At 42.0% G+C, this 102,998-nt stretch overlaps 1 protein-coding gene across 1 annotated transcript; it reads left to right on the top strand.

Moving 5' to 3' along the window:
• Positions 1-676: 676 nt before the first annotated feature.
• Positions 677-76,045, top strand: LOC139446754 (ectopic P granules protein 5 homolog). Its single transcript, XM_071228064.1, has 45 exons — positions 677-746; positions 3,525-4,967; positions 5,623-5,790; positions 8,586-8,746; positions 10,613-10,695; positions 11,810-11,949; positions 12,736-12,941; positions 14,291-14,390; positions 16,143-16,263; positions 16,920-17,076; positions 19,169-19,315; positions 24,028-24,182; positions 25,366-25,517; positions 26,746-26,886; positions 28,388-28,552; positions 29,553-29,675; positions 32,176-32,420; positions 33,673-33,813; positions 34,705-34,825; positions 35,378-35,472; positions 37,821-37,917; positions 38,848-39,081; positions 39,806-39,972; positions 41,109-41,339; positions 42,131-42,254; positions 43,050-43,194; positions 44,702-44,873; positions 45,623-45,713; positions 48,458-48,535; positions 49,120-49,262; positions 51,205-51,373; positions 52,997-53,191; positions 53,835-53,966; positions 54,285-54,366; positions 55,435-55,598; positions 56,781-56,973; positions 59,067-59,237; positions 60,241-60,416; positions 61,473-61,652; positions 62,342-62,499; positions 68,003-68,202; positions 69,726-69,974; positions 72,264-72,483; positions 73,793-73,999; positions 75,729-76,045. Exons 1-45 carry the CDS (start codon positions 687-689, stop codon positions 76,024-76,026), a joined length of 8,400 nt encoding a protein of 2,799 aa, XP_071084165.1. The 5' UTR covers positions 677-686; the 3' UTR covers positions 76,027-76,045.
• The last annotated feature ends 26,953 nt before the right edge of the window (positions 76,046-102,998 follow it).

The following is a 102,998-nucleotide window of genomic DNA, read 5'->3' as shown; positions in this document are numbered from 1 at the left end:
TATAAGTGCCATAAACTTGGACGCGACGTAAACCCCATTTCACCTCTCTCTCTCCTCTGTCAGGGGAACGGATCGACTGACATTTGGTCCCAGAAATAAAGTTATCTTATTTAAAAATATATATATCGTCAAAATGAAAATAAATATCCAAACTGAGTCTCAAAAATCCCAATTTCCTTGTAGACTTGAGTTGGGGTCCTTTTTTAGTAGCAGCGCGACGTCAATATTGAACGTATTGTCCCAAAACATTGAAATTGACGTCATCCATTCTTCATGATTGTTCATGGCGTCACAGACTATATTATGTGGCGTCAGTCCGTATGTCTCAACCTGAAGTAAGAAAACCCACATTTTCTCAGTAAAATGACAATAAACTACTCGCACGTCGGAATTTTAGAATATGTTTGTTTGTTTGTTTATTTGTTATTTAATGCCACGCTCAGCAATATTTAGAATATGCTTAATTACTCACCTGTATGGTTTCCTTGTGCAAAAAATAAATAAATAAAAAGCTATACTTTGGTTTTGTATCCGAGTTTGATGTATGAATATTTGAATCAGTGAAAAGTTGTCTTGTATTAATAGGGAAAAAGTAAATATCACAGTATCAGGCATGTTGTTTGTATTTCATATTTCGTTTTAGATTCTCGTCCGTCATTCCAAATTTTGTAGGTACCACTGGTCATATGATCAAAACAAAGTCGAAGATGGCTGAAGCTGTGAGAGACAAGCCCAGGAAAAGCAAGGTGGCTTTTGTATTGTTCTTAACTGAAAATATGCTTGAAACAATGTGTACATTAATTGATATGCCCTTTTGAAGCAATATCCGCTGTCACTCTCGTCAGTTTCACCACACCTAGTGCTACGGTGATACGTTTTGTTATTTGCAAGTGACAGATCAGATAAATGACCAAGAATCTTTGCGAGTCGATTTGCGCACTTTCATCATGTTATTTTTCCTTTGCATAGTTCATACAAGTAATTAGACCAATCATTTTATCAAAATCACTAGTTGTCACATCTCTCTACCAAATATTTAACAAATGCAACAAAAGTCTGTACCATCACATTGTGGAACGCTATCATGCTGACTGTGTAACCGCCTCCGTGGTCTAATGGTAGAGCGTCCGCCCGGACAGTGAAAGGTCCGGGATTCGATCCCCGGCCGCGTCATACCAAAAGACGTTAAAAGATGGTACTTGTTGTTACTCTGTCTTGCGCTCGGCATTAAGGGGCTAAAACAAGGACTGGTTGGCTCGGAGTGAGTATATATATATATGGTACTGCAGCATTCATCGTATCGCGGCATTTGTGATTTCAGATAGTTCACGCGGGACACGCCTCTTAGCGGCTGTCTATTGATGCAAATCGGTAACCAGGAAGTGCTCACTTCGTAAACATTTTCAATTTCCTCGGAATGTTCCGTTTGCTGTACGTAAGGAGTTATTAATGCGTTGATACATATTTCTGGCATCTGTTGTAATATTGCCTTACCCCCATCTGTCAATGGCCAACGATATAACTCGCAGTTCCCCAAGTAAACTTTCTCTATCGACCTGAACTAGATCATCTGCATATTCATGGCGACTAATAAGGTAACGGAAGTTACGTAGTCCGCACATTTTTTCCCGCTCTGTGCCCAGAATCTATTGGGAGATCATAAGGGCCATAATGCCAAACTTAGAAATACGTTCTCCACTAGTAACCAAAAGATAAATACATACTTTGGGCATACTGGGAGTGCTTTTTATATATTTATTGTTGACTTTTAACATTTTTTCCATTTTGTGACAAATTATTGTCATCCAATTTTTTTTAAACAATCTTAAAATGTCATTTCTGATATTTTGTTGTTGACTTGTAAAAATATTTTTCTCTTACTTTTCGGTAAAAATGCATTGAATCCTTATTGCTGATAACACATTTAGAATTTTGCTTGTGCTGTCTTTGCACTTGTCTGGACAAATCACTGATGTCTGGCATGATCATACCAAGTGGTTGGTAGAATTATGTCCTCTTTTTGTCCAATTCGGACCTCCATACACAACTTTTCTCTGTACCGCGATACGATGGAGTTCTCTCCCTTTTCAAACAGAGTGCGAGGCCCGGCTTTTACTCGAAGCTACTAATGTAAATAATGAACTTTTATCAGTAAAATATGCATTGTTTGATAAAATGAATGATATCTGATACAGAGCACACGAATAATCATAACGGTTAGTGAGTGCATTTTTTTCCGTTCAGCGTACATGACAAGTACCGCGATACCCCGCGGTTGCAGGCTACTGTGTCTGAGTGGGGTATTCATGTTCAACTGCGGCATGGTATCTCAGTGAGCTAGCACTATAAATCGGCATCAGTCCGGACTAGTACAAGCAGTTTTTTTTAACTACATACAAGTATTGTGAAGAAAGACCAAAAGTGGAAACAATCGAAGGAAAATAGTAACATATTTAATGTGGCTTGGGTATCAAAGGAGCAAGTACTCATGTAAATAGTTATTTAGAAGATCAAAACCCACTCCAGACTCACCAAGCAGCATAAATTTAGAACAAAAGGTCTCCATGCGAAATATTGAGTATTTGCATGCCCAAAGAAAGCTAGGGGCGTCAATCCTGATACCTGAAAAGGGAGATAACTCATTATCTAGATATAATCAATCACGTATTATGCTTGTCATTGAGTATTGTTTAGATATAACATAATAGGCAGGTTTGATGTTCTACAATGCTTTCTGTTTATTCATTAATAGCAATTAATTAATCATAAATAGCTATGCTTCTCGTTCAGGGAGGAGAAGAAAATGTTAAGTTAACAAAATAATGTGTAGGAACTCTACACACTGTTTTCCCACTGAATCTGAAAATTCAGAGATGCAATGGAACAGTTTTATTTTGATACTTATCGGCACGTTTGGAAGGGATAGCAAAGGTACATGTTGCAGGATTCCACCCTCATGAATGGACATGTCGTTGCTTCTACCACCAATTATGTAGAAGACAGGGCGTGTCAAGGGAGGTAATTTGTCACGGTAAACCCGCGTGCAATGGGGTTAACTGATGTGCGCATGAACTATTGTATCCAACGTCTTTAAGATACAATTTCAACTCCGAAAATTTTAGAACACCTCATCCTTAAAACGTCATTTGCAGCACTATAAGATTAAATCTTGGCTTCCATTTTGTGGCGATTGTTATGAGCAAATATAGATGGTGTTGTGCAGAACATTAAAAAATGGCTACCCCTTGTACCTTCTACCAGGATAATCTTTGAGTTAATCATTCACATGACCTCATTCTCGCTAATTTTTTTCTCATCGAAATTTCCTGATTCACAAGCCGTGGCCAGTTACAAAAATAAAACAAACACAGAGAAGGGGTGAAATTTTGACGAGCCAGACGGGCCATCTACTTTATGTATCGGCAAGCCTTTCTAATTTTTAAACGGGACAGCAGTTAAATTGACCCCTTGTAATGCTGTTTTTTTGGTTGAGAATTTCTAATCATAATTTATTCCATCCACAGAGTAAGAAAGATGGAAAAGATAACAGAACGAAAAAGAAAAAAGAGTCTTTGAATACTATCTCCAAGAGCACAGGTTCTCCATTTCCCCAAGTCCTAGAGGAGAGTGAAAAAGAAGCTTCAGATTCATTAAAGTCTGTGCTTCAGGATCTCTCCAGAACAGACACTGAGGAGCAAGCTCCATCAGAAGATGACCATCCAGCTCAAGAAGCAGACACTGAGGAACAAGCTCCATCAGAAGATGATCATCCAGCAGGAGACCTGCCTGATGCCAGGACATCAGATATGCCTGTTGATCCTGGATTAGAACCAGCACGGACAGAATCAGATGTGTGTAAAGATGAAGAAGAGGATGAGAAGGTGCAGGTCTCCGGGATTGGTGCTGTTGTCATTGATACTGGCCAACACAAACCCATGGGGCCAGAAGCCGTGTCGGAGGAGCCTGCAGTGGGTAGTTCAGATGGTGTTCAAGGTGTTTCTGAACCAGCCATTGACGGTCTTGTTGATGTGCAGACAGAATCTGTGTCCAGGGCTGAACCTGTGAAAGAATTAGATGCTGCTTCAAACTTATTGAATTCTGATGAAGTTGAAGAAAGTAATTCTGAACTACAATCAGAAGCTGCTCACATGTATCCATCTTTGCCTTCAGATGTAGCTGTGCCTGTTCCTGCACTTGACAGTGCAAGTGTTCCTCCCTGTGTTGACATACAGGAAAGTGTGGAGGAAGATACCGACCTATTCTATTCTCTGACCCAGCAGGACAAAACCCCTGTCTCAGCTGAAACTGTAGCATCATCGAATGAAGGTGGCGATGTTGATGTCAAACAAGATACTGCTGAAGACGAAAATGTAGATGTTGGTGACCTAAGTAATATTTGTGATGATGAACCGAACTCAAAGGCTAAAGAACATAATGCTGAAATCGTAGCACCCAAAGACATGCAACAAGAAGAACATCCTTTGGCAGAGGCTTCATCGATGTTCACCGATGAAGTTCATGAGGCTCGGGACGTCACGGGTGACAGTTTGACCGATGTGCAGGCAGAAGGTGCCACAGGGATGTCTCGTCAAGAATCTCAATCAGAACACAGTGCTGAGGACTCCTATGAATTTGTCCCCAAAGCAAAGAAACCAGAGCCAGTTTCTGTGAAGTTAACAGAGCAACAGCCCCAAAGTAATTTGATAGATGTGTTAGAAACCATTGAATCCTTCCCCAAACCAGAGCTTGAGAAGGAGTCCGCAAAGGCGGAGGCTGATGTGAGAACTGAACCTTGTGCTCATGCAGGACCACTGCCAAAACCTGAAGTAAGAGAGCGGGTTGTTCACAGGAAGGTGTACGGTGAAACGGCCCAGGTGTTCAAGCCCATGACCATTGAGCAGATCCAGGCGTTGTATTATAACCCCCAACTTGCCAAAAACCCACAGTTCATTGAGAGTTTTGTTGTGGTGAGTAAATAAGAATGGTCAGATCTTAAAATGTTGAAAAGAACTGGTTTCAGATAAATGACTTTTGAAACAGTTGTGTAGGCATGGTAGGATTGTGCTAATGTTTCTTTTTCTTGTAGGTAAAGCATGTTTTCTTGTAGGTAAAGCATGTTTTCTTGTAGGTAAAGCATGTCTTCTTGTAGGTAAAGCATGTTTTCTTGTAGGTAAAGCACTGGAATCAGACTCTGTTCCAGAAATTAATTGTAGCATTACAAATGTCTTAAGTTGTTTTTACAGTATTAGAGTTAAGATCATCTTAGCATTAAGATGTCTTAGAACAGATATAGAATGCTTATGGTGGGATGTTTATTTTGTGTTCTAAAACAATCCAACGTGTTCAATAGTGAGGTGAGGGGAAATTGCATTTAATGCAAATTACCTTAAAGATTATTGCATGTATATGGTTCATGTGCATGTGCATGTGTGGGACTGCTTGTACAAGTCCTGACTATGCCTTTTATAGTGCTAGCACAGATATATCATGTTGCAGTTGAACATTATTTTGCAGATAATATTGATTCAACTGACTCCAGAGGTTATCACATGATTAGTGTGCCCATGTGTTATATGACTGCTGGAGCTGTCTGATATGATGTGGTTTGATGTCTTTCTATAGAAAGAAGCAAAGAAAGATGGTCACGAATTTTTCGAGATCCTGCTCAGCTACTTCCGGTCAAGGAAGAACCTGATCAGTGCGGAGGAGGATGTGAAGGGGCTGCAGTCCAGCTATGTGAAGCTGCAGGAGGAGATGTGGATCACCACCACCAAGTCCATCAGTGCTCAGGTATAAACTGGGTACACCGAGGTTAAGCCCTGCTGGTCACTGACAGTAGGTGGCACATTTGGGTGTGGGATGGGGTGGTGGGTGGCTTTTAAGGTTGGTTTGGTTCGTTGACCCCCACTTCTTCCCACCAAGAAAGAGTGCGTGGGGTTGGGGTAGTGGGGTGGAGTTTATGGTTGGTCGGGTTCCTGAACCCTCGCTTCTTCCCACCTAGAAGGACTGGGTGGGGTTGGGGTGGCGTGGTGGAATTTATGGTTGGTGGGGTGGAGTTTATGGTTGGTCGGGTTCCTGAACCCCCGCTTCTTCCCACCTAGAAGGACTGGGTGGGGTTGGGGTAGTGGGGTGGCTTTTAGGGTTGGTCGGGTTCCTTGATCCCCGCTTCTTCCCACCAAGAAAGAATGGGTGGGGTTGGGGTGGCGGGGTGGAGGGGTGGAGTTTATTGTTGGTCGGGTTCCTGAACCCCCGCTTCTTCCCACCTAGAAGGACTGGATGGGGTTGGGGTAGTGGGGTGGAGTTTATGGTTGGTCGGGTTCCTGAACCCCGCTTCTTCCCACCTAGAAGGACTGGATGGGGTTGGGGTAGTGGGATGGTGTTTATGGTTGGTGTCGGGTTCCTGAACCCTTGCTTCTTCCCACCTAGAAGGACTCGGTGGGGTTGGGGAAGTGGGGTGGAGTTTATGGTTGGTTGGGTTCCTTGACCCTCGCTTCTTCCCACCTAGAGGGACTGGATGGGGTTGGGAGTGGGGTAGTGGGGTGGAGTTTATGGTTGGTCAGGTTCCTGAACCCCCGCTTCTTCCCACCTAGAGGGACTGGATGGGGTTGGGAGTGGGGTAGTGGGGTGGAGTTTATTGTTGGTCGGGTTCCTGAACCCCCGCTTCTTCCCACCTAGAAGGACTGGATGGGGTTGGGGTAGTGGGGTGGAGTTTATGGTTGGTCGGGTTCCTGAACCCCGCTTCTTCCCACCTAGAAGGACTGGATGGGGTTGGGGTAGTGGGATGGTGTTTATGGTTGGTGTCGGGTTCCTGAACCCTTGCTTCTTCCCACCTAGAAGGACTCGGTGGGGTTGGGGAAGTGGGGTGGAGTTTATGGTTGGTTGGGTTCCTTGACCCTCGCTTCTTCCCACCTAGAGGGACTGGATGGGGTTGGGAGTGGGGTAGTGGGGTGGAGTTTATGGTTGGTCAGGTTCAGCTTCTCCCCACCAAGAAGGACTGGGTGGGGTTGGGGTGGGGTGGGGTTTAGGGTTGGTCAGGTTCCTGAGCCGTTGCTTCTTCCTGCCAAGAAGGGGTGTTGTTGGGGTGGCGGGGTGGGGTTTAGGGTTCCAGAACCCTCTCTTCTTCCCATCAAGGCTGGGTGGATGGGGATCGGGAGGTAGGGGTTTATGGTTGGTTGTGTTCCCGAATCCCCGCTTCTTCCCATCAAATAGTTTTTTATATAAAAAAAAATCCACAAGGAGAATTTTGCTCAACCCCTCCACCCATTGGCCAACATCTACATACATACTGGGTATTTGCTGCAAAGCCAAATATGGAATCAATATTTTTTAATATACATTTGTTTAGAGTCAATAATATGCTTTTTGTTTGTTTTTTCACTTTTCTCTCCTGGAGATTCTGAATCGGGAATTGATGACATGTGACATTGGGTAAGGTAACTACAGGCATGGGACTTTCTTGTTTAATGTTCTCTTGCATTGGCGTAAGTTTTCCCAAATCGGAAGTGCTTAGGGTAGTTTGAGACGCAGGATTAAGTTGCACTTTACTTGACAGCATTAGCATTTGGGCTGAGAGATCAGATGAATACAAAGCACAGGAAGTGTGGATGGAGCTGCTTCTGTTTTTTCATGTACTGCAACCATCTCTCTAATAACCTCCAGTCAAGTCCCGTTAATCCGACATGGTTGGTTGCATATCTTTATGTCGGAGTAACAAAACTATGAACGTTTCGTAAATGAAAATCCGATAACTACACGATAGATAACGTTTTAATAAAAAAATGAAATATCCATATTGTTTAGTTACATTGTAAGCGCAATATGCGTTCTAATGCATAACTCAAGCTGTATGACTGATTCAAAATACTTTAAAAAGCATAGTCTGGAATGGAAGTCGCCAGTTTGAAACTGGTACTGCAAAGCTTAAGAAAGCTGCTACCTTCGTGGCTAATGTTGATTTCCTGTTAGTCATCTCATTGGTCGTTAAAAGTTCACAAAGGGGATGTCTCAGCAGTAGCGAGAACCTGTATCTGATTTTAATGAGATTGAGGTAATCTAAGCATGTGATTAATCCTGTTTTCTTTATTTAAAGCATTAATTGTTTATTGTTAAGCAAGTTTATCTCTGCAGCCATTGTAATATGCAGCTACCAGCAGACTCGTCTCGCATCAAAACACAGGCTGTGTACTCGCGGGCAGATGATCACGGAGTACGCTGATCACGGTGTCGGATTAAGGAGACTGATTAATTAGTGATTTCAGTAATTCATTGCAAATTGGGTGTGTCAGAGTCAGAGTGCGAGAATGTCAGATTAACTGGTCTAAAGAACACAGATTTAAACGGTTCCCATCATTAGTGTCAGATAAAGCCAATTGTCCGATTAACGAGACTTGACTGAAGAATGTTCTAGGGTCTAAAAGCATGGTAAGACTGACTGAAACATATGTAAGACTGACTGAAACATATGTAAGACTGACTGAAACATATGTAAGACTGACTGAAACATGTAAGTCTGACTGAAGCATGTAAGACTGACTGAAACATATGTAAGACTGACTGAAACACATGTTCCTTACTCTTTTTGGTAGTCTGTGTGCGGCGATGGATCCAAGGTGTCCACCACCCATCTGTATGAGACCTGCAAACTGAACGAGGACTCCTTGCACAGCATGCAGGTGACTCTCCAGACCATCAGAGACCACATACAGGAGGAGCTGACCCTGCACGCGTACTCCTCGCAGCTCTCCAAGTCAGTACACCTCAAGCTTACCTTCTCACATTAAAAAACAGTATGCCTTAGGCTGTACCAAATACACTGTGAGGCGAATACGATTCATATCGCGAATATAGGGTAACGAATACGAAGATTTATTCACAGTTGCAATAACAAGTCAGTACACCTCAAGCTTACCTTCTCACATTCAGAAACAGTACGCCTTAGGGCTGCAACGAATACACTGTGAGGCGAATACGATTCATATCATGAATATAGGGTAACAAATACAAAGATATATTCACAGTTGCAATAACAAGTCAGTACACCTCAAGCTTACCTTCTCACATTCAGAAACAGTACGCCTTAGGGCTGCAATGAATACACTGTGAGGCGAATACGATTCATATCACAAATATAGGGTAACGAATACAAAGATTTATTCACAGTTGCAATAACAAGTCAGTACACCTCAAGCTTACCTTCTCACATTCAGAAACAGTACGCCATAGGGCTGCAATGAATACACTGTGAGGCGAATACGATTCATATCACGAATATAGGGTAACGAATACAAATATCAATTCACAGTTACAATAACAAGTCAGCAGTTGATGTATTATTTGTTATATTCAATGAAACAAAAGCAACACAAATTATTTGACATGGTTTGTTAATTATTAATATATTATACATTCATATACATCACTTGTCCAGGTACTAGTATCTGCTCAAATGCGACAGTGACCACAATACTGTCAAATTAAATGTTATTAGAGTGTTGTCATTGAAAGAAATCTATGCATATAATGTTTTTATGGATATTTTTAGGTACAGGGTATGTTAATGGGTTACATGATAGCAAATTTATAAATATTCGATTCTAGTGGCCATGAATAACGAATTCAATTCATGAATGGTTACGGTTCGATTCCCCAAATACGAGAGTGAATCGTAACAGCCCTTAGTACGCATCACTCACAGCATTGTAAGACATGCCAAGGAGTTTTACCCTTTGAGTAATTTATCATAGTAGATGGCACTGGTGGCCCAGCCAGAAAAGGTGCTAGAATTCGCTCCCTTTTTTGTTCCGAAACCTAAGATAATTGGGGTGAATCCTGGTTTGCCTTAATTATGTTTCTCGGTTTGACAGCACCATTGAGTTTCATCTAAGTGGTAAATGTCTAAGACCTGCATCAATGTGGGCTTTCCTCCCACATCATGGTGATGTGGTATGACTGAAATACTGTTCAAAGAGGTGTACACAGTGCAAAGAAAACTCAATCCCTATTATCCTGGTAACGTTTTTGTTTTCGATAGGTGTACACAGTGACAAGAAAACTCAGTCACTATTATCCTGGTAAATTTTTGGTTTTGAATAAATGAGAAACTCATGTTTTGACATGAGTTATGCTTTAGAGCGTTAGCTCATCACTCTGAAGGCCCGGAATCAATTCCTCGCATGGGTACAATTTGTGAAGCCCTTTTCTGGTGGTTCTTTTCCCCTCCCCGCCTGCAGTGACATTGTTGGGATATTGCTCAACGCGGCGTAAAACCATTGGTTTGAATCCTCCTTCAGCAACCCATGCTTGCTGTAAATGTCGATTGCGCTTGTCGTAAGACGTGACTAACAGGATCGAGTGGTCAGGCTTGCTGATTTGGTTGATGCATGTCATTGAATCCCAATTGCGTAAACCGATACCCATGATATCAATCACTGGATTTCCTGGTCTGCCGTTACAGAACTGGAATATTGCTGAGTGTGGTGTTAAAAAACAAACAAATGCTCAGGCACTCAAATGTCGAAAGTGTTATCTGCCCTTTGCTATATCCTCATCCCTATATTCTAAATACGGCAAGATTGACAAGTATTTTTATTCTCATTCTTATGTAATATTTCAGGCTTCAGGTTGAATCCTACCTTCACAATTTGTTCATGAACTCACCGGGACTGAGAGACATCCCCAAAAACACTCCAGTTCATGGTGAGTAGGATTCATGACAGCTGTTCAGTTCACAAAATGGCAGGCAGTGGATGCTCCAAGTCATCGATTTTCAAAACATTTTTCGATCACCTGTTATCCCTTGTCTAAATTCATCTTTCCTTCCACTCTTCGGATCCTGGAAGTGTTGTATCCAGTGTTTGAAGTAATTTTCAATAGTTGAACAATGTTTAATTTTTTCAAAATGGATTGGTCAACAGGCACGGTGCCAATTTGAAGACCTCTCTATCAGCACTGAGTGAAGGATGCAGGGGTTCTTTTGCCAATTAGATCTCAGCTTTCTCAAAATGATTCAGCTTAATTTTCTCTTTTTGGTGTGGATACACGGATACAAGGATTGTTACATCTTCATGCAGAGAAGTATCGTATCACAGTAAAAGATCCAATTTTAATGAGATTGATTGTGGCCATTTTGTTCACAGCCTTCTGGGGATGCTGATGAAGACATAGAATACCTCACTCGTTGATTTTACATGTAATGTTCAGGGATAGAAATGTGTTTTATTTCAAGTGTGCCACAAGGCAATCACAGGCTTGTTTGGGTGTCCCTTTGGAATGTAAGTTTTCCCCAAAAAAGATACTTTTGATTAATAAGTCATAAGTGCTTGTAATCTGGAAAGATTAGCTTCAGTTTTCTTTGAGCTTGATAGCATTCTGTGAAAACATAACAGGTTATTTTATGAGCTATGCAAAAAACAACTTGTTATCATACCTCCAAGTCAGAATGATGAGATCTGGTTGGACCATGTGATCTTGATAAAATACCTTGTATCCCACCTTGGAGGGTACTGAATTTCTCAGCAGGTGATTAAATCCCTTATACCCCGCCATGAGCAAGTCAGGCTGCACGTGGATTTCTGAGAGGCAGAATAAATCCCTTATATCCCACTTCAATGCAAAAAAACTGCATGAAAGTCAAGTGACAGCACAAGTTCACCTCAGCTCAATCAAACAGCCTTTTTTTTTTATCAAATTTGAAGTTGTTTTAATTCCTTTATAATGTCATATTAAAACATGTCAGGAACATAAATTAGTTGTAGCAGTATCACGAGGGGTACATGGGGTTTAATTGAGCGTCTTGTAATTCTCCTTGCAGCTGCAGCCAGCCACAGACCTGACCTTCAGCATCAGGTTCACAAGTTGCGAGATTGTATATCTGTGTTGTTTGTGTTTCACCGGCGCCCCATCAAGGATGTGGAGTTTGTCACCAACATCAGACAGTGGACCGACAGACTGGTGAGTGTTTCCTGGGGCCTTCTCATTGCAGAAGGGACCTGTGAAGATCCGGGGTAGAATAGGTCTTCAGCAACCGATGCTTGCCGTAAAAGGCGACTAACGGGATCTGGTGGTCAGGCACGCTTGACTTGGTTGATGCATGTCATCGATCCCAATTGCGTGGATCTATGTTCATGATGTAAATCACTGGATTGTCTGGTCCAGACTGGATTATTTACAGACTGCTGTGTTCGTGTGTGTGCGGGCATCTGTACTAGACCTTGCCTGTACTAGTTTTACTAGCTTGTCCTAATGCCGGTTTTATAGTGCAAGTGGACTGAGATACCCCGATCAGACTCAGTATGCTGACTGCTGACAGTCCTTGTTTTATCCATTTATGCCGAGTGCCAGGCAGGGTAACAACAAGTACCATCTTTTAACACCTTTTGGTATGACGCTGCCGTGGATTGAACCACCAACCTTTTGCTCACCAGACACTGTATCCTCTAGACCATGGAGGCGGTCGAGTGCAGTTGTAATTGGAATAGTTTTGTATAATATCAGTAATTAGTGATCATTTATGTATAAGACATGTATGTGATTGTGTGCCTTGTGTTCAACTTGGTTTAAATCAAACCCTAACATCTCACAACCATATCAAGTATTGCTTTGAGGAACAGTTACACTGTTTTCTTTGAAAGCTAATGATTCTGAGGTCAGACTGTTATTTTTTAGGGTATCCCACAGACAAAAGTTCAGAAAAGAAGTAGAATTTAGTTGTTCACATAGATGTTTTTAAAATGTCAGGTTGCAGCACTTCTAAGAGTAGCAACATTTGATGACCACCTGTTCACCCTGAACCACGTCCTGCGATGTCCGACCGGGGTGGGGAAGTGGGCGACCAAGCTGATACAGGTTCCTGATCCCGGACCGTGCTCCATGCAGGGAGCCTTCGGGAGCCCAGTACTGGATCACCTTGTCACTGCATTGGCTACAGTACTCTTCCCAACACAGTGAGTAGAACTAGACCCAGGTCACACTTGTTGCTGAAGTTGTGTCAATGAATTCATCATCTTCATCCAGCCTGAAGAAGGAGGGTTAAATTGCAGAAGATCAGGCCTCACTGTTAATCTTTTCTCAAAGGAGCCACCTGGCTCCCTCATTTTTTTCAGGAAGCCATTTGAAATTTTAAGGCGCCAGAGACAAAATGTAGGTAGCCAAACTTTTCATCAATATAATTACAGATGTATTACAGTACTTCTGTCAGATTACTGCTTCTTGACCTCTATGGTTACACTACAAGTCAACATTGTTTGCATTTCTTTCTGAATATGCACCCATTCCTTCTGATTTTCATATCTTTGAATAAAGATATAACTTGAGTCAACTTCAGTGTATGCATGACCAGATTGTTTAATACATGTATCTAAATACATTTTGCCGTTGCTATGGTAAAGAAATGCCCATTCGGACGTTTTGTACTATCTCTTGAGACCTACAGTGGGGACCCGGGTCGACCGGGTCGGGTCGGGTCGGGTCGGGTCGGGTCGGGTCGGGTCGGGTCGTAAATTCGAACATTCTGTACCTATCTCTAGAGACCTACAGTGGGTATTCGGGTCGGGTCGGGTCGGGTACAAGGGGGGCGGGTACCCGAGTAGTAAATTCGGACTCGTCCCAGCACTAGATCCTATTCCCACTTCGAGCTATGATCCTGAGAATCTGTTGGCAGTCAGGAGATATGTCTTGCCAACACCTCATGGAGATAGACAAGCCAATCCAATACAATACCATCCCTCTAATATGCACAGAATGAATAGACAGTGATAAATATTTAAGATTTCTTATTAAATCCTGCAGTTGCCGAGGAAACCACATTGCTTTAGTTAATTTAAAACATTAAAACAAAATAGGAATGAGAAACAACGTGGTCAAACAAAACAGTCACACAACTTCCAGGGAGGGTGAAATCTGACCATGCTTGTCATGAAAGGCGACTAACAGGTTCGGGTGGTCAGACTCGCTGACTTGGTTGATGCATGTCATCCTTCCCATTTGCGTAAATTGATGCTCGTGATGTCAATCACTGGATTGTCTGGACCAGAATCGATTTTTTGCAGACCGCCGTCATGCGCCTGAAATATTGCTAAGGGAGGTTTTCAACAAACAGACAAACAGTATGTTTAGTCCTCAGAATGATTATATAGAGCAAAACCCTTAAAAATGATACCTTAACTATTGGCAGTTTGGCAAGGACTACAGGACTAGTGCCAATTTCTAAGGCTGATGAAAACCATTGGACAATAGTCAGAAACAACACACGTGTGAGTCTGGCACACTGAAAAAGATAGGTGTATTTGTTTAGATGCCGCGAGGAGTTTATGAGTCAGATGCGGACCTCCCTGACCAACGAGAGCGTGCAGATGGAGAACACCTGGATCCTGGTCGACTCCGACGGAGAAGAGGTATGTTGTTATCATCAGCCAGTCTGGAAACATGAGTCCATTAGTGGCTGGGTTCTGTTTTGTTTCTGGTTTATTTAGGAGATAAACATACTGTGTTTTCAATTTAGAGCTAGGTTACCTGTAGATTAACCCCGCTAAATTGAATTTAGAACCGAATGTTAAATTTAGCGCGGTTAAATCTACAGGTAACCAAGCTCTACATTGAAAACACAGTATGTTTATCTCCATGCTACCATGACTAAGTAAAACGCGAACTGTGAAGCGGCATGGGTTGAGTTCAGTGTTTTGAGTGGGTTATCGATCTGAATTACGGAATCACCAAACAAAATATGGCGCTGTATATACTCAAGCAGTTTGTTTACACTCTAATACCTCACTCTTACATATGACAGGCATTGAAAGCATAGAAGCACGGCAACTTGGTAAGCTAACATGAGGTGGGCATCCCTAAAGAAAACAAAGCAAGCTTTGCAAGGCTTTCGCTCTACATCGCACGTCACCATTATGACGTCATATCGCTCATTGTGACGCAAAAGATATGACGTCACAGTCGTATATAGAAAAGTGCCAAAATTTCAAGCTCTCTGTTGTCTCCAAAATGTAAATACATTCCCTTTGTTGATTTCTGTCGTGTTTTTCTGCATGAAATGTATTGCCACCCATCCTTTGAATATTGTAGTAACCGCATCTGTGCATTTTGTAACCTGTAATTGTAGATATAATTATTTAAATATGCCTACCGACAATGACTGTAAATAGTACTATTCTATGAATATTAGCTTCCGCGGTGATAGAATTGAGAATGAGGATCACAGGGGTCGTGTCGCATGGGATTGCAGTGGTGCGTGACCCATGATCACAGTGGGATGTGTTGGGGTGATTGGTGTTTTTCGAAGATGGAAACTTTGTCCACACCAGGATCAAAGAATAAGAAGAAATGCATAGTGTGCGATAGGATCAGTATATAAATATACAATTTTTTAGAAAATTTGCAATTTTATTTCTCTTAAAGAGTAATGAACCAGGCTTTAAAACATGGTGCTATTAAAAGTGTGATTAATTTTTTTCGCGGCAGAGGTAAAATATTAGTTTTACAATAATACACTGAAAGAAATATTGTATTTTTTTTTCACTGCAAAATATCATTAACTATAATGGAGACACCAAGGACAATAATTTTCTTCTGTTTCTCCGGGATAATAAAATATGACACAATTATGTTTCCTTGTGTTGACATAATTAAACCCAACTATTTGTTAAATTTAGATATTTCTTGTTATATCGACCACCTCCGTGATCTAGTGGTAGGGCGTCCGCCCGGAGAGCGGAAGGTCCGGGTTCGATCCCAGACCGCGTCATACCCAAAGACGTTAAAAGATGGTACTTGTTGTCACCCTGTCTGGCGCCAGGCATGTAGGGGCTAAAACAAGGACTGGTCGGCTCGGAGTCAGTATACTGTGTCTGAGTGGGGTATTCATGTTAAACTGTGGCATGGTATCTCAGTGAGCTAGCACTATAAATCGTCATCAGTCCAGACAAGTACAAGCAGCCACACAAACACACACGTACATGCATGTCACTATATAAGTGCAATAATCTTGGACGCGACGTTAAACCCCATTTCAGCTCACCTCACCTCTTGTTAATTCACTGAAAGTTGGAACTTTCTAGTCTTATTTTTGTTATTCAACAGGACCAAAAGAGGTACTAAGTTTGATATTGACCTGTATGTTTATATCGTGTTTCATCCAGGATGAGGACCCGTCCCATGCCTGGCTGTACCTCCATGAGAATGACATCGTGTCGATACTGATGCAGTTCCCCATCACTGCAGTGTTTGCTCATGTGCTGAAGGCTACCATAGACGAGTCAGGTATGTAGCATGTCCTGCCTGGGTATGTTGTTTGTTTGTTTGTTGTTTAACGCCACACTTTTAGCAAAATTCTGGCTATATGACGGCGGTCTGTTAAATAATCGAGTCTGGCCCTGACAATCCAGTGATTCACATCATGAGCATCAATCAACGCAATTGAGATCGATGACATGCATCAACCAAGTCAGCGAGCCTGACCACCCGATCCAGTTAGTGGCCTCTTACTACAAGCATAGTCACCTTTTACGGCAAACATGGGTTGCTGAAGACCTTTTCTACCCTGGATCTAGGTTGATGCGTGACTTGGTTGATGCATTTCATCGTATCCCAGTTGCTTGGATCGATGCTCATGATGTCAATCACTGGATTGTCAGGTCCAGACTCGATTATTTACAGACCGCCGTCATAGAGCTGGAATATTGCTGAGTACGGCGTTAAACAGCAAACAAACAATCAATCTTGTCTACTAGAATATGAAAATGCAAGGCAGAGCAAGTTACGTTGAAAGTTATAATGATACTCTAATATTTAAAAGTTATACATACTATGAGAATCAGGGGTTAAGGGGATAAATAGTATATATCTTTTATGTCCTTATGACTGAAAAAACAGATCATGCAAATGAAATCAGTTTGAACTGTTTATGTTTTTGTCAGGCACATCTCACTATCGCATAGAACACTCCCTTGAGGCAGACATGATGAGGACGTTCGCCTTCTGTACCTGCTGGGTGAACCTGTTGGGGTCTGGGCTACAGACGTACTGTATGGCCCGCTACAGACAGCTCAACAAGAGACTGGGCAAGATGATCAGGTAGCATCAGACCCATCTTCCTGAGGCAAGGGATGTTAACTGACTATAAAAGTCCAGTTTCCACCCTTGGCGAACTAGGCTGGAATTACGGAGGGACATTTTGGCTGGACTGATGAGTCTATGCATAGTCCAATTCAAAATCGCGTAACAAAATCGACATCCAGTTCGTAATATGTATTGCAGATTTTGGTCGATTGCAGGATTTGCAAAGCATGTCTACCGTCAATTTAGCGCAGATAACAGATATGTTCCAAATCTTTTCAGGTTTTTAATCAAGGTACTCACATGATTTGATGCACTTCGCAAAGTGAGACCTGTTTTATTACAATGTAGATCTTGATTATCTTCCCTTGGTGCCATCATTTTGTTTGAAGCAATTGCTAAGTGATATGAGATGTGGAATCTGATTGGTCAGTTGAGGGGACATAGAAGGGATATAACTCATAATAGCAACTGGTGGCGCTGCAATCTAACCGAGAAATTCCATCCTAGTTCGGCAAGGGTAGAAACTGGACTTTGACAGTCAGTTAACTCATTTGCCTAGGGAAGATAGATCAGACCATCAGCAATGATGATTTCACAATTCATATTCATTCCAAATGACACTTGTAATACTTGTGTGTCCTACGGATGTGGTAACCCCATACTGTATACACACTCACAATAAGATATTTGTACCGGGCACAATAACTGCCAACTTTGATGGCAACTAACTGAATAGGACAATGACTAGGTCCTTCCAGTTTATCTCACACTCCTAGGATTTACACGGGTTATTCTCTGTGGACTTATTGTTACTTGTTGTTTTTGTTGACATACCTGAAAGAGTATATATATATATAACACACAACAATAAATCTCGAAAATTTAGAATTTATTGAAGCAATCGTAAAATCATGACAATCGATAACCCATCTGTGCTCATGTCGCCACCACCGGTCCACCGGTCCTGAGTAAATCACTCATGATCCACCTGTGACAATTAGGTCCACCGGTCCACCGGCACACCCCTGCCGATAGACTACATCGGTACTGCATCTGGAACACAAAGTGTATATAAGGAGTCCCCCCACCCCATATACAACAGTCGAAACTAGTCACTTACATTGCTCTTGGGTTTTAGCTCAAAACTTTCTATATATATCTGAAAGAGTGTTGTGTATTTCTGAAGAGAACTGAAATACACAAACATGGTCATGAGAGTATTACATAACCTAAGTGGGGGCACGGGTGGCCCAGTCGTCTAAGGCGCCGCGATTCGCTGTGCAGAGTTGCGTCCTTTAGGCACGCCAGAAACCTATTATTGTGGGTTCGAATCCCAGTTCGCCCCCTTTTTGTTTCTAGGTTTGTCAGCACCATACCTGTGCTTGTGGGTTTCACCGAAGTGGTAAACGTCTGAGACCTGCATCACTTGGGGCTTTCCTCCCACATTATAAACCTATTCATTGGGATCGCTATTAAGTAAGAGACTTCTTTCTATAGGCATTAAGACCTATTGTGAGGTTTTACTTTCCAGTCGGGTTAAATCTCATAAACAGGAACGTTGTAATGTCCCTGGGATTTTATAGGATGTTCAAGTCATATTTGCTATCATATCCCAGGGATTTTATATAATGTCCTGGGTATTTTGTTAATGTAACTTCCGTTCAGATTGTAACATGTAATGAAATGTAAAATCAGATGACAAATGTTTTCTGTATATTCCCGAGGATCAAACTCGCAACCTTCATATCTGTAGCCCAGTGAGTGTACCACGAGGCTACAGAGGTGTTGATAAGCCACACTGTTTTTTAGAATGTCCTTTTCAAGATCCGTACGCCAGCAACAGATATTTTACCCGCGGTTTCCTAAGGTTCATGGAAATGTTGATAAATGTTGTTTTAAGTTTCTTTTTTCGGTCTATAAGTATGGAAAAACACAGAGCTTCGCCTCCTTGGTTTATTTCCTCTCGTTTGATATCACAACTCACTCACTCACTCACTCACTCAGAACCGATGTACATGTACTCGTGCCTCATGTAATACTTGTCTTGGGTCATGTTTTTTCAATGTCTTGTGCTGGAGGCTTACAGTATATGTCGTCTTACTTCCAGACAAACTGTGTCCTATGTGTCTGACCACTGGCTCAACTTCAAGGCTCACAACTCCGGCCGGCTGAATCCCGGCGCACTGACGAGGCTCCAGATGGAGTTTGACCAGTTCTTCATGAGGTCCACCTACTGCATCCTCACGGCACAGAAGTACGTTCTCCGCTCTTTAAACAGCATGATGCTCATCTTTTAACAATTGACTGCAAATTTACACAGTGTGCACACCAGTTTTTACGTTTACACCTCCATAAATGCAAAAACATATCAAAGTCTGCTTATTTAAATGATTAACACAAAGATAACTGAAGACAGCAGTAGAAAATCAGTGATATCATTCAGTGCAATAATGCCCAACCCATTCTATTATCAACTAATCACTTCAACAATATTGAACAATGTTGAACAATTAAATTTTTCTTGTGTTCATTGAAATTCCTGCATTCTGATTTGTCTCGTGTTATTGCGTTCATTTCCCAATGGATGTAAAAAATTAAGCCACGCCCACCAGAAGCGGACTACTGTTATTACTAGGAATGTTGGAAAATCCAAATATTACAGTTAAGGGGATTCATTCTCTCACGTGTATCGTCATGCAGGGGCATATTCATTGTCCAAACAACCCTCTGAGACTGAAGGCCGAGAAGGAATGAAACAGCAAATAGTTTTTTTTTTCGCCCTCGCCTCGGTTCCACATTTTTCATGTCTTTGGGTTTCATTTCTAACTAGCATTTTTCCAACTATGTCTTCCCGTTCATAGGGAATTAATGTTCGTATCTGGCGGTAACTGACCATGTCATTTGAAACAGCCGCCTTCTCCCGGACATATTTCTTCCGGTTTGTTGATCTGGCTCGTTACAGTCGGACTGTTGCAGTTCTTCTTGCCCTTTGCCTTGATTGACAGGTGCAATGAACATTATTTTGATCCTGCTCTCCGTTGATTGGCTACTGACTTTATAGGCTTGTCAAGCTATGTGCATAAATTAAACAATCACCTGATAAGTATTCCTACACCGGGAATGTTTATCAATCTCGTCATCTTAGTCTGCTTTGATATTTACATCTGTTTGGTTAAACTATTGTATGTTTTCGTTGGCGAATTTAATTATAAGTATATATTGTGTATTTGTTTCGGTTCAGTGGAGCATGAATCAGAAAACCAATGTGCAAACTTTTGTAAGAATAAGCACATCGGCTTTTCAATTCATACCCCGCTAAATTGAATTTGGAACCGAACGCGCAGCGTGAGGTTTCAAATGTTAAATTTAGCACGGTTAAGTCTACAGGTAACCTAGCTCTACATTGAAAACACAGTATGTTTATCTCCATTCTACCATGACTAAATAAACGTGAACTCTTTGGTGTTAGCAAATATACTGAGTGAAGCGTCATGGGTTGAGTCCAGTGTTTTGAGTGGGTTATCAATCTGAATAACGGAATCACCGAACAAAATATGGCGCTGTATATACTCAAGCAGTTTGTTTACACCGTCATACTTCACTCGAACATATGACAGGCATTGAAAGCATAGAAGCACGGCAACTTGGTAAGCTAACATGAGGTGGGCATCCCTAAAGAAAACAGAGCAAGCCTTGCAAGGCTTTCGCTCTACATCACCATTATGACGTCATATCGCTCATTGTGACGCAAAAGATATGACGTCACAGTCGTATATAGAAAAGCGCCAAAATTCCAAGCCCTCTGTTGTCTCCAAAACGTAAATACATTCCCTTTGTAGATTTCTATCGTGTTTTCTGCATGAAATGTATTGCCACCCATCCTTTGAATATTGTAGTAACCGCATCTGTGCATTTTGTAACCTGTAATTGTAGGTATAATTATTTAAATATGCCTACCGACAAAGACTGAAAATTGTACTATTCTATGAATATTAGCTTCCCCGGTGATGCGGTCGTCAAACCAGCTGTTTTAATCAGAGGGGTTTTATTGTGATTTAATAGCCTCTGATTAACCAATCAGAATCGAGTAAATTCCAAATTCATGGTAGAATGAGTATTTCTCTCTCCCTGTTTTCAGCCTGCATAGTTTAACATAAACTTAGATCCACAAGACCGGCCCATTTTTCCCCTGCTTCCCTCATGGTTCTCTTTTCTATTCTCGTTTATTGTACGATAAACAACTCCAACTCGTCGTTTATTTCTTTGATATAACCCGAAATCTTCCTAAACTTTCAGCTGTCGTGAGTCAGACTTGTGAGTAAACGTTGTCATTACTGTGGTGATAATTACTGCACGTTCAGTTCAAAGTCCAATTTTCCTTTTCTAGTTTTGTGGGTTTCGCTCTCTTGAGTTGACGTTTACTGTGCTGTGTATGCGTTTATCTGACAGTCTGATTTGCAGTAGTTGAACTTTGTTTGAAAGAAGGTCTGTTGGATATCTCATTAGATGAGGGGCGGTCGGGTAGCCTAGGGGTTAAAGCGTTCGCGCGCCACGACGAAGACCTGGGTTTGATTCCTGACATGGGTACAATGTGTGAAGCCTGTTTCTGGTGTCCCCCGCCGTGATATTGCTGGAATAATGCTAAAAGCGGCGTAAAACTATCCTCACTCACTCGCTCAGATGAGTTAAAGATGTGATTTTATTATGTATTTAGTGATTAAATGTTTATTTTTTTTAAATCATCAAATCGATATGTCGAGTGAAATTAGCAAATCATCAACTTATTTTGAAATAACGGGCATTCTGTCAACCTTGTCAAACTCCACGATGACAGTTACATAATGATCATTTGCCATCACACTTTCTTGTGGAAGTATCGTGTTTTTTTTTTAGTGCTATAAGCTCTCGAACCCACACGACACCAGTTTGCAGGGACTAGTTGAACAGTGTTTTTAAATAGGTAACTTAAATACCCACATGTGTAAGAGAAATTTGAATACCCAGATAGAATTACTGATACCCAATGATTTTAAAATGCATGGGTAAAATACCCACAACACCAAAAGCTTATCTGGAGCTCTGGATAAGGAAATGGGTAAGGAAAGACTTACCATCACCAGTTTAAATGGACATGAAGACATCCTTTCCATCCAAAATATTTTTGAGGGCTTTCTTTAACATGTCACTCAGTGTTTCAATGTTGAATTTCTCGAAAACTCTATCGTAATCAATGGGACTGGCCCCTATGTTGTTGATATTGCTAACACAACATTCAGGATGGTTTGTAACCAGCTGTCTGATTGGCCCATTAGACTGAGTAGGGTAGGAAACCATATTGGCTAATGGAAATCAAGGGCGGGTAATTTGAGATGGCGAGAGCCACAGGACTGGATCCAGGGGTGAGTGAAGGTTTGCCCAAATGCGAGCCCTGAAAATACAAAGGACGCATTCAGTCTGCCTCAATGACGCGAGAAATAACCAGTCCTATGGTTCATAGAATCTAAGATTATTAGTCCTGATATTCATGAACATTTTGCCGAACAATCAAACATCGAGATAAGCAGAGCTCCAGATAAGCTGCGTATCTGCGTAAAATACGCATCAGAAATGCAGAAATACACAGTAAAATAAAATCCAAGCGTATCAAATATGCAACGAACATTACAGATATGCTGCAAAAATAAGTTTACCCAAATGCGAGCCCAGGAGATACAAAGGATGCAATCAGTCTGCCTCAATGACGTGAGGACTCATTTACGTTTAGGCTGACGGTTAATTTTGACTCACTCACTCACTCAATGACAGATTTGAGAGATAGAGCATGAAGATCAGTCAGAAAATACATGTGTTTTCTTGTGTAAAAACATATTTGTCTCATCTCGTGATAAGTATATGAAATTATCACTCTTAGCGGCACCTCACATGGCAATATCATCTTTGTCAGGTGACGTGGTGAGATAAACATGTTATTGGACAAAAAGGGACAATCAGCTGAGTGTGTTGTCTGTATATTCCCCTTGTGAAGCAGCATGGGAACCACAGCAGCATGTTGACACTGGATCAGGTTCTGCTGGGTGGGCTGAGAATGATGGTGGCTCTTGGATAAATATTTGCATTCTGTTTTGTTGCTTTTGTGGCTGTCATCCATTAAAAAACCAAACTAATGAAATGTATTATGGGCCTGTGGCCTTACATTTCTGAAATATATCTATGTCTATGTTTACGTCCATTCAAATAAAGGATTTTAAACAAACACAGTCCAAATAATGTCCTTATTAATTATGTGGATTTTCATGTTCATTAGTTCAGTGACATGCAAAAGTATAGAGTGAAAACTGAAATGTAAAATATTCTTCTTCCATAGAATGTACTTACTGTATTTTGTGTTAGTTCTTTGATGCATGGTTTGAGATTTCATTTAACACAGACGTAACAAGTTTATCATGGGGTCTTCAACTTTAGAGTTGCATGGAAAACAGTAGACTTGTGGGGATGAAGTTTATGTTTAGTCAATCTCATTAAAATCAGATCTTAGTTCTTGCTACCGCTAAACAAAGATCTGAGGACATCCCATTACGGGTCACGTCAGAACGACCTTTCGCGAATTTTGACCAACCAATGAAATGACTGACAAGAAATCGACATTAGCCAATCAGACTGATAAGAAGAACATTCTGGAATGGCTTATAGATGACCTTGATTATATCGATATAATCATAAAACCTGTAACTGTCGTTCGGAACACCCTCTGTTAAATATTTCGTGATTGCATGATTAGAAAACACATTCCGACTGTCACTTTCATGATCATCTGGTAAGCGACGCTCTGATTGGTTGGATGAAAGGTTGTTCTGAAGTGACATTTAATGGGATGTCCTTAGATCTTTGTTTAGCGATAGCGAGAACTAAGATCTGATTTTAATGAGATTGAAGTTTCGTGTGCTAATCAGTGTATGTTTGTTTCAGGCTGGGGTCGTGGCAGTTCATGGCAGACATGCCCTACACCTGTGTGTCGAGTGACAGCATGTGGCAGCTGTTGTGGGTGCTGCATCAGGGACAGAGCCACACCCTGAACCTCGACACCCTACCCCCCGTGGAACACTGTCAGGGCTATCTTAAAGGTAGGTGGTAGTGATAGTGGTGGGGAGGACGCCCTACCCCAGTAGAACACTGTCAGGGCTATCTTAAGGGTAGGTGGTAGTGATAGGGGGAGGGACACCCTACCCCAGTAGAACACTGTCAGGTCTATCTTAAGGGTAGGTGGTAGTGATATTGGTGGGGAGGACGTCGTACCCCAGTAGAACACTGTCAGGTCTATCTTAAGGGTAGGTGGTAGTGATATTGGTGGGGAGGACGTCGTACCCCAGTAGAACACTGTCAGGGCTATCTTAAGGGTAGGTGGTAGTGATAGTGGTGGGGAGGACGTCGTACCCCAGTAGAACACTGTCAGGTCTATCTTAAGGGTAGGTGGTAGTGATAGTGGAGGGGAGGACGACGTACCCCAGTAGAGCACTGTCAGGTCTATCTTAAGGGTAGGTGGTAGTGATATTGGTGGGGAGGACGTCGTACCCCAGTAGAACACTGTCAGGGCTATCTTAAGGGTAGGTGGTAGTGATAGTGGTGGGGAGGACGTTGTACCCCAGTAGAACACTGTCAGGGCTATCTTAAGGGTAGGTGGTAGTGATAGTGGTGGGGAGGACGTCGTACCCCAGTAGAACACTGTCAGGGCTATCTTAAGGGTAGGTGGTAGTGATAGTGGTGGGGAGGAGGTCGTACCCCAGTAGAACACTGTCAGGGCATTCTTAAGGGTAGGTGGTAGTGATAGTGGTGGGGAGGAGGTCGTACCCCAGTAGAACACTGTCAGGGCATTCTTAAGGGTAGGTGGTAGTGATAGTGGTGGGGAGGAGGTCGTACCCCAGTAGAACACTGTCAGGGCATTCTTAAGGGTAGGTGGTAGTGATAGGGGAGGGGATACCCTACCTCCAGTACTCAGTAGAACACTGTCAGGGTCATCTTAAGGATTGGTTGTAGTGATAGTAGGGGGTGGACACCCTGAACCTCAATCAACCCAACCCTCATGAGGATGGATAGAAAGCTGATGATGATGATGTTGAGGATGATTACAAGGAACAGCACTTGGCTATTAGCATCATGATGAAACATGACAACAGCAGGTTGATGTACGCAGTTACAAAATTGTAAGGGACCATGATGAAGATCAATTTGCGGAAGAGGTATTTATTTGTTCTGACTATGCAGATTTATCTCAACTGACCATTTAGCACTAGCCATTTCTGTTCTCAGATCCTGACAGCAGGCAGCAGTTGGCAGACAATTTGCTGAGTCTTCAGACATCAGAAACCATATACCTGCTTACAACATTTGCCAACATGGCTCAGTGTCGGCCTGAAGAAGAAGTAGATTTCATCCAGACAGTCAGCTTTGGGGTGTTCGAGGTCAGTCCCCAGTTGGTCAGCCACTCTATTTATGCTGTTATGTTTTTGTTTGTTTGTTTGTTTGTTTGTTGTTTAACGCCGCACTCAACAATATTCCTGCTATATGAAGGCGGTCTGTAAATAATCGACTCTAGACCAGACAATCCAGTGATTGACATCATGAGCATCGATCCACGCGATTGGGATCAATGACATGCATCAACCAAGTCAGCGAGTCTGACCACCCGATCCCGTTAGTCGCCTCTTACGACAAGCATAGCCGCCTTTGGCTGCTGAAGACCTATTCTACCCCGGATATTCACGGGTTATATGCTGTTATATAAGCTAGGAGCTTCAAACACTGACATTCATGCTTGTTCTTGGTATGACTTTGACTGATCAATTTATCAGGTAATTTTGGCTGTTGATAATTTGATTTTGTACAACTGTTTTGTTAAATGTAATTTATTCCCGTTAATTAATAATAATCTTGAAAAAGTTGGCTTCAGTCCTTCTAGGGCAGTCACGGACCATGAACTAACAAAGCTGCATTTTTCCGTATGAGTTGTGTCCCTTTGTTGTGTCAGGATCTTGCTTCTAATCTCACCTTTTTTCCTGATTATGACAGTTCTTCCTGGTGTTTCAAGGTTTGTTGGCACCATAGAGTTTCCTCCCACACCAATAAAACTGAAATACTTCTCAAAACCACATTGACTGCCTCTGTGGTCTAGTGGTAGAGCATCCGCCCGGAGAGCAGAACATTCGATATCCGGCCGCGTCATACCAAAAGACGTTAAAAGATGGTACTTGTTGTTACCCTATCTGGTGCTCGGCATTAAGGGGCTAAAACAAGGACTGGTCGGCTCGGAGTCAGTATACTGTGTCTGAGTGGGGTATTCATGTTAAACTGCGGCATGGTATCTCAGTGAGCCAGCACTATAAATCGGCATCAGTCCGGACTAGTACAAGCAGCCACACAAACACATACACGTACATGCACGTGGCTATATAAGTGCAATAATCTTGGACGCGACGCTAAACCCAATATCACCTCACCTCACCTCACCTCAAAACAACATACACTTCGCTTGGACTGAATATTTTCTGCTTCTCAAGAATTACTTAAGAATATGGACATTTGTTGTTGTCAAGTAAAGGAATACTAAGGATATGTAAGATATTTTCAGGGAAGTAGCATCTCTGTGACGAGATTATTATCTTTCTGTCAGGAGGGTATTATTGTTTCCAGATCTCGTACACGTGCAGCCACACGCGTGAGTTCTGCTCCAAGGTGGGACGAGAGCTGCTGTCATCCATTGTTATCCGACATCCCTTCATACTCTCGCTGCTGCTGCAGAGGTCAAAGGAGGTCATGCCAAAACTGGGAATGGTAAGTGGCTTTAGAGCAGCAGCCCAGAGCGCTTAGGTCAAACGAACAAGGTACCAATATCCGAACACAGGAACATTAACTGTGTAACCCAACATATTCATATATGGATGTCTGCCGGGGACCCCCTGCTGCGTGTGGCCCCTGCCCCCCCCCCCCCCAATAGAAGGGACCATTCAAGGGCTGGATCAAACATTGGAGGTACCACATGAAAGTAAGTGTAAATGAACTGGTTCATCTCACAGAGTACAGAATGGGCCACGCCAGACAAATCTTCCTCTGCATAAGGCCTGCCAGACACCCCTAAAGAGGGTCCCAAAATTTGGGCTGGGTTAAACATTGGAGGTACCACATGAAATCAACATAAAATAAATTATTACACTCTACTCAGTATAAAATACCCATTGCCAGACAAATCGCCTGCTGCATAAGGCCCGCCAGACACCCCCAAATGTTGACCCTTAATGCACTCAGTGGACACTCTGGTAAAATTTGACTAGGGTATACTTTCAAAGTACCAGATGAAAGTAAGTTTAGATGAACAAGTGCATGTTACTGAGTACAAAACGGCCCATGCCTGACAAATTTTCCTCTGCATAAGGTCCGCCATACCCCCCAGAGAGGGTCCCAAAATTTACTCAGTAACATGTACCTGTTCATCTAAACTTACACAAGTGGGGGTCCTGGAGGGTCCAAGTAGGTAATATGAGGGTCCTGTTATGTAATGAAATGGTGTAGTGTACTCAATGTTTTGTTAATTGCTTAAGAGCCTGGAATGAAACTATGTAGACAGTGGTCATGGTTGATGGAAGAAATGACACCCCTGTAACTGCTGTTGATGCGCTGTCGGTAGTCTTTCGTACAGACCCTGAAACAAATATATTCATTGCAGCCCATGCAAGTCTATAATAGTGGGCAAGTCTAGGTTACGTCTGTTTTTGAAAATGAGGAGACTCCCTGGGCACCATTTCTTTACACGTTATGAAGATAATTTAACATTTTTTTTTTTCTGTAAAATATGTGCATATCAGAGACTAGACGTTAGTCTACGTTGTAGGTACAGTAAATATTATTATGCGAGTGAGTGAGTGAGTTTGGTTTTACGCCGCTTTTAGCAATATTCCAGCTATATCACGGCAGGGGGACACCAGAAATGGACTTCACACATTGTACCCATGTCGGGAATCAAACCTGGGTCTTCGGCGTGACGAGCGAACGCTTTAACCTCTAGGCTACCCGAACGCCCAAATATTATGCGTCCTGTGGGATGCAGTATATTCTTAACAATATTCTCAACATTGGTGCATACTGGATGCGTATTTGTGCGTTGCATGCAACCCTGCAGGTGCTCATGCTCAGTTCCAAATAATGGTAATCTTCTGTTTAAGCTCACCTGACTGAACATGAAGTGAGCAATCAATAAGGTTACCTCACATTTAATGTCATGAAAAGATGCTGAGAAGATGGAATGTACTCAAATAATTTTTTCACTTTTCCTTCCCAGATGTCCCTGTACTTGTTCCGTGAGCTGCCAATGTGGTCGTGGTTGCCTAGCGACCCAGACATGCTAGTGTTGAGGCAGTGGCTGCTGTTGTCAGATCTCGCACAGCCGCAGAACCAGCTGGCGAGACTTGTGCTCAGTCGGATGAACTGGAGCATCGAGCGACAGGTAACACAAGCATCCTTAAGGAGATAATAAGAATAACCAACGAGGTGCAAGGAATTATGGATTATGTGTTCGGAATGAATTAATTCAGAAGGTATATAGAATCTGTAATTCCGAGTTGCAAGAAGACAATTCTTCATATTAACTGTTTGTTATTTTCTGAGAAAATATAGAAATACCGTATTCGACGTAATAAGCTCCCCGCTCTAATAAGCGCCCATGGCGATATTTGCTAATATATTGGCTAGTGAACAATCCCAATTAGCACCCCTTCCGATTGATCAATGTACACAAGACATATTTATTCTTGTATAATATGTATGTTAAATGCACCCTTAATTTTGGGAAATTAAATTCTGGAAAAATATATCTGTCGTATATAAACATTTCAGGCTGTCAGCATAAACCACGAAATGTAAGATCTTTCAACTCTGTTGTTTTTCACCAAAATATTATTCTAATAAGAGCCCCCCATTTCTAATTTTGAGAGCACCCTGGGCATTTATTATGTCGAATATGGTATGTGGATTTCCTGATCTCAATTAGACACAGCAGTGCAGTGCTATACCCATGCGCCATGAGGGTTGTACAAGGGTGACCTTGTTTTATTCATTTTGATTGAATAACGATGGCTTCATTTAGGTCACATAATAGAGTTATGTTCGAATGTTTTTTCATTTATAAAAATCATGAGACATCTTGGAGATTTACCCTTTATCAGATCAAACAATCACATCAAATACTTCAATTTCACTACTTTGTTATTTCTGAACAAACGTACACCAGACAGTTTTCATTCGAGCTGTATCCATTTGACCTGTCTACAGATAGATCGAGGTCGTATTCTCCATACTTTATGGGATACTATTAATATCGCTGTATCTCCAAGGAATCGGCAACATTCAGGTTCAACATGCACGCTCAGAATCTCCCCATCAAAGCGTGAGTGTTATCTAAACAATAGAACAGAATTTTCATGAACAAAATAACCGTTTTGTTTCAGACGGGAGCACCTGTACTGTCAGTACGACTTCACCGCCAGGTGGCGCTACTACTTGTGGAGTGTTATTCCAAGTACATATCCAACAGACACATGGGGGCCGTCATTGGAGAGGGGATCAGACAGGTGGGTGGATGATTATCTCGTGTAAAAACTCTGTGGTTTTGTTGTATTGACTGCGAGGCTGATTGTGCTGCAATCTCATTAAAATCAGACCTTAGTTCTCCCTTCCGCTAAACAAAGATCTGAGGACATCCCATTACCGGTTACGTCAGACCGACCTTGCGCGAACTTTGACCGACCAATGGAACGACCAATCAGAAGGCAGCTTTTTCATGCTATGGCACTAATTTCAAATTGACGACTACGCTTCGAAACATATTTTGACAAATTTTCGATTACAAATTTGAAACCTGATCAAAAGAACATTCTGGAATGGCTAATAGATGGTCTAGATTGTATAGATTCAGTCGTTAAACCTGTAACTATCCTTCGGAATACCCCGTGTTAAAGTTTTCAACGTTGCATGATTAGAAATCACACTCCAACTTTCATGATCTGGTAAGCGACGCACTGATTGGTCGGATGAAAGGTCGTTCTGACGTGATCCCTAAAGGGATGTCTTCAGATCTTTGTTTAGCTGTAGCGAGAACTGAGGTCTGATTTTAATGAGACTGATCATGCTGATGTAAGAAACTAACTTCTGCAATAAGCTGAAATATTGGCTTGGAAACCTATTCACTTGTGTCCATAATCAGCCTGTGGCGGAATAGTTCTCCCCGTCTTTTATTCTTTGATTCTTTATTCATGTTGTCAACATCTGCTGCAGAACAAAAGAAAATCCTCGACTAATTTTAAAGAATTTGAAATTAACTGTTTACTTACTGACCTTTACATGTACCATTGTGGGATTCTGGGTTAGAATAGGTCCCCTTGAAACCTGTGCTGGGCACCATTCCTCAAAGTCATCTTAGCGCTACGACTATCGTGAGTTACCATCACCTTAGCGCTAAAATGGCTTTGTGAAACGGGGCTTTGGTCATAGGGGAGACTTATTGGATCAGCTGCTCAGACTCTGCGAATGGTCCAAGTCATTGTACCTCAATGGTGTGCATATTTACTCATGATATCAATCACTGGTTTGTCTGGTCCGGATTCTATACTCACCGCCAAAAGAAACGCGAACCATAGAAACATGTAGAGAAGTATGTACGTTTCCACAGAGTGACTTTATTCTTATATCGATATTGTCATGTGATTTCTAAACTTTACACACTAATCCTGACAGACAAATGGTGAATATCGAGTCATGGGTCTATAACGTCACATGTGATGCCTTCATGTGCATCTATTCACACAACGTTCCAGTGTGTTCGTTTATGTGTTGAACCAATTTAATATTATTTGAACATGAGTAATTCCTCATAATGTTTGAATAATGTATGGCATTCATGTTTCTTTTGTCGGTGAGTATGTTGGTTACATGCTGCCATCGTTGAGCTGGAATACTGGGCCCTGTTCCACAAAGCGATCTTAGTGCTGATTGATCGTAAGTCTATGATAAATCATGGGAATTACGACCAACTTAGCACTAAGATCTCTTTGTGGAACAGGGCCCTGGTGAGTGTGGTGTAAATCAACAACCAGCCTGGGCCCCGTTCCTCAAAGTGATCTTAGCGCTACAATGATCGTAAGCCTATGGTTAAGTATGGGAATTACGACCAACTTAGCACTAAGATCGCTTTGTGGAACAGGGCCCTGGTGAGTGTGGTGTAAATCAACAACCAGCCTGGGTCCCATTCCCCAAAGCGATCTTAGCGCTACAATGATCGTAAGTCTATGGTAAAGTATGGGAATTACGACCAACTTAGCACTAAGATCGCTTTGTGGAACAGGGCCCTGGTGAGTGTGGTGTAAATCAACAACCAGCCTGGGCCCCATTCCTCAAAGCCATCTTAGCGCTACAATGATCGTAAGTCTATGGTAGAGTATGGGAATTACGACCAACTTAGCACTAAGATCGCTTTGTGGAACAGGGCCCTGGTGAGTGTGGTGTAAATCAACAACCAGCCTGGGTCCCATTCCCCAAAGCGATCTTAGCGCTACAATGATCGTAAGCCTATGGTTAAGTATGGGAATTACGACCAACTTAGCACTAAGATCGCTTTGTGGAACAGGGCCCTGGTGAGTGTGGTGTAAATCAACAACCAGCGTGGGTCCCATTCCTCAAAGCGATCTTAGCGCTACAATGATCATTAGTCTATGGTAAAGTATGGGAATTACGACCAACTTAGCACTAACATCGCTTTGTGAAACAGGGCCCTGGTGAGTGTGGTGTAAATCAACAACCAGCCTGGGTCCCATTCCTCAAAGCGATCTTAGCGCTACAATGATCGTTAGTCTATGGTAAAGTATGGGAATTACGACCAACTTAGCACTAAGATCGCTTTGTGGAACAGGGCCTTGGTGAGTGTGGTGTAAATCAACAACCAGCCTGGGTCCCATTCCTCAAAGCGATCTTAGCGCTACAATGATCGTTAGTCTATGGTAAAGTATGGGAATTACGACCAACTTAGCGCTAAGATCTCTTTGAGGAACGGGGCCCTGGCATGGAGTTTTCTTGCAGATGGCTTCAGTTGTCCGACAGAACCAGACCCAGGAGCAGCAGTTCAACAACTGGGCCTGGGACTTGCTGCTGAAACTGAAGCTACACAAACACAGCATCCCCTCTCCTTCACTGCAACTTGCTGCTGAGATGGAGCCACCAGACCTGCTGAAAGATGACCACTTGATGCCCGTTTCCAGGGGACTGAAACTGAAGAATCCTGTGGCCTGCTTTGTGGCTCTCACCATGACTAGTATCGGACACAAGTAAGGGTAGCTGTGTTCTACTGGTAGCCTGTGTCTTTACCATGTCTTTGCCATGAAATATCCCTGTGTGGAGATTCCCAATCTCATTAAAATCAGATCTTTGTTCTCGCTGCCGCTTAACAAATATCTGAGGACATCCCATTACGGGTCACGTCAGACCGACCTTGCGCGAACTTTGACCGACCAGTAGGCAGCTTTCTCATGCTTTACGGCACAAATTTCAAATTGGCGACTACGCTTCGAAACATATTTTGACAAATTCTCAATTACAAATTTGAAACCTGAACAAAAGAACATTCTGGAATGGCTAATAGATGGTCTAGATTGTAAGGATCTGTCGGATGAAAGGTCGTTCTGACATGACCCCGAATTGGATGTCCTCAGATCTTTGTTTAGTGGTAGCGAGAACTAAGATCTGATTTTAATGAGATTGGGGGATTCCGGTTTGGAATAGAAAGAGTCGTAAGAGGAGACCAAATGGATCCAGGCTTAGTGACTGGGTTGATTGATGTGGATTGATGTTCAGATATCAATCACTAGATTGTCCAGTCCAGAGTCAATTATTTACTGGATTCCGTCATATTGCTGGAATAATGCTGAGTGTGGCATTGAACACACTCACTGTCAGTTTTGCTGCATCTGAAATATAAATACCACGGGTAAGGTGGATGGTGTCTGTTTGTTAAATGTTTGATGGAAACTTTATCCAGTGATTATCAGTATATCATTTGTTTAAAGTTCCCCTTGAATTTCTTGTCCAAAATTAAATTCCTAACATTTGTCACAAAAGGTGATATATGGTCAATATATCAGGTCAATATGTGACCTAGTTGATATAGTGTGTCATTGTGTGATGATTTTAAACCAATATGAGGATTAGATGGCAGGTAACTGAGGAGGTTGTTGACCAATAGGGACAAACAACAGTAGAATATGATCCTACACAGATGCCTTGCATCCGTTCTCACACTATCAACCATTGGTTTGTTAGTACCAGACTATGCTTGTTGTATGGGGCGACTAACGGTATCGGGTGGTCAGTCTCACTGACTTGGTTGATGCATGTTATTGTATCTTAATTGCGTGGATCGATGCTCATAATGTCAATTGCTGGATTGTCTGGTCCAGACTCGATTATTTACAGACCGCTGTCATATAGCTGGAATATTGCCGAGTGCAGTGTTACACAACAAACAAACAAACAAACAAACATATGATGTTCTGATATGAGGCTGTTTCTCACTTGTTTCAGCATTACAAGTTTTGTGACCGAGGGTATGGACTACCTGATAAGTCTGACCACATGTAACCAGTTCTCCGCTGTCATACACATCATCAGCTGCATCGTGCCCTACTTCTACGACTCCCCCATGTACTTCCTGCAGAGTGAAGGGTAAGCTGGTGACTGGATCCTTGGAATAATCTCAAATATAGTAGGGGGGGGACCAGTCGTCTAAGGCGCTGCGATTCGCTCTGCAGAGTTGTGTCCTTTGGACATGCCAGAAACCTATGATTGTGGCTTTGAATCCCAGTTCGCCCCGATTATGTTTCTAGGTTTGTCAGCACCATACCATACTCATGGGTTTCATCAAAGTGATAAACGTCTGAGACCAGCATCACTTCGGGCTTTCCTCCCACATTAAGCTGACACGCCGCGATATAACAGGAATACTGTTAAAAGTGGCGTTAAACCCAACTCAATCACTCACTCACTCATAAATAGGGATGGAAGTTTGTCATGGGCCAGTTGTTTTACCTATATTCTTTGCAAATGTCCAACATTCATTTTGTAGATATTTTGTTTAGATTTCTGTTGTAATACCACATGTCCACATCCTATGCATTCGCTCTATTACTAGTTGGTGGGGTGGCTTAGTAGTTGAAGTGGTCGCTTGACACGCCAAAGGCCTGGGTTCATTTCTTACATGGGTACAGTGTGTTAAGCCCATTTATGGTGTCCCCAGCTGTGATGTTGCTGGGATATTTGTTGTAAGAGACGACTAAATTAAATCAGTTGGTCAGACACAATGACGTGTTGACGCATGTAATCATTCCCCAATGACAATTGACTTTGATTATGATGTCAACCACTGGTTTGTCTGTCCCAGCATGGATTATTTACTGGCTGTCTTATATATTACTGGCTGGAATATTGCTGACTGCTGCCTTGAACAAAAAACAATCTGAGGTAATGTTTGCCAGATTTCAATTTCAGATTCTACAATTTCTAAAATGTCCTGTTAAGTACTTAAGTACTGATTATGGTGCTATTGCTTCAATTAAGGTTCTTGAAGATTCAGCAAACCCTTCTAGCCGCGGACGAATCCCTTTTTAAGATGGCCAAGTCAGTTTTGGGTTCACAGTTCCCAGGAACCGTCACTAAACAGTTCACAGACATGATACAGGTAGGTCACGAATGTCCATACAAGGAGCCAGCCATTGATATTCCCAGTTCCGAGGAACCGTCGCCAAACAGTTCACAGACATGATATAGGTAGGTCATAAATGTCCATACAAGGAGCCAGCCATTGATATTCCCAGTTCCCTGGAACCGTCACTAAACAGTTCACAGACATGATACAGGTAGGTCACGAATGTCCATACAAGGAGCCAGCCATTGATATTCTAGGGGATGGCCAGGGATGTTTTAGCAAAAATAATCTGGCTTGAACATGTTGAAGCTTCGAGTGAAATCGGTCCGATAAACAATCTTCCAGATAGGCGAATTATAGGCACATTTAATTGATGTGAACATGTAAGGGTTTTCAACGCTAGTTGTCCAGAAGGTTTAACAGTGTCTGGGCTAACGAGTGTTACTGAAAATGATGATCTTTTAGTTGTGTGCTGTGACCAATGAGTCATTTTACCTAGTGAAAGCAGTAACTGCTGAGTAAAGAGATTCTTGTAGGATCAATGTATTGATCTGGTTCGACAGATATCATATTTTTTCGTTGCAGTCCCAGATTTGCAGTGCTGTGCCGGGGAAGGCGACACTGGTGATCCTATTCTGGCTCAAGGCGCTCATGAAAGTTCCCCGATGGTCTACTGATAGGTAGGGGGGGATAACTCTGGGGGGAATCTGTGGCAGAGTATGTCCCGAGTTCCCCAAGCATGATGTGAGTGAGTGAGGTTTATACCGCTTTTAGCAATATTCCAGCAATATCACGGCGGGGGACACACGAAATGGGCTTCACACATTGTACCAATTTCGGCAATCGAACCCGGGTCTTGGACATGACAAACTAAGGCTTTTACCAGTAGGTTGACCAACCGTTCCCCGATGCATGACGGAAGAGATGATAAAATATAGTGCTATGATTTGCGATGTACTTGACTGTGTGACCATAGCATGGATCGTTGTCCATGTTGTCAATGGTTACTGGACTTGAATATGTATGGCTTCATATTCCCGAGGCAAGAGAGTTAACCGACTATTAAAGTCCAGTTTCCACCCTTGCCAAACTAGGCTGGTATTATGGAGTTACATTTTGGCTGGACTAACCAAATTCAAATTCGCGCACCAAAATCAAAATCCGGTTCGGAAACTGTCGTGCAGATTTCAGTTGATTGCAGGATTTGCAAAGCATGTGCACTGCCAACTCGTTGTCAGCAGATATTTTCCAAATCTTTTCATGTTTTTAATCAAGGTGCTCACGTGATTTGATGCATTTCGCGATGTAAGACCCGTTTTATCACAATATAGATCTTGATTATAGATCAGATTGTTTTGACTGGGCGCCACCATTTTGTGTGAAGCAAACGCAAGTGATCTGAGAGGTGGAATCTGATTGGTCAATAGGAGAGGCTTAGAAGGGACATAACTGGTAATAGCCACTGGTGGCTCTACGATCGAGCCCAGGAATTTCAGCCTAGTTCGGCAAGGGTGGAAACTGGACTTTTAAAGTCAGTTAACTCTCTTGCCTTGGGAAGATGGGATGGCTTATGGCTGTGGTAATTGTATCTCTGTGCTGCTTCCTACACAGAGTCTACGGTCTGTCCCAAAATGTTTTCCAAACAGATTCCTGGTCAGGGATATACCACACTAACTACCCTGCTATAATGTACCAAAATTGTTATTACCACATACATTCATAGTGATATCGGAAACTGGATAGGGGCGGTTGGGTAGTCTAGTGGTTAAAGCGTTCGCTCGTCATGCCAAAGACCCGGGTTCGATTCCCAACATGGGTACAATGTGTTAAGCCCATTACTGGTGTCCCCCGCCGTGATATTTCTGGAATATTGCTAAAAGCGGCGTCAAACCATACTCACTCACTCACTCACTCACTCACTCACTCACTCACTCACTCACTCACTCAGTGTAACTGATTTAAAGTTCCTTCAAAATGAACTAAATGAACTGAATGTACTTTTGATAAGATTTCTGCATGCATCAGAGTAAATTGTTTCCTTAAACCATAATTATTAGATTTCATCCAAATTATTGAAAGTGTAAGACAGGAAGTGTTTTATTACTTTTTTGAACAAATTTTGCAATGCATCTGTGTTCATTAACTGTTGACACATGTAATTCAGACAAAATAGAGACAATTTATGGATCTTTAATATGCTGTTACAGTGATGTTTGAGTGTAGACGTTATACCGCTGTCGAGGAAGGATTTTAGAAATTGCCCCTCACACAATAAATGTGATTCACATAAACATGATCAAGCATGAACACTTAGTGAACAATGTCCAGTCAAGTCTTGTTAATCCGACAATCGGCTTTATCCGACACTAATGATGGGAACCGATTAATCCGACTGTATCGCAGTCAGACTCTGACATACCTAATTTGCAATGAATTACCAGAATCACTCATTTATCAGTCTCGTTTATCCGACAGTGATCAGCGTACTCCGTGGTCATCTGCCTCGAGTACACAGCCCAATTTTTGATGCGAGACGGGTCGGCTGGTAGCTGCATATTACAACGGCTGCAGAGATAAACTTGCTTAACAATAAACAATTAATACTTTAAATAAAGAAAACAGGATTAATCACATGCTCAGATTATGTCAATCTCATTAAAATCAGATACAAGTTCTCAATACCACTGAGTACATCCCTTTCACGAACTTTTGACCGACCAATGAAATTACAAACAGGAAGTCGACCTTAGCCACTAAGAAAGCAGCTTTCTTGATACTACTTAATTTTGACGTTCTCGTTTATCCGACATAATCATATGCAATCAACCATGTCGGAATTACTGGACTTGACTTAAAGGGTATATATTTCATCAACTTAGAAAGAATGGAACACATGACTTTCCTTGCCTGGACTAAACTAACTAACTGAGGTTGGGTGTACGGCAGTGAAGCGGAGGAATGGAAGTCTAGTTTGACCAAATGTCACTAAAGTCTGTGTGTGGCATTACTGACGAGGGATGTGTTTCAGGAACTGCTGCTACATGGTGGACTCTCTCGTGGAGAGGGCATTCACCGTCCTGGGTGCAATTGATGAAATGAAGCTGGTTTTCACACAAGCGTTTAAGGTGAGAAATGACTGGCAATAGGAGCACTCGGTGTACAAGTGTGTTGTGAAGTAAAGCCTTGTCTCTCCATGTCAGGGGCGGTCGGGTAGAATAGTGGTTAAAGCGTTTACTCGTCACACTGAAGACCCGGGTTCGATTCCCGACATGGGTACAATGTGTGAAGCCCCTTTCAGGTCTCCCCTGCCGTGATATTGCTGGAATATTTCTAAAAGTGGCGCAAAACCGAACTCACTCACTCTCTCAATGTCATGGTAGCTCTTGGATGGGTGATGATTATCTGGAGAGATCTGTGTTTTGGCGTTACCTGTCTCCTTGTACACCAATATTATGTTTTCCTCAACATTTGTCTTGAATGGTTTCTAAAATATGTTTATTATCTATGTTTCTTATTTTATAACAGACTTATTCTTTATGGTCCCCTGAAATCTGGTTGTAAGAGGAGACTTAATGGATCTGGTGGTGAGGCGGGGTACGGGTGGCCTAGTCGTCTAAGGCACCGCGATTCGCTGTGCAGAGTTGTATCCACGGGGCATGCCAGAAACCTATGATTTCGAATCCAGGTTCGCCCCGATTATGTTTCTAGGTTTGTCAGCACCATCCCCGTGCTCATGGGTTTCACCGAAGTGGTAAACGTCTGTGACCTGCATCACTTCCGGCTTTCCTCCCTCATTAAGCTGACATGCCGCAAAATAACCGGAATGATGTTTAAGGTGGCGTTAAACCCAACTCACTCATTCACTGGTGATGAGGCCTGGTGACTTGGATGGTTATGTATCATCATAGGAGTGGATCATTGCTCATGATATCAATCACTGGATTGTCTGGAACGCCTCGAATATTTACCGGATGGTGTCACATACCTGGAATATTGCTGAGTGCTGGGTTAAAAAACAAACAAAATAATGACACATTATTTCTCTGTTATTGCAGGACATTCGTAAAAGCGACCAGAACCAAGGTTTGGTGACGTCTGTTGTCAGTTGGATTGCTTCTGGTGTGACGTTGCCTTCACTGATGGAACGGAACTCCTTCCCAGAATTCACCTGGCTGGCCTCCATGATCCTGGTGGTCGAGGCAGACTATGAGGCGGACACGAAGCTATGGCTGTCTCTCGTACAGGAGATGTACACGGACACCAAGCTGTCTCCTGATCAAGCTCACAGGGTATGATATGGATGTTCTGAATCATCAGTTATCAATTTATTTTTGATAAAAAATATTTCACATTCTTGAAACTATTCTAGAGGTATTATGTTTGTAGGTTTTTACTGATATGCTTGTTTTAGACAGGCTGTCATTTCATACCTTAAACTAGGGCTGGGATGAGTCCAAATTTACTACCCGGGTACCCCTTCCTCTATTTCCCGACCCTACCCGGGTACCCACTGTAGGTCTGAAGAGAAACAAAATGTTCGATTGGTAATTGTTTTTACCACAGCACTTGCAAAACGTATTAAGATGCATGTATTAAACGATTTGGTCATGAATACACTGAAGCTGACTCAAGTTAGATCTTTATACAACCATATGAAAAGTCAGAAGGAATGGGTGCATAGTCAGAAAGAAATGCATTAGTGACTTGTAGTGTAACCATAGAGTTCAAGACAAATTTTTTCATTAAACTATATATCACGTGACTAACCAACGGGTCCAGGTAGTCCTGTGGGTACCCGGGTCCTACTCGGTACCCACCTGACCCAGCCCTACCTTAAACATTGGTAAAACCATTGGTAAACTATTGGTTAAATTGCTTTTAACATGCTGATTATCATGATGATTCATACAGAGATTCATACGTATTCGATTAATTTCCATTTTCCTGTTTCATATTGTTTGAGAATAGTTTAAAAAAGCTGTAAATTATAAGCGGCAGTGCCTTTCTTTCCAGCGTGTGGTCCCCAAACTGAAGTTAGAACAAGCTCCAGTTTTTGCACGTCTGAACATTTACCGCTGGGCACAGCAAGCTCTTGATACTCCAGTGTCCCATCCATTCCTGCCTGTTGTGTGGCAGAGGTTCTTCCTGCTCTACCTGGGCAGACAGGTGTTTGATTCCAGGTATGTCACATTAACATCCCCCATAGAGACCCGGTGTCCCATCCGTTCCTGCCTGTCGTGTGGCAGAGGTTCTTCCTGCTCTACCTGGGCAGACAGGTGTTTGATTCCAGGTATGTCACATTAACATCCCCCATAGAGACCCGGTGTCCCATCCGTTCCTGCCTGTCGTGTGGCAGAGGTTCTTCCTGCTCTACCTGGGCAGACAGGTGTTTGATTCCAGGTATGTCACATTAACATCCCCCATAGAGACCCGGTGTCCCATCCATTCCTCCCTGTTGTGTGGCAGAGGTTCTTCCTGCTCTACCTGGGCAGCCAGGTGTTTGATTCAAGTTTGATTCCATAAACCTGAAATGCAAAGGTGTTGTCATTTTATGGGGGAAAAAACATCCAAACTCTTCAACACTGTGTATAAGTCGACCCCCTCGAAAGCCCCCTAATTCTAGGTATGAAAAACTCGCCTTATGCACACCCTTAATGGTAGGCCACCCCCATTATCGGACTGGCTGATAATAAAATGGGTGGGACTTGTGTTGCAGTATAACACTGAACGATGTCACTGATTTTATTTGGTTGTCTGTAGTATTTTTGTATTAATAAATGAATAAGGATTTTGTGAATTTACAAAGTATGCACATCGGTTTTTACTTTTATACCTCCATAAACGCAAAATGCTTGGAAGTCAGTTCTTAAATATTTTTGACTCGATATTCATTTTAGCCTGCTGTAACATGTTTACAGTGCTGTTCAAGAATGTATCAGTCATAAAGTAAGTACCATATTTGACGTAATAAGCGCCCCGCTCTAATAAGCTCCAACGGCGATATTTGCTAATATATTTGCTGGTGAACAATCCCAATTAGCACCCCTTCCGATTGATCAATGTACACAAGACTTTTTTTTTGTGTATAATACGCACTTGTGTGTTATATGCACCCTAAATTATGGGCAATTACATTCTGGAAATATATATCTGTCATATATAAACATTTCAGGCTGTCAGCATAAACCACGAAATTTTTCCTTTAGCTTTTGAGAGCGACCTGGGCACTTATTGCGTCGAAAACGGTATTCATTTGAATTCATGGACGTTTATGTTAAATACAGTTATGTTAATGGATCATTTTCCTTCCTGTTAGTCTACCTCAGAGGGCCAGTGTAGGGGAGAGGTTCTTTGACAGCATGAGCTACTCTTCCATGTTGAAGAGGATGAAGAAGAGGCTGGGTGAAGCTGCAGATTACCATATGTATTCACACACCAAGAAGGACAAGGGAAACAACACAGAGGACACAAGTGGCTCTGACGAGGAGACGCCGCAGAGACAGCCGGGATACAGCAGTTCCAAGGAGTTTCACCAGAAGCTGGCCAGGTAGGTGCTTGTTGGTTGTGTCAAGTAGGTGCTTGTTGGTTGTGTCAGGTAGGTGCTTGTTGATTGTGTCAGGTAGAGCATTGGTTGTATCCGGTAGAGGGGGAGTGAAGCTGGCCAGGTAGGTGCTTGTTGGTTGTGTCAAGCAGGTGCTTGTTGATTCTGTCAGGTAGGGGGGGAGTGAAGCTGGCCAGGTAGGTGCTTGTTGGTTGTGTCAAGCAGGTGCTTGTTGATTCTGTCAGGTAGAGGGGGAGTGAAGCTGGCCAGGTAGGTGCTTGTTGATTGTGTCAGATAGAGCATTGGTTGTATCAGGTAGAGGGGGGGGGTGAAGCTGGCCAGGTAGGTGCTTGTTGGTTGTGTCAAGCAGATGCTTGTTGGTTGTGTCAGGTAGAGGGGAATGAAGCTGGCCAGGTAGGTGCTTGTTGGTTGTGTCAGGTAGAGGGGAATGAAGCTGGCCAGGTAGGTGCTTGTTGGTTGTGTCAGGTAGAGGGGGAGTGAAGCTGACCAGGTAGGTGCTTGTTGGTTGTGTCAGGTAGAGGGAAGTGAAGCTGGCCAGGTAGGTGCTTGTTGGTTGTGTCAGGTAGGGGGGAGTGAAGCTGACCAGGTAGGTGTGTGTTGGTTGTGTCAGGTAGGGGAGAGTGAAGCTGGCCAGGTGGGTGCTTGTTGGTTGTGTCAGGTAGAGGGGGAGTGAAGCTGGCCAGGTAGGTGTGTGTTGGTTGTGTAAGGAAGGGGGGGAGTGAAGCTGACCAGGTAGGTGCATTGGTTGTGGCTCTATGCTGTATGTCTCTCTGCAGGATGTACCAGACATTTGCCCTGTGGCTTGATGAACCTCGTCTCCATGACGCCAACCTCTACCTCCCATCCCTCCCGGCCCAGTACGACTCAGCTCGCCTCCTGCAAGTCTTTCAGAATCAAATGGTAAGACGTTTCACCAGTTTTCAGCCTGTGGCTGTGTAGATATTGGCATGGTTTGGTAGCCTTTGCTCATCAAGCTAAAGGTGCAGGTTCGATTTCCCTTTTTGGGTAAGTGGTATGCTCATTTCTGGTGTATAACTTAACAATTATTTATGAGGAATAACCAGATATTAAATATATACATGAAGAAAACATTTTGACTTTCATGACTGACAGGAATGATGACATCTTCCCCAGGCAAGGGAGTTAACTGACTTTAAAATCCAGTTTCCACCCTTGCTGAACTAGGCTAGAATTTCTAGGTTCGATCGTAGCGCCACTAGTGGCGATTATGAGTTGTGTCCCTTCTATGACACTCCTATTGACCAATCAGATTCCAACTCTCATATCGCGTGCATTTGCTTCAAACAAAATGGTGGAGCCCAGTCAAGACTATCTGATTGATAATCAAAACTATATTGTAATAAAACGGGTCTTACTTCGCGAAGTGCATCAAAGCTTTTCAGCACATTGACTAAATTCTTGAAAAGATTTGGAAAACATCTGATGCTGAGTTGCAACAGACAGAAAACTTCCGGGCACTGGATGTCGATTTCGCTATGCGATTTTGATTGGACACTGCATAAACTCGTACTACAGCCATAATATAACTCCTTAATTCCAGCCTTGTTCGGCAAGGGTGGTAACTGAACTTTCATAGTCAGTTAAACCCCTTGCCTCGGGAAGATGGAATGTCTACCGGCTGTATGATAATGCTCATGCAGCTAGTGTATGGGACTTACCGTGACATCTTTGCAGGTGCCATGGCTGGAGTTTGTGGATCTGGAGTCTGTCCGGCACCAGCTGGCGAAATCTGCCGAAGACTGGAGTAAACTGGTGAATTCCGCATCCTCCGATGATGTGAGAAAGACGATGCTCAACCCAGAGCTGGATCCCCTCAAAGGTGAGTTGGTAGGAAACATACACAGTGGTAAACATTCTGTGGCTGGGATACAATATGTGTCTTCCACAGGCTGAAAAACAGGTTGTCATAAAAAAGATAGCTGCTTTGTATGTTGATACTGTTTGTATCTTCAAGTTTGTACAGGGCGGTCGGGTAGCCTAGTGGTTAAAGAGTTCGCTCGTCACGCCGAAGACCCGGGTTCGATTCCCGACATGGGTACAATGTGTGAAGCCTATTTCTGGTGGCCCCCGCTGTGATATGGGTGGAATATTGCTAAAAGCGGCGTAAACCATACTCAGTCACTCACTCACTCAAGTTTGTACATGCAATCGGAAAGGATGATGATGGAGGCAGTAGTAATAGAGAAGATCCTTCATCATTTGATGACAGAGTTAGTTTTTAGTAGGTTGTGTTGTGTCCCTTTAAGTCTCTTCTGTCAGTGTTAGATTACATGACCAACTGGTAAAAGCCCAGTTTGTAAAATTATACATGTTCAGTTGACTGAAGAAAACCACTACCTATACAGTTCTGTTTGAGAGAAAGTCGTATTTCATGATTTCCCCCGTGGTGGGATTTTCCAGGTTAGAACAAGTCCCCGCTTGTCATATGAGACAACTTGGCTGATTCCATGTCATTGTACCATGATGGTGTCGCTTGTTGCTCACAATATCAATACCTGTTTTGTCTGGTCCAAACTCGCTTACTGTAAATCTGGAAATTAATGCGTCTCCAAATTAATATGATTGCTGACCCCTAGCTATAAATGCGATTCAATAGATGAGTAGAGCACCTCTGTAAAAACAGTAAAAAATGTTTTTCTAAACTTACTTACTTACATTAGCAGATTTAACATGCGCTTTCCGACTGCAGTTTATATGTGTACTCTGTTGATAATTGAACCAACAACAGTTCACTGATTGGTATGCGGAGGTATCAACAAGCTTGACACTCTTGACCTAAGCAGTGATAACTCACCGTATACCCATTGTGTAATGTGTATTCCGTGAATGACATTGTTTTGTACTTGTTACTACTCAATAAACTGTGTTTGTGTTTATATTCAAGTTGGTATTTCTGCTATCCAAAGTGTGCAGTGAGGCCGTCTTATTGTTGATAGTCATTTTGGAGACATGAATGCGAAGTTAATTATGCAAGCAAAGACCTCTCACCTTTTTCGCGTTTAATTCACGCTCGCGTTAATGTCAAGATTTACAGTATTTACATGACCTTCTCATGTAGCTGGAATGTTGCTGAGTAAGCATTCAAACAAACAAACAAACAAACAAACAATGAATGATCTTAGGTTGAATATTGGGAGTACTTTCACAATCAAGTTCAGGAAACTCTAAACTAGCTTCCACCCCACTAGGAAAGAAGGTGAGACCGACTTGACAGTTAATCATTGGAAGCACATGCTTCTCCCCGCAAACCTCACCTGCTCATGAAACTTGTGTTAATGTCGTACACACCAGCATCATAATCCTTAATGTGCATCTGTACCCGACAGCTGCAGACCGGATCTTGGTGCGTCTCCGTCACTACGACCCCCCTGTGTCCCCCCCGCCGCTGTGCACCCTGAAGGCGCCGGTGCCAGACATCAGCGCAGCCATCCTGGTGGAGAAACACTCCCTCATACACCTCCTTGATGCTGATCTCAACACGCTCCGGGACTACACAAGGTAACATTGGTCACCTGTTGGGCTCCTCTATAGGTCCACAGCATCCCATGCTAACTGTTGACTGGTTGTCATGATATGGCGTCAATAATGCTGACTGACAAGCAAGAATATTCTTTCAGCTAACCAATATGAAATGATGACAATAATAATAGCCCATTTGTACGCTTGTCGTAAGAGGCGACTAACGGGGTCAGGTGGTCAGGCTCGCTGACTTGGTTAATACGTGTCTGTGTGGATCAATGCTCATGATGTCAATCACTGGATTGTCTGGTCCAGGGAGTCACATTGCCATCTCATCCTCCCGGGTACCCTTTTACTGCTGGGCGAACAGGCACACTCATTATGGCAGTTTGTAACTTTACCATGATTTCTGCTGGGTACAGTATGACACATTCCTAACTAACTTACTCTCTATACTGACATTTCTTGACTTTTAGACCTGTGAAGATTCCGGGGTAGAATAGGTCTTCAGCAACCCATACTTGCCGTAAAAGCCGACTATGCTTGTCGTAAAAGGCAACTAACGGGATCGGGTGGTCAGGCTTGCTGACTTGGTTGATACATGTCATTGATCCCAATTGCGTGGATCGATGCTCATGATGTCAATCACTGGATTGTCTGGTCCAGACCCGATTATTTTACAGACCCCCGTCATATATCTGATTATATAATCTTGATTTTTTATGGTTGATAACTGTTTATGGTTCTAGGTTTCATTGTTTATGTAATTGACATTTATTTATTTGAAGGGTGTTTTCAACTCGAGTGGCCCAGCACTGTGCTGTAGATGGAATCTACCTGGACCTGTTACCTGTGTTGTACTCAAATGAACTAAACCAGGTGAGAACTGTCATCACAAGCTGGTCCAAGTGAATAAGTCCCTAGGACAAGTATACTTGTTTAGAGGTTACACACAACCAAATGTTTTCCCATAGACTTCTATAGTAACGTTATGATTTTTTTTTAAATAACTAAGCATTCAACAGCTATTACCTGTACGTGTGTGCACAGTTTGGCCTTAGAGCAGCAATAAAAAAAATAAAAATGACTAGTTTAGTCAGCTCCTTTTCCGAGTACCGGAAGCTAAACACACCACCCCCAGTTTCGCACCAAATGTCACCTACTTGAAAATAGCTGCGGTCACATTCAACATGTTGAAAAAGACAGTACTAAATATAGAAAAACATGGTCAGTTTTAATAACTGGATGGATGTACATTTGAAAGACATAAAAATCTTACAGAATATCCCCCAATCACAGCCTGCAGATGTCTCTCAATCTGCACTGAAGGCTCCCTACGAAAACCGCACTGTCCAAACTGGTTCTGATTTGGCGTAGTAGAACCTGTACCCAGACCGAAAGCCCACTTTACAACAGGTTGTTATTATCCCCCGACCCAACGAAGCGGAGCATAACCCAGAAACCGTTCAATATTTTTTCATCAAACTTTGCAGGTTTGTCAAGTACATGCTGAACTGGTGCCTTTTGCTATTTAGAAATTTTAGAAAGTTTTATTTTTTACGTTTCCATGGCAACAAGATGGACTTAGGTTCTGTGAGGGTAGGGTTCGTTTCCGGAGCATAACCCAGAAACCGTTCAATATTTTTTCATCAAACTTTGCAGGTTTGTCAAGTACATGCTGAACTGGTGCCTTTTGCTATTTAGAAATTTTAGAAAGTTTTATTTTTTACGTTTCCATGGCAACAAGATGGACTTAGGTTCTGTGAGGGTAGGGTTCGTTTCCGGAGCATAACTCAGAAACCGTTCAATAATTTTCATCAGACTTTGCAGGTCTGTCAAGTACATGCTGAACTGATGCCTTTTGCTATTTAGAAATTATAGAAAGTTTTATTTTTTACGTTTCCATGGCAACAAGATGGACTTAGGTTCTGTTAGGATAGGGTTAGGTTTGTTTAGATTTAATTATGTCATAAATTCAGCAACAGGGGTGGGGGATATAGCCACGTTAGTGGCAAACTCTTGTTTGTTATCCAACAAAGGTACAATTGTTGCCCTTATTGCTAAAATAGAGCTGAAACTGTCACAATACCTCTCTCCAGGATTATGTCCCCAGATCACTTTTCTCGTTGTTAAGAGCTTGGATTCTGCTGTAGAATTGTCCCCTGCAACACCTTTGACAAGACACGACAAAATGGATTGGGTGGTCAGATTTGGTGACTTAGGGGTGGAGGGGTAGCCAAGTGGTTATGGCGATTGCTCTTAACGCCAAAGCCCGGGGTTCCATTCCCCACATTGGTCCAATTTGTGGAGCCCATTTCTGGTGACCTTCCATCGTGATGTTGCTGGAATATTGCAAAAAGCGGCATTAAACCACACTCATGCAATGGTGACTTGGTTGATTGCTTATTGTACCTGGCGGTGTATGACACTACTCCTGGGCGGTCGGGTAGCCTAGTGGTTAAAGTGTTCGCTCGTCACGCCGAAGACCCGGATTCAATTCCCGACATGGGTACAATGTGTGAAGCCCATTTCTGGTGTCCCCCGCCATGATATTGCTGGAATATTGCTAAGATTGGAGAAAACACGCTCACGAGGTTTTGGTAGACAGAGCATGCCCTGGGGAGAGGGAAAAACCAATTGGGCGAGGGAAAGTGTTTTTCCATACTTATAAACCGAAAAAAGAAACTTAAAACAACATTTATCCACATTTTTATGTTTCGAACATACTTTCCATGAACCTTAGGAAACGCGCATAAAATATCTGTTGCTGGCGTACGGATCTTGAAAAGGACATTCTAAAAAACAGTGAGGCTTATCAACACCTCTGTAGCCTCGTGGTACACTCACTGGGCTACAGATATGAAGGTTGTGAGTTCGATCCTCGGGAATATACAGAAAACATTTGTCATTTGATTTTACATTTCATTACATGTTACAATCTAAAATGGAAGTTATATTAATAAAATGCCCAGGACATTATATTAAATTCCTGGGATATTGTATAAAATCCGTGGGATATTATATAAAATCCCAGGGACATTACAACGTCCCTGTTTATGAGATTTAACCCGACTGGAAAGTAAAACCTCACAATAGGTTTTAATGCCTATAGAAAGAAGTCTCTTACTTAATAGCGATCCCAATGAACAGGTTTATAAAAGCGGCGTGAAACCGTACTCACTCACTCACTCACTCACTCACATTACTCGTTTTATCAATCACTGGTTTGAGCAAGAAACAAACAACGGGGTAAAATGGGAATGAGGTGGTCACAGCGGTATAATGATGACATCTTTCAAAACCCTTCAAAATGGCAAATTTCTACTGGTCCCTATGCTATCCTTGTTAAACTGTGGTGGCGTGGTGTCTCAGTGAGCTAACACTATATATTGGGCAGTTTGGCAAGGACTATAGGACTAGTGTCAATTTCTATTGCTGTGGTCACAATGTGTGATCGATCGTGTGACGTCATACACTGATGGATCCTTGTTCTGGCGCTTACTTTCATAGTTACAGACTGCTTTGAGTAGCGAAGTCTCTCACCTTAAGTTATCATTGAAAAGATGTTTGTGACAAAAGAAAACATTCCAGTTCAAGACAAAGTTGACACTTCTCTTCCTCAGGTGACCTTGACCATTGAATGTAAGAGTAAGGTGAACCCGCTGCACAGGTGCACTAACCCAGCTGTGGCAACAGTTCAGGTAAGTCGGGATGTTTGCTGTCTCTGTGAGGCCTTCGCAGAGGGTGACCTCCCTGGTGTAGTGGGTAGAGCATCTTGCCGGAGAGCGGAAGGCCGGTGGTTCTATCCCTGGCTGCATCATACCAAAAGAGGGGCGGTCGGGTAGCCTAGTGGTTAAGGCGTTTGCTCGTCACACCGAAGACCCGGGTTCGATTCCCGACATGGGTACAATGTGTGAAGCCCATTTCTGGTGTCCTCTGCAGTGATATTGCTGGAATATTACTAAAAGTGGGGTAAAATCAAACTCACTCACTCATACCCTAAAGACGTCAAGAGATTGTTCTTAACAACAACAACAACAACAACAACAACAACAACAATAATAATTACATTTGTTATGGGCTTAACTCCATACACAGCGCCAGATAAAATAGGAAAAAATCTGCTGATACAAGGTCATGGATACGAGACAAAGAGACACATGGCGTGGATTTTAGATTTGATAAAAGAGTCATGGAGAGGGTTCCATAGGGTATTGCTGAGTGTGGCATTAAACAACAAACAAACAAACAAACAAACTTAACACTTAGGGATTTTTCTGTGCAGGTGAATGAGAAGACCATTAACAAAAGTGTCCAGCGTAAGATGGACGAGAATCGGGCGGAGTACAAGCAGGTGATGATCGAGTGTCTCCTGCCCCCACCCCCAAGCGTCTGCACGGCAGCTGTACATGTGGAGAACGCAATCACGTCAGTAACCTATAATCCCTGTCTCACACCTCAGACTTAGAATCAGGCTCTGTCTGTCCATCTTGATGTATGTCCCCCAGTTATTGGTTAATTTTCTCAAGAATTTGTTTAAGTCATGGGAAGCATTTGACCATTTTGCTGTTCTTTGGCAAGGTATCTCAAAAATAGAGGTTATCATGCGAGTGTGTATGGGGATGGTAAATATTCTGCATTAGGAATAAACATTGTATTTAGCGAGCCTTGGCGAGCTAAATACATAGTGTTTATTCCTAATACAGGATATTTACCATCCCCAAACACACAAGTGTGATAACCTCTTTATCATCTAATGTCATTCTTTAATTCTTTGCTTCAAAATCGCTTTCCCTCTCTCACAAACAATACCGAAACATTGCGAGTTTTCCTGGAATGCGTGCATTAATATTTATTACGTCACAGGGTAAGTGATGTGTCAGTCGGACAGTGACAGTAGCCAATATAGTTCCAACTGAAATATCTTTCTTATACAGTGGCGAAGCAACATATACACAAAACAACAATTGTTTTGAATTGCCTTTCGCGGCAATCCATCGGTCTGTCTGCTAGAGTAACTGCCCTTTGTCAAAGGGAAGCTACTCTAATCCTAGTCTATGAGACGTCACGGCCACGGTCGGACGTTGTTGACAGTCAGTCTGTCCTGTCATAACGTTAAGAAGTGTAGTCAGATGTACACACAGCGACAAAACGAAACAAGGTAACAATTAAAACATATTTCGGCCAAATCCAACTATTTTAATTTGTGGAGAAAGGTTCAAGCCACAGAGGTCTACAAGCACAGATATGGCTACTGATCCCGCTTGGCTCGGCCTCGTGCCCTTGCAAAATTGTGTCAAAATTTATATCTCCAAATTTGCCAAAACTTATAAAATGCCTTAGCTACGTCACAGTTAGACACTGATTTTCAGTATATTAGACTGTTCTTTTGATAATGAAAGCAATTATCTCTGTAGTTTATCCAGATTCCCGATGGTTAATTCTGACTCGATCGCCGATTGACGAGGGCGACGCCACATTTGTTTATAAACAGTGAAAGTAGTCCCTACTTGACCTTTGATATTTGCATCTCTATTCGCATATGACCCCAACGGATATCGTTTTTATCCGTTGGCTTTATCCTGCCGAGAAACCTACCCATGATATGATAAATATATGTTCTTCTGTCCTGTGTATGGCAAGGGACTTGGCCACTTTGGAGGCAAATACCTGTATCCCCAACTATCACTTGCTGTAAATCATTAGAAATACATGTTCAAACTCCAATTACCGTTAACCAAAGGTTCCATGATCTGCAGTCTTCAATTAGCTAGAATTCCAGCTAGTAAAATTTTGTTTTGTAAGATATTTGTATGGCATGACTCATGTTTAATGGTTTCTCCAAAGAGATAATTTATGTCTACGACCTGCAGTGTTCTTGTCTTTCCTCCAAAATTTAATTCTGACATTCCGTGACAGGACAGACATGGTGTTCAAAGCAGCTTAAGGACCAACTCACTCTCAAATTTCATGGATGTTTTGTCCTGATAGGCAAGATATTTGTGTTATGGTGGCAAGCACGAAGAATTGAGTTTAATAAGATTTCAGTTTTTGCTGACATTACTGCAGACTTGGGCTAGCCTCTGAGCAAGTCTCCTCTATTGTAAGTGAAAACAAACGTCCTCCTGAGGCAAGGGCGTTAACTGACTACGAGAATCCCGTTTCCGCCCTTTCCAAACAAGGCTGCAAAATTTGGTTAATTGTAGGATTTGCAAAGCATGTGTGCCCATAGAGCCCAAAAATTCCAGCCTAGTTCGGCAAGGGTGAAAACTGGACTTTGACTGTCAGTTAACTCCCTTGCCTCGGGAAGATGCCATTACATGACAATACAACACTTTAAAGTGACTCTATCTACTCTATGTGTCCCCAGGATGCTGATCAAGCTGTCTCAGTCATCGACAGATGAGAGCCGACTTGCCACCCTGTTTGACATTGCCAACACTTTGTTCTACCACCTGGCCACCATGATCAACGAGGACACCAACTTCTACCTCCCCACCAAGCAGTTCTTCTCCTCGTGCCTCGAGATACTTGGCCAGGTAGGGGCCACCATTTGATATTTGATAACCTGGGATGGTTTTAAAACAGGTAGTCCATTCCCGTAAAAATAGTTGCCCTGATCTTTTGCAAAATGGAATAAATTGTTTACTGTGAGTCCACAAAAATTGTTTGGCACTTTCTTTTTTGTGAAAAAAAATTATGTTGAATTTTATTTTGAATATTTTATTTTGAATATTTCCTACTACCACCAAGATCTGCACCTGCGGCGGCTCCACTCAGGTTCACGCCCCGAGCTTTGGTGCTCACCCTGGTCAAAATATGATGTGTCTTAAATGAAAAAAATTGGCTGTTGCTGTCATTAATTATTATTGTTTTATTTTATTAATTTGTATAGTGCAGGGGCGGTCGGGTAGCCTAGTGGTTTAAGCGTTCGCTCGTCACGCTGAAGACCCGGGTTTGATTCCCAACATGGGTACAATGTGATATAACTGGAATACTGTTAAAAGCGGTGTTAAACCCAACTCACTCACTCACTCACTCATGCTATGATATTTGGAACTGATGGTAATCATTATGTATTATATGATGATTGCCATTGATGACATTGCCATATAAGTACTGTAACAGTAAGTACTAACTGATTTAAAAATCATAACGCAGTCATCAGAGAACTGAGATTTTATTTAATTAGGGCACCGGTTTTGTCTGGTGCAACTAGGTTTTCATGTCCAGATGCCCCTGGTGCAACTAGGTTTTCATGTCCAGATGCTCCTGGTGCAACTAGGTTTTCATGTCCAGATGCACCTGGTGAAACTAGGTTTTCATGTCCACATGCTTCTGGTGCAACTAGGTTTTCATGTCCACATGCACCTGATGCAACTAGGTTTTCATGTCCAGATGTTCCTGGTGAAACTAGGTTTTCATGTCCACATGCATCTGGTACAACTAGGTTTTCATGTCCAGATGCTCCTGGTGCAACTAGGTTTTCATGTCCACATGCACCTGGTGCAACTAGGTTTTCATGTCCCCATGCACCTGGTGCAACTAGGTTTTCATGTCAAAATGCACCTGGTGCAACTAGGTTTTCATGTCAAAATGCACCTGGTGCAACTAGGTTTTCATGTCCAGATGCTCCTGGTGCAACTAGGTTTTCATGTCGACATGCACCTGGTGCAACTAGGTTTTCATGTCAACATGCACCTGGTGCAACTAGGTTTTCATGTCGAGATGCTCCTGGTGCAACTAGTTTTTCATGTCAACATACATCAGTGTAAAAAATAATATAACTGGTTCTCAGGCAATGGTTTTTGAAAATATAGTGCAGGCAGGCTGTGGATTGTGTTTGTTTTGTTTTTTCGGTTTCTTTTTTTTTTTCAAACTAGTATGTAACCAAACAGACAGTTGTGTAACCAAATAAACAGGTATTTACAGTCAGCCTGGGAAAGGCCTCCCTACATAAATGTATTCCATGGTGAGTAAAATACTGGAATACAATATTTGACTACCGTTGGACTTGGAATATTTAAAAAAATTTTGGTTGTTTTTTTATCATGGAAATAAAAGAAAAACGTGCAGCGGTGCCTGAGAAACAAGCCTATTTTTTTTTAAGCCTTTAATCAAGTTCCTTAAATAAAGCCCTGTCATTTGATGTGGTGTTTCAGGAATTCTTGTCCCGAGACTCCAGCCAAACTCAGCTTCTGCTTCAGTTCTGTCTGGACAACCCCAATCTCTCCTGCCACGTGTCGCAGCACTTCATCCCCAACAACAGCCCGGAGACGTACGTGCTGATGTATGAGCAACTCATTCATATACTGCAACAGAGAAACATGGACCTGGTCTTTGCTCTACTCACTAAGGTATGACACTGCCACACTACCATATGTAGGTCTGAAAATCATGGACCTGGTCTTTGTTCTACTCACTAAGGTAAGACACTACCATATGTAGGTCCGAAACACATGGACCTAAAATCTAGGGTCCATCTTGAACATGAACTCAGTGAAGACCCAGGTTCGATTCCTCACATGGGTACAATGTGTGAGGCCCTTTTCTGGTGTCCTCTTCCGTCATATTGCTGGAATATTGCTAAAAGCAGTGTAAAAGCATACTCACTTGCTCAGGCACACCTCTTTTAAAATTTTACTGTTTCTGTAGATTAATACCACCATCCAAAATATGAAATAAAATTAATTTCCGTAATGAATCAAAGTTACGAGATCAGAGTTATAATACTTGATTCATGATTTGCATTTTTGGTTTACTTTATTTATACATTCGCAGAATCAAATTTCTGGAAAGATAAACTCTTTCATATTTCAGCTAGTGAAATTAAAAACTTACGATTAACTTTGAAGTCCAGTTGACCCACCAAGACAGCAATATTTTTAGACTGTTTTATGCACAGTTTCAATGTATGTCTTCTGGGGACTGGACTCTCAAATGCAGGGATATTGAAACCTGATGTGAGTGTAGGTGAATGTATGGAGCTCTGTGTTTCAGTTCGACGTGTGGACTTGGCTGCAGACCTCCAATCCTCCACAGGTGGACAGGAAGAGGTTTGTGGGTATCTTAGGTTCAGCTCTCATGTCCTGTGGAGCTGAACCAGAGAGGAAGACCAAGCTTGTTTTTGATGTAAGTGTTCCGCGAGGAGACCCATGAATATCCAGGGTAGAATCGGTCTTCAGCAACCCATGCTTGCCGTAAAAGGCGATTATGCTTGTCGTAAAAGGCGACTAACGGGATTGGGTGGTCAGGCTTGCTGACTTGGTTGATGCATGTCATCGATCCCAATTGCGAGGATCGATGCTCATCATGTCAATCACTGGATTGTCTGGTCCAGACTTGATTATTTACAGACTGCCGTCATATAGCTGGAATATTGTTGAGTGTGGCATTAAACAACAAACAAACAAATAAACAGTCTACAATGACACGTACTGTCTCCCACAGCTCTACTGCAGTCATCTCAACTCGTACTTGCAAACCAACTTCCCCCAGAATCTGTCTGATGTCCTCTCTCTGGTTATACAAGGTAGGCTGCTGGAACACCACCCTCCTTCTCACATTTTCACCTTGCTACTGTCAGATTCGGAATATACAATGTTCAAGCTTCGTTTCTAATTGGGGTTAAGTGTTCAGGATTTTGGATCAGAATCGGTCACTGGTACCTCATGCTTTTGGATCTCACTGTATTGTGGATTGAGTGGTCTAGCTCATCGACTTCGCTCATAGTGTGTCATCACCTTTAGACAGCATGAGGGTGGCGGGGTAAAAGCATTTGCTCGTCGCCCTGAAGACAGTGGATTCGATTCTGCCAATGGGTACAATGTGTGAAGCCATTTCTAGTGTCCTTCATATGATATTGCTGGAATATTGTTAAAGTTGGCGTAATACCATCCTCACTCACTCACTCACTCACTCACTCACTCACTCACTCACCCATAAGGGGTTAAAGCGTTGGCTCGTCACGCAGAAGAGCCGGGTTCGATTTCCGACATGGGTACAATGTGTGAAGCCCATTTCTGGTGTCCCTTGCCGTGATATTGCTGAAATATTGCTAAAAGCGGCGTAAAACCATACTCACTCACTCACTCACCCATACTGTAGTAGAATAGAACTCTTGTCTTGACCCAAGCAGTGACAATTCACAGGATGACATTGTTTATATATTTGTTACAAGTGCTGCTCAATAAACAGTGATGTGGAATACATAGTTGTTTGTTTTCAGCGTAAGACTAAGTTGATAGTCTAAGTTGGTATTTCTGCTCTCCGAAATATCTTATTGTTGATATAAATTCGATGTTAAATAATGCGAGCAAAGACTACTCGCATTTTTCGCATTTAATTCATGCTCGCATAAATTTCAAGATTTACAGTATATGGAGTCTTCAGTACTCTTAATTAAATTGCAGGAATTAAAAAAGTGTTCTGGCAGTAGGGTAGCCTAGTGGTAAACTTACTCACTCATTCAAAAAATACTTGTCACTCATGTATGATCTGACTTCACGTTTCCTCTAAGAAGCAGCTAAAATTGAAATTCCATTCGATGTGTTCTCTGTTTACGACTTGGGTGACAGCAGGCAGGTTACTGTGTTGACAGGCTCAGCGGTGGAGAGGCTTCATGTTCAGTGTTGGGAGATATTACTTGGCGAGTGCTTCACCCCAGTCACCCAGAGTCTGGCTCCCCAACAACGGAAGCCATCAATCTGCTTCTCCTTGTGTGACGTGGAGGCATGCACAGATACAGTCCTCGCCACAACACAGGTGAGATCCTCTATAGGCGGCCATCTGGTCAAAAAATGTAAAGTGGATCGAAATAAAGAATGAAAGTACGCAATAATAGTCAAATGTTACGAATAAAGAATGAATGTTACAAATAAAGGTCATTGTTTACTTAAAAAATAAGGGATTCTCAAATTCAAAATACAAAATATTACCAATGAACAAGTTGCAAACGAAAGACGTCATATGTAAAGAAAGAACAATGTGTACGAAAGAACGTCAGTGCACAAAAAGGACACTAAACTGTTAAAGGACAACAATAAAGAATTCAAGATGGCTGTAATTTGTATAACGTTCCGAGTGCACGAGGAATGACGTAATACTTTGAGCACTTTGGCATGCATTTATCACAAAGGAATAATCTGATTAAACTTGGAATGTTTTACAAATCGTCAGCATGTTTAGATGATTGCCATAGTTTCACACAGATGATGGCCCATTTTCACACATGGCAGTAATTATGTCTAAAGGTGTTCCTAGATCATGGAACATACATAGCAGCCTTTGAGAGATCAATCTCATTAAAATCAGATGTTAGTTCTCGCTACCGCTTAACAAAGATCTGAGGACATCTCATTACCGGTCACGTCAGACGACCTTTGACCGACCAATGGATTGACCAATCAGAAGGGAGCTTTCTCGTGCTTAATGCCACCATTTTCAAATTGGCGACAATGCTTTGAAACATATTTTGACAAATTCTTGATTACAAATTTGAAACCTGAACAAAAGAACATTCTGTAATGGCTAATAGATTGTCTAGATTGTATGGATTCAGTCGTTAAACACACAACTATCGTTCGGAAAAACCCGTGTTAAAGTTTTCAAGGTTGCATGATTAGAAATCACATTCCGACTATCACTTCCAGAATCTGGTAAGCAACTCTCTGATTAATTGGATGAAAGGTTGTTTTGACGTGACCCCTTATGATCTTTGTTCAGCGGTAGCAAGAACTTAGGTCTGATTTTAATGAGATTGTTGAGAGATGTACCTCCTGTGTTCTGACTGTTCTACCTGATACAGTGGACAGACCCAAAGTCGCCCCATGACGTGATGAAACAATAATACTGTACTGTATACATGAGTATAGCATCACAATAAAGTCGTGAAGGAGATGTACCTCCTGTGTTCTGAAAACATGTATCGTGTTCTGCCCGACGCAGCTGACGGAGACCCTACAGTGGCTGTCCAATCAGTTCATGCAGCTTCGCCTCCAAGACTCGGAGACCGCCTCGTTTGGCCTCTACCCCAAGTGGAACCGCTACATCCCCTATGTGTCCCACTTCCTTGGGGGACTCATGAGAAGCTTCGTCACAAAGATGCTGCCGAATTTCACAGAGATGAACCCATACCAAGGTCTGAATATTGTATTGGCAAAGCGCTTGTAGAAACAAAATTTTCCTTTAACTTTTTTCATGGTTCCAGTAAGATTCCTTCATGTATGTCCTTTATGTTTCAGGTCAGGGTAGTTAATCCTTTTTGATAAGTTTTCTGGAATACAAATTTGTCTAATTTAAAGGACAAGAAAAGTGTTGTATGGACGACTGATGAAATAGGTCTGCTCTAGCCATATGACAGACATATGCTCATCTGTTTAGGAATTGTGCTTATGACAACAGACCAAAGGTAAAGGACCCTGTTCTACAAAGTAGGGCTGGGACGGGTAACTCGGGTACTTGGGTTGGATGGGGCCTCAGTGGGATCCGGGTACCCACAGGACTACCTGCAACCGTGGTTAGTCAAGTGATATATTGTTTCATGACAAAAATTATCTGAAACTCTGTGGTTACACTACAAGTCACTAATGTTCCCATTTCTTTCTGACAATGCACCCATTCCTTCTGACTTTTATATGTTTGAATAAAGATAAAACTACATGCAGTAAACTTCAGTGTATGCATGACCAGATCGTTTTACACGTGTATCTAAATACAATTTGCCAGGGCTACGGTCAAACTTTTCCAAATTGGACATTTTGTACCTATCTCTAGATATCTACAGCGGGTACCCGGGTAGGGTTGGGTAATAGGGAGGGGGGTACCCGGGTAGTAAATTTTTTACTCATCCCTGCCCTACCACAAAGTGGTCTTGGCCCGATGTTATTGCCAGGAACTCATATCATAAAATAACACAGAGGTTACTTTCTGAAATTGGCCAAGCCTCATAATGCCATCTTCCCGAGGCAAGTGAGTTAACTGACTATAAAAGTCCAGTTTCCACCCTTGCCGAACTAGGCTGGTATTATGGAGTTACATTTTGGCTGGACTAACGAGTCTATGCATAGTCCAATCAAAATCGCACACCGAAATCGAAATCCGGTTCGTAAAGTGTCATGCAGATTTCGGTCGACTGCAGATTTTGCAAAACATGTGCACTGCGAACTTGTTGTCAACAGATATTTTCGAAATCTTTTCATGTTTTTAATCAAGGTGCTCACGTGATTTGATGCACTTCACGTTGTAAGACTTGTTTTATCACAAGATAGATCAGACCGTCTTGACTGGGCGCCACCTTTTTGTTTGAAGCAAATGCAAGTGATACGAGAGGTTTAATCTGATTTGGCAATAGGAGAGGCATAGAAAGGACATAACTTGTAATTACCACTGGTGGAGCAACGATCAGGCCCAGGAATTCCAGCCTAGTTCGGCAAGGGTGGAAACTGGACTTTTAAAGTCAGTTAACTCTCCTGCCTCGGGAAGATGCATAATGCAATCATCGCAGCCATTGTCATATCTCATACACATTAAAAATTGACCCAAACTAGAATTCATTTCACAAACATAGCTGGAATATTGCTGAGTGCCGGGTTATACATCAAACAATAAAACAAACATTGTAGTCTCAGCGCTATGGCTGTTATAGCTCCCATTCTTTAACTTGGACACTCTTCCATTGTTGTGTCAGTCCCTTTGTGGAACTTGTCCAGGGACCACTGTCACATTGTAGTCTCAGCGCTATGGCTGTTATAGCTCCCATTCTTTAACTTGGACACTCTTTCATTGTCATGTAAGTCCCTTAGTGGAACTTGTCCTGGGACCATTGTCACATTGTTATCTCAGCGCTATGGCTGTTATAGCTCCCATTCTTTAACTTGGACACTCTTCCATTGTTGTGTCAGTCCCTTTGTGGAACTTGTCCAGGGACCACTGTCACATTGTAGTCTCAGCGCTATGGCTGTTATAGCTCCCATTCTTTAACATGGACACTCTTTCATTGTCATGTAAGTCCCTTTGTGGAACTTGTCCTGGGACCATTGTCACATTGTAGTCTCAGCGCTATGACTGTTGTAGCTCCCATTCTTTAACTTGGACACTCTTCCATTGTCATGTAAGTCCCTTTGTGGAACTTGTCCAGGGACCACTGACACATTGTTATCTCAACACTATGACTGTGGTATCTCCCATTCTTTAACATGCAAGCTCATAGCTGTGTCCTGTTGTCTGTGTCAGTGCTGGACATGACATGGAAGCAGGTCCTGGACCTGTTTGCTGCGTGGATCCAGCCCCTGAGCAACCCCCAGCAGACCTGGTACCCCTGGATAGAGAGTGACAGCCTCTTGGCTCTGGAGATGGTGGCCATGTTCCGCAAGGTGGTGGACTACATCAGAATACAGTTCTCAGGTAAACTCCCTCACTGAACTAATGACTCATCAAGTACAGTACATGGTTATAGACCTATGAAGATCCGGGGTGGAATAGATCTTCAGCAACCCATGCTTGCCGTAAAAGGCGACTATGCTTGTTGTAAGAGTCAACTAATGGGATCGGGTGGTCAGTCTCGCTGACTTGGTTGATGCTTGTCATCATATTCCAATTGCATGGATGGATGCCCATGATGTCAATCACTGGATTGTCTGGTCCAGACTCGATTATTTGCAGGCCGCAGTCATATAGCTGGAATATTGCTGAGTGTGGCGTTGAACGACAAACCTACCATTATTGTTATTTCCTTTATTATGCTAAAATTATGTTTGATTGGGTGAAATAACAACTGATTGGCACTGATTTGCACAATGTTTTTAGCCCTTTTATAAAAGAAGATGATTTGTTACTTGGAAGTACACAATGCACAAGAATTCAGACAATTTCTCAACAGGACCCATAAGTCACCAAGCTAAACTCTGTGGATCGTTGGTCATTTCTGGATATTGGTAACTGCAGAATATGACAACATTCACTTCATGATGCATATACTTCTCAACTTTAAATATGTTTATTTTGCCATAATACATACTGACTCTAATATGTCAAGTATATATTAAAAAAATATGACACATTGACATATGTGATATTCGCTATCAGTGGAGTAGTATAATAATAACAATATGTGTGACCCGGCCGGGGAAAAGGGACCTTATGGGTGCTAAGATACAATTGTGCTGTGACATGATAAAAACGTTAGACGTCAACTTGCTTCAGGGAAGATAGCCATGTGTGATGTCATGTATCTCTGTAATAAGTTTGAATTGAAGGCCGTGAACTATATTTTTGTGTTCCGAAGATGTTGTAGTTTTAAAATATAATAAAAAGTCAAAATGTGATTTTCAACCTATAAGGTCCCTTATGGTTGGTCACAAATGTTGACATTAACAAAAAGCCTGACAGGAGTTTTTTGTGTGTGCAGCCAAGATGGCGGACATGGATGGTCGAGTGCTAGGCATGCTGCTGATGTACCACATGAACTGCCTGTCCACCCCCGCCCTGCCCATCTGCATCGCCGACATCTACAACCAGGAGCTGAGGCAGCTCCCCTGGGAGCAGCTCAAGCCTGACCTGCAGCTCCTGGAGATGATGGCACAGGTGATGGATGACCTTTCTGTCAGTAACAGTGAGTGAGTGAGTGAGCTGGGTTTAGCGCCGCTTTTAACATCATTCCAGTTATATCACGGCGTGTCAGCTTAATGTTGGAGGAAAGCCCGAAGTGATGCAGGTCTCAGACGTTTACCGCTTCGGTGAAACCCACAAGCAAGGGTATGGTGCTGACAAACCTAGAAACATAATCGAGGCGAACTGGGATTCGAAACCACAATCACAGGTTTCTGGCGTGCCCAAGGGACGCATCTCTGCACAGTGAAATATGGCGACTTAGACCACAGGGCCACCCGTGCCCCCCTGTCAGTAACAAGTCAGTAGTGTAGTAGTAAGGTTGTAAGTGATCGCTGTAATTGAGACATCCTGGCTGGCAGACATTGTGGGCTGTGCATGGTGGGAGTTGCAGGCGGGTGGAATCAGGTAACTTAGGGGTCGATGATTTATGATTAATTGGCCGCAAAAGGTGAGTATCACTATGGCCACATAAAACAGATGTCAATACAGGGAATTTTTTATGTAAACAGCTTTAATTCCACAGTATCAAATGGTCGGTTTAATTTAAAAATTATATGATTTCTGTATAGAAACTAGAGGTTCACATTATCATGTTTATTATATTTTTTTTAAATTTGGAGCTTTGACATGCAACCCTGTATATTGATTTTTATTGATTTATATTGACCCTGTGAAGGTCTGGGTAGAATAGGTCTTCAGCAACCCATGCTTGCCGTAAGAGCGACTATGATTGTTGTAAGAGGCAACTGTTGGGATCGGGTGGTCATTCTCAGTTACTTGGTTGATGCATGTGATCATATCCCAATTGCATAGATCGATGGTCATGATGTCAATCACTGGATTGTCTGGTCCAGACTTGGATTATTTACAGACCGCCGTCATATAGGTAGAATATTGCCGAGTGCGGCATTAAACAACAAACGTTGATTTCTCACTGTGATTGTTATCCATTTATATCAGCTGCTTGAAACATATTGCACAATTTGAAAGGTGGATCAAATGTTAAACCAGTTCTTATTTACTTCTCAGTTGAAGGAGCGTGTGACCGCACCATGCTTCCACCTGATTGGCTACATCCTGACGAAAGTGACGTGGAATGAGCTGGTGCAGTACCTCATGATCTACCAGCCCCCAGACATGACAGCCAGGTTCCAGTCAGCCCTGCTCATCCTGCTGGTGCAGTGCTATGGGGACAAGTCCCTCCTGGAGGTGGGTGGGGATAGTTGATGGAGGGGGTGGGAGTCATCTCTGCTCATCCTGCTGCGGCAGTGCTATGGGACAAGTCACTCCTGTAAGTGGGTGGGGATAGTTGATGGAGGGGGTGGGAGTCAGCCCTGCTCATCCTGCTGGTGCAGTGCTATGGGGACAAGTCCCTCGTGGAGGTGGGTGGGGATAGCTGATGGAAGGGGTGGGAGTCAGCCCTGCTCATCCTGCTGGGGCAGTGCTATGGGGACAAGTCCCTCCTGGAGGTGGGTGGGTGGGGATAGCTGATGGAGGGTGTGGGAGTCAGCCCTGCTCATCCTGCTGGTGCAGTGCTATGGGGACAAGTCACTCCTGGAGGTGGGTGGGGAGAGCTGATGGAGGGGTTAGGAGTCTTATCTACCTTTACGTTTGAATAAAATGCATTGAATGGGGCTTGAATTTGGCAACCATTGTTAATGTAGCAAATTATTGTTCTATAACACAATGGATCAAATATTGAAACACTGGAGTGTGTCCATATAAGAATCAGTAGCCTGTTCATATTATGTCAGTTATCATATTGCTTGTAATATCTTCACTTCACTTAATCACTGGTTTGTCTGGTCTAGGTTATTGACAGGCCGCTGACTCGACACAACAAACATCCCCTTAATCAACCACTGACTTATATTTGTTTGTGAATGCTCCTCTTCCAGAAACCGGAGAGTGTCAAGTTGTTGACAGCTGCAGAGAACTTCAACTGGCTGTACGTGGGGTCGTCCAGCTATAAGGTGGCTAGCAACTGGTTCATGCAGTGCTGTGACCCCGTCTGTGTCCTGGCAGAGAGGTCGTCCGCTCTTGCATTGGGGCTGAAGTAAGTCACTGTTGTTATATAACCAGGACCTCTTCTGTTCTTTACACTGTGTCTCATGTTAGTTGTTGTTTACATCTGCTGATACCACATCTCCAGGACCTCCTCTGTCCTTTACACTGGGACTAAAGTAAGTGGCAATTGTCATCTCCAGAACATCCTGTGTCCTTTACACTTGGACTCGTGTAAGTGGCAATTGTCATCTCCAGGACCTCCTCTGTCCTTTACACTGGGACTCGTGTAAGTGGCAATTGTCATCTCCAGGACATCCTGTGTCCTTTACACTTGGACTCGTGTATGTGGCAATTGTCATCTCCAGGACATCCTGTGTCCTTTACACTGGGACTCGAGTAAGTGGCAATTGTCATCTCCAGGACATCCTGTGTCCTTTACACTGGGACTCGTGTAAGTGGCAATTGTCATCTCCAGGACCTCCTGTGTCCTTTACACTTGGACTCGTGTATGTGGCAATTGTCATCTCCAGAACATCCTGTGTCCTTTACACTGGGACTCGAGTAAGTGGCAATTGTCATCTCCAGAACATCCTGTGTCCTTTACACTTGGACTCTTGTATGTGGCAATTGTCATCTCCAGAACATCCTGTGTCCTTTACACTGGGACTCGTGTATGTGGCAATTGTCATCTCCAGAACATCCTGTGTCCTTTACACGGGGACTCGAGTAAGTGGCAATTGTCATCTCCAGAACATCCTGTGTCCTTTACACTTGGACTCGTGTATGTGGCAATTGTCATCTCCAGGACATCCTGTGTCCTTTACACTTGGACTCTTGTATGTGGCAATTGTCATCTCCAGAACATCCTGTGCCCTTTACACTTGGACTCGTGTATGTGGCAATTGTCATCTCCAGAACATCCTGTGTCCTTTACACTTGGACTCGTGTATGTGGCAATTGTCATCTCCAGAACATCCTGTGTCCTTTACACTGGGACTCGTGTATGTGGCAATTGTCATCTCCAGAACATCCTGTGTCCTTTACACTGGGACTCGAGTAAGTGGCAATTGTCATCTCCAGAACATCCTGTGTCCTTTACACTTGGACTCGTGTATGTGGCAATTGTCATCTCCAGAACATCCTGTGTCCTTTACACTTGGACTCGTGTATGTGGCAATTGTCATCTCCAGAACATCCTGTGTCCTTTACACTTGGACTCGTGTATGTGGCAATTGTCATCTCCAGAACATCCTGTGTCCTTTACACTTGGACTCGTGTATGTGGCAATTGTCATCTCCAGGACATCCTGTGTCCTTTACACTTGGACTCGTGTATGTGGCAATTGTCATCTCCAGAACATCCTGTGTCCTTTACACTTGGACTCGTGTATGTGGCAATTGTCATCTCCAGAACACCCTGTGTCCATTACACTTGGACTCGTGTATGTGGCAATTGTCATCTCCAGAACATCCTGTGTCCTTTACACTTGGACTCGTGTATGTGGCAATTGTCATCTCCAGAACATCCTCTGTCCTTTACACTGGGACTCGTGTATGTGGCAATTGTCATCTCCAGAACATCCTGTGTCCTTTACACTTGGACTCGTGTATGTGGCAATTGTCATCTCCAGGACCTCCTCTGTCCTTTACACTTGGACTCGAGTAAGTGGCAATTGTCATCTCCAGAACATCCTGTGTCCTTTACACTGGGACTCGAGTAAGTGGCTTTTACCATATCTCTAGGGCCTCCTCTGTCCTTTACGCTGGGACTCGAGTAAGTGGCTGTTACCATATCTCCAGGACTTCGTCTGTCCTTTACACTGGGACTCGAGTAAGTGGCTGTTACCATATCTCCAGGACTTTGTCTGTCCTTTACGCTGGGACTTGAGTAAGTGGCTGTTACCATATCTCCAGGACTTCGTCTGTCCTTTACGCTGGGACTCGAGTAAGTGGCTGTTACCATATCTCCAGGACTTCGTCTGTCCTTTACGCTGGGACTCGAGTAAGTGGCTGTTACCATATCTCCAGGACTTCGTCTGTCCTTTACGCTGGGACTCGAGTAAGTGGCTGTTACCATATCTCCAGGACTTCGTCTGTCCTTTACGCTGGGACTCGAGTAAGTGGTTGTTACCATATCTCCAGGACCTCCTCTGTCCTTTACACTGGGACTCGTGTATGTGGCAATTGTCATCTCCAGAACATCCTCTGTCCTTTACACTGGGACTCGAGTAAGTGGCAATTGTCATCTCCAGGACATCCTGTGTCCTTTACACTTGGACTTGTGTATGTGGCAATTGTCATCTCCAGAACATCCTGTGTCCTTTACACTTGGACTCGTGTATGTGGCAATTGTCATCTCCAGAACATCCTGTGTCCTTTACACTTGGACTCGTGTATGTGGCAATTGTCATCTCCAGGACATCCTGTGTCCTTTACACTTGGACTCGTGTATGTGGCAATTGTCATCTCCAGAACATCCTGTGTCCTTTACACTTGGACTCGTGTATGTGGCAATTGTCATCTCCAGAACATCCTGTGTCCATTACACTTGGACTCGTGTATGTGGCAATTGTCATCTCCAGGACATCCTGTGTCCTTTACACTTGGACTCGTGTATGTGGCAATTGTCATCTCCAGAACATCCTGTGTCCTTTACACTTGGACTCGAGTATGTGGCAATTGTCATCTCCAGAACATCCTGTGCCCTTTACACTTGGACTCTTGTATGTGGCAATTGTCATCTCCAGAACATCCTGTGTCCTTTACACTTGGACTCGTGTATGTGGCAATTGTCATCTCCAGAACATCCTGTGTCCTTTACACTTGGACTCGTGTATGTGGCAATTGTCATCTCCAGAACATCCTGTGTCCTTTACACTTGGACTCGTGTATGTGGCAATTGTCATCTCCAGGACATCCTGTGTCCTTTACACTTGGACTCGAGTAAGTGGCAATTGTCATCTCCAGAACATCCTGTGTCCTTTACACTGGGACTCGAGTAAGTGGCTGTTACCATATCTCCAGGACTTCGTCTGTCCTTTACACTGGGACTCGAGTAAGTGGCTGTTACCATATCTCCAGGACTTTGTCTGTCCTTTACGCTGGGACTTGAGTAAGTGGCTGTTACCATATCTCCAGGACTTCGTCTGTCCTTTACGCTGGGACTCGAGTAAGTGGCTGTTACCATATCTCCAGGACTTCGTCTGTCCTTTACGCTGGGACTCGAGTAAGTGGTTGTTACCATATCTCTAGGGCCTCCTCTGTCCTTTACGCTGGGACCCGAGTAAGTGGCTGTTACCATATCTCTAGGGCCTCCTCTGTCCTGTACACTGGGACTTGAGTAAGTGGCTGTTAACATATCTCTAGGGCCTCCTCTGTCCTTTACGCTGGGACCCGAGTAAGTGGCTGTTACCATATCTCCAGGACTTCGTCTGTCCTTTACGCTGGGACTCGAGTAAGTGGTTGTTACCATATCTCTAGGGCCTCCTCTGTCCTTTACACTGGGACTCGAGTAAGTGGCTGTTACCATATCTCTAAGGCCTCCTCTGTCCTTTACGCTGGGACCCGAGTAAGTGGCTGTTACCATATCTCTAGGGCCTCCTCTGTCCTTTACGCTGGGACTTGAGTAAGTGGCTGTTACCATATCTCTAGGGCCTCCTCTGTCCTTTAGGCTGGGACTCGAGTAAGTGGCTGTTACCATATCTCTAGGGCCTCCTCTGTCCTTTACGCTGGGACTCGAGTAAGTGGCTGTTACCATATCTCTAGGGCCTCCTCTGTCCTTTACGCTGGGACTTGAGTAAGTGGCTGTTACCATATCTCTAAGGCCTCCTCTGTCCTTTACACTGGGACTCGAGTAAGTGGCTGTTACCATATCTCTAAGGCCTCCTCTGTCCTTTACACTGGGACTCGAGTAAGTGGCTGTTACCATATCTCTAGGGCCTCCTCTGTCCTTTACGCTGGGACTCGAGTAAGTGGCTGTTACCATATCTCTAGGGCCTCCTCTGTCCTTTACGCTGGGACCCGAGTAAGTGGCTGTTACCATATCTCCAGGACTTCGTCTGTCCTTTACGCTGGGACTCGAGTAAGTGGTTGTTACCATATCTCTAGGGCCTCCTCTGTCCTTTACACTGGGACTCGAGTAAGTGGCTGTTACCATATCTCTAAGGCCTCCTCTGTCCTTTACGCTGGGACCCGAGTAAGTGGCTGTTACCATATCTCTAGGGCCTCCTCTGTCCTTTACGCTGGGACTTGAGTAAGTGGCTGTTACCATATCTCTAGGGCCTCCTCTGTCCTTTAGGCTGGGACTCGAGTAAGTGGCTGTTACCATATCTCTAGGGCCTCCTCTGTCCTTTACGCTGGGACTCGAGTAAGTGGCTGTTACCATATCTCTAGGGCCTCCTCTGTCCTTTACGCTGGGACTTGAGTAAGTGGCTGTTACCATATCTCTAAGGCCTCCTCTGTCCTTTACACTGGGACTCGAGTAAGTGGCTGTTACCATATCTCTAAGGCCTCCTCTGTCCTTTACACTGGGACTCGAGTAAGTGGCTGTTACCATATCTCTAGGGCCTCCTCTGTCCTTTACGCTGGGACTCGAGTAAGTGGCTGTTACCATATCTCTAGGGCCTCCTCTGTCCTTTACGCTGGGACTTGAGTAAGTGGCTGTTACCATATCTCTAAGGCCTCCTCTGTCCTTTACACTGGGACTTGAGTAAGTGGCTGTTACCATATCTCTAAGGCCTCCTCTGTCCTTTACGCTGGGACTCGAGTAAGTGGCTGTTACCATATCTCTAAGGCCTCCTCTGTCCTTTACACTGGGACTCGAGTAAGTGGCTGTTACCATATCTCTAGGGCCTCCTCTGTCCTTTACGCTGGGACTCGAGTAAGTGGCTGTTACCATATCTCTAAGGCCTCCTCTGTCCTTTACGCTGGGACTCAAGTAAGTGGCTGTTACCATATCTCTAAGGCCTCCTCTGTCCTTTACGCTGGGACTCGAGTAAATTCCTTGTTGTATATTTAGGTTCTTCACCAACCATTACACTGGGTCTCAAATAAGTTGCGGGGGCACGGGTAGCGAAGTCGTCTAAGGCGCCGCAATTCGCTGTGCAGAGTTGCGTCCCTTGGGCACGCCAAAAACCTATGATTGTGGGTTCGAATCCTGATTCGCCCCAATTATGTTTCTAGGTTTGTCAGCTCCATACCCGTGCTCATGGGTTTCACCAAAGTGGTAAACGTCTGAGACCTGCATCACTTTGGGCTTTCCTCCAACATTAAGCTGACACGCCGTGATATAACTGGAATACTGTTAAAAGCGGCGTTAAACCCAACTCACTCACTCAAGTAAGTCACTGTTGTGGCATAACCAGGACATTTTCTGTATTTTGGGGATTAGGATATGGCTTTGTAGAGATGAGTGAATGAGATTTGTTTTACACCGGTTGTTTTTTCAAATTGCAGCACCTTAGACTGGGCAACCTATGCTTTATTAATTTGATCATTCTTTATGTATAGGAAAGCATCACTCTTATCTTTTCATTTCTTCATTTCCACTTACAGATTGATGCGGGTGGGAGCAGGGTTCAGCAACGACCCCGGCGTGCCCTGGTCAGAGGATCTGTCCACCAAGAGATTGATGTACGTGCACTGCATCACCCAGCTGCTCTGTCAGTGCTCCTACAGGGCAGACATCAACACGGAGGCCATCTCCACCGTCATCGTCAACCTCCTCACAGAGATAGAGGCTGTGGAAACCTCTGGTAGGGTTTTTTTGGAGTTTGTTGAGAACCTCCTCACAGAGATAGAGGCTGTGGAAACCTCTGGTAGGATTTTTTGGAGTTTGTTGAGAACCTCCTCACAGAGATAGAGGCTGTGGAAACCTCTGGTAGGTTTTTTTTAGCTTGTTGAGAACCTCCTCCGAGATAGTGGCCTTGGAAATCTCCAGTAGGAGTAACGTCAGGATGTATAAAATATCCACAACAGTTAATAATGAGGCCTTTATTATAAAAAATTACATAACTGTCTCTTATCTCCATTTTTGCAATACAGAAATCAGATATACTGGTATGAATGATTCACTCACTCATACCAAAAATTTAGAAGCCTTCATGCTGATTGGCTGATCCAAAAGTTCATCTGACATGACCTCCTGTGGAGTGTTTGTCAGATCATCGCGCTCAGAGGTGTCATATCAGATTAAAAGTTCTGAATTCATTGATGCTGCCTTCTGGTGCCACATACTTCCTTTGGGGAGAATTTCTGGTAGATTTCGTAATGCTTCATATAGATTGGTTAGGTGAGGTGAGGTGAGGTGAAATTGGGTTTAACGTTGCGTCCAAGATTATTGCACTTATATAGCGACGTGCATGCATGTGTATGTGTGTGTGTGGCTGCTTGTACTAGTCCGGACTGATGCCGATTTATAGTGCTAGCTCACTGAGATACCATGCCGCAGTTTAACATGAATACCCCTCTCAGACACAGTATACTGACTCCGAGCCGACAAGTCCTTGTTTTAGCCCCTTAATGCCGAGCGCCAGACAGGGTAACAACAAGTACAATCTTTTAACGTCTTTTTGTATGACGCGGCACGGGATCGAACCCTGGACCTTCCGCTCTCCGGGCGGACGCTCTACCACTAGACCACGGAGGCGGTCAGATTGGTTAGGATAATGTGCAAATAAAGTGTGAGAAGTTTTCTTAATAATAAATAATAGCATTATGTAATCTATTGAACTTATAAATGTATCAATTTCAACTACCTCAATTAGCACTCCTTCCGATTGATCAATGTACACAAGAAGTATTTATTCATGTATAATACGCACTCGTGTGTTATATGCACCCTTAAGTATGGGCAATTAAATTCTGGAAAATATGTTTGTCGTATATATAAATATTTCAGGTTGTCAGCATAAACCATGAAAATTACGATTTTTCAACTCTGTTTTTTTCACCAAAATAATATTCTAATAAGAGCCCCCTAGATCTACTTATTACGTCGAATACGGTAATAAGATAAGAATCCCCAGCCACCTCATCATGTGTCTGAGTGGGCATCCATGTTAAAATTGGGACATGGTATCTCAGTGGGCAAGCACTTTGAAGAAATAGGATTTGTCTTGACCAGTACACAAACTCAGTCGCGCAAGTGCGAGGCCCACACACACACAAACTAGAGCACGCACAAGGGCAGACACGAGGCCACACACGCACCCACACACACAAAATGTGGGTTGGCATCTGTGCAAGTCTACTGCATGTGTTCAATCTATGACTTCAGTGTTGGACATGAAGACCCAGCAGGAAGAATCTCTTGACCTGGTCAAGGATGTCCTCAGTCTTCTCAACAACTGCAACCCAGACAGCAACGCCCTCAGTGTCGTCATGACAACCATCACAGACTGGCTCAAGTCCTCCCCTCACAGCATCCTACTCACCCCCTGCATCAAGGCCGCCAACCGATGCCTGGCCTCCCTACAACAGATGGTGCAGATCACCGAGGCCTGCATCGAGGTCTACTTCACAGCAGGTACGTGTACACCACTCATCATTTTAGTATGAAGGGGCAATTCGCAATTCGCTGTGCAGAGTTACATCCCTTGGGCGCGCTAGAAACCTATGATTGTGGGTTCAAATCCCAGTTCGCCCCGATTATGTTTCTAGGTTTGTCAGCACCATACCCGTGCTCGTGGGTTTCACTGAAGTGGTAAACGTCTAAGACCTGCATCACTTCGGGCTTTCCTCCCACATGCTGACACGCCGTGATATGACTGGAATACTGTTAAAAGCGGCGTTAACCTCAACTCATTTTTAGTATGAGTGAGTGAGTTAAAATTTAATGTTGCATCAGCATTATTTCAGACATATAGCGACGAGAACAAGTTGATATATTCACAAGTGAGTCATAAATAAAGAGTTATATTTGAAAACAAATTTCTCAAACATGTTTGGGCATAACAATATTATTTATACAGTATAAAACATGGGGTATAGGCCATCAGCAAACAAAGCTAGGACACCTCGGTAGGGATCATTAGGACTGATGGTGCCTCAGCTTCCGGCATGATACCCCAGCAGGATTGACTTCATCACTTTAGCTACTGGTGGTTGTGCACAATGCTAGCCAATATTAAAAAATACTCAGTCTGTGTTGGCTTAAAACACTGGTTGATGGTAGTTGCATCGATGATGACAGGAATTATGTGTCACACGGGTTGACAATTATTTTACGGTACTTTCCCGGACAGAGCCTTCGATAACCTTTGTTGATAAAAGCATCACACTAAATTTAAAAACAGGCAGTAAGTTATTCACATACGTATTTCAAATTTTTGTTACAGACTAATTTGTTTAAAGTAGCTCAGAATGAAATGCCCACTCACACAGGAAAAGTGATCTTTCAGATTTACTGTTTGATTTTGTTTGCTGGGCCCTGTGGTTTTTAGGTTAGAATGGGTCAGGTGGTCAGCCATACCATACCCGGAGGGTGTGGATCTTTGATCACAATATTGGTCACTGTCACATAGCTGGAATAATATGTGAACAATGCGACGTTACACAACTAACATACATTATATGAGGGCCAGTTTGGTAGCCAAGTGGTTAAAGCGTTCGCTCGCCATGCGGAAGGCCTGGATTTGGATTTGGACATGGGTACAATATGTAATTCTTTTCACACAGAAGGCTACCTTTCCAATTTGAGTATACTGTATCATTTGTGAAACTTTGTGTTCCTAGCTGTCTTGATTTCACGACAAGGGTATTATGTCTTGATTTGGTTGATATTTTGTTTGAAGGGATGTAAAACATACCAAAAGGTGTTACACATCTGCATAACTGACGGTCGTCGTTAAATGTTTAGCCGTTTTGGCTTCATCTCTGAACTTTTTTTTGTAGGGGTTCCTCGAAAATGATGGAAAACATCAAAGTTGAATGTTTGAATTTACTAAAAGGTTTGATAAGTTGTCAGTTGTGAAGGATGTTGCCAAGGAACACATCTTCTCCCCACCATGATATTGCTAGAGTATTGCTAATAGCATTGTAAAACCATACTCACTCACTCACTCACTCATCTTCTCTTAAAGTGTGTGGCATAAGGTATTTCTTTATCATCCTGAGATACATCTGTTTTTTAATCTTTACATACTCAGCAGCAGCAAACATGATGAGTAGGAATTTTGCCAAATTCATAATATCGGATAAATATTGTTGCTGGCACTGAATTTGTGCTGAAACTGGTAAGGAGACTGATACTAGCTATAGCTGAATACTGTTGAAAGTTATAGCTGGCAGAAAAGATTGAGAATCGGAATGATCGTCGATGGGAAGAAATATTAACAATTATCAATATGAACATTGTTTCAGTGATAAAATCTTTCATAAACTATTATGATGAAATAAAATTTAGATTTACCCAAATGGACGTTAATAATGTCAATTGTCGAAGACGGAAACTAACTGTTTTTGTTGTATCTTTAATGTCCACAAAGTAGTCCTTGCATAAACATGATAAGTGTGCTAACCAGTGGAGTGAAATATGCTGTTTCCTTTCAGACTTTTTTTTTCGTATTCGCTCAAAGTTTCATTTCCAAAATTGTATTGATAATTGTTCGATAATTAGTTGATAATTATCGACCTGCATGATGTGTATTGAAAGCCAGCCCTGTTGAAAGTAACAATAAATCCAACTCACTCACTCACTTGCATATCCCTTGAGGCTAACATTGACAACGGAAAAGATGCCCCCCAATACTTCCAATGATCTCATTCTCAAACATCCAGATGTGAGTGATATGTTGCCTCATTCATTTCTCCTCAGACCAAAACACAGGAAGCAGTGGACAGTGGGACCACATCCTGGCCGTATTCCAAATGCCAGAACTGAACGTGTCTGACTGCATCAACGAGGCCATCGACCAGGGCTCCTACCTGATGCTGTACGCTCACACCCTGCAGCAGATACCCCTGTGTCAGAGCTACGATGATGAACTCAAGCTGATGGACAACCTGGTCAACTGGACCATAGACATCAAGCCTTGGTGAGGAGAGGGGCTGTACCCCCAAAAATGTTTCTATGAGGGAGATTTTGTTTTAGTTATGGTCCAGGGGCCACATGCCCCAGTTAGCTCCAGGGCCAAGCCATGGTGGCAAATCTAGGAGGTGAGGCCCCCAACCAAAAATGATATATACCAATGACTAGTATTTTGAACCCTTTTTGTTTTTTTTAAGAAATGTGTGAGATTGCCTGCAGTGATTGTGAGAGTGTGATCCATGATGTATGGTTCATGTTGTTTAACGCCACACTCAGCAATATTCCAGCTATATGACGGTGGTCTGTAAATAATCAAGTCTGGACCAGACAATCCAGTGATTGACATCATGAGCATTGACCCACGCAATTGTGATATGATGACGTGCATCAACCAAGTCAGCGAAGCATGGGTTTTTTGAAGACCTATTCTACCTCGGATCTTCATGGGTCCGGAGCCATAATGAAATTGTGTGAGTTGTAATCAAAATGAAGGAGTTGACAGGTATGCAGAGGCCCAGTGAGCAGACTGAAGGAACCATTGATCACATCAGCGGCACAGGTGGCAGAGTGGTGTAATATGTTGCTGTTTTCGGTGCCGAGTTAGGTACCTTTGATGGCCAGGACTTTTTGGTCATGGGTTTGAGTCCTAGATTCTCTCCTCTCTTTCAAACTTTGGTCTGTCAGCACCATACCTCTTCTCAAGGGATTCACAAAAGTGGCATGCTTGTATGACATTATACACATGTAGTATTGAACATAATGAAACTACTGCATCTTATTTTTGCATATTCTTATTTATCATGACATTTATGAGCTAATGTAGTAATTATTCCAAAGACTCGTCACGATTTGGCTGAAATATAGCCGATATGACGTTAAATATTAACTCACTCACTCAATTATTCCAAAGAAATTTGGGCAGTTGGGTAGCCTAGTGGTTAAAGCATGTGCTCGTCACGCTGAAGACCCGGGTTCAATTCCTGACAAGGGTACAATGTATGAAGCCCATTTCTGGTGTCCCCCACCATGATATTGCTGGAATATTGCTAAAAACTGCGTGAAACCTCACTCACTCACTCACTCACTCACTCACCCAAAGAAATTCAACTCAAGTTTTACTGATAATTTGTTCAAATTTGTCAAATTGTCAGTGATTGAATGAAATGATAATACTGAAACATACTGCTCCACTTGTGATAGAGATGATACTCTAAACTGATTCTCATAATATGTCAAGTGTATATTTAAATAGAAAGGCATGTCTTATTATCCCTATGAACAGTTGAGTGGTAATCAATACCTGGTTGTGTCTTCAGTGCTGAGAATGAGGGCAAGCTGCTGCTTTGGTGGCAAAAGCTCCTGGACCTCATCCTGAGACAGCTGGATGGGGGAGAGAGGAGGGTCCGCTGTATCCTCGCCCTCAAGAAGTTCCTCATCCAGCTCAACGTCTTCGGAGAGGACAGGGCGTCCTCAGGACTGCTTGGTGCTATAGGCTTCGGTAAAAAGTCAGCACTGTCACTGAAGTAAGTATACCATACATTGCAAACAAAAGTACCCCCAAAAATCTGAATTTCTGAATATTTTTATTTTCTACAACACATTTTGTACCGGTTCTGCTAAGCTACAAACTGGTCAAGGCTTCCGTGTACATTGTCTGTCGACAGATGAAGAATAAATGTTTGGTGGGACTATGTATATGGTACAAGTCATCAATTAGAGAATAAAAGGAACGACCTGTGAAGATCCGGGGTAGAATAGGTCTTCAGCAACCCATGCTTGCAGTAAAAGGCGACTATGCTTGTCGTAAGAGGCAACTAATGGAAAAGGGTGGTCAGGCTCGCTGACTTGGTTGATGCATGTCATCGTATCCTAATTGCATGGATCATACTCATGATGTCAATCACTGGATTTTCTGGTCCAGACTGGATTATTTACAGACCGCCGTCATATAGCTGAAATATTGCTGAGTACAGCGTTAAACAACAAACAAACAAATAAAAGGAACATTCCTCTGTAGGTACTTCTACAATATGATTTGGGAAGATGGGTGTTTGGTAGCAAGGCAGAAAGTGATGAATATCTGATAAATCAATTTTCTGTGTCTTTTTTTGTTGCCAGGTTAGTTGAGAGTTGTTCAAGGACATATTAAGTATCCTCCAAAAATGCCATCTTTTTCAAATTGCTGTTTGTAGGAGTTTGTTGCCATTACTAATCACCAAAAAATGTTAAACACAAGTATTCGTGATTTTATGGTTCCTTTTTGAAGGGTTGCTTTGGGCAAGTGCAAGTTTCATGGAATTCAGATACTGTTTCCATCTTCCTTTGCTGAAGAATAAATTGATCCCACCTCTAAATGTTACCAACTCATGCTTTGAGTCATTTGGATGAATTGCAGGGAGCAAAATGCTTTTCTTCCATTTCTGGTGTTCCAGTGCTGTTGCTGTCTTACAATCAGAGGATAGCTTGCTTATTCATGAGATCACCTACTCTAATTGTTATCCCCTGTGGGGATTCTGGGATAGAATTGGTCCCCAGCAACCTACACTGGTTGTAAGAGGCAACCAAATGGATCAGGTGGACAAGCTCTGTGACTTAGGTGATAGAGTGTCATCGTAACCTGACAGCATGAATTGTTGCTCACAATATGAATCACTTATAATCATCTGGGCCCCGTTCCTCAAAGCGATCTTAGCGCTGCGATGATCCTAAGCCTATGGTAAAGTATGGGACTTGCGATCACCTTAGCGCTAAGTTCAATTTGGGGAACAGGGCCCTGGTCCAGACTTGTCCAGGTCAGCGCCATATGGCTAAAATATTGATAAGTGTGAGGCTAAACAACAAACAAAACAAGCTAATTATGTCCACAGTTTTCGTTTTGCTTGACAATGGTAGTTCTATCCTGAAATGTCTCCTTTAATGGCCTTGCTTGACAACGGTATAAGGATCTATCCTAAAATGTCTCCTTTAATGGCCTTGCTTGACAATGCTATAAGGATCTATCCTGAAATGTCTCCTTTAATGGCCTTGCTTGACAATGCTATAAGGATCTATCCTGAAATGTCTCCTTTAATGGCCCTGCTTGACTATGGTATAAGGATCTATCCTAAAATGTCTCCTTTAAGGGCCTTGCTTGACAATGCTATAAGGATCTATCCTAAAACGTCTCCTCTAATGGCCTTGCTATACCGAGACATCTCCTTTACAGTAAATAACGAAATTGTTATCAATAAATTGTGTCTACTTTGTCCACAGGTTTCGCATCATGTGTCGCACCATTGCCGCTTTCCTTGCCACCCAAATCTACAGTGACACTGAGCTCCGCCTCCATCCCCACCAGGCCTTGTCCAACACACAGTCAGCCCGGGCCAGCCGCACAGCACTGGTCAGTCTCAAGACCAACAAGCAGTACGCCCAGTACAAGGAGCAGATCGATCTGGTGTGCCACTTCGTCCCCGACCAGACAATGTGTTTGAGAGACTCCCTAGCTCTCCTGCAACAACTTGCACAAGCCTTCTTTGCCGACTGGCACTATCTGAAATGTATTCAGTGAATTGGATATTAGGATACTATTACGCTTAAGGTTGAAGCTACGCTAAGATCCATCTTAGCCAAGTGCAGTGGTAAACCTTCAAAATGTGAATCTGCTTGGTATTTGGTGCAAGACTACGCCCCAGTGCCCTTTGTGTGAGAGCTGACTATATACTTGTGAGAACACTGGATGTACTGGCTAATTGTGTGTTATCTTGTCCAACCATTATGGATCATTGCTTGTGCTTCCAACCACTGATTTGCCTGACTCTGATTGATTATTTACAGACCACCATGATGTTGTTCAATGCTGACTGCAGCATAAAACAGCACACACTCAAGTATTATGTTTGTTGAGTTAAAATGTGTGGTTTCCAAAGTTTAAATAGGTGTTAAGCTTTTATAGCTGGTGCTGCATGAAGGTTTCAATCTTTAGCATTTAACTCCCTTATTAAACTTTCGAAACTGACATTACTTGCATAGATTGTAAAGTTGATGTCACTAGTTGTCCCAACAGATGTGGTGGCCCAGTAGCCTAAGGCACCGCGATTCACTGTGCAGAGTTGCGTCCCTTAGGCACACCAGAAACCTATGTTTGTGGGTTTGTATATCCCGGTTTGCCCCGATTATGTTTCTAGGTTTGTCAGCACCATACCCTTGCTTGTGGGTTTCACCAAAGTGGTTAACATCTGAGACCTGCATCACTTCGGGCTTTCCTCGCACATTAAGCCGCCACGGAGTGATATAACTGGAATACTGTTAAAAGCGGCGTTAAACTCACTCACTCACTCACACTCCAACAGATGTGCACTCATATTGTAGTCACAGTTAACGTGAACAATATGTAATCGTTCCTTCAATATTTTGATTGTATTTCTTTACTTTGATTACTAAGCGATACTGATCTCGTCACTGTAAGTATTTATGAATATAGTCATGACTAGAGTGAGTGAGTGACTAGGGTTTTGTGCTGCTTTTATCAGTATTCTAGCAATACCATGGTGTACAACACCACAAACACGTCGTTCCCAAGAATGAAGGAACTTGTTAACTACTTGGCTACCTCACTGCCACTAAGACTAGTGGAATTTCCAGTGCAGAGATGTGTAGATGTCTTTGTTAACATAGATGATTTGAGTGTCACATAATTATCAAGTACAGTAAACTACATCTTCCCGAGGCAAGGGATTTAACTGACTATAAAAGTCCAGTTTCCACCCTTGCCGAACTAGGCTGTTCTTACTGAGTTACAGTTTGGCTGGACTAACGAGTCTATGCATAGTCAAATCAAAATCATGCAGCGAAATTGAAATCCGGTTCGTAAACTGTTGTGCAGATTTTGGTCATTTGCAGGATTTGCAAAGCATGTTCGCCAGCCAAATCTTTTCATGTTTTGTTTGAAGCAAATGCAAGTGATACGAGAGGTGGAATCTGATTTGTCCATCGGAGAGGCTTAGAACAGACCTAGGAGGACTTATTAGCCACTGGTGGCGCTACGATCCAGCCCAGGAATACCAGCCTAGTTCGGCAAGGGTGGAAATGGGACTTTTAAGTCAGTTAACTCTCTTGTCTCGGGAAGATGAGTAAACTATGGTTAAAACAAACTCAAAGTGTACACTAATTTTAGTTTGTTTAAATCATAGTTTGTTATTAGCACATATACAGCAAATGGCCTGCACCTTAAAACAGTTTGATATATCTGTCTGTTCTTTATAAGCGTAGATTACTGTATGCACTTAAGGTTTATTTGTTTAATTGAGCCCACCATAAGTTATGTAAAAAAATAAAATATATATTTGCTGTGTTTGATTGAAAGAAGCTGTAAATATATTTTGGTTTGTATTTTGTGATAACCTTCAAAGAGTGTTTGTTTGGGTAATCAGTTAGGCTTAACAACATACAAGAACTGGTTCTCAGGCAGCGGCTTTTGAAATTATTGTGTGGGCGGGCGGTGTTTGTTTGTTTTTGGGAGGTTGTTCAAGATAGTACGTAACCAAATTTTGTTTACAACCATGTTCTTAAGTATTGTAGCATTTCACTGCCAGGGTTGTGTGTTCTAGACCCGGAATATTGAAAGATTTCCTATTTTTTTTTGCAAAAGGAAATAAAAAAGAAATGTGCGGTGGACTTTATGATGATGTGGGCGGTGCCTGAGAACCAAGACCATTATTCTTTCTAGCCTTAAATTCAGTTTTTTGGGTGTTGTTTGTTGTTTGCCTCTGTTCTTTTGGCAGACAGACCAAGAAAACGTGTGACAACTGAAATTATGTTGGTCTGGCCCATGTACTTACTATTCAGCATACATTGAAGGTATTCTATGAGTAACTATGTACACTGAGCTGTAGCTTCTAGGTTGTTCCCTGTGGGGATTTGGGGTCAAAATAAAGGTTCTCACCAACCTGTGCTTGTTGAGGCAACGGGGACACGGGTGGCCCAGTCATCTAAGTGATGATGTTACGATTTAGCAATGTATTTTTGTCATCATCATCATGTTCCGCAATCACCTGTTTTCAGCGGTGTTGAAGTGACACATTTCTGTTTTAAGTCAAGCTATTAAATGAATGCCTTACCTCTGTGTATTCTGTCTGTTCTACAATGTACCAAAGTTGATTCAAATCAGTACTAAAAGTTCATGTAAAAGGTGTTTTATCAACCTACTATTGACTTCTAGCAAGTAAAGACTTAATTTGAACTGTGTCATACTAGTTAGCTCTTAGCTGACAGATCCGGGTTAGAATATGTCTTCAGGTACCCATGCTTGTAGTAAGAGCCGACTATGTGCTTGTCATAAGAGGCGTTAGTTGATGCATGTCATCGTATCCCAAATGTGTGGATCGATGCTCATGATGTCAATCACGGGATTGTCTGGTCGAGACTTGATTATTTAGCTGTCACACAGCTGGAATATTGTTGAGTGCGGCGTTAAACAACAAACCAAAAAAGTTAGCAGACAAATTTCAAACTATGTAAAGGCAGGTTTCATTTCTATGTTTTGAAATAAAACAAAATGACAAACTTTTGGGGGGGAACTTGAGATAATCTTCCTCACCAAACAAACTGCTTAAGTCGCAGAAAGAACATTGGCACTATTTTAGCCATATAGGGACGAGACCAAGTTAATATATTCACAATTGAGTCATTTATGCAAAGTTATGTTTAAAAACAATTTATGAAACATTTGTGAAAGAAGAAACATTTTTGTATTGCTTCTACTGGAAGACCTTATGTTTCCCATTTGGGGGAGAATTCCCCCATCCCCCCCATAACCTATGCATGTTGTAACATAGTTCAGTGATCATACTCTGTGTCTTGGGGGGTTGCATGTTATGATGACCCTTGGCATATATCGATGCTCATGCTTTCAGTGACTGGTTTGCCATCAAAAGTGGTTCGAGCTTTTATGTAAGGGAGGGGCCCAAAATATCAAAATCCTATGCAGATAACTTTACTGCCTACAACATACTACATTTGAAGGGGGGGGGTGGGGGGCAACGGATCTGCCTATGGCCAGGTTCGTGATATAGCTGGAATATTGCTGACTGTGGCATAAAACAACATTCACTCACCCATGTCATCTTATCTCCTCACTTAATCCCAAACCTTCTGGTTAATATTTAATAGATATTACCAACTGACTTTTGACATTATGTAATAAGAAATGTCAAAACATTGATTTTTTCATTTCTTGTTAATTATTAATTGGTCACAATTGGATTGTTTTTGGAATGACATCCCTGTGAAGATCCAGGTGAGAATCGTGCTAGTCCTAAGAGTTGACTAATGGGATCAAGCTCACTCACTTGGTTGAAGCATGTAGATCAACATGCATGATTTCAGTCACTGGATTGTCTGGTCCAGACACGATTACATTTACAGACCACAATCATACAGCTGGAATATTGGAGTGCAGCCTTAAACAACATATAAAAAAACAAAAGTTCTGCAGTCACATCATTTTATAGTCCAGGGAACTTCAAAATATACCACACAATTTTTTACAATATTGAAGTATGGTCAATATGTGTATTAAAATAGCATAGTACCATATCAGTTTAGATGGCAAGGATTCCATAAAACATCGCCTTATTAGTTTTTTATGTAAGAAATCATGGAAATGAAAATGTCGAAAATCTGTAATTTTGCCACTCTTGTCAGTCAATGGTATCCAGCATTAGAAATTGCTGTAGTCCTGCAGTCCCTGCCCAACTGCCCAGTATATAGTTAGGGACTATAAGGACCAGTAGAAATTTGCCATTTGGAGGGGTTTCGCTATATGTCATCACAAGGATTAGTGGACTAAAAATGTTCCTACTGTTGGGCACCCTGAAAATGCTCATTAAGATCCGTTTGATTTAGTGTGCAATTGCCTAAATGATATTGTTTGACTAGCTGTTTTGTGTCAGGACAAGATGTATGTCATGTATCTATATATATATATATTTGTCATGGCACTGTGATCTACATGTACAAACCTCATGGGGTATTGTTGTTTCATACTAAATATACTGTATTCGACGTAATAAGCACCCAGGGCGCTCTTAAAATTAGACATAGGGGGCTCTTATTGGAATATAATTTTGGTGAAATGGTTGAAAGATTTTAAATTTCGTAGTTTATGCTGACAGCCAGAAATGATACAAAAGAAAAGTCTGTGGGTATTATACACGACATATATTTTTTTTCAAGGATTTAATTTAATTTAAGTGTGCACATAACACACGAGTGCGTATTATACACGAATAAATAAGTCTTGTGTACATTGATCAGTCGGAAGGGTGCTAATATGGATTGTTCACAAGCCAATATATCAGCAAATATCGCTGTGGGTGCTTTTTAGAGCGGGGCGCTTATTACATCGAATACTGTATGTGTTTTTTATATATACATTATTCATTATGTTCTCTACCATGTCGACAGGCTTCTTGCTCCAAGAGGAATAGCAGAAATTGGAAACATATTTGGTTTTAAACACTCATCAGAGTAAATGAAGCCAAATTTAAATTGCCACTTGTAAACAAGTATCGAAATGATTGAGGCCACATGGTTATTGAAGCAAGCCTATGGTAAAATAAGACCTGCTAGACTATATTCAGTGCTTGTGTTCAATTTATCTTAATGAGTAGGGAAAGGTCTAGAGAGACCATAATCTGCATTTTGTTATTAATTATTTTTTCATGAATTATGTATTTATATTGTTGTTTTTGTATGTTGAAAAAAACGTGATATAAATATTTGAAGGAAGGAAATGTTTGACTCACGGTAGTATCAGTAGATGATGTTCACTTGTAAGATGGAGCGGTTAAAGTGCTGCTTGGTTATTTTGTGTCAAAGATTTGATTAAACTGTTACTGTTCTTCAGGATGTAAATGTCAGTGTACAAACGTTACCTGTGATATTGAATCAAGATATACATATGATTAAAATCATGAAACTATTTTGTGTCTTTATTTTTGAATTAGTGTTTATGGTTCATAAAGTGATTTTTTTTATCTTGCGAAAAAGACCTGTGAACATTCGGATTAGAATAGGTCTTCAGTAACCCATGCTTGTCGTAAGAGGCGACTGACTAACGGGTGGTCAGGCTGCTGACTTGGTTGATGAATGTCATCGTATCCCAATTGTGTGGATCAATGCTCATGATATCAATCACTGGATTGTCTGGTCCAGACTTGATTATTTACTGACCACCATCATATAGGCTAGTTGGAAGAGTTCGGTGTTACAAACAAACAAACAAACGAACAACCAGAGACCATATACCGGTATATGGTCTCTGGAACAACCTTGCGAAAAATGGAATCGGTCGGTCCTGACCAACTCTGATCAAGTGTATTTGTGTCAATGTTCTATTCAAATCGCTTCAAATCTATTTTGCTTGAAAAGGAGTACAAGAGTTGTCAAACTGTGCTGTAACGACTTTACCTAGGGTGCACATGCGCGTTCGGTGACCCCACAAAAGAGGGCTCTAACATCAGTTTAGACACCTTTAAATGGTTCTCTATCCCACAAGCCCCGGCGCCTGTTGTTCTCATGGAGAGCAGTTAGAGATACGGCCTAAGCTATGATCCTTATCTAGAGCATTTACCAGGTACAGAGATACCCAGTTCTACTTCTGATGTAACGTGTTTGACAGGGAATAGTGAAGGTTTATTATAAAAAAGACGAGAGCATCACTTGGAAACGTGTTACATTTCGATTTTGCGTAAATATGTGCCTTTAAGAGCCCTTTCCTCAGACCTCATTGCTTGAATACTTTTACAACCCTCGATAGGGGTGCATGGGCTTTCTAACTTTGCTGAAATGAATACCCCTCTTGGTGCGCAAGCGCATTTGGTAACCCCACAAGAGAGTGCTCTGACGCGAGTTAAGACATCTTCAAACGGCTGTATTCCCTAATCCCTCCTTATATGTATGTTGGTCGTGTATTGGAAGTCAAAGAATTAATGGAGCTTTCCATCGAGCCATCGTACGTAACAAACGATCAATATTTCATACTAAATATAGAATACTAAACTCGCTTCCGTGTAATACCAATTTTATGAAACGAGTGAATAGTTGTGGTATCTGACGACGAGTTTAATAAAATTGGTTTTACACGGGAGCGAGTTTAGTATTTTATTTATTACTTGCCATTTATTTAAGAATTGACCTTCACTTTGTGTGAGTTGTATGAACGTCGTCCCAAGCTCCGACGTTCATACAATTTGGCCCTCACTCTATGAAGGTTCATACTCCAATGAACTCACACAAAGTGAAAGTCAATTCTTATAATTTTTTTATCATAATTTCATACCTCAAAGGATGTAGGCCAAGATCTAAACACAATTATATTTAGTACGCTTGACTTCATGTTTACACTGACAGCCATACAACAACCGGCTAAATCGCGGAGTAAAATAGTTCCTCAAAAAGAGAGGTGACATGGGCGTATGGATGAACAACTTGCTCTTCAGAAACATCTTACGCAACACATGTGTTCAAATCATATCCTCATCAGATGAGAAAGGTCTGTAAAGAACTACCTCAGTAAGTCAGTCACGTCGTAATACAGGACAGCGCGTCGTAATACATTTACATCAAGTACAAGACGTCAAAATGGCCGACACGATAAACATGATCAAATGGCCGATCATTGAAAGGTGAATAAAGATGCGTCAAACAGACACAAAGGTAAATTCATAGATTGATGGAGACGGTCAATGTCAGCCTAGGCACGGATCGAGTCGATACTACGATAGTTTAGATGTGCATTTCTTCGTTTGTTCATTAGGATGGGCCGTAGCGAGGATATTCGTGAACAATCGTGCAGTCACGCTCTCTGACATTTCCCAATGTATACTGAAAGGCTGAGACCAAGAATAAAGGTTCTAAATGATCAGAAAGAACGCTTATGCATGTTTCGTGCTAGGGAATTCCCAGGGGTTTCCCCAGGAATGTGGAAGTAGTCCGTCAGTGTTTACGTCATTTCAAGAACACGGTCTCGTAAAACGTTTGAACGTCAAATTGTGTCGTTCATACACTTATGAACGTCAATTTCGCGGTCATGTGACCGACCTCTCGTCCAGTGGAAAAGCCGTATATCGTGTAAACTTCAAATTAAAAAATTATAACGTTTTTAGAATTATACTGTTGAGTATGAATAGGCTTTCACCTACACGATCCACGGCATTAGTCCAATGGAGTTTACAGAATAATACACGTCACAAGTTGAAACGTATGAATTTAATACCATACAACGGTCCACCTTTAGAATTTTCACAATTATCGTAGGGCTAAGACTATCGCAACTCACATACTTTACTTAGACTAACGACTGTCGTTGCGCTACAATACGATCACCTTGTGGAACGGGCCTTGCACCTCAAAGTTTACAATCACGTCACAATACCCGATGACGTACATTGTGGAATTTGGTTGCAAGATCCATCGGCGAAACAATGCCATGTGACGTCAGCCTAGCAACAAGGATGCTGGAGTCATCAAGTGTGCATAAGCTCCTCTCAGTGATCTAGTAACTCCACACGCAATGTCGTTGAATAAGCCAAGGGATGTTGGGAGCTTTCAATATTTGTTCGTGAAACGTGTTCCGAGAGTACATAAGCACGCGTTTTGGTATTACACAATGTGTAATACAGCTGCATGTTTATTAAACAGGTGATCTCTCCACGGGCAAGTAATAAAGTCTATTTCACCTCGCCACCAAATTGAGTCTGATAGCCCCCAAACCGACGTGTATTGGGTGTCTTTTGAAAAATGTTAAATTTCGCATGCACATTCAGAGCTTTCCGACGTGCATCGTTCGGAAAAAATCGGTTAATACTTAGTATTTCAGTTTAGACACCTTTTAACAATTGTGTTTCTCTTTGGTGTCTCAGGAAATGTGGTAGGCCTAATATTCGATTATTACGTAAATACACAAGCCTTTGTAACCAATTACAAATGACCAACCACATTTGCCTCTGTTATAGTTCTAGCCCGGCGAGATTCCATGCCGCAGTTTAACATGGTTACTAGCTCATGGTTACCCCACTCACACGCAGTATACGGATTCCGTGGCGATCAGTCCTTGTTTTATTCCCTTAGTGCCAAGCGCCAGGCAGTGTACAAGTACCATCCGTGTATATCCGGGGTAGAATAGGTCTTTAGCAACCCCATGCTTGCCGTGGAAGACGACTGTGAATGTCTGGTCCAGGCTCGATTTTTTACAGACCCATGTCATATAGCTGGAATATTGCTGAGTGCGGCGTTAAACAACAAACAAACTTTAAAGTTTTTGGGTATTACAAAACACACACATTGTCTCAAAGCGTTGTCAGGTACCAAAACATCCTTACTAGACTTCGAAACCTCAAATGTGCAAGGGTTTCCAAGTCGTCTGAGGCGCCGCAATTTGCTGTGCAGAGGTAAGTCCCTTGGGGAAACTTGAAACTTATGACCCTATTGAGAATATTACAATCATTCACGTTAGCTACCATTTTTACGAAACGAGCGAAACCGATGACAGATACCATAGAAAGTTCACGAGTTTCGTAAAAATGGTATCTTACGGGAATGAGTGTGTTATTTTATTTATTACCCACGTTAAATATGTATTTGTTGTTCGTAAACAGACGAAACTGAAACCGGTTGCAAATATGGTTGTGCATGAATATTAATATATTCCCAAAAGTGGGCATTGTTGACATTTCTATGCATATGTATTATTTAACATATGTTCCTTATGTTGTGTGCAAACCTGGCAACACAAATGCTCAAAATCAATATTTAATAATTTTTGCAACTTTTGGTAATTCAGGCGTATTGTTGTTGGTACCAGTACAACAGTAAGAAAACCTAAAAAGTCAAACAGTGCAGTACTTTGAATCTCGGTCCACAGGACTAGGATTGTAACTAATGATAGTAACAAAAAAAACTGGCAGACGAGGACAAGCATAGTCGCCTTTTACGGCAAGCATGTGTTCCTGAAGACCTATTCTACCCCGGATCTCCACGGGTCGGGTTGGGGATGGTGCTGGGTGGGACAACTTCCTGTAATACGACCCAGGGAGACGAGCCTGCCACTTGACCGGCCGTTTATTCAAGACTGTCGCATGTCATATGACAGCATTTGATTGTGCTTACCTGCAACTAATCACATTACAAAAACGGACTTATGTTGGCCTATCATAATATTATACAGTAGACAGTTTAAAACTACACGGATCGACAGATACGGCGGAGAACGCTTCTTAGCAGCAACTTTTACAACCTACATCGGCGTGGGTCGATGCTCATGATATCAATCACTGGATTCTCTGGTCCAGACTCGATTATTTACAGACCGCCGTCATATAGCTGGAAAATTGCTGAGTGCGGTGTTTAACAACAAACGAACGATCGAACGAATGAACGGAGTACAGCCTACATCATAGGGCGTTACAGAAGGCACATCAACCTAATGACAGTCATCCGAAGACTCAGAGCGGCAGGATGATGAAGGTTATGTTCATAATGATATGCCTACTCTATTCTGGGGATTAATTCAAATATTATCTGGAATTATGAACCAGCGTACTTGGGAAGCATGTGGCATTAATGTTCTGTGAATAAATCTTCTTTTTTCATGTATCAAATTACCCCTTCTTTACATCTGTTGTTTTGCAATAGCTCTTACATAGGTGAGTGAGTGAGTTCGGTTTAACGCCGCTTTTAACAGTATTCCAGTTATATCACGGCGTTCTTACATAGGTGATGATGAATATATACTTATAATTATACCTTGGGTTTATAGTGTACCTATTAATATAAATAGTAGCACTATGCATTTGCTCTGATAAATATCAGAGATATCGTAAATCTTCGAGTAAATTCTGAAGGAATAAAGAAATTCATTATTCCATGGGGCGTCATGGAAGACACGTCAACCGATGACAGCCCGAGCGACAGGACTGACCTGTTAGCGACCATATTAACGTCATGACACCAGGGCCCACTTGCACAAAGCGATCTTAGCGCTACGACTATTGTAAGCCTATGTTAAAGTATGGGAGTTACGATCATCTTAGCGCTAAGATCGCTTTGTGCAAGATGGCCCAGGCTGCAGTCCCACAACAGTATAGACGTCGACGTCAGGCCTTTAAACTTGTATACCAGACCTTTTGGAGGCGGCGCAACGTCATGGTATAGTTGGCAATCAAAACCAACTTTAGGAATACCCTGGTTACTGTTAATGGAACTCTTACTGCATGGCCCTAATGTTCTGTACTTACTTCCCAGGGTTACATCGACGAAAGCCTACGACCAGAGTGCTGTTGAATAAAGCGATCTTAGCGCTAACGTGATCGTAACTCCCATACCTCAACATAGACTTACGACAGTCGTAGTGCTAAGGTTGTTTTGTACAACGGCACCCAGTTCTCTTAAATGAAAATGTTTTAAGATTTAGTTAATTTATCCTTTAATATTATAACAATACTTATGATAACATTAGAAGCTATTTTAAACCCCAAAGAATATCTTCATTTCCCGAAACTGAAGAAATCTAGTCTTGCCTAAGTATCGTAGGCTTGCTTGGACGTTTTTTGCTTTTTTTGTTTCAGGTATAGTAATAAGAGACTAGCCTTTCCCCTTCGGACACATCAAGCATGGCAAAATGGGGCTGTCAATATTTCGAATTCACCCTTCAATCGCGGATGTTTCTTCCTTTCCCTTATATATCCATGGAGGTGGAACATTGCTGAGTGTGGCGTTAAACAACAAACAAACAAACAAAGAAACAAAGTATATGCATGGTCATATAGAAGTCCTTTTCCTTCATAATGAAGGACTCAATCGACACTTTTTTCTCGTGTTTACTTTCGCAAAGATAGGCTTATGAAAAGGTGAAAATACAATACTCAGGGAAGAGAGAAAGACTTCATTTTTTTGTTAAAAAACGGGCAATTTCTTAGCACATTCCTCTGTGTCACCATGCTATAGCCTGTCTGTGATAATTAATAAATGCTGAGAACGGACTTATTGTTCCCGTCTAAATACACGCAGTCGTATTAATGTCAACACTTATAGCTCGGTATGCATAAAGAATCTCACCCTCGTGTCTTTTGATATCAGATATATCAATACGAGTTGATAAAAGTTGAAAAATTCCGAGGCTTGCCTACAGTGTAGATATCGCTTGATCTAATCCAAGCGATATCTCCTGTGGGAGCCAGTTTTGGATGATAAATGTAGGTGCCGAACTGAATAAGTACATTACAGAATGAGGAAGCTATGGGGCCTGTAAAGGCGTTAAACACAAGAAGTCCTCGGTGTTCATATCAAACATGATCGTCGAAGTGCTAAGATCATTTTGTGGAACAGGGACCCTATGATTATCGATATGTGGGGCCACTCAACATTGATCTACTCAACCCTGTTTTACACAATAAATTTAAAAACCGTGAGTCATTTGATCTCATAAATGCAATTAACCCTACTACAGTTTTAAATTATTCAGGAAAATAATAGTGTTATTTGTGTTAAAAGTAAAGCTTTCACGCTTGTTGCTTATCAGACACGTTCTATGAAGTTCAAAATGAAATAGTTGCAATGAAACAAAAATTCAAATTGACAAACAAAGAAAATAAACTAGGATAAGAGTATTCGGCGTCACGGCTGTCATCACTTGTTTGTCAGTCGGTTGCGAGTTATAACTCCAAGCATGGCTGCATCCACCTACCACAGTGGGGAGCTTTGGCTGGTGGCAAGTACAAGAGAGCTCTGCGAACGGGACAGATTGAAGTAAAAAGGTCACCAACGCCCTGAACTTATCTTTTACCTGAATAGAAATGCCGGTTATATGTAGCATGCAATCTACAATTTGGACTTATTTAATATTCAAACAGGATAACGTTTTGCGCCACACAGAGATCGCGATGTAAATTATCCGCGTCCAATCTCAATATGTATGTGTATGCCTTGTGTATACCCGTGAAGATTCCGGGGTATAATAGGTCTTCAGCAACCCATGCTTGTTGTAAAAGGCGACTATGCTTGTCGTAAAAGGCGACTAACGGTATCGGGTGGTCAGGCTCGCTGACTTGGTTGATGCATGTCATCGATCCCAATTGCGTGGATCGATGCTCATGATATCAATCACTTGATTGTCTGGTCCAGACTGGATTATTTACAGACCGCGGTCATATAGCTGGAATATTGCTGAGTGCTGCGTAAACCAACAAACCACAAGCCTTATGTATATGACACAATGTTACAGTCTGGTAAAAACCCTAGACAGAACTCTTGCAAATTAAAATTTTATTTAGCCACCTTTACCAAAACCAAGACGCCAAGAGCTATTCCTCATCATATGGAAACTTAGATCAGACTTCCAGACGACCTCAGCTGACACTACAACTGCCTTTCTACGGTAACTGGGGTATCATTGGGTGTGGACAGCACCCGCAACTCATTCTTACACTTCACCATGAATGCGGAAGGTTATACTTTCCCCGCTACTCGGAACATTCTGACCAGCAAAATACACCCCTATATCTACTGACCACATTCTTCACAGGGAAGTCCAGCATAGCATGGCTTTCTCAGAATGGAGCCCACGTGACCACGGACAGCTGTAGTGTGTAACCCATGTCCAGGCACCTTGGTCGTCTTTAGGTGCATATAAACTAGTGGTATAAAATGACCTTACTTTAATCGAAGTGATGGTGACATTCGACAATATATCCAGTCAGTGAGTTTGTTTGTTTGTTTAATAGCAATATTCCAGCTATATGGCGGCGGTCTGTAAATAATCGAGTCTGGACCAGACAATCCAGTGATTGACATCATGAGCATCGATCCACGCAATTGAGATCGATGACATGCATCTACCAAGTCAGCGAGCCTGACCACCCAATAGTCAAGCATAGGCGCCTTTTACCGTAAGCATGGGTTGCTGAAGACCTATTCTACCCAGATCTTCACGGGTCGGATGTTATCGTTAAAGTTGCTAGTTTCATTCATATGTTAAGATTCTTGTCTAAAAAAATGCTTGCTCGGAAATTGAACCTAAACCTAATGAAAGAATAGAAGTAAGCAAAACTACATTTGTTCTGTTATTTAGTATTAATATAACATACCGTAATTTTGTAACATTCAATGCATTTAATTTATAATTCGAGTATCAAATCAAATACAGTTTCAACAGAAGACGAAATATCTCTAATAATTAGCAAAATCTCATCACACTCCAAACAATCTCATAACATTTAGTTTGTTTGTTGTTTAACTCAGCACTCAGCTATATGACGGCGGTCTGTAAATATTCAGTCTGGACCAGACAATCCAGTGACTGACGTCATGCTCATCGATCCACGCAATTTGGATCGATGACAGGCATCAACCAAACAAGTCAACGAGCCTGATCACCCGATCGCGTTAGTCGCCTCTTACGACAGGCATAGTCGCCTTTTACAGCAAGCATGGGTTGCTGAAGACTTTTGGGCCAGGGGAGAGAGTCTGTCCAATTGGTAAAAATGTCCAGGAGTCCCTGGTTGTGTATCGTTTATAACATTACCATACCACACTCGCATTGTTGAACAATGTATCGCCATATACCAACTTTTGATTGTTTGTTTGTTTGGGAATTTGGAATACGATGACGTGCATCAACGAAGTCAGTGAGCCTCATCACCCGATCCCGTTAGTCGCCTCTCACGACAAGCATAGTCGCTTTTTACGGCAAGAATGTTTTGGTGAAGACCTATTCTAGCCCGGGTCTTCACGCACATTTTCCTAAGATCGGAAAAGTGAAGGTTGTGCGAGTATTGCGCTCACGCGGCACTGGATATTACATCTTGCTATAAAATTACGCTGTGGTGGAGAATATTCAATTTCCTATTTGATGGTGTAAAGTTAACTGCAAATATTAAACCGGTTTTTAAAAAATACACTCCTAAGTGTTGTCCGAGAATTTATTCTGCGTTGAAAAACAGTAAATTTCTCCCCTTTTCATCGTACACCGATAAAAGTACTGTGCGCCGATTTTTTTTATTTCGTAGTTTTACGGAAACTGTGAGCGAACAAAATACTGCCTAATATCTGAACGACATAACTATATATCAAATGGAGTTATATGCGTATGTATAACGACATACATGCAATGCCGAAAATAGCATGCCGTAAGTGGGAAAACTGATTTTTCTCTATGACGTCAAAAGGCGACAGAGAGGATACACGTGTACTATGCTCAGCACTAGTTTATTGTAACTCAGGTCAATTGGTGAGAATTAGCTGTTGGTAAGGACAATATATTTTCGTGGTGTTTCGTTCACGAGGAACCAAACTATTCCAACACAGATATCCATATTGAAACTGTATACTTTTAGTTATTAAAAAAAACCCATAAGAAATGATAAAATCCTACTTCATAAAAAAGAGGTAATAGAGAAATGGATGTCCCTATCTAACCTATAACTTAGTCCTTAGATTGCAACATTCTCCTGATTGTGTAAGTGTAATTTCACTAATATTGCACCATTATTAATGGGGCACTAGCCTAATCATCAAATGTAATGAAATACCCTAAAAATAACATCATTCCTTTTGACGTCATGGCTGGTTTTATGTCTTTGAAAACGTCGGAGAAAGACAAAACTGGTATTTTGATTAACATATATCTCCCATACTTTTCGTTCATGGTATGGAAAATCTCGATGTGTAAAACGGAATTTGACGCTTTTTCGACACAACATAAAATTACTGCTTTCGCCTGGTAAATAATGTCTTGAATATGTAAACAATTAGATAGTTTATCGTGTATAATGCAAAACGAGAGGAATAATTCGAAAATTGTTTGTGACTAACGCGCACCTGGCGAATCGTTAGATATCATTGTTCTGTGTATCAAACGACATAAATTCCAAGACCAAGACAATTCTTTCAGAAATGTGTGCATATATTTTACCGAAAAAATATTATCCATTTTGTGAAAGTAATATATTCAGTTTTAGTTATAAAATAAAATGAAACGGCTATTCATGGACATTGCTAATATGAACTTATAATATTGACTATTGCACATCCCAAGAAATACGTACATGCTGCAGTTACATTTACACTTCATCTTGTAACACTTGTCCAAAGGACAGAAATATCGTATGCGTCACTAAAAACCTATCAATTGCAATGTAAGCAATGTTCAAACAAACAGGAGATTATAAAAGGTTCGTTCATACATGTTGTGGCCTATATTTACGTATGATATCATTTTTTGAACATTGACAAATGTCCAAAGTGAAATTTATTGTGTGAAAAAATGTATAAAAGACATGCAAAATCTGCATCATACCTGAAACTGTAAACAACATGGTACAATGATCGTGTGCACTCTCATTCAAGGACCTTCACCTCAAAGAATTTATCAAATATGTACAACAATGTTGACGTATGACATCGCTACCTGTGACCGACTTTTACAAAATGGCGTGTTCACTGTCAACAGTACGCGGGATTTTACGAGGGGACTTTCGTTGATTCAGGGATCGTATATACATAAATGTGACATGTAAGTAATAAGAAATATTCTGACAGTCTATGTACTGATATTTGTTGTTATAATTTTCATTGAAACAAACCGAAATAGTCAGAAATTCCGATAAATACCGTTGTCGTTGTGCGTGATTTTGCGTCAGTCATGGCGTCACACAGGACGGTAACTTTGCACTGATTTGATATTTTCAGCAGAAATTGTCAATGTATCTTTTTTGAATTCCCTAATTCTTCCACCTATTCTCTTGCCATGCATATTCTGGAAATGTTGAGCCAATATATTGAAGGAATAGACGAATGGATTGCTCAAAAATAGGAAAAAATGCTACACTGTGTACAATCTGTATTTTGCTTTGTTTACATTTCGAACAAGTGCAGTTTTTCGAGCACAGCGTTCGTTTTCACACCTAACTTATTTTGCTTGATTTCATCCAGCCACTTCGTATTGGTGGCAAAGATCATTGTTCATTCGATTCTAAATTGTATGAGGAATTCAAGGATGTATGTATCGCAGCTAAGTTTGAAATATACGTGATGTTACAGGCGCCTCATAACCGGTGTACCTGAAACGTGATTTTGTAAACACTATACAATATTGGGGAAAGTTAACTTCGGCGTTCGTGTTTGCGTATTTTCCAAAACATTCTAAACGATTGTAGGGTTATCGGAGACGTTTTGGAATGATCATTGGTGATTTCATAAAATACAGATACCCGTGATCACTAATATGCTATTTTTGAAATTCATTTCTCGGAGTAAATATCCGAAATTTAGATTTCAAAACATGCTGTAAATAACGCGGTGAGTGGTGATTTAGTAATGTGTAAAAAATGGCGACATTTACAAAGTACCTAATTTTTAGAGGTCATTTTTAGTACTGTTGTTTGGCCTAAAATGCCAGTGGGTGATATCACAGAACAGGGAATTTCCCACCTTATCCAAAACTGTTAAGTGTATAAGGGTGCATGATGTATTTTGAATTTTATTCGACTTCAAAGTGAGGGTTGTAGAGGAGGGACATCTATGTCCCTGTGGCATCAAGGGGGAAAACCCGTCCTTGTAAACACACTCGAGAGTATAGTGGCCATGCTTTATGCATTCACTCACCGCACTAACTCACGCATTAAAACTAACAAGAAATGTCACAAGTGAGAAACTTGTCAACATGTCAGTATATGTCTACAAACAGATTGTTTAATTATATATATTACCGCACTTACCTTATAGTCATTTTCGAGGTGTCCTGAAAAATCCCCTCAGGTCAAGGAAATCACATTGCAAAACGTTCTTTCTTCGAGAATAGCCTTCATAAGCTACATCAAAATACACTTTCAAAAAGTTAATTTACACATTAATAACAAGTTATTATCTGTCTAAGCTAATGTTCATTTCAATTTGAAAAGATTTCTCACCTTCTTGCAATACATTTGACAATCTGCGGGGCATGTTCGCCACTTCTGCTTCTATAATGGCGTCTTGAATTAACGCGCATGAAAAACTCGTGCAGCGGAAGTGAGCCCTGATTGGTTTGACTCGCATCACGTGACAAATCTGGCGAACACCTGCATGAAATATACAACTCTTCAAACTTAATTTGACATGTGTTTATGTAAATAGTCAACAACGAAGAAGTCAGCTGTAGAGTGACTGGGACGGTGCGGTATAGCCCAATGGGAAAGTGTTGGCTCGTCACGCCGAAGGTCTGGGTTCGATTTCCCATATTGGTCCAATGTGTGAAGCCCATTCTAGGTATCCCTTGCAGTTATATGGCTGAAATAGTGTCAAAAGTGGACATAACCCAAGTCACTCACTCACTTAAACGGCCAAATCCAGACGTAATCATCTTGTGTAAACTTCCATCGTAACGGCGGCCCGTGAAGATCCGGGGTAGAATAGGTCTTTAGCAACCCATGCTTGCCTTAAAAGGCGACTAAGCTAGCTTCTCGTAAGAGGCGACTAACGGGATCGGGTGGTCAGGCTCGCTGACTTGGTTGATGCATGTCATTGTATCCCAATTGCGTGGATCGATGCTCATGTTGTCAATCACTGGATTGTCTGATCTAGACTTGATTACATTCAGACTGCCGTTATACAGCTGGAATATTGCTGAATGTGGCGTTAAACATAGGGCCATGTAATTAATAATAATAACAAAACAAACACGCAGACAATGCCAAAATCAAATGATCAGTGTGGTCCTAAAAGGCTTCCGTAGATCAGTGACATATGGATTTGTGAAAGTATGGATGGCATAACTGGTTTCAACATGTCCAAATAATGCATGCATATAAAAACAAGACTAATTTTAACTTTCAAATTGTAAGAGCCAAGCACATTCACAAATTATGAAAACACCATAGAGGAAACATTGAATTTCTTCCTAGACATACTTATTAGATGTATCTGCACAACATTAAAGGTACACAAGAATGGATGGAAACCCCAATGGTGACATTTGAGTGAGTGAGTGTGGTTTTACGCCGCTTTTAGCAATATTCAAGCAATATCACGACGGGGGACACCAGAAATGGGCTTCACACATTGTACCTATGTGAGGAATCGAACCCGGGTCTTCGGCGTGACAAGCAAACGCTTTAACCACTAGGCTAACCCACAACCTCTTTTGAGAAATTATTAAAAGAGTGTTACATATGATTGATTTGCTTGTCTGTTTGTTTGTTTGTTATTTAACGCCGCACTCAGCAATATTCCAGCTATATGACGGCGGTCTGTAAATAATCGAGTCTGGACTAGAAAATCCAGTGATTGATATCATGAGCATCGATCCACGCAATTGGGATACGATGACATGCATCAACCAAGTCAGCGAACCTGACCACCCGATCCCGGATAATACATGTTTTCTGGTATAACCCTTTATCTGTCTATTTGTCGTCATTCACTTGATGCTCAGTTAATGAATTTATTGCAGGGATAATTAGTGGTAGCATCGCTCAGATTACCTGACAGATTGCCATTTGGCCTTTCTTGTATCTTGGGTAATTATTCAATCTAAATCCAGGCTTGAAGTGGGGAGAAATGTATGTTATGTTTATGCATGCCCGGTACAGCGAAGCAAGGGAGGAATGATCACCTGAGTTTAAAAAAACCACCCATCAAAGGATTAACCAAAAATATGTTGATTGATTAATCACTGTTATCTTGTAAAGCGGATTTGTCAACAGTAAGTGTTTACATGTGTATGTTTACTAAATCAGACGGAATACACCCATATTTCCTTACGACGTTGGTCGGTACAGAATCATTCTTTTCGTTGGGAAGCTCTTCGATGTGAGATAGACAACACTAAGCTGTTTTCACAAGCCTTTTCGTTTGACGTATGTGTTACAGTCTATATGTAAAATGTGATTCACTCAGGCCACTTTTTAATGTCTGAATATTTTACACATTAACTGAAAAATCTGTCCATTTATTTCATGGATTGACTAAAAATTATTAGGGCTTAAAGCTTGCACCATATGCATGTTAAAAAAAGTTCAAATTTGTGTCTGACTATCATTTTCTTTTCCCCTCAACAACAATCTTTGAACACATTCTTTTACTCAAAGTTTTATGTAACATACTACTTTACAATCCCTGTGTTATTTTTTGGTCTTGGTAGGGGGACGGATGGCCCAGTCGTCTAAGGCGCCGCGATTCGCTGTGCAGAGTTGCGTCCCCTGGACGCGCCAGAAACCCATGGTTGTTGGTTCGAATCCCGGTTCACCCCGATTATGTTCCTAGGTTTGTCAGCACCATAGCCGTGCACGTGGGTTTCACCGAAGTGATAAACGTCTGAGACCTGCATCACTTCGGGCTTTCCTCCCACATTAAGCTGACACGCCGTGATATAACTGGAATACGAGCGGCGTTAAACCGAACTCACTCACTCACTCTTGGGCTTGGCATCCTCCAACTGTGGGAACTTTAAGATTATGTGCACATCCTATTACGTTTTACAGCAATAGTTATGGAAACATCTTATGTCATCAGACATCTGAGATGTACTTATTCAGTTTATTCATCAATGTTTCATCTTTGATAAATTTATGGGACAAGAGTACAACTTTATTTTATCTGGAGCAACTAGGTTTTCATGTCAACATGCACCTGGGGCAAGTTCCTTAACCCTTCCATGGTATGAAGGGTTGCTCAGGCCTCAGAGGCCCGATGATATGGTAAACATTTGATGCATACTGTTACAAGTTTCCATGTGCCCTTTTCTCACTAAATGAAGATGAGCGTTGCCTCGTTCTGTGGTCGACAAGAGGAGAGCCCCCTCCAGCTAGATTGTCCATAAGGTCACAGTCCCCTTCCTTCTGAATTTGTTGAAACAGATGAATTTGACAACTAATCAATATAAAAAATAAAGATATTAAGATAAATTTAGTGTATGCTATATAGCATTCCATTAAGGCTTTCTGTTAGGGGCTGTTTTTTGTGTTTTGATGATCGAAGTTATCTTTTATATTTCTGAAAACGTTTTGTTTAACTGATATGATTTTCAAATAATTGATTATTTTCCCTCAACAACTGTCTCCTGGATGTTATGTCCTTATGATTTGAGATTTAATATAGTCTCAACACTTTTCTCGACCGCCTCTGTGGTCTAGTGGTAGAGCATCCGCCCGGAGAGCGGAAGGTCCGGGGTTCGATCCCCGGCCGCATCATACCAAAAGACGTTAAAAGATGGTACTTGTTGTTACCCTGTCTGGCGCTCGGCATTAAGGGGCTTAAACAAGGACTGGTCGGCTCGGAGTCAGTATACCGTGTCTGAGTAGGGTATTCATGTTAAACTGTGGCATGGTATCTAAGTTGGCTAGCACTATAAATCGGCATCAGTCCGGACTAGTACAAGCAGCCACACACACACGTGCATGCATGCACGTCGCTATATAAGTGCAATAATCTTGGACGCGACGTTAAACCCAATTTCACCTCACCTCACCTCAACACTGTTTTCAGCTTTTAGCATGCCTGATGTTTACTGGGGAGGTATATGTGCACTCATGTAGAAGAAACACAACCCCACACATCCGAAGTGGCATTTTGACCAGCTGATCTGAAGTCCGGTGTCTGCAGCGTATGATCGACCACCCTCCTTTTCCCTCATTACCCTCTACCGCCTTGTAGAAGTTGTGGTACTTGGACACATAGGTACATTTGGTACAATAATCCCACCCCTTCCCCAGTGCCGTAAGGCCCAGTGTTGAGTTCCATCACAAGGTCACCCTTATACATTAGAAGTTTCTGACAGTGCAGCCTTTCACTTTTCCAAACATGAAGCAAGGGCTATATATCAGCCCCAGAACCCACTGGCTCTTGCGAAATGAAACATTATGGTTATAAGTCACCTTACAAATGGGAGGTCGGGTAGCCTAGTGGTTAAAGCGTTAGCGCGTCACGCCGAAGACCCGGGTTCGATTCACGGCATGGGTACAATGTGTGAAGCCCATTTCTGGTGTCCCCCGCCGTGATATTGCTGGAATATTGCTAAAAGCGGCGTAAAACCATACTCACTCACTCACCTTAAAAAGAATGTGACATTGATCTACTTTCCTAATTTATCTCCCCTGTTTAGTAAAATGCATTGTATAATTCTGTCCCCTATAAGCCCATAATTTTTGGGGGAGAAATACTCTTTTGAGCTGGTATTGCCAAACACTGTTAATTGTGAATAAAAATAACTTTTCTGTCAGGATAACATTTAAATTTCCTCATTAATATGGCATTTTTACTTCAAACTGGCAAATAACTGAAATTGGCATGTTTAGCCACCTAACGACATTAACAGAATGTGTTTCAGATTTTCTGGGGGTATTTCAAAGTCGTAAGTAAATGAAACATTAAACTTAAGTGTAATTTTCTTTCATGTTGTGGTATTAAAGCGTTTTCTTCTTCTTGAGGGGTTACTTCCCTTTATCGGCTGTGCTTTCTGTCAAGATTTGAATGATGTTTCTGATTTCTTTCCATGTGTACTTAAGTCACCAGGTTATATCATAGGTGCTTCTACTTTTCATATTAGGAGTCAAAGAAAGCTCAAACATTTGTGTTATCCCTTCTATTGATGATTTACCAAATGTTGACAGTCATTGGGTGCTTGATAGTAGAATCAATGCAGGGATGTAAATTCGAACAATCTCAATCACATAATGTCATCACTCTCAAAACCATTTTTTCCATGAATGTTGAAGACTGCTATGATCTGATGATATAAATTGCATTTATTTAGCGACGTGCATGCACGTGTGTGTGTGTGTGTGTGTGTGTGTGTGTGTGTGTGTGTGTGGCTGCTTGTACTAGTCCGGACTGATGCCGATTTATAGTGCTAGCTCAATGAGATACCATGCCGCAGTTTAACATGAATACCCCACTCAGACTCCGAGCCGACCAGTCCTTGTTTTAGCCCCTTAATGCTGAGTGCAAGACAGGGTAACAACAAGTACAATATTTTAACGTCTTTTGGTATGACGCGGTCGGGGATCGAACCCGGGACCTTCCGCTCTACCACTAGACCACGGAGGTGGTCTTATCAACATAGGAAGGCAAACAACTGACCATTAGTGAATTTTGAAATATGTATTTTGTATTGTGTTGAGTTTTCTCAACCATGTATGGAATTGATCCATGACCCCTTTCTTTTATAAAACATGAATGAATTCCCATGGCCTGTGTATGATTTGAAATATATATTCAAATATATCAACACGAGTTGATAAAAGTGGAAAAGTTCCGAGGCTTGCCTATGAGTGTTGATATATTTGATATCAAAAGACACTCGGGTGAGGTTCTCTATATTTTTCATAAATGTTTTACAAAATGTATTTCTGTATTACAGTGTTGATATATTTGGTGAAATTTTATTTATCATCCAACATCATTCTTCCAACTTTTTCAATTTGTAGACAGTAATTAGCAGTGTCTTCAGTGTAAAAAAAAGTGCTGCTAACAGCTTCAGTAGCAGAGTCATCAGTGATGTCATTTGATTGTGACGTCATGGTAACCAGTGACGTCACAATGGTCTGCAAAGCATTGTGATGTAATTTCATCGCAGCGATATCTACAGTGTAAATCAGTGTAGATGTCGCTTGATCTCATCCAAGCGATATCTCCTGTGGGAGCCAGTTTTGGATGATATATATCATTGAACTCTTACAGGTCTTTCAGTACATCAAACTTTGTATTCTGATGCCATATAGACACGTTGGATAAGTTAAATCCAATACATACATCAAATGTTTTCTAATTTGTCTGCAGGTCATTCAACAAGCAGATATCGTAGAGAGCCTTTTTGAATCATCTGGCATCTGTGATTGGATGATTTTGTGTAAGATTTAAAGTTTTCAGTATATAAAACTGACCATGTTTTTGTTTTTTTCTATATTGAGTGCTGTCATTTTTGTGTGGCATTTTTATTCGTCTCAAAAGGGAGGGGTAGGTGTCGTTTCCAGAGCACATCTTGAAAACCGTGAAAGACTTTTCATCCAAACCTGGTACATGTACGTGAGTCAAATTAAAAACTTCACATTTTAAAAAGTAATCCCATATATGATATACAACGGACAAATGTATCAGAGAAGGTAATTTTTAATCATTAATGTCCAAAGAAGGATTTTAATTAACGGTGGTAACCATAATTTGTTCCAAGCACCTACGGTATTCGGTAATAACATCAACAGTTTAAATCATAAGTCCCAAGCACGAGAGACAGGTGCTTTGACAACTGCCACACAACGCCTCAGCATGGACCTTGTGATGCTTGTGAACACATGACTGGGAAGACGACGCCATTGTTGCTGCAAAATGGTGCCAAGATCTTGCAAATTCTTTGGTTGGTTCTGGAGAGTGCCCAGACTTCTGCCAAGAGCACCCCAGACGTGTTCGATGGGATTGAGGTCGGGAGACCTTGACGGCCAGTCCATGACGTTGACTCCCACATTCTGAAGGAAATTCCTTGTCAAAATTGCTGTGCGGGGTCTGGCATTGTCGTGTTGGAAGATCAAACCGGGTCCACATGCTGCCATAAAAGGCAGAAGTTCTGGTGACAGTAGCTGGTCGCGGTAAGCAGCAGCGTTGAGGTTGCCACGGATGACAAGAAACCTGGCCACAGAAAGCACCCCACACCATGACACTTCCACCTCGAAATCTGTCAACTTCCTATACACAACACTAGGCGTAACGTTCATGACGACGCCTCTACACCCTCGCCCTACCATCGGCAAATCGAAGATTAAATCGGAATTCATCACTGAAGACGACTTGATTCCAATTCCTCTGAGTCCATCGTAAGTGTCGCTGTGCCCACAATTGACGTTGACGTCTGTGTAATTGAGTCAGAATCGGCCCGCAGTATGGCCGTCGTGCTTGAAGGTGAGCAATTCTCAGACAGTTTCGAACAGTTTGCGCACTCAGTTTACCCCTAAACAGTTCATTTCTGGTTGATGTAGCCGTCAAAAATCGGTTACGGAGGTGACGTAAGACAATCTGACGATCCTCTGCATGTGACGTCATGATTTATGATTTTGATCGATTCACCTGCACAAAAACGGGTGTTATCTGAAGACAATACATGGCCATTTCTGTTTAAATACACAATAATGGCCCACAATGATAACTGGTCAAAATGTTAACATTTTAGGATGGTGAAGTTTTTAATTTGGTTCAGTATATTAACAAGGGCTGAAGTGGTGCCTTTTGTTATTAAGAGACTTTTCAAAATTGGATTTTTCCCTGTTTCCATGGAAACAAGTTAGACTTAGCTGAAACATTGGTAGGTGTCGTTTAGGAGCAGAACTAAAAACATATTCAACATTTTCCATCCAAACTTGGTTCATGTGTTAATCAAGGACTGAAGTGGTGCCTTTTGCTATTATTAAGGAATTTAAAAAAATATTTTTTTTCCTTTTTCCATGGCAACAAGATTGATTTTGACTCTGTCATAGTTGGTAGTGTTTGTCTGGACTATCTCTCTAAAACTACATGTACTAGGTCTTCTCTCATGACACTTTACACACACACAGACCAGGTTGTCCAATGGTGCCTTTTGCCATTAGGGGTGTTTAGAATAATATTTTTGTTCTGTTTGCATGGCAACAAGTTTGATTCTGTTCCCATTGGTGTGTACCTGACAGAAATACAAAGTTCGGAATCCCAATTCCAACTACCCATGTACATGGATAGACAGAATAGATTAGGGGGGGGGGGGGGGATTCAAAATTGTACAAACGGTGGGGCTGACCCCCAAAGGGGCTGAGGGACGGGGACAAATAGGGGTAATATTGCTATATTGCTTTAAACAACTTCTTCTATTGAACTAAGAATAGATATTGACCATATACGTTTGGAAGCATTCTCTGGTGGTGAGAATTCAAAATTGCACAAATTGAGGGGCTGAGGGACGGGGCCTAATAGGGGTCATTTGGCTATATTGCTTTAAAGGCCTTCTTCTCTGGAACTAAGGGATAGATATCAACCATATTTAGTTGGAAGCATTCTCTGGTGGTAAGAATTAAAAAATGTACAAATGGTCGGGCTCACCCCTCTAGGGGCTGAGGGGCTGAGGGCCGAAATAGGGGTCATTTGACTATATTGCTTTAAACAACTTCTTCTCTGGAACTGAGGGATAGATTTCAACCATATTTGGTTGGAAGCATTGTCCGGTCGTTTGAAATCAAAATTGCACAAATGGAAGGACTGACCCCCACCCAGGGGCTGAGGGGCGGGGCCAAAAAGTCTATAACTTGGACACAGTTAAGATCCTCACCGTATAACCATCTGTACATTTGCTGTGTATAATGAGAGGAATGCACATATGCTACCAGGATGGCAGGGGATCTTACTCCACCCCTGGAGACTTAACCCCTGGGTCATAATTTTGAAAAAGTTGACATCCCAACCCTTTAACCATATACGGTATACAATTGCTGGGCATAAAGAGACAAACACAATCATGATATTAGAATTGAGCCCGGGGTCTTGCCACACCCCTAGGGATTAGGTTCTTTGGTGAAAACATTTGAGATCCCCACCCTATTACCATATACATGTATACATGTAATTGCTTAGTATAACAAGACAAATACACATATGCTACCAGGACTGGCCCTTCTGTTCATCTGTACTGCACTCCTAAAGGAGTTTAGAACCTGACCCGTGAAGATCCGGGGTAGACCCGGAAGTTGTTAAAACTTTGATATTAAGCACAGGACTTTCTGTATTTAAGTTGTTCTACACTGAGCACGCATTTTCCAAGCAGGAAGTGATGTCATGAAACTGGAACAGTTTATATCTGTGCTTTTATAGGGTATAGCTGGCGACTAACTTGTACTGTCATTGTGACTGACGTACCGGGGTAGTTCTTAACAGACCGTGGCGGTGGGGTAGCCTAGCGGTTAAAGTGTTCGCTTGTCACGCTGAAGATCCGGTTCGATTTCCCACATGGGTACAATGTGTGAAGTCCCTTTCTGGTGTCCCCTGCCGTGATATTGCTGGAATGTCGCTAAAACAATACTCACTCACATGTCATATCTCTTTTGGGGGAACTATTTTATTCCGCGATATAGCTGGTTATTTCTATGTAGGTGTACATGTATGGTTTATAGTAGATAATAGAGTCAAAAGTTATGTTAGAATAAAATGTTTTTTTCAATCATTCATGGATAGATAGATAGATAGATAGATAGATAGATAGATAGATAGATTAGATTACCTATTATCATATCAAGTGCAAACTGCCAATGCTAACCATTGGAGTGGCCAGTCTGGCAGCATCTTTTTGTGAAAATTTAACACTGGCACAGTAGAACTATGAATTGTTATGCTGTGATCTTGCACCATCAGTCGTGATCGTGGGTTTTACTAAAGTGGCAAAAATCTGAGACCTGCATCAAATCGGACTTTTCTCTCACATTGAGATGGCATGCAATTTAATATTTGTAACACCGTTCAAAGCGGCGTTGACTGTCTACATAAAAAAGTACGGCTTCGAAA

The sequence above is a fragment of the Haliotis cracherodii genome, unplaced genomic scaffold, assembly GCF_022045235.1.
Source record: "Haliotis cracherodii isolate W230 unplaced genomic scaffold, xgHalCrac1.p SCAF_6, whole genome shotgun sequence".
In the NCBI taxonomy this organism is placed as follows: domain Eukaryota; kingdom Metazoa; phylum Mollusca; class Gastropoda; order Lepetellida; family Haliotidae; genus Haliotis; species Haliotis cracherodii.
Note: the sequence above shows the minus strand (reverse complement) of the source record. Positions and strands in the feature narration are given on the sequence as shown.

Bases quoted from the DNA above. Each gene is read 5' to 3' on its own strand.
- LOC139446754 (XM_071228064.1), top strand. From the start codon at position 687: ATGATCAAAACAAAGTCGAAGATGGCTGAAGCTGTGAGAGACAAGCCC. The intron at 5,791-8,585 runs GTATAAACTGGG...TCTTTTTGGTAG, and splicing joins CCAAGTCCATCAGTGCTCAG to TCTGTGTGCGGCGATGGATC. The intron at 8,747-10,612 runs GTCAGTACACCT...GTAATATTTCAG, and splicing joins TACTCCTCGCAGCTCTCCAA to GCTTCAGGTTGAATCCTACC.